We start from the raw sequence: 121,594 nt of genomic DNA on the forward strand, positions 1-121,594 counted from the left end.
GCCGACCAATACAGAGTAGGAGAGCTTTGTTGTTGTCAGTGGTCAAATCGTTGATCATATATGGTCATCTGGGGCGACGTATTGCAGAAACAGGAATCATGAAGAAAAATAAAATTGGTTTATCGACTGATTACCAGCCAGCGCATCCCGCACAGTGTCCGATGTCGTAGTATGTGACATTGCAGGAATGCTGCCCATTGAAGTGTTAGCGGAAGAAAGAAGATCTCTTATCGGCAGAGAAGATCGACCACATTAAGCCAAAGAGAGCCCACGGAAGATGGACTCGCGGTTAGATATGTAGGATATATGCAGGATATGTTAAAAGCTATGCCCTCATCAGAAATTGCATGAAAAGCGACGAACATGTTTGTAGCTGAGGTGTTGCGAAAAAGTGCCTAACGGCCTGTCATTCCGACAAGTCATTACTGGATTTTTCGTCACGTTTTAGGAGAATATTCTCATTTTATTTCCCTAGGAAATACCGGGAGATCTTCTCTTTTCGTGAAAGGATAGCTTCGGTGGCTATACACACTTGTCATCGTGGTTATTCGTTCATCGTAATGTGTGTATCGTTTTCTCGAGTTGACCTTTTCTAACCTTATGGATATCTATAGAATTAATATTAAAGAAAAAACAAGGTATAGTAGCTTGTTAAACTAGACCCGAACTATGTTTAGAAAGAGAAAGAACATCGGTATACCACTCTCTATACCTCTCTACTCTATTGTATAAAACGAGAGATTTCATTTATCATCTGCTGTGTTGATTTCATAGGGCTCTGAGAAAAATAATAGTTTCTCACATGATTCAATTTAGGTTAAAAATAGTAGTTAGAAGGGAAATATAGGACCTGATGATTTGATTGAACTGAGAAATTTTTGATGACATTAGTAGTCATAGAAGACACAGAAGTAAATTTAGTACTCTTGAGGACATCAATATTTTGGTTGGAGGGTGTAAAGTTGAATGTAAACCATAATGTTTTATTGATAAATAGTTAACATGGGGTTGAATGGGGTTGAATGGAAAGCAAAGTAAGTGAATAACATAGAAAAATTTTACGAAAACTATTCACAAAGTCTTTCATGAACTTTCATTAAGATTTCTGGTTCCAAAGGCGATCTAACATCACATTTAGTTTTTATCCTCACGTATATATATCTGTTTAATCTGAAATTTATCCACAATTACAAAAAATAAATCCAAAAATTTGAGTGATTTGTATATTTGTGGAAGACAAAAGTTTAGAATTTAAAATCGCTGTATTTGTAACTACTATGCACATTCAATGGTTTGAAGTAAGAAAATATATAATATCAAAAACTCACTCACCTCTCATGGTGGAACCCTTTTCAACTCGTGCATAGAACTAAAATGAGTTATTTTAAATTTCTTTTTAAATTTGTTAATAGCATAAATAGGGTTGTTTTATTTACAAATAACCAATTAGTATCAGAACATTGATCGTTAACCTAAGGAAAGTAGATATTGGATTAAACAATTGTTTCAATGAAACAGAATATCATTTGGAAAAAGTAATGATACGCCATTTCTTTGCCATTGATTCACTTTATTTCAATAATATCATGTCATTAATTCCAGCCGTATTAGATCAGTTATTGGTTTTACACAAATTTAGGTCTACATAACGAAAGTAAGTAATAAAATAAATGATCAGCAATAATAAGAATGTATAGTTAAATATTTTATTTGAATGTACTTTTGAATATTAATCACCCAGAGATATTGGGAACGAACTATTAACATATTTTAATGGAAACAAATGGAAATTTTTTCTCGATGTAAAGAGAAAATTTACAAAGATAATTTCTAGAATAAATTTGCAAGAAAAAAATTTTTGTTACAGCGTGAACGGGATTTGAAGCCCAAACCGGCGAATCAAGTTAAAGACTTATCCTGCTCAGCTAACGAACGCAATTGAAGTAGAGGGATATACTAACAGTAATAAGCCACAAAGCAGAGTAACAAAGAAGCACACAAACAAACAGACCCACATACAGGTGAAGCTAATAAAAGCAAGTTAAAACACATAGAATACTGACAGTCTACATCCGTGACAATAATAATGACAATCTAAACATGAAATCTCATGAAATGAAATTCGAACTGACAAATTTCCAAGAAATAAAGTAACAAAAATTGATAACTGAGCGGATTATGTGAAAAAAACACAGAAACGGGGTGAACTGACAGTTCGGATGAAGACGGAAATGAAAACTGAAATGAGTTTTAATACTATTTATAAGCTTAACTTAGAAATGGAACATTTTCTTTTAAGTGGAAATTACTGATTCATGTTAAATGAAATATATTTATATGAAATTCACATTGATTATTATATATATATATATATATATATATATATATATATATATATATATACATACATATATATATATATATATATATATATATAAACACAGGTAATAAATCAGTTTTTGCCTAAAACCGCTTAGTGAAATTTATAAGAGTTCAATTTATAATATATAATTCAATCAATATATAATTTATAAGTAAAATATAAAAAAGACAAGGAAAATTTATCAATTCATTAAACAAATTAAATTTGAAATTTCCTTGATATGAAGTAATTCTAGAAATTGAATTCCAGTTCAGAAACATATCGTGCTTCAATCACTATCATCAATGTTGCAACCATCTAAACAAACCTTGCTGCAGAAAATGATATTGGCTGCATCCGTTGTAAGTACATATCTATATGGTGAACCTTTCACAATTTCACTTTTTCTCGACAAGAGGGACACTTTCTTGTTGTTGTTTTCGCAACTACAGAGTTGCTGAGAGGAGCCACGTTCAGTCACTGGAGGCCAGATTCGCTGAATATGTCGAGTAGTCAGCCAATTCGAGTGCAAAATGTGGAGCCATGGCGATCACCGAGTGACGAGATGCGTTGTTCTGATGAAAAAGCACAGATTCAATCGCTTTGTTGCAATTTCTCTCTTCACTTTATCCACCTTATGCGTTATGCTCTTCTGTTATTGTTTCACCTTTTTTAGAATAGTCGATAAAAACAATCTAGGGAATGTCCCAAAAAACGGATGCCTCTATTTTTAGAGCAGAAAACTGTCTTTGTGTTTTTCGAAGCAGGTTCGCCCTTCACTACTATTTTTTCCATTTGCGGATGCATGCTGCTTTACAATAATAAATATTTCATGACAGCTCAAGACTAATTTTTTCCATTTTCATAAAAATCTTCACAATGATTCACTTATATGATTGGCAAACGAAAACTAAGCGTTCAAAATAGCATTAATTTTGATGTTGATATCTTCGGGCTAAGAGAAATTCTTAAGACAACCCTCGTATACTAAATATTTGATGTTTACTTTTTCAGATATGTTATAATCGATATTTTTCTTAAATTAAACAACTGTGTGAACAGGTTTTTTATTATGTGGATATTGTAATAGCTTTTGAAAAGTACATAATGGCGCTGTATGTTTCAATTCAGTATCTGAAATAATAATTAATCGGGATACTATCAAATTCGAGAAAAATCTACTTTGTTAGAATCTGTCAACATAATTATTTCCTTTTTACCTAATACAAATCGTTAACCTTAAAATCCGAAGAAAAAATACATGGGATTGATCCAAGTTTCAAATTTCCAACATCCCCCCGTTCTCAATGTTCATTCATCAACAACGCCCATGAATAAATTCCCAAAGAAGATAAATCTTCATCAATTCAAGTCAAACGAACACAGAATCCTCCTCGCCTTCCCAAAGTTGTTACCTTCTTAAGAAATTACATCACGCGTCCCTATAGTAGCCTTTCATATCCTCTCTAGTGTCAACAATACCAACAGGTATTGAATTCCTAAACGAGCACTAATCTTGAAATTTTCCTTCCCCTTTTAACAGTGCAGAAAAGATTTGAAAGAATATAAAAGAAGTATTTGTATCTTTATATTCTGTATTGAACTTCATCCGACATAGAATACATTCCAATTCAAACGGAAATATACCGGGCGCTGTCATTGAAATAGAAAAATATATCATTTAAAATAGAAAAACTAAAATAAATTGAGTGAAAAAATAGAAACTACATGCATCAAAAAGGTCATTTATCGACAAATATTGAATAATTTATGGATTACTAAGACCACTGACTAATTTTTAAATGACCAAAATGGTATATACACAATCGAAATAGATGACTAGTATGGCTAACAAATTGGTCGGGTTCGAAAGATGAGAGATACTGAAATACGAAAAAGTTCGCAAAATGGGTCCTTAAGCCGGCCTTGCTTGGCTTGGCGAAGGCGCATATTTTTTATACATTGTATACATTTACAAGTTTTTCTATAGCAAGCGATTTATTTATATTGTTTCTTTTGGATAATTTCTAGGAACGTCTATTTATTTATTTGTTTTGTTCTGTATGTTCTAGAAATTTGGAGAAGTCTTTTGGGACATTTTTTAATCATATATAAGGAGTTTTGTAGTGCAGTTGAGTTCAGTTTATAATAAATAGTCGTAGTGAACAGACGAATTAGCAAAGTAATCGAAGAATTTAAATAAATTATTCAAGTTAGTTCGAAGTAGTGTATAGTATTTAAATAAATAAAATACGTGAGAGACAGCGTAGTGTAGTGTATAATATTTAAATAAATTAAGTACGTGAGAGACAGTGTTTATCAAGAAACCCCACGAATAGAAATCGTAGAAATAAATTAGGAAAACATTACAATACTGAACTTCACAACGAGACTAATCCGCACAATATTAAATTCAAGTATTAAGTGAAGTGATTTTTTAGTGAACTCCGATTGGTTATTTTATTTAATAATAACTGACATTAAAATGACACGCAATTTAAGAACCTTTCGTCCAAATATAATTTGTATCTGACTCATTCAAGCGTACATGATTTTTGTTTTAAACTTTTTTTGGTTCAACAATATATTTATATTATTTTCCGAATATTTAATATTATCTTAATAAAAATACTAATTTTTAAGGTTTTATTAATAAAATGTTATATAAGTTAAGAAATAACTAATATTCAACGCTCATATACTTTACAAAATGAAAGATTCTTCTTGAGCAGGGGTGGGCAAAAGCCGGCCCGCAGGCGGATCCGGTCCTTTTGCTTACTTTATCCGGCCCGTTGAAAAATCCTGCATGCAATTTTTTTAATCACTCATATACGATTATGTCGAAATCAACAGTATTTATATGCGTAGTGTACATATAAATAATGAAATATACAGTGTGAATTTTATGTATGAAACGCCTCAATTATGTCGGTAACGATTTTTATAAATTTTTGTGTACAAAAGTCTTGTGATATGGCCCGTATTATGACATTGTTGTCAGATCTTTCCTTTTTTCGGAAAAATAATGAACTTTGTTATTCCTAATAGATCACCCTCCATATTTTTCGCTTTTCAAAATCCTTTGTAAATACTTATTATTTTTTATCAAATGTTCCCTATACCTAAATGCCATAATTTCGGAGTTACAGCTACATTTATAGTATCTTCGCCGAAGTTAAAATAATACATTCGACGTTTCAACAAATTATTATTGTTTATTGAAAGTCACAATGGATCGTTTATATGAAAAATAATTGATATTTTAATGATATTAGGATATGGTAGAAGTCAACAATAAACATGTAATATCTTTAATAATTTATATCCTAACCGAAATCTCAACAAGATCTAGTGTTAGTTAATTACTAAAAAATTAACGCAACAGGTTCAGTAAAACTGCATCAGCTGAAAACAAATCTTTAAATGTTTGTGTCATGTTAGAAGTAGATCCACATCTGTGAAGTAGAAAAATTGCGATTACAGCAGATGTTCAAAGTGTTGCCTTTTACTTTAATAAAACAAGCTTGTGAGATTTTAAAAGATTTGCAGTATATTTTGCAACATCCCTGACTGATCAATTCTTCTTATCACTGTGGTAATTCTATCTTTTGATCCCTGAATATTGGCAGGTTTTGATTCATCTGAAGAAAATTATTTGTACATGACAGAAAACTTGAATAAGCAACAGAATCTGTTGCTAAGCTCTTCGACCTTTTATTGAAGAAGAATTTGCTCCTTCATCTCTGGTTCTATCATCATAGCTTGGATACTATCTTGTCGCAACTGAAATCCTCAACTTTTTAGGGAAGGTCATATAAAATAGTGAACCAAATAGCAGCACTGATACTGTTTTAATTAGTTCTCACGAATGCTAGAGTATTAGTTTACTCTGATGAGATGCAACCATGTCCAAATCGGTTAACGGATTACTTCTTTGTTACCTTACAATATCGAGCCATTAGAGATGTCTATATCGATCGATGTCAGGTTATTCGGAGAAGATATAGTTCAATGTTCGTCGAGACATTGACTCGATAAAGTAGTTCTTTCCTTCGAGATATTGCAGATTCCGTTTTCAAATCATAAAACTCCTGTCAAATTCATTGTATATCATTCATATTATACACAAATTAAACCTCCGATAATGGATATACGGAGTATATTCAAGTGAAATCAGGAATTTTCTAAATAAATTATAATTATTGCAACATTATATGACTTTTTCACATTTGAAAATAGCGGGATTTACAATACAAATAATCGCCTACCGCAATATGATAAATATCTCCATAGCTTGCAGCTGTAAAGAAACAAACATGTTTGGAGTCCCTTTTTTCGTTGAATTCGATTTAGATAAACATCTTTCGTTCCGTCACAACTTCAAATTAGACCCTTTACTAAACTCAATTCTTCCGCTTCCATTACTCTTGCAGATATTTTCCGAGAAATTCAAATATAAATGGAAATACAAAATCCAAAGTTGGATTTACGCAAAGAGGATCATCCAAAAACAAAAAAATATCATATCTGGGAATTACAGAAAGAAAACTCAATCCCAGGAACTAAACCTGAAATATTGTGGCAATTATTTTTTATGTTGCCAAACAGTGAACGGCAGCTCTTCGTTTGGCGGCACTGGGTCGTGGTTCGATTGAAAAATTTCGAAAGTTACATTGAATGTCTGAGCTTTTGATGGCATGGAACTCAGAAACCTCTGAATAATTTTAGACAGACTATTATGAAATAGTAATCAAAAATTCCCAATTATATTTTATTGTTCTTTAATGATCAATAATAGTGATTATGTACAATTATATACAGTGCTCATTGAAAGACAAAAAATTTTATTTTTTAGAATGGTATCCAGAATGATTAACAAAAAAAGTATATAGAAACTGATCAGTTTCAAACAAAATTTTCGGTGTTAGAGGTGGATAATATTTTCATATTGTAAATTGTCAATTCAAGAATAAAAATCGACCTGTTGAAGGTTTTTTCACATAGTACATAATAATTTATTCCACGCATACGGACCACATTATATAAAACCATACTTCCTATCGTTCCCTGGTGCAAATAAAGCGGTCCCGTTTGGCCCATGAAAAACTATGACAACACTACCTACTCACATCTTAATCACCCATTATAATTGTGATCTTATCATTGTATCTCATTTAAATGATGACTATAGATGGCCTCGGGAATATATGAACAGAAACTATTCTCGCTAGAATTTAGCGCTAGGGAAACGCCAATAACGTCGATGGAATTTGATTTGCATAACATATTTACAACATCTAGTAAATAGGACTAGAATTTGATTATAAAACGATGAATATCCTAACCGATGAGAAAATGTATAGAAAGCTAGATATATAAGGAATTACCAATTGGTAATCACGAAATGTTTCATTGTTAATTGAACTATAGACAGTAATTTCTAGAATATATATATAGTTAACTGACTTATATATATATATTGAGGATACTGAGATCTTACAGTATTTAGAAAATTCCTTTTCAACACGATGGAACATCTGTTCATTTTGCTGCAGCGGCAAGAAATTACTTATACGTATGTTTTAGAGAAAAATGGATTGGTCAGAGTGGACCCAATTGTTGGCCTCATATATCACCTGACTTAAATCCTATCGATTTTTTATATGGGGTTATATGAAGTCCTTAGTGTACAAAACAATAATCGAATCAGAACAAGATCTAATGGCTAGAATCCAAAGCAGAAATCATTCAATCCCATCTAAATTTAACTAAATCTAACTGCAATCATCCCGGTTCACGAAAATTCAAAGTAATATTTTCTGCTCAAATGGCGGAAAATAAGAACGAAATATTCAAAGTTTTATGATAAAAGTTACGCAGCAACGCTTTTGTAGAATAAACGTGAAAATACTTGCGGTTGTTTTTCATATCACATTCCAGACTCAGTCGGGTAGATAAATTCTGAATTCGAAGAATCGCAGATTTTCAGGTAATTCTACGGCTTCTAATAATTCAGCTAAACGTTCCATTCGAGATACACATCCCCAAAGACTTGTATATATTCAGAAAATACTTCCCAAGTGAAAAAGAAAATCACTGAGGAATCGCATCCAGGCAGCCAGGGATTTCCGATTAAACCGTATTGGGACAAAGTACATCAACTACGTAGATAAATAAAATACTAGACAAGGAAAATCTAAGGATGCAGTAAAGTATGTAAGAGATTTATTACGGAAATTGGAATGTTACGAGGTATATCCAGAAAGTAAGATTACCAACATTATCCCTTTGAAAGTGAACATCAGTCTTTTCAAATGCAAATGCGTAACAGATATATAACTTATCAAACCAAATTTATTTTAGATGGACCTATATGAACTGGAAACTCTTAATCTTGAATGCACATTTAATTGCGTAAAAAATGCGAAAACTGCAGTATGCTGAAAGTTGTTTGGTCATCAATATTACAGCTCTAATGCCGATCGCAGCCGATCACGTTTTCTTACACCTAAGGAATGCATGTTCTCTAGCACATATTAACAATTCAATAAAAATTATCCTTTTTTATGCTTATCTGAATGCTACTCTTTTCCTATCACTCTAGGCCGAAACACACTAGCAACACGTCATCCCACGCCACATGTCGAATATGTATGTATACGTTTTACCATTTAATTCAATTGTCTATGTACACACTCAGCCCATCAAACACCACCTCACGCCACGTCACGCCATCATGGAAAAGTATATGCACACATATTTGACACGTGGCGTGGTGTGGCGTGTTGCTAGTGGACTTCGGCCTATAGTATAGTCACCGCCGGAAAACATGCATAAGCTCGTTTTTTGCCACACCGCGTCGTAGGGAATGTGGTTCAAATATATAGATTGTCTTTATTTGTTACTAAAATAAGCATTGACTTGACAGTACTTAGTTTTCTTCTGTAAGAAAATACCTCGAATGTGCTTTTCTACCAGAAAAGGTAGTATTTCTTTGGCAAAAGGATAAAATTGAGTTTTGTTCTTAATTGTGAATATTAGATAATAAAAATATTTCAGATTTGGCCCCAATACCTTCAGCAACCAAACAAATATTGGAAAATAATGCCAAATAATCGAAATGATAATAGTAACATTTAAGAATAAATAATTATTAATAAAACGTATAAATTGCTCTTTATTTTTTCAAATAATTCTTGCCAAGCCCCCGTCAATGCTTTTTTTTAATCTTGTATTGTATAAGAGGTTTGTTTATTTATTCAAGCTTGACTTTGGTGGTAAACTCATAAAAATATTTATACCTGCACTATATTTTATAACATATATCTTTAAAAACAAATACGGGATACCCCACGACGATTTAACTATCTGTATATAGCAAAATACTTATAGTAAATTCATGAATTTACTATAAGTATTTTGTTCTACCGGAAGTCGACTGTAACTTTATTATTTCAAATAGAACATATATTAATTCCTTATTGGAAATCTACGTAAAATTTTAGTATACTTTTGTCTAAAAACTTGTGTAAAAAGTGATAATCCGGATTATTCATTAAATCGTCATTTTTATGTTGATCATTCTTTATTAGTATAGATTGGTGGCACTTCGACTCCATACTGAATAAAAATATAAACATGAGCGCACCACAAAGGCGATGCCGCTCAAAAAAACGAACAAGATCGAGGCTCAAGCAGCGCGATGCGTTGCCGACTTCCGCTAGAACTGTAACTTTGTTACTTTAAATAAAACAACCTATATATTAATACATTTTTGAAATCTTCGTAAAATTTTAGTAGTCAAAATAAAATTTGGACCACACCTGCATGTCTAACAATTTACAGAAAACATTTATTATCTGGATAACGGTAAGATTTAGGTATAGAAAAGTATACATGAATTTTCCTTATTTTTCACCTCTGAATACATTAAAATAGAGAACACCGGGTGGTTCTTTCTAAAAAAATAGAGATATTTGATATTTATGTATGAAGTTAAACTTTGAACACTTTTTATACACACCTTGTATAAAATGAAAAATTTGTCAACATAGATTCAAATACGTATGATCTTGCTAAAAGCAACGGAATAAAAACTATTTTCATATCTTTAAGGGTATCCTCGTAAAAAAATAATTTATAAGGGTGTGCAACGGTCAAATTTTTTACAAAAGAAAACTCAAAAAATATGCATTTTTCGAAAAAAGTTTTTAGACAAAAGTATACTCAAATTTTTCGTTAATTTCAAAAATGTATTAATATATAGGATGTTCTATTTAAAATAACAAAGTTACAGACGGTTCTACTGGAAGTCGGCTATCTTAGAAAATATTCGTCATAATTCAAATAGTCTTTAATAAGTTATCGATGTCCTCTCCTTCTCTCTCCCTCTCCCTCACTCACTCCCTCCCTATCTCTCTCTTTCCTTTTCTCTCTCTGGTATGTCCTAATTTTTTGCCTCAGCCCTTCGACGATCTCTGTCATCAAAGGGGATGGAGAAAATTTGAAATCTTGAATCACTGAATAGTCTCTATCTTCGTTAAGTCCAAGACAATGTCTCGACAACAGATAATTTTTATTCTCCACCTCTCTCTCTCTCTTTCTCTCTGTCCTCTCTCTCTTTCTCTCTCTCTGTACTAATTTAAATAGTTATGGAATGGAATTTAGCAATGATCTGCAATATCAATGTTTTATTTGTACGAGGTCTTAGTTAAGTATAATAAATTTGACGAGAATGACTTTAGACTTTATTGGAGCATCAGGACAGCAAGTGAAATTTAAAATTTTATAGAATGTTTTTTATCATAGTCATATAATCTTGTAATATGGTTTTTTATTTTTGTTTCTCTTTGCAATCATGTGAATTTTAGTACAACCAATGGCATCTACCAATGATGATAACTAAATAGATCTACGGACTTACAGGTTTCTTTCTTTCGATTCTTAACGTTGAAATGTGTAGATGGCGGTAGAAACAGTAGGATTACATTTTTATAACTTGTCGAAAAGAAAATTGAATCAATTTGGAATATGCAAAATTAGAAATGTATTTATCTGCGCACTACACTTTTTGAAATTAATTAATCAATTAATCTTCTTATAGCATCCAAATGTCAAGCGATTAATACATTCAAGAATAAAATGTACTTGTCTAAAGCAGAATCAAATTGCTAGATTTATAAATAAATGTTTATACTATACCATGCTATGAGATACATAATTTCAAAGAAACGCAGTATGGACGATTTTATATATGATAAGAAATAAATCGACGTACTTTTCATTATCCACTAGCCAGGGCCGAATTTGCATTAGGACAAAAATGGTAATTGCCCCGCAGGCTACATGGACCGTAGGGAACACTGGTAATTTTTTTGCTTAATGTGTTTATTACCGTTAGTATATGATAGAGCCGGCAAGGGACGAAATAATTTCTCTGGCACAATTTATGATACAATATGTTATAACATTATCGGAATACCGCCAAAGTCAAAGATACCGCTCGTATGAAGATGATAGATTAGACAATCATTTGTATCTAAGAAATTAGCTTACTTCACACATGTACTAAAAAATAACAAAACATACATGTATTGAAATGATTCTTCTCTTTATGTTATATATGGTCTCGAACGATACCCAGCCAATCATATATAATATGATTTGGTTGGGTGCCGAAAGGCAAAAGGCCAAATTTAAGAAGACTGAAGAAGTAGACAATATGATTTTTTGTGGTTATATTAGTGTTTACAACCTATATGAAATTAATGAAACTCAATGAAGCAATGAAATAAAAACGGCCAGGCTTGTCAAATCGGAAAGGTTAAGTGTGCCACCATGATAATGCAAGGCCTCACACATCTTTGGAAACTATTGGAGCTTAGCTAGGAAGTGATGCCACATCCCCCTACAGCCTTGATCTGGCAACATCTTATTACCATTTATTTGGAATTTTGCAAAATTCTTTGAATAGTCAGAACTTTTTGTTGATACAGACCAGAAATTCTATAAGCGCGGAATCATGAATTTGAAATTATAATGGCAAAATGTCCTTGAGCAAAGTAGCAAATTTATAATTGATTAAAAAGAATTCTGTTCAAGTGTTTTATTTTATACTAAAAACCCGAAATTACTTTGTAGCTAACCAATATATAAACCCAAAAAAAATAAAGTAGAAAGAACTCTCTAAATCGTTTGGTATAATCCCAATTAATTAGAAATCACTATAAGGCAAGTTAATCTGTTAGTTCCTTATAATAAAAAAATTAGGAGTCATTTTTAAAAAACAAATATATAAAATCCAAAAAACAATAGCTTTAAAATATTAACTACAAAGTGGCTCTTTTTCTGATTTATTATTATCTGTAATTATCAATATCAATAAGAAATTCAGTCCTTAGATACTGTTCAGTTTTTCCGTTAATCAACTGAAATAAAATAAACAAATTCTATTTAATTACATACTAATAATTTGTAAAATATATCTGGTGAAAAGATGTTACTTTATAATCAATTCTAAAGTGTATTCAGGTTTATAAATGAAAACAAAATTCACGTTAAGATCAAGATCATTTTATTTTGTATTATCAAGCAGTATTGAAATAAAAAATCAGCCTTTTAAAGAAATCAAAAACAAAAATAAATCAATTTCCGCCTCTCAAACGCAATACCAAATGAAGAGTAGATTCTTTTTGGATGTTGTAGTCAGAAAGAGTTCTGCCATCTTCCAATTGTTTTCCGGCGAAGATCAAACGTTGCTGATCCGGTGGAATTCCCTCTTTATCTTGGATTTTAGCCTTGACATTTTCAATTGTGTCTGAGGGTTCTACTTCCAAAGTTATGGTCTTGCCAGTCAAAGTCTTGACAAAAATTTGCATGCCACCTCTTAATCTCAATACCAAGTGGAGAGTAGATTCCTTCTGGATGTTGTAGTCGGACAAAGTTCTACCGTCTTCCAATTGTTTTCCGGCGAAGATCAAACGTTGCTGATCCGGTGGAATTCCCTCTTTATCTTGGATTTTAGCCTTGACATTTTCAATTGTGTCTGAGGGTTCTACTTCCAAAGTGATGGTCTTGCCAGTCAAAGTCTTGACAAAAATTTGCATGCCACCTCTTAATCTCAATACCAAGTGGAGAGTAGATTCCTTCTGGATGTTGTAGTCGGACAAAGTTCTACCGTCTTCCAATTGTTTTCCGGCGAAGATCAAACGTTGCTGATCCGGTGGAATTCCCTCTTTATCTTGGATTTTAGCCTTGACATTTTCAATTGTGTCTGAGGGTTCTACTTCCAAAGTTATGGTCTTGCCAGTCAAAGTCTTGACAAAAATTTGCATGCCACCTCTTAATCTCAATACCAAGTGGAGAGTAGATTCCTTCTGGATGTTGTAGTCAGAAAGAGTTCTGCCATCTTCCAATTGTTTTCCGGCGAAGATCAAACGTTGCTGATCCGGTGGAATTCCCTCTTTATCTTGGATTTTAGCCTTGACATTTTCAATTGTGTCTGAGGGTTCTACTTCCAAAGTTATGGTCTTGCCAGTCAAAGTCTTGACAAAAATTTGCATGCCACCTCTTAATCTCAATACCAAGTGGAGAGTAGATTCCTTCTGGATGTTGTAGTCGGACAAAGTTCTACCGTCTTCCAATTGTTTTCCGGCGAAGATCAAACGTTGCTGATCCGGTGGAATTCCCTCTTTATCTTGGATTTTAGCCTTGACATTTTCAATTGTGTCTGAGGGTTCTACTTCCAAAGTGATGGTCTTGCCAGTCAAAGTCTTGACAAAAATTTGCATGCCACCTCTTAATCTCAATACCAAGTGGAGAGTAGATTCCTTCTGGATGTTGTAGTCGGACAAAGTTCTACCGTCTTCCAATTGTTTTCCGGCGAAGATCAAACGTTGCTGATCCGGTGGAATTCCCTCTTTATCTTGGATTTTAGCCTTGACATTTTCAATTGTGTCTGAGGGTTCTACTTCTAAAGTTATGGTCTTGCCAGTCAAAGTCTTGACAAAAATTTGCATGCCACCTCTTAATCTCAATACCAAGTGGAGAGTAGATTCCTTCTGGATGTTGTAGTCAGAAAGAGTTCTGCCATCTTCCAATTGTTTTCCGGCGAAGATCAAACGTTGCTGATCCGGTGGAATTCCCTCTTTATCTTGGATTTTAGCCTTGACATTTTCAATTGTGTCTGAGGGTTCTACTTCCAAAGTTATGGTCTTGCCAGTCAAAGTCTTGACAAAAATTTGCATGCCACCTCTTAATCTCAATACCAAGTGGAGAGTAGATTCCTTCTGGATGTTGTAGTCGGACAAAGTTCTACCGTCTTCCAATTGTTTTCCGGCGAAGATCAAACGTTGCTGATCTGGTGGAATTCCCTCTTTATCTTGGATTTTAGCCTTGACATTTTCAATTGTGTCTGAGGGTTCTACTTCCAAAGTTATGGTCTTGCCAGTCAAAGTCTTGACAAAAATTTGCATGCCACCTCTTAATCTCAATACCAAGTGGAGAGTAGATTCCTTCTGGATGTTGTAGTCGGACAAAGTTCTACCGTCTTCCAATTGTTTTCCGGCGAAGATCAAACGTTGCTGATCCGGTGGAATTCCCTCTTTATCTTGGATTTTAGCCTTGACATTTTCAATTGTATCTGAGGGTTCTACTTCCAAAGTGATGGTCTTGCCAGTCAAAGTCTTGACAAAAATTTGCATGCCACCTCTTAATCTCAATACCAAGTGGAGAGTAGATTCCTTCTGGATGTTGTAGTCGGACAAAGTTCTACCGTCTTCCAATTGTTTTCCGGCGAAGATCAAACGTTGCTGATCCGGTGGAATTCCCTCTTTATCTTGGATTTTAGCCTTGACATTTTCAATTGTGTCTGAGGGTTCTACTTCCAAAGTGATGGTCTTGCCAGTCAAAGTCTTGACAAAAATTTGCATACCACCTCTTAATCTCAATACCAAGTGGAGAGTAGATTCTTTTTGGATGTTGTAGTCAGAGAGAGTTCTACCATCTTCCAATTGTTTTCCGGCGAAGATCAAACGTTGCTGATCCGGTGGAATTCCCTCTTTATCTTGGATCTTAGCCTTAACGTTTTCAATTGTGTCTGAGGGTTCGACTTCCAAGGTGATGGTCTTGCCAGTCAAGGTCTTAACGAATATTTGCATACCACCTCTCAATCTCAACACCAAGTGGAGAGTAGATTCCTTCTGGATGTTGTAATCAGATAGGGTTCTACCATCTTCCAATTGTTTTCCGGCAAAGATCAGACGCTGCTGATCTGGTGGTATACCTTCTTTATCTTGGATTTTAGCCTTGACATTTTCAATCGTGTCGGAGGGTTCAACTTCCAAGGTAATGGTTTTACCAGTTAAGGTCTTAACGAAGATCTGCATTCTGAAACAAAAAAAAAGTAACATTAATGCAAGATCCTATTAAAAAACTGAAAGTTGGGGTTATGAAAATTAACAAACAACGGCACTTTATGGGAATACTAGCAACAATATTAATTAAGGAGACATAAAAAAAAGGTAATTTCGGTAATACTCCACAATGTATAGGGTTCACGCCAGCATGGCGACATAGCGACAATTGTCGCCAAATCATCAAGAAATGTCGCCAAAATCATACACATCGACGACAAATTTGTCGCCCAAAATATTTTTAATAAACCTATGTTTTATATTTACTGTGCTGTTTTTGCATAAAAGAATTTATATATGCCGTAAAAATATGTATAAAAGTGTGTAGCATGCATATGTTAATTTTTTTGGATCACTAAATCATAACTTAGGTGGTCCTTTTGGACCACTAAATTTTAATTGCTGGTGTGAACCCTAACAATGTACATATAATTAATAGACTATCTATATGCAGCTTAATATTTTTGCCAGTTTAAAATTATAACATAAAAACTTTGTTCTCTATGAAAACAATAGAAAAAATATTCAACACAAAAATATTGTGACATGTAAGTTCTGCCCGATATGAAAATTACAGAAACATTAGTAAAAATAATCCACATCTACAATTTCATAATCAACAATAGCTTGAATTTTTATTTCTCATTAATTTTTATCAGTTTATATCTTTCAAACCTCCTTATATCCACTTCATTTGCATCTTTCAAATATAGAATTCAGTACATTAGTAGTACAAGCTCATCCCAACGATTTTTCCACCATACCTTCTTAAAAAATATATTTCTTGAAAATAGTTATTTGTTCTACAAATTATGAATCTTTCTCGTAAGAGTTGACTTTCTACCCTTGGTAATCTTTTCAAAATATATGTCACAGAAAACTTACACATTCTCTAACTATTTTTAGCTCTTCATATAAATCTTAAATATGAAGCCTGATATGAATACCAAAAAATACTTCATGAAGTATTAAATACAATAAAATATACATAAAATACAAATAGATTCACTCCACAAATATTTCGATAATGAATATGACAAAAACAATTTGTCAAAGTTTATAATCTGATCTGTAACATTTTTTTGAACACATCCCTTTTTGTTGAGAAGATGAAATCACTCAAGATTAGTACAAATCATATAACACCCTAAAATGCACCAGGATAATCAATAAGCTTTTTGTTTCATTTTTATATCTATTGTTAATAATCAACTCAAAAATAAGTACAGAAAAAGGAGATTTTAATTACAATAGAAAAACTGTGTGTGTATGGGACCAGGACTAAACAAAATAAGGGGGGAGATACTTAGATTATCTTTATTTTGTTATTTATAAAGGGAAAGGTCATTTATTTATACACATCCTGTATGCAGAATAAGAATCAGCAGAATATTTAGGCTAATGGGATATTTGTAATTGTAAAATTCAACAAATATGTATATGTGAAATTTGGGATTAAATATATATCTAAAACAATGAATTTGATAAAATCTGTTTTTGGAAAATAAATCAGCTGACCTCTAATTCAAAAGTCACCTTTTTAGAATCAGCCACCATTTTAAAGTTTGCAATCTCTAGAATTATTAACTTGAGTTCATTTCACTTTTAGGTTATAATTAAATACATAAAGTAAATTCTTGGTCGGATTGAGATTGAAAATGAAAATTAACTTCACAACGCTAGTGAATTGGTATAAAAATAAATGTATTCCAGTAATATAAAAAAATCAACAATATTTAATATTGTGACAGAATTAATTATTTCCATTTGTGAAAGTGAAAGAAAAGTATTTATGATATTTACCAAAAAGTTTGTATCAAATTAAAAACAAAATTTCAATGTTGTACTAATTGATCGTGCCTGTTGATAATTATCAAGATCTTAAAAAATATATATAAAATAATTCTAGAATTTAATGATGAAAAAGCAGTGTACAACATAATAGAAATTATTGTGCAATTCTCCGTTGACAAATAATTGAAAATACAAATACATCTTCTACACAAAAGAAAAAGATTAAAAAGTTGTTGAAGCAATTACAACTAAATATATATGCGAAATAGTTGTATTGATTTATTTGCAGTGTTGATTTGAATGAAACAAAGAACGAGTATGGTGCGTCATTATAGGAGTTATCATGACAGCTGATTCAATAATTCTAGAAATTTCGTTGTTGAAAAATAAGTTTTAATAATTCAGTAATAAAAGAATTAAAATAGTAAATGTAATCACTGACCGCATGTATTTAAAATTAAGATAACTAATGTTAACGTGATAGCAAAAATCTTATGAACTCGAATTGTATATTTCAAACATTTCAGAAATTAATATTTTAGTTGAACTATTAATCGAAACTAATTCGATTCTATAAATCTTTTTTGTTTGCAAAAAATTACACTTACGTTAAGTCTGGATGTAACAAACTCTGAACGAATTGCGATTCACTTATTGATTAAATTGCGCGTCAGTTATAATTGAAACAAAGAACGAAAACGAACACGTCACCTAAGGTCACATGACATCTGTCTAATTCAATAATTCTAGAAATTTCCTTATGATACTTTTATACATAACAAAATACAGATACGTTCAATATAGAAACAAAAAAAAACAAAAAAAGGTGAATAAAAACTATAACATTTAATAAAAAACACAGAAAGATTCTTAAAACAAATGTACCTATAACATCTTGCTAAATACATCTATCTTTGTAACTAACAAACATAAAATTTGGTCTTACCTGCTTATTTTTCAATTTCACAATGATCTTAAAAATTCACAATCGCTTCGCTTTTTAACCGTAGGTCTACTAGCTTTAAAATTGTGTTCTATGCCAGGATTTGCCTCTTTATACCTTCGGTTCCCCCACTTATCAACCAAAATTGAACTCCTCAAACAAAAGCAAATTATTTTGTTTATCTTAACTACTAGAATTTTATACAAAATAACAAACGCATGAGCTGTAAAGAAATATAATTAATCCAATTTTTCTAGTTTGCTCACAAACTCTACGTTCATTTTTCTTAAAATGCCACAAATATAAAAATAATAATTAGAAAAGTTTAGTTTTTACTAAATCAAAGTTTGTTACCCTGCTACCATAAAAGATCAATAATCCAGATTCAAAGAACACAAAATATTATTTTTGTTCTGTGATCCGAATAGATATGTAGGATTTTATTGCTAGCGATATACTGCTTTCAATAGTGTGTGTGAATAAATAGCATCAGTTATTGTATTATACAATTATATTAGTACCAAAATAAAGCACAAAGACATTGACAAATTATCAGATTTGTCGTTTGTCAAAATTATTCGTACTGTCAATGTCACAAAGTTTATTGACAGGTCATTGGAGAGGTCAGGAAAAGAAGGGTTTAAACACAGTTTAACATTTTCACGAATGTAGAAACACTATTTATGTTCTGGGTTGGTTCCAGAGAAAATTGTAGTGATTATTTGTACATATTTGTGAATTGTTTTTTACCAAAAGTTGAAATGGCTGGTACGAACGACCGTCATCTCTATCCTAACAATGACACTAGCAGTGATACTGAAGACTACACAGATGATAGGAGAAGAAGAGTCTTCAAAAATAGATTAAGGTATTTTTTTAAATTTACATTTTTTTTTCATTTATATACAATGTTACTAGTAACATAATGTCAAGATTCTTGGAATGATTATGTACAAAAAAAACATGAACCTTCTAAAGCAAAACATGTCTGTATTTTATAATATCTACCACTTGATTGCAATAATTAGAGACAGTACTTTAACTTGGAAAATCTTTATATGGCATGAAAAACTAGAGGTATTGAAAAAAATATTTATTAGGATGACTTCTACCACTTCTAAAACCATGTTTTAATTTTCTATGTTTTCTATTTACTCTAAGTATTGTAATAGTATTTATTGAACTACTATTATCTTTATATGACTCACGTATCTTAGTCATGGTAATTTCAGTACAATTAATGGCTCTCTTTCTTAATTGTTGTTGGCTAACAGAACAAACACTTCATAACATTTTGAAAATTGTAGGTCAAAAATAATTATTTTTCTTTAATTTCTTATTTCTTAGATCTTTTGATATATTAATACATCTAAATGTTCTTGATTTTAGGTCTCTTCTGTTTTGAAATTATTAAAAAAACTAATTTTAAAACAGAAGAGACTTAAAATCAAGAACATTTAGATGCATTAAAATAATTGTTTTATTAAAAATCATTGTGTCTGAAATACTTAAATTATCACTTCTGAGTGTTGTAGTAAACAATTAGAAAAAATTCTGTTAATGAATATTTGCCTGTAATAACTTTATGAAAAATATTTTTATAAAATTTAATTCAAATTGAAAAATATAACACTTTCAAAATTAAACCAGACTATTGGGGTCAAATAAAAATTAAAAATAAATGGAAATGAAAAATCATATTATTTTATAATATAATAATTTTATCAGATGCGAACGTTATCACATAAGTAAACACCTATTTCGAAGAGAAATATGGCAAATATTATTTGGAAGAGTTTTAATCGTCAGCACATGGAGTTATGACAAAGTTTGGCACAAACCATGGAGCGTCTATGATAATTCGCTTTACCTAGGTTCATATGGGCTTGAGGATTGCTTTGTAGATAAGTACTTTATTTTTTAAAGATAATCGGGATTTCCTACCTATCAGCCAGTATAAATCCGTTAGTTTCAAACACAATTGTTTGCATTTGGTAAATATGTGTTAATTGCTTGTCCAGTTGCATGCCAAAATAGTTTACATCATCACGTTGTGGTAGGGTTGACTGTTTAGAGTGACTTCTAGGCATTTGACTTTGCGATTGGTGAAGGTTATCTGAACTGATTTTGATTCGTTTGTTTTAATGTACCATTTCTTCAGCTATTTTTCTGTGTTGTTGAGATGGAGCTGTAATGTATTGGATGCAATTACAGGATCTCTGTGGGATCCTAGTATGGCTGTGTCATCTGCAAATATAGCTAATAATACATCATTGTTAGTTGGTGGATCTGCCTTGAAGATGAGGTAAAGCAGTGATCTCAGGCCGCTGCCTTCAGGTACTCCGGGACTTTATTTTGTAAAGTGGGGTTTGTCCATCATTGTAGTTAACAAAGAAATAGCGATCATGGAGGTAAGAATGAAGGATTTGGTATGATTTAAATGAAAGACCATCATGCCAAATCTTGTCAATGTCTATAAACACTGCAGAACAATGTTTTCAAAATCTTCGTTTATTATTTAGTTACACAGAGATCTTGCGTTAAAGATATAGGTTAAGTATTTTATGGCTTTGGGACTCAATTCTTGCAGTATTCTAGCTGTTATTAGTCCGTATCCAGCGGCTTTACGTGGATTTAGCTTTGTCCTGATAGCGTTTGTTACTTCCCCTATGGTAAATTTATCAATCGGAAGTTCTAGCTGAAAAGAGGATTGTGTAAATCCAATCATTTCAGTATCTTTGTTTTCATTGGGATCCATTGGAAACGGCTAAAAGGCTGGCTTCAAATGCTTGCCAAACAGTGCCGCTTTCTCGCTATTAGTCGTAGCCCAATTACCTTCTTCTGTCCTAAGTGGTGGTGATGTAGCTGTGATTGCTTTATTTAGTTTGTTGCCTTCCAGAGTAAGTGGTTTGCGTTGCCGTTAAATTGCTCAGATATTTTTGTTGTTGCTGAGTATTCTCTTCAGCTTTTGTTGTGATCTGTTGAGTTTCGTTTTATCTTGAGGGGCTCGTAAAATGATTATGGAAAAAAAATGTCTTGTTTCGTTGTTAGATAAGACAACCCTCGTAAATAAAATATTTTAACATGTATTTGAAATTCTCAATTTCTATTATTTAATTTTTGGCGAGATAGGAAAGTAAATAGCATTTTAAAATTTCGAAGAAATCTATTTAATTGCCTTACACTGATAAATACGTTAAATACGTACACGACGATTAAAAGTTTATCTTTGTTGTATTTGAAATGGATTACTATTCAGTTTGTCGTAATTTCTTTAAATTACAGCGCATGTTAAGGCAAATACTTGATTAAATATTTTCGCGGACAATAATGTTTTCCAAAAATATTACGTAAAACACTTGGTTTATTTACATTAACTGATTAAAGTTCTCTAGAACGAAATTAAATCAACAAATACGTTCTTTTAAAAAATATGGTTTTAATACATATTCATTAATTATAATAACTTTGTTCCAACTTTCCTAAGTTTGCCCTATATGTGTGGACTGGACCCATCATAATTTTTTATGGGTACTAAGTATATTCTTTATATTATTAATGTACGTACTTATTTATTATTGTTTCTGGACTATTAGAGACTAACAGTAAAATAAATTAGGCAAATATTATCGACTTTTTTTAATCCTTTTAAGCATTTTAACAAAAATGTACTGAAAAGAGACACTGTAATAACTGCTAACACAAGACGTAATAAACAGGTTTCAAAGTCCGCTGTCGCCCTGTAACAAAATGTCACCACTTTAATTTTTTATTTACCCCTGTATGGGAATCAAACCAAATCATTCCTATGTAGAAGGGCAGCTGCTGTCACCAATGCCGGAACGGCACAACGGTAAGAGAATTATCTTCTTTAGTAAAAAAACTGAGCCTTCGGCACGAGCTAAAGAGAAATCGTTAAGGGGTTACTGCGCTCCTAACACTGTGGGCCGCCAGTGCTTACAAACGCCTGGACTAGGTGCTCACTTTTAACGAGCTTTTCTGCCTTGTCCACTCCTCATTTACTCTTTGTAGTTAGGCCGTTTTCGCATAAAAGGATGAAGTAGAATTCGAGAGTGTTAATATGGAAACAATAGGTCGAACTATAACATTAATAATTCAACGATAAAAAATAAAAATGAATAATAAATGAGACTAACTAATCAAAGATAGAAAAAGAACAAAAACAAACAAATGAAATATATATAAATGCATAATCTACAAAATTATGTTTATCTGAGACGAATCGAATTTTTGGAAACATTACCTAAGACTTCTCGTTTGTTTATATTTAATCCTAAATTCTTTATCTGAATTAATAACTCCGTAGATTTACAAAAAATATATAATTATACGTGTATTACTGCCCGTAAACATTCAATCTTCAATTATTCCTCAAAATTAACATTGAATTACGTATTTAAAAAATACCGATAATGAGTTCTTTGCGAGTTCACGAAAATTACAGAATTTCAAGTTCCTAGCATTACTAAACTTTGTAAAAATACATACCTCTATATGGATTATATGTATATTAATTCAATACTGTTTAATGATCAATAGAGAACAATTTGAATATTTGCTATAAATTTTCTTCGTTTTCTTCTAATGTATATTTATTCTTCATCAATTATTTTGTACTAAATAGAATCTTTTTATCTAACAATGAATACATGCGTTACTGCATATTCAGTATATTTATTGTTTTGTATTTTCAATACGATGGCCAAGCGAAAACGAAATCTACAACAAAATGTCTTGAAAACCCAGTAACCGATTGAATTTTTCAATATAGATTTTTTTTCAATAGTTTGAAGCATGAATTGCACCGAAATGGCATAAAGATTTTAATGACTCATTAAAACTTTCACAGTATATGAAACAAAACTCTTTAGAGTTACAATAAATTGTTACAATTTGTAGACAAAAACTGTTAATAACTAAAAAGCAACCATAAAAATAACTAAATAAAGATACAAATAAAATAAAATTTCAATATACAGCAGAAAACCACAATGAGTAACAAAATTATAGGTAATAATTAGTATATAAGTCGTATAAATCTGCCCTCAAATTATTGCGGATTGCGGAAAAAGATAATATCGATTTGATTTCAATTGGCAAGTGATTGTGCATTTTTGTTGCATTGTAAATATTGAGCCCCCAACTAATTCTTAACGTGGAGTAGGTAGGAAAAGGTCGTGCTCCGCGTTCCTAAGTGGATAGCCGTGCAACGATCTTTCTAAAATTGGCGTGCTTACGAATTAAGCAAACAGATTCAAAGATGAATAAGGAAGGAAGAGTCAGGATTTTCTTAATCTTTCAAAGATGTCCTTGCGGTTCGAGTAAATATCCAACAGCTCTCTTTTGTAGTTTGAAGAGTCGCTCAAATTGAGTCATAATAGACTGTTAAGGAGATGGATAAGTTCAGTTCTTTAAAAACTGATCTCAGCGCAAAGCAGAAGGAACTTAATTATTTAGATAAGGCGACGATATGTAACTCCCATTTCAAGGAATTGTCCACAACAAGACCTAAGAATTGTACAGATTCAACGACGCGCCCATTGACGTCGCGACGTGAATGGTGATGTTATTTAATAAAAAATGCTGCAATGTATTGGTTTTAGAAACATTGAGGCAGATAAGATAGAATTGCACCATGATTTAAGGGTGAGACCAGGGTTGCTCCAAGAGAAACTAGTGTCGTCTACAAATAGACATATTTTACCACTGATGTCTAGATAGGCGATGCTGTTTATAAACAAAAGAAACAAAATAGGACCCAGTACTGAGCCTTGGGGCACTCCACATTCTATTGGCTTGCTAGATGACATCGTTGTATTAACCCTAACAAGCTGACTTCTGTTGGTAAGCTATGACTTATACCATACGAAAGGTGCTCCACTGAAACCGTAGTACTGCAATTTGTTAATTAAAATATTATGATTAACACAATCGAAAGCCTTAAAAATCACAAAAAGTTGTTGCAGTGGAGTGATGGCTGTTAAGGCTAGAGTACATATTATTATCATTTGTGCATGTGTTACTTAAAAACCCAAATTAATGGGTAGTAAATATTTTATATTTAAACAAAAATGATAAAAGCCTCTTTTTTACCAATCCTTCTATGATCTTAGATAACGTGGGTGCAATTGAAAAAAGTGACATTTTGAAATGAAACCTTAATTAAAGTGCAATCGGGCAGACTCGAAAATATTTTTAATGTAAGTTCAACAGATCAGTATTTATTTTTGATGTCATTAATTTTACTGCGAAGCTCCACTAAAACTACGGGCATAAAGAAGAAACTCTGTTGGTTAAGTATGTTCAAATCCTTATAGAAATATTTCTATCAAACGTCATTTTGAATATTGAATTTTGAAACCCATGAATTTAATGTTTTAAGAAGAATTAACAAAATTTAAAACCATAGCAAATCTCAATTAATTATACATAAGTATTCGAAAGCTCTGAATATATATTAAAGTTAGTCTACTTTGGTGTTTCATTGCCACATTCCCAATAAGAAAACGCTCAATCTAATTGGCAAAGACTTCTTTCTAATTAATATTCCAATTCAAATTTATATCTTTCGCCCTATTATTTATGCCCACGGAGATTATAAAAAAATTTGTTAGTGAACAATTAAATCACTTTTTGAAAAATCGTGATTAAACTCTTTTTCTTCGAGCTCGACTCTTCAAAGTATTAAGAAATGAATTTGATGAACTCTCTTTAGCTGCGGCGCACACATACCGTAACAGCCGCGCAGAGCCCTATTTCCAACCTCAAATTAAAATTATAAATAATGGAGTTAGAGTTCAGGAAGTCTCAGAACTTTTTTATCGGGAATTTCCTCCTCTTTAACAAGCTTTTTTCAAAATTGCTTGAATATGTCTGTTTTCCTCTTGATTGTTCCTTTGTCGTTGTATTTCCATATATTTAGTCTTTTCGTAATTTACCCTGAGCCCGAGTATTTTCAATTAATTTTCCAGTCTTCTGTATACTTTTTTCGAGATCTGGGTAGTGTGAATAATAGGGGTCTCTCTACTCGAGCCTTATTTTTCCTTTTAAAATTCTTGATATCCTTACTTACTTCCACCTTTTGATCTCAATTGTAACTATCTGTCTCACCTATATTTTCTAAACCCTCATACAAATTTGTTCCCTCTATTGTGTCATAAGCTTTATTATAATTTATGAATACTAGATATAGTTCCCAATCTAACCTCATTGATGTTCACCGACTTTTTGATCATTAATCAGTTCCGTGTGTTTCTCATTATCCTAACCAAAACTTTCTAGGTTACATTCAGTGAAATATCCTGTAGCTGTCTCAGCAGGTCTTTTCACTTTTCTTATACATAAGGAATATGACTGCGTTGATCCAATCATCTCGTAACCGCCCTTCATTCTATATTTTCTTAGTTTGCAGAGTGCAGTTATCACTATATCGTTTTTATTATCTCCGCTTCTCTCTACTCTTTTTTTTAATTGCAACATTGCACACTTTATCTCTGTAAATGGGGCTCTACTACTTCCCTTGCATCAACCTGCTCTGCAGCCTGTTGTTCCAAGATATCGCAGTTTCCTCTGTTGCAATCAAAAATTTATCGAAATATCAATTGTTCATTTCCTATGATTTCTTCCTCCTTATCCCTAGCAATATTGACTATGGAAAAAAGTTGAGCAACGAGTTTTCTTGAAATTTTGTGTTTTCAATGGAATTAAGCAAATATTTTTTAGGGGTCGCGAAATCAAGTATTTGAGTAGCAGAAAATATTCAGTGAAGGTCGCTCATCCATCTCTGTTATCATCAAAAAAGTTGAGGTAATGGTGCTGGAAAATCGTTTCGTCATCCGTTTGATAGTAGAGGCTCTCAACATCTCTTATAAATCAATTTAACATAATTTAGTTGATGTTGGTCATGTAGAGGTGGCAGAAAAACCCTAAATTCATCAAACGTATTATTACTGATACGAGACAAGATATGAATAAGTGAAAATGCCCAACAATCTAGCAAATTGCGCTTCAAAAATGATCCGAAAACGTCAATTACGTCAAATTCAGTTGAAAATCAAAGTTAAACGTTCAAATCTGGTGTATTTATTAGCTAATTGATTCGTCTACGTGAAACAATTCGGATTTGTGGGCAGACAATTCTTGAATTTTTCTCCATGCGCCGTCACATTCCTTGATCATGATTAATTTTTTGGCCAAACCTGAGAAGGGAGTAATCGCTCAGACACCGTATTCACCAGATTTGGCTTCCTGCGACTTGTTTCTCTTTTCGATACTCAAAAATCTGCTACCGGAAACGCGCGATGAGTTCATTGAAGCCGTAAAAAGTAATTGGCTAGGGTACCTGAAGGTCATGGCCACCGGGACTTACAACAAGTATACGGAACATTAAATCAAGCGTTAGCATGCTTTTATCAGCCCTAAACGAACCAATTTTTTTCAATTTATTATAATACGTGTTTTGCTCAGTAAAATTTGATCACATGGTAAAATTCTCGAAACTAAGTTTATTTAGTTTATATCGACGGAAAAATTATTAAATCGACATTTCAATGTCTTTCGTTTTCGTTTGGCTACTCTATCTAATAGAGGCAACAAATAACTAACACTTGAATATTGCTTTGCGTAGTTATGGATCACTGTCGAAGCCGAAATCGTGCCTTGTTCAACGTTCCATGTCCCTCTCGGAATCTCGATGCCATTCCTTAGCTACGCCTAAGCAATCCCATTCTCGCACTAGACAAGAAAAATACGGAAAACATCACCCAGAGTACTCTGATCTGCTTCTTTTCAGATCCAGAGCAGTTCTACAGCCAGCCAACAACTCGAAAAATCAATGTTCACCTCAACAGAATACCATCGGAATAACTAACGCAGAAGATAGGGTAACTCTTGTTGTAGATAATACTCGATTCGTAGTGGATCCGGCGATATTTACCGCACATCCGAATACCATGTTAGGAAGAATGTTCAGTTCCTCTTTGGAATTCACGCATACTAACGAGAGGGGTGAATATGAAGTTGCCGATGGAATACCTGCTTCAGTTTTTAGGGCAATTTTGGAATATTATAAAGGAGGACTTATCAAATGTCCACCTTCTGTATCTGTACAAGAACTACGTGAGGCTTGTGATTATTTGCTTGTGCCGTTCGATGCGAATACTGTTCGATGCCAAAATTTACGTAAGTATTAAATTTTCATTTATTTAAATACACGAGCACTTATTTAGACTCAATTATCTTTTTTATTTAACAATATATTATTAAGTACGGCAATGCAACTCATGATCCCATCGTCGATGATGGAGAAGAAATTTCCGTCTTTGATATTTTTCAATCAGTACTGGAGATGATGAAAGCATAACACCTAGTTCTTCAACAACAATGAAGCGACGGAGATTGAACTAAATTTTGAAATAGTGAGTCAGATGTGGATTAGGCCTACTGGGGATACTACGATAAAAAACGCGCCACTTTCTCTACCTCTTGGTGGTGTTGAAATGAGTATTTCTGCCGAAACGTGTGTTGAACTACACTTTAAGGCGCCAAAATCTATAAAATTTCCAATTTTCGAAACTACCGGAAAACTTTACAAGTAAAAATACGCAATGAATGTACTATTAGGCATGACCTGACGAAAAGGTAGTTTAAATGTAGTAAACAGTCGTATAGAGACGAAAATGCAGGTTGGAGCACATGAAACCGCTACCAAATATGAAAATGGGCGAAGTATCTGGTTAAGGATAATGAAAACACGTTATTTTATATTTTAGCGTTTTCAAGATCGTAGAATCTATTTTTGGATTGGTGGACTTCCGGCTCGGCTTATTGAACTGAATTTATGAATTAAACCAAAAGTTTCCTTTCGGGGGACCTATTTTCTAGAGATTGTGGATTGGTCGAGACGTGGATAGAAGTACAGCACGAAAAAGTGAAAAATAGCACTGAATAACAAAAATGTGTAAACGTGTTAGCAGAAATATTTTAACACATCACAATTTCTTCCTGCAGTCACTCCCTAACGTGGTGATACAGTTCATTGTTTATCCGTTTGCTACGTTTGTTTGTTATGTTTGTGGACAGTTTATATTTTCAAAAAAGAGATGACACATTGTAGTTTCGTTAAAAAGTGCATATCTTCATTATTTTGGACTTCCTTTTACAAATCAAGATAAAAAGTGTGTGCTTCATGTGTTTCACGAAAGCTGTAGAATGAATGGTAGGTACTCCAATGATCATCCGGAAAAAACGTTCGCCTTCCATTTGGTTCACCAATGCAATGGATAGAATGTAGTAATCATTAAAATGACTGTCACTTTCGAAGACATAGGGATATAATAAAAAAAATAAGGCAAGTCTTGCATACTCCGAAGTTCCGTCTGGTACTAAGCTCATATTACGAGGATGGTCCCAAAAGTATCTCTATACACTTTTCCCGCGATGTTTAATACCCTTTAGCCATCTACTGCTGACATCACCTCTTCATGGTTGGGAAATCTTTGATCTTTCTTCAAGTCTGGAAACAGAAAATAATCTGAAGGGGCTAAATCTGGCGATTAGGGTGCATGAGGTAGCAATTCAAAGTTAATTTTGTTACTTTTGTCCATTGCAATAACGGATCTGTAAGTTGGTGCATTGTCTTGATGAAACAACACTTTCTTCTTATCCAAATGCGACGGTTTTTGCTTTATGCCTTCGCTCAAACGTTGCAATAAGGTCCCATAACACTCGCCGCTTATAGTTTTTCTTTTTTCAAGATAATCAATGAAAATTATCCCACACGCATCTCACAAAACCGATGCAATGACCTTGCATGCAGATGGAGTGGTCTTTCCATTATTTGGAGCCGGCTTTAAGCTTCAATATAATAAAATCCAAACTCGTTTGGGATTACCGAGAAAAATTAAACCAGCTAGGCAAGAAAAATAAAATTACCCTCCGATTTATTCCGGGACATATCGGAGCGAAGAGAAATGAAAAAGCTGATAAGCTCGCTAAAGCGGGGGCAGACAAAATCTTCATAGGACCTGAACTGTTCTCTGGTATCAGCTACAGAAAAATGGAAAAAGCACTGGGAAAGAAGGTAGATAGGAGCAAAATCAATTATTGGAACAACCTACAGGGGCTGAGACTGGCTAAGACTGGGAGGACAGGCCGTAATTTGGAGACCCCTGTCTAAGCTATCGTTTTCAAAGATTAAAATTCTCATTAATTGTTTTCGTGATGCTTCTTCACTTTACTTCACTTCACTAATCACTTTAATTACACTATATTTTGTTGGTTTCTAAATAATTATCACGTTTCTTCTGTATACACAATATATTTCAATCTAATTCTATTTGCAGGTGGTCTTTTACACGAACTATCCAACGAAGGTGCTAGATGTCAATTTGAAGTATTCCTAGAAGAATTGATTCTACCTCTAATGGTGAATTCGGCTCAAAGAGGTGATAGGGAATGCCACATCGTCGTCTTGTTAGATGACGATTCTGTTGATTGGGATGAAGAATATCCACCGCAAATGGGAGAAGAATATAGTCAAACGGTCAACAGTACTGCAATGTATAGATTTTTTAAATACATAGAAAATAGGGATGTGGCCAAACAAGTTTTGAAGGATCGAGGATTGAAAAAAATACGGTTGGGCATTGAAGGTATGTTTGTTCTTCATTTTGATATACCTTTCTAGTATAAAAAGTAGAGTTGCTAGCAATAAACAAGTGTGGTCAGAAGTGTTCGGATGGAAACCTCTCTAAAAAGCGCACTAAAAAGAGACTATATCGATAAATAAATGTTCTTTTGTAGTTTGAGTATTTATCGGAACACCCTCGTATCAAATATGAAACGATACTTGTTAATTTTATACTAATGTTTGTATTCTGTTTTAAAGGTTATCCAACATATAAAGAAAAGGTGAAAAAGCGTCCAGGAGGCCGTGCCGAAGTAATTTACAACTACGTACAACGTCCATTTATTCATATGTCGTGGGAAAAAGAAGAAGCGAAAAGTCGTCATGTGGATTTTCAATGTGTGAAATCTAAAAGTGTGACGAATTTAGCAGAAGCTACAGCAGATCCTGCATTAGAACTTGATTCTCGCGGAAATCCAATAGTATCATCGATGATGGCTGCTATTCAGCCAAATCTACCGACAGATCAGGGCGACGCGCCTTTAATGCCCGAAAATGAAGAAGGTGCTGTAGGAGGATTACCAGATATTGAAAATGTTAATAATACGCCACCCGAAGAACCGAATTTGTAAAGTATTCGGTAGTGTTAGAATTTTTACAAAGTGGGAGAGATTAATTTCTTTATATATAGAAAGTTGTGGGGTTATGTTCAACTTGAAACGATTCGACGTAACTCCAAGGCTTTTGATATGTTTTAGTTGCAGTTATATTTTAAATTATGAGATTTTTTATGAACTATAATTTAGTAAAAAATTTAATTGTGACCGTTTTTATTCTTGGGTGGAAGTAATACGAAATTCACAAGTTTTGCATCATCATTGTAATCCTGGAAATTAATTACATTCGGAATAAACGTAGGGACTTTTTTGGTGGTACCAACCAATAGCAAAATCTCTATATGACTTGAGAAAAATAGTGTTTGAATACAGATATGAAGAAAACGAGACCCTTCACAGAACAAAATTGCTTGTCACGCAGCTGTTAGGAATCTATAAACCTTTAAGGACACTAAAGCATGACCATATCTTATTGAAGCTGTGTAGCATGAGTAACTCAAAACAGAAGGGGTTAATTATAAGTACTAGTTTTATCTTTTGAAATTAACTGTATTTAACATCAGCAGGTAGTGATCCAATTACAAGAGCTTGTCAATGCTTCTGATGAAAAACGATGGTATTTCCTTCTTTCCTTCAACAACTAATCACAAATCTAGTAAAATGCATATGCCAACGTCTTCAAGCTGTAAGAGCATTATATCAATCTTTGAGACGCAATTCCATTGAAGCAATATTGTGGGTTGATATTTGTTGCCTATTGTAAGCTTTGGCTATGGGGAATTGCTTGCAGTAAAAGCCTTAAACACGTATGTAGTATGCTTAGGCAACTTCATTTTGGTACAATATGTGATCACAAATAATTTTGACATCTGTTTGTTAAATGATAGCTAAAATACCTTGTATAAGATTGTTAGTGAAGTGATAGTTTTTAATCGCTTATGCTAGATGAAGAACCATCTCATTTTTTGCTTCCTCGACACTTCATTCATAACTATGTTGGGCATTCGGGAGTTTTCCATATGTTGAATATTCCAGACCATTAGATTTTTGGAGCTTTGATGAAACTAAGATTGTCTTGATTTTGTAGAATGTTACCTTATGAGACTACTGGGATTATAAGAGTTTTATAGATCTGCATTTTGGCGGTTTATTTTTCAATAGACTGAGATTTGCAAAATTGGATCTGAATCCAGCTTATATTTATTTCTTCATGAATGTCGAGCAATTTGCATTGTTCTATATGTGTATGGGAATCTTCCATGTTTATCCTGTATCCTTGCATACAACTTGACCCGAAACAATGAATCCTCACAGTAGGACGTGTCTTTGGTAGTGACAGGTTCAGATACTCTTTCACTCATTGCAATTCCAAAATATTTGTGATGAAAAATCGTCCCAGGTTCGAATCCTTTATTCTTTTTATTTGATCACTACAAGTCGCTCCGATCCATTGGCTAGTGGATAGACGACGACATGTCAAATCATATCATATAACAATTTTTAACTTGTAGCATGCTGTAAGGAGACATATTTTTTGTCACTTATTGTCTTCTATGGAAATACTGTGCAGAATCGTGTCTTTATAATTTATTAATAATTTATTTGATTTGCTTCCAATGATTTAATTTTTAAAATTCGATGTGATGCAAAACTTCTGAATCTATTTGTATTATTCGATTGTAACATGGGTATAAGAAACATATTTAAAATTTTACCTATCATAAACAAACATATATCTACTTTTTATACATTTTGGTGTTTATATGGGCACAAAATATTTGTTGAATATGTAGATTAGGGATTTTTGAAGAACTTTTAACGTCGCTTGACATGAAGAGAGAATGAGATTTCTTAAAGATGTGCTGATTATTGATTGCGCCATATATTTCAGTTGAATGTTAATGAAGTTGAGGGTAATTAAAATTATTATTCGCACTTCGATTAAGAACTTAGGAAGTATTAATTGTCAGCAAATAAGAAGTGTGAAACAACTGTTGGACGAAAGCCTTGAAAAAGGCATCTGTACATGAGACGCATGAAAATAAATTGTTTTAAGAGGTCAAGATGTGTGTGTTGCCTACCGTAGACGCAGTAAAAAAGGCTTTCTCGCGATTTCTTTTCAGGAATACTACAAAATAAATCCATATAACAGAAACGTGATTTTATTGTACATATCTGTGACTGCTCACAATAATTTTTTTACTCCTAATGAGCCATTGAATTTTTTGATTATCTTTTATAACTGCTATAGAACTACGATGTATATTTGAGGTTTTTATCGATTTTTGGCTAAATGGAATACTTTTAAGTGGAAAATGAAAAAATTTCCTAAAATATAAAATAATCTTATTGGCTAACTCTAATAAAGATTTTCCAAATAAATCGCATGTACAAAAATTCAATATTTGTTGGGTTATTGAGTTCAATAAAAGTAGCACCAAACTTTTCTTTTAATCTTAGACAAATCAGATGGAAAACAATAGAAGTTATATAAGACATTTAGAAAGGAGTGAAACAAGAATAAAATAACGGTACTTGCAGTTAAAGGCGATAATTATACTTGTTCTGGTAGACTTTCAAACATAATAACGCCAGTGATTTTTATCTTATGTGATTAAAGGAGAAAGGAAAGATTATTACTGGTCATAGATCATGGGTTTAGAGCTGATTCAGAAACAAAGAGACAGTTCAGAATTCTGAATTTAGAAAACCAAACACCACGTTAAAACCGAAAACAAAGAGATGGTCCACAATAATGTAAAGGACGCACTAAGGAAAATTCCTAAAACTTGCAGAAAGCAGAAACACGACTGGGATCTTGCCACTGGAAGAACAACATAGCAGCGATATGAAAGTAGAAGAGATTCTAGAACAGATCTCATATATTGGGTCTTTCATTCCGGCGAACTTTCTCCTACTCCATGTCAAGCGGTCTTATATAAAATAGGACGTGGTTACTTCCTTATTTAAAACTCACGCCACCAAGTGATTAATAAAATTAAAGCGTTGGTATTTGTCGCAATATCTTATTTAAAGTTTTTGTAGTGTATGAAGGCAAGAGTGCCTGATCAATGTGAAGATCTATATTTACTTCAAACGTTAGGTGATCGCTACTTAATGTGCAGTGGATACCGTAGTGTGCAGAAGAAACCCTCCATAGCAATCAAGACGCCTAAAAACAAAGTACAAGGACAGTGACTTGGCGATCTGCACACAAACATTCAAATTAATTATCCATATTTAGTCCTATGTGCTTTTTTACTTTACTTTTAATCTTGGAATCAAATACTCTTTATTATATGAAAAATTAGATTTGTGCTAACAATGATGGAAAAGCGCACAGAATTTACAAATATCGGCTATGTCAGTGCATTGATGAGAAAAGCGGAACCTTCGAGATGTTTTTTAAAATCCATGAGACTTCGAATCTACCTTTAAAAAAAATCGGTATTTTTGATACTTTGTTATGATTTCTTAAAATAAGGAAATAACCAAGCCCCGCCTGTTCCAAGTAAATATTTCTTGGAAGGTTTGTTGTCATTAATATATTACTATTACCTTATTGTTGATTTTGTTACTGAAACTGTTAGAGAAAAGACAGTAATGGATCTTCAGGTGTGATTTCAAGTCAAGAACAGTTACTCACTTTAGCACTTGCTCAATAATCGGTATTTTACTGTATATGTGAAATTGATGTGATCAGAATTGTTGTGTATTATTTAGGAGTGTTCCGTAAATTTCGAACTCCCCGCTTTTTATTATGATAGCCTAGAATTTTGTACTTGTTTTATTATAAAATGCAAATAAATATATACATTCTATTTATCAATGTTTTATTTAAAAAGAATCTTAAACTAATTACAAAACGTTTAGTTTAACTATTTTTAGTATTTAAAGGCTCTTGAAGTCGAAAACAGTCACTAACAATTTTCCACTTATCACCTTGTGCTGTAACAATAAAGTTCTGTTGAAATGTTTTCGTTGGTTTTTCTTGATATTTTACATTTCCTGAAACTTGAATCATCAAAGTGATTTGTCCGTTTACTGCAGAATCTAAAACCAAAACCATCATAAATATATAGAAATGTTCTTCAAGAAACTTAACTTTATTAAAAAATTCTTTATTCACAATAAACAATGTCTACGGAAGAAAATTCGCGGAAATTACGACAATAAAACAATGAATGAATGTAAATTTATTGCAATGAACTTATATTTATCCATGTTTTGGAATCCGTTGATCGTGTGGCAGTGTCTGGGACGTTCCACATTTTTATATATTATTCTGAAGAATTACTTTTCCCATGACACATTGCAATGTTGCACGATTTACTGTTTTCATATCAGTACCTCAGAGCCAAACGGTATAACAAACAAAAATCAAATTTTGAAGCAAACCAATTTGAAATTTTTTATTGGCATTACATTAATACAAAATATATACTAAATAACTATTAAAAAACCATTAAACTCAATAATAATATGTGGATTTTCTAAGTTTGAAAAATTTCCAATATTTTTCCCAAAAAGTTATTGAAACAACAATTAAATAAAGTTAATAGCGTATGGCCCTAATACTTTCATTAAAAACTTGAAAAAATACTTTTTTTCTGAACTTTAATATGAAAAATAAAATTCTGTTAATTTATTCTGAAATTCGTTATCATTTTTATTGATTGCAGGTTAAAACAAAAAATTGAACATTGCAAATTGCGATCACAAGCAATGCACTCACACGATGTGTACAATTTACAAGTACGCGAGCACGAACGTTTGGCTCAGCAGTGATCGTGTCAGTGCCTTAACCAGAGGTTAAGTAAACTACTACTAGAGGCGCTGAGAATTCTCACTCTAGTAGGAGCCACAAAACTGCCACTGAGGGAGCTAAGTATTCACAGACTTCAGCCAATCGATTATACCGTAGGGAAAGAAAACTGCTACTGGATGCGCTGAGTATTCACACTCCAGTAGGAGTCGCGAAACTGCCACTGAGTATTCACATCTCAGTGGGGAACGTGTTACGGCCTTCAGCCAATCAAGTAGGAAAACAATTTGGAAAGTTGTTTCTGAAATTGATAAACGCGCATGCGGTAATTTGCTAACGCGAGATTTGAGAACTGCAGCCCTTACTGTAGAGCTTTCACTGACCAAGAGCTTAGTTTTTGCACACCGTTTAACCCCACTTGTTACACGCATCTGTTTGTCGCACAGTTTATTAACCGTTTGTGCCTCACTTGGCAGTTATTAAATTAGTAACAGTAGAGTTTATGCTTTTCGTATCATTGCTTTTCCCAGCTTTGTTGTTGTTGTATTTCCATATATAGTTTGTTTTTCTTCTAGTTTTAAATATAGGAAATTATGTTTAACCGTTGTTCCGCTTTCTTATTCGACTCCTTACCTCAAAAGGTTCATAACACCAGCCGCAAATACCCACGTTACCGATCCATACAGATTCAGCGTATTCGTCATCACCATACTGACCCTTGGAGTATTTCATTTTTTTCACCGACATTGCCCAGTGCAAGTAGAGCATACCATGATAAAAAAACTGGTGCCAAGGCAATCTGATACCTGATTACTAAATTGTTGAGTAGAGCCATTTTTTAGCATTTTCTTTAGGTACATTATTTTTAAGTAAGTCTGTCCTATAAAGTTCACACATTCCATTTCTATTCAATTCATTTTTCAAGTATTTTCTGTCTGAGCACTATCTTGTGTAGTGAACCTCTTAATATGATCCCAAAATTTTTATTTTTCAAATTCAGAAATTACAATCAACGAAAGTGCTTGTAAAGAATTTTGAGGTTCAGAAGAAGAGAATAGTACAGAGGGTAACATTAATGATATTAATAGTTCCAGTGACGAAATTGCACCTTTCTTAATACCAGATCCAAATGAAGTACCATGTTTTTTTCTGAAAGCCCTTGTCCAGCTCTTTTCATGGCGATTCTAGTATAAATCTGGACAATTTGAACAAAGATAACCCTATCCATTTATAAAATGGATAGGGTTATCGCAATTTTGGATTACTTGAAGAAAAAGTTTATGAGTATTTATGTTCGCAATAAAAAAAATTTCAAAGGCGAATCATTGTTTGGGCAGAAACAATATATTCCTTCAAAAAAAAAGACTTGGAATGAAAATATTCGTATTGTGAGAAAGTGAAATTGATTATGTATATAACATTTAGATGCAATAATATATCAGAGTCTAAGGTCAAGGTCTAAGAAACAATAAATTGAAGAAATTTATACTCAAGTACCCAGCGTGGTAATTCCATTTACCCCGCTGGACCTGTAGCCAGTAGAATCATATTGAAGTTATCAGATCCTCTTCTGAACAAGGTTTACTGTTTATACCTTGATAATTATTATACCAGTGCTGATTTTACTGATACATTAATAAGAAGACAAACAGATTGTGTTGAAACAATGAGAGTAAATAGAAATAGAATTCCAACTGAGAAAGAATCTAAAATATTACAAAAAGGAAATCACATAGCAATGTACACAAAAAACAAATGATATTGAAATGGAAAGATAAAAAAGATATAGTAATGACTAGAATATTTCATGATGATAGTAAGAAATTAGCAAAAGGAAAAAAAATACATGAAAACCTTAAACTCAACTTTCTCTTAGATTTGGGAGAACAAATTTTAGATCAATTGCCACAGAAAGAGAGGTTTGTGGACAAAGACTTAAAGTACCAACAACATCATGATTCTTTGAACTTTCACAGATCTAATACCCCCAACTACAAAAGAAAAGCTCATCAACATTGTGTAGTATTATTCAAAAATGGGAAAAGGTAAGAGAACAGGTGTTGGTATGCTGATTTTCATACTGGACTTTGTATGGACCATGCTTTAAAATTTACCATATGAGAAATGAAAGAAATTGACCTGAATTGAGAAAATATGTTGAAAATATATCATAAATATTCCTTTTGTTAACATATCACACAATAAGATATTTTTTGAAATACTATGCCCAAAATGTATATATACACTAGCAGATAACAAAACTTCTGGTTCTTCACAATATCATCCTACAGGTGAGTTGTTATCATGGTTATGTCTCTGTACTTTTACAATGTACATATTTTTTATATTTTTCAATGAATATCTTGAAAAATATAGTATATCATTAAAATCAAAACTGTAAAAATGAGATATTGACATTCTAGACATTGGTAAAAAATACCAACTAGGACACTACAGAAACTGAAAATTACATGATAATTAATTGGTTTTTGTACCTAATATTGGTTGAGCATCCAGAGTGCTAATCTCGTGATCTGTAGGCGGTAAATCAATCATAAATTTTAAAATATTTTCATTTCCAGTGACACCATTGCCATTCCAGGATAATAATCCAGTGTCCATGTATAATCTGGATATTAACTAGAAAAAACTTAGTTATTAATTTATTAATTTTCAATTTCTTATATACTTACATGTCGACGTTTATCAACTGTTTCATAATACAATTTCGTAAATTCTTCAGCAACTCTGCAAGCTTGGTCAATCTTCGATCTTACCTAAATTCGTAGAATATAAATTTATAATGAAAAGGTTTCTTCACTATACTCACATCATCCATATTTCAATGTTTTATTGAAATTTAATATCAAGAATAAATAAATACCACAGCTTATGTGAATAATATTTTTATTTTCTATTCATCGATGTTTTTACTAATTCTTCTTCTCTGAGTCTTTTGGTTGCTTAACAGTGCTGCTCTTGTCACCAGTCAATGTATGGATTTACTGGTCGCTTAGTACTGTGTTATTCAACCATATAAAATTTTTGAATAATTATATTCAGGAATGTTTGTAGTTGACTTCCACAATCCAAGTATATACCTAGAATAAGCTGTAGCTGGAAAAATTTTGATAAATAGCGTTAAAAATGCTGGGTAACCTTATTCCCGGTATAAAATAGATAACTTAACTTAAGTGAAGTTTAAACCTCTAATGTCAGTTTAAATTACAGATACCGATTTTTTCAAATTTTATAGATGGCGTTTACTGACAAACTTCAATTTACACGTTACCGTTGGTCCGGGGGTAGTTTAAACTTCAGTTTAATATGAAACGGTGTTGATGAGGAAATTATAAACATTGTCGACGCGCCGATAAAACAAAAAAATTTCTTTAAATTGCTCCATTTATTTTTTAAATTTGTTGTCCTTGTTGTTGTTGAAAACTTTTCCTTGTATTTTTTCACAAGGTTCAGCAAAAGTACTACATGTTCATACAGCTTTCTGAAACAATTTATCTTCGAATCAAATTTCGTTTTGGTTATATTTTTGATATCTGGCAGAAAAATGTATGTTTCACTGTGACCTGTGAAATAGAGCAATATTGTTTATCCTTGGTTTAATCTAGAGATAAAATCATAGTTTAAACTTCAGTTTAATCTCCACTTTTGCCCTAGATTGTGAAATTGGCCCTTAGAAGTTGATCTCTAGCTAAATTAACAACATTTTATGTATTGTTTTATAAATGATATGATCGGTTTTGATAGAAATTTGTTGATTAACCAATATAGTCATAGAGACGCCATTCAGCGCTTAAATATATCTCATTTTCAACTTTCAATATATCGACAAAATCGCGTTCTTAATATATATATAATATATTTTCAATTTTTTAGGCTCCCATAAACGCCGTTGGCCGCGTACAGCGTCTCGATGCTTATTATAGAAATGTACTGTTATGGTCTTTTTCAGAAGCTGACGTTGGCGTGTGGACACCGTAGGCGCCATTCAAACACTTTACGCCGCCGCGTCTCTAGTTATTTTGAACCTTTGCAGCGTGAACGTCGTATCTGGCGTAGCACAAAATGTTGAAACTCAATAAAGAAAAGACGAATTATTGATTGAATCAGTCCAATGTTACGATCAGCTTTTTCTTCAGGTGATATGAGCTTAGGATGGCTTTTTGATGGCAGTTTTATTATATATTCCCGCAGTTCTACGATATGTTTGAATTGTTCTTGATTGACACGAAAATATTTAATAAATTTAGTATTGTTGTCTTTTAATTGTTTCATTATCGAAATCTGGAAACATCCTTCTTTCTCCCTCTTCATAACTAATCTGTACCGCCAAAAGGGTCGATCCATTTTATATCACACGCTAACACTGTTTGTCGACTACTGTTGTTAACAAGACGTCGTCGTTCACGTATATATTGACCGCTGACGAAGTCCCTGGGGATCAGACATTGACCGGAACTTTTGCTTTTCAATTATATTCAACCAAACGCCTTTAACACATCAATTTAACACGGGAGGATCTTATTGGTGATATTACTCGGACCTGGGCTATTTATTTTTCTTTCTTCTCAATCATGGCTTGTTCATATTTCTGGTATATTTAATAAAGTTTCTTTAAACATGCCTCTCAACGTGCATGGTATAATTTTCTTCTGTTTAAATTAGTCGCCGTCCGATGTTGAATCGTCCAAAGGAAACTGACTGGGAAGCCGTAAAAGGATCTTCAAATCCTTGAAGAGGACTTTACATTATGATCTGTTGTACTGTGGAGGTGTAGCCTTGGAGTTAAAGTGCTTCGCTGATTCAGATTATGGCAAAGATTCCGACGCGACGCTGAGGATCTGGATTTGTTACTACTTGTGGTGGAGCTACCATTACATGGATGAGTTACAAGCAACCAATCGTGGCATTGAGCACAACTGAAGCTGAATATGTGGCTGCAAGCGAAGGCGCGAAAGAAGTAGTGTAACTGAGTAGGTTGCTGAACCTAATAATAAGCCTGGAACCCACAGTTTCATCGACGGACTAAGCACATAGAGGTGTGCTTCCACTTCATGCGGGAAAAAGTCATGAGTAAGCAGATCAAGTTGGAACATATTTCAAGTCAATATGTTCACGAAGAGTCTTTCTGCATTCTAAACTAATAGGAAATCTATTGGAGTCTTCGAGTTTGGGGGAAGGCGTTGGAGCTACCTACTTGGTCAAACACAAGACAACAACAATTAAATTACCGTTTGAATATTGATTTCTCGGAAACGTTTCTGTAATTATCTATTTTTCTTTTGATATTGACGTTCAATTTTGTATGTATGTTTAGTCATTTTTAATTACACTGTCAAAAGTTCTATTCTTTTTTAATTTGAATTTAACCCAAGAAAATGTTCATGAGGGTGACTATTATCCTTAAAGAATTTAGATATCTAAATAATTGCATATGAAAAAAGAGATGTTTCAGTGGAAAGAAGAATGAACTAACCAACGAACAACCTTTATAATATCAAAACTGGTCTATTCAAAGATTATATATTGGGCCTTTCCACTGCATCCATAATTACCTAATAAATTAATTCATTCGTTACCTGAGGACCTCACTGTTAATTGACACGAGAAACAAAGTGTGAATTAAATAAAAATGGTCATATGAAATAAAGAAAATGTTAACGAAAAAAGTACTTTTAATCCGTTCACTACATAAATAAATAAATAACAAAAAATATATTTTAAACATTTGTAAATTAAAATTATATAAAATAGTTTTATAATTATTCGACTTCCGTCCATGATTTTAGAATAAAACTTGAAGAATCAATTAAGAAAGACCACATTGTTGTTTTTATACATTTGTGTACTGACAATCGTTAAATATTTTAAAAATACAGGAATTAGTGAAAGTGTGGATACAATAATAACTCTTTTACCTCGAAAAACGTGAATAAAATTCAGATTAATGACTTAAAAAAAAAAGATTTGGCGTACGGCAGTGTCACCTAATGCAAAGTTAAAATTAGTTATTTTGAAATAAAATTTTTAATTCATTTTCAATTACCCAGGTATTACTTTAGATAATTAATACATTTAAAAGTTTACACATGTGAATAGTTCTAAATATTCTTTTTAATTTCTATTTTTAATAAGATCTGGGTTAAAATAAAATAAGGTGAATGAAGAGTCGAATAACGTTGAAACTATAGTTCCTGACAAAGATCGAACTCAAAAAGGTGAAGCCCGGAAAAAATGGAATTGAATGGAAAAGGATTTAGACTTTGCAAGCCGCCAGAAATTTTTAGGACTAAATCCCAAGGTTCTCCTAAGAATTATACACACACAACATAAATAAAAAGTTATTATTATAATCGGAAATCAAAATGATTAATACAGAAATACAAAACTTTACAAATAGTAAAGACAGGAATATCCTGGAATTATATAGACAGAATAAGACGGAAATTGGATGCAGAAATGTAACAATATTATAGATAGGTAGAGAAAATGATATATAACACAATAACACTACTAATTAGAAAGAAAGAACAGATGAAAATGAGGAAATAGTATGGAAAACTGAATAAGGCAAAATACGAAACAAATACATTAGAAAACGAACAAAACAAAAATCGAAATAATAGAAAAAATATACAAAAAACAGGTAAATTATTATGGAAATAAGACATAAGAATTAGACAGATAGATGAATGAGAAAAATACACTTTCAAAAACGAAAATATAAAAAAAGAGATACTAAATAAAACATATATCAGAGTTTTTGATAAGGAAAATGGTCAGAAAAAATATACAAAAGCCTGAACACTCATCCGAGACATCGGAATGGGTGAAAGGAAATATGAATATGAATTTTTATTTTTGGAAAGTTTGATTGAAATATAATCACGAAAGTATTAAAAAATGTCGAATGCTAAGATAAGGGTGCTCTAGAGGAATAACAAATGCAATAAATTAATAAAAATAGAAAATAATCTTCATGATAGCAATATCCAAAAATGTCAGAGCCCCAATCCACATCAAATTATGTTATATTTTTCAAATGATGATTAACAATGAAATAATCCAATCTAAAAATCTAATCTCACAGGTAAAGGTAGTCATAAAAATGCTTCTATGGTTCTATAGATATGAAGAGGAATAGCCTTTCAAAACACTTCACTAGTAATAGCAAAATATTTGATAAAACCCATGTGGAATATTGTCTATAAGAAGCTAGAAGATAGATTGTCATTCCATTCCATCAAATACAAAATTAAAAAAAAAATTAAAGTGTCAATAAAATATGTAACGAAGAAAGAGAACACATTGGGATCTGCAAAAGAAAAATTATAAAATATTTCGAATATGTAGACGGATAGAAGAGCTTTGTTGTATTTTCAAATGAAATTAGTGAAAAACAATGATTATGGTCTTTCAATATAGAAAAAATATAGTGTACCCGGGTCTGTCAAATCAAAGAATTGCAGTCAAAATTCCAAAACATTGGTTTTTAAAAATTGTGAATGATTGAAACAAATGATAAATTTAAAGAAAGTAGAGTCTATTATAAAATTCTTGCTCAAAATCTATCCTAACAATTTTTATATATATCAAGAATGACATCCAAAATGTTTCGAGTTTTTTAAATTTTCTATGAATATTACCAAAAGGAAATGAAAGATTAGATAGAAATAACATTATTATAAGTAGCCATTTGTATAATAAACAATGATGAAAGGAACACAAAGAAAGGTGGTAGGAAAGCATCTCTACGAAGGATAAGCCAAAATCGAAAAAGCGATGGTCATATAGCAAGCTGGTATTCTGGAAAAATGGACTCAGCACTATAAACAGCATTTTAAAAGAAATAGTGGTATTGAGCTAATAGGATATAATTTCCACAATGGCGATTTAGAACTACTAGATGTACCTGAAAATCAATAAAACGACCAGAATTGATGGACTGCATTAAGAACTGTACGGAAGCAGATTAGAGAATTTGCATGAAATAATACTAATGGCGTGGACAGAGGAAGTAATACAGGAAGATTGGAAGACAGGAGTAACATATCCGATACATAAAAAAAGCATCGGTACTCACAATCTGTACAATGTTGGAAAATTACAAACAGCGTCAAAAGACTTATGTCCTTTGGACGAATCCAATATTATTGAGATATAATTGAGGAGTTAATAGCTTCAATTATCTAGGTTCAGTGATAGCGATTATCCAAACAGTGACGCCCAATTCTGTCGAAAACTTTGAGATGACGAAGGCTATAGAGCAAAGGCTCTCAGTCTTTTATAGAACAATTCTTAGGAAACTATATGGTCCAGTAAAACAAAATAATCAGTGGAGGATACGTCATCATCAAGAACTTGTACAAGGACATAGACGTGGTCAATTACATAAGACTTGTGAGTCTGTTGTGGGTGGGTCATGTCGAATTGATGGATAGAGTTAATACCGAAAATGATCTTCAATGCCGAATTAGCCAGGAAAAGAAATGACGCAAGTTTGAAATTTAGATGCTTGGACTGCATCAAAAGTGATACCAGGATTCTTGAAATAGCAAACAGGTCGGCAACTGTGGAGAAAGACTACTGGAATTAGTTATTATAGACAGCTCAGATTTTGAAATGGATGATCGTGCTGAGGCTGATGATCATGATGATTTGTATGATAAAAAGTGTGCTTGGAAATGAAACCTCTCCGAATGATCACTTTTCGTGATAAAAATGTGTGGAAATGAATCACATAGAAGAAAGATTAACATTTGTATGCAGCAGCTAGAAATGGATTGCTTTCATGAAAAATCAGGGAAAGCGTTGGCAATAATATTACAAGGAATACAATATACAATACACAAGACGTGATAATTAGATAGGCTAGAAAAATAAGTAAAGGATGGCAGAGACACACAATCTGGCTACAAAAATTTTGAGAAGGTATTTAACTGAATAAAAGATGCCATTCAATGAATACTAAAAAAAGGATAACATTAAGCATAAAATTAAGACAACTAAGTAGAGTGCATTACTTTTTCAATGCTATAGTAAAATATTTGGTAAGTGAACATTAATAAAAACAAAACTGAATGTTTTTATAGTATTAACATATTTGGAAAATAACTATCAACAAGGTTAAGAAAACAAAGACATTAATCATAAGCATAGAAAACAAAAAAAAATATGGAAAATATATTAAAACGAACTAGTTTATGAATACACCAAAGTGAACTCCTAATATGTATTCCCTCTTCTGGGAAACTATAACCAGAGTAGGTCTGCTGAATGTATCAACCTAAGTGTCAACAAACACCTAAAGACGCTTGATCAGCAGATTTTGCAGGTTTTGTTGCACAGAGGACGAAACCTTATCCACATTCTCTCAAAGTGTGGAACTCCAGAGCACTACACCTGACAGCGAAAGAAATAGAAAACGAAGATCTCTGGCAATTAAAGCTATCCCACATTCTAGACTTTTTAAATGGAGTGGGATTAATGGATCAGGTGTAAACACTGGGTTCTCCAGTATCACAGCAAGAAAGGGGGACACAATAGATCCTTTGGGTCGCAGGGTATATGAGATCCCAAATCCATACATACATACAATATGCATTTCGAACTTTTGAATACTTACATATTTATAATCATCATAATTCTTGAATAACTAATTCCCCGATGATGAATAAGTAAGTATTCGAAACTTCGGAATACATATTAAACAGAGTACACTTGATTTGCTATATATTCATTACATGTAAAAAAAAGAGATGGCATTAAAAATAAAAACAAGAAAATAAGAAATGTTGAAAGACCGACAAAAATATACAGTAATGGATACTAACAAGTGTAATTCAGGGTGTCATATACCCTGTAACCCAAATGATCTATCGTGTCCCCAATGACTAAAAATAGATCTCGATTAAATCTAACACACATTTGATGGAAAATAGATAGTGGAGGTGTCCAGACATAAATTAAACATAGAATCATTAAAGATAAAATAGAGAAAGGATAATAAAAGTGGAGAGTAAAAAGGAAACGTGAAAAAATAACGCAGCACCCTATGCATAATGGTAAAACCTACACTTGATACAGAAGTTATTAATATAACGTGAATTTTTGAAACTTCAAAGTGACAACAAAAATTATGTATTTTTTATTTTTTGAATTTACATCTTTTTGGACCGGAAGTTACGTCGAGAAAGTAAAAACACCTTGAGAAGCGCTCCATTAAAACTAATTTACATTTCACTGGTCAGTACACTATATTTTTTCCACCTAGATTGTTTATTGTATTTATTATAATTCATATTGATTTGTTTGTTAAAAATATTTTTAAAACTTTGATAATTCGTTTTTTAAAATTGACTGGCTCACTAAATAAAATTTTAGTGAAATATACTATCAGTACTTGTTTTACAAGTAGTAGTAAGTTTAACATAAAAGCTCCGAATTACTTGGTTTTAAAAGTTTTTCATATAAAATTGATGAGATCTTTTTTGTGGGAAAACAATATTTAATAGAGTTAAACTAAAATCGAAATGATTTAAAGTTACCTTTCAAAATTGACGTTATATCTTCATATGTATCCACACATTCAAAATATCCTGCATAAAACAAACTCTCACTAAAAAAGAAGACGATTTTTACAATATAATAATCATAATAATAAAAAACCAATGGCTCTCATAACAACAATATCATCCATAATAAAATTGCACGCAAGCCATTTGCCCTGTACAATATATATTTATAAATAATATTTTTTCGCGTATCAATTGTCTCGAAAAAAATCCATCTCGAAAAACTTTTGTAATTTTCTAAAGTAAGAAATTTTAATTTTTTGCGTGTCTTCCCATTTGAGCTTTTTATAAATCAAATAAAAGTTGTTTATATTTTCATTCATCAAATCATCAATATATTTATATCTTGTGTAAAATAAAATTGATAAACTATCTCGTTCCTTCCTTCAGTTGTGACGAATCTTTTATTTATTTAATAATTATTATCATCATTTTCTCTCTATTATTTTTGTTCTCGTTTCCCCGAATCTATTACTTGTTCATTGATCTCGGATGTAACTGTATTTATTTCCTAGTGACATAAAAATGAAGAAAACATCATTTTGTTCAAAAAAAGAAATTAATTTCTGAAAATCGGTTGAGTTGATTAATTTTTTTCTTTGATAGATAATTGAAGGTCAGTTTTTTTTCGAATTCTATTACCTTTCTATTCCTATTCTTAGTAGATATTTTGTTTTGTATCAATTTATTTTATTACAGAAGGACTATCTCTTTGCTTTATCCTTTCGTCATATTCTGAAGCCTTCTGATCTCTCTGATTAACACTATTGCTGTATTATTTTATCAAAATGTGACAAACTGTCCACGTCAAAAACTATTTTAATTTATCCAACATTTTTCATTTACATGAAATATACGGATAAATAAAATGGAAAAATGACTACCTACCATAACAGTGAACTTGCATATGTAATTGAAGCCAAACAGAACCTGAAAAATTACGAAAATATCCTCCACAAAATTGCAAAACAGAAAAACCGAAAAATATTTTCTACTTTGATGCAAAAAAGTTGTAATCTACATTTCTGAATTTCAAATAATCCCAAATAAAATTTACAAATAGTCGCTTGCAGCTGGAATATCAAAATTTAATTAAGGTGTAATATTTTTTTTTTACTTTTCTAACGTTATTTTAAACAGGTAATGATAAATGCAATATTTAAAAGTTATTATTTCAAAAGTTTCTTGAGACAGATTGTTTTTTCAAAACAATCTGTATAATGACGAATCATTTCTTTTTTTTTCTCTAATAACGAGTTCTACCTATCAAAAAACTTGTCAACACGAGTTAATAATCATTTTAAATGAAATTTTATATAAATTAGTTTAGTCACTATTATGTATATTCACAATTACATTAACTTACAATATGTACAAAAATAATATTACGGTGTTGCCATAATTGACTTTGTACAATGAATATCACATACTGGAAACGGTGTCGACAGTTTTCCCATTTTTGGATCTCTTTTTCTCGCTTACATAGTTTTTATAACATGTAATAAAAATGATTAAAATATATCAAAATTCAACGATACTACGGAAGCGTTCGACAGGATTGATAATGAGATCTTGATTAAAAAATTGAACCACTTGGCTTCTCAACAAGTCTAATTAAATTTTACAAAGACAACAACTTGTCTCTCCCAACAGTAATCATCAGAGATGAAATACCTTATCAAGTCAGATGTACCTCAAGTCTCTAACATAGAATCATAATTATTTTTATTATTCATTAATAATGATCTGAAGGTTTTTGTATCAAATATTTCCTTTGAATAAATTTAATATTTATTTATAGTTAATCAACTATAATTTGTTAAATGATCAATTTAGTATATTTGTAAAAAATTTGTATATCAGAGATATAATAAAATTAAATAACGATCAATATTTTGTAGTTGATCAACCATAAAAATGAGCAAAATCAATTAAATGTAGTTAATAAACAAATAGAGATCCCTCAATAATAAACTGTCGACGTTAATTTATCCACGTATGTGTCCTTCGCTTAGCCTACACATTCACTAGTCAGCTTAACAACGTGGATTTAAACATGTGAATAGCAGCTAGCATCTCATCGGACTGTACAAATAATTCGCAATTATTTAATCTCTCTATTTCTGCCTTCACACTGGTCACTATCATATCCAACCAATATTACATATATTACACAATTTCGACATAAATAAATTTACACGATTATCATCTAACTTCGCAGTCTTTATTGACGGCTAATACCGGAAGGGCGGGGTCTAATGGGGATGGGGAGGATTTGGCGGCAGGTTCCGTTTCTTTATGAGGCGTTGGTTCGGGATCGGCGGGTGGAGGTTGGCCCGGTTGTACCGCCCTCTCCTCTTCTTTTTCGGTGTTCTGGACGGGAGGTTTCATCACATACCCGGAACCTTCTTGACATCTAGACAGTTTTAATTTTATAGGAATTAATTTAACCGGCGGTAATTTATCGTCCGATTGTATTGAAGGTTTATCCGGAATATCTTTATTACCAGATTCCGGTTTTATATCGTCCAATTCACCACTCGTCCGTTTATCACTCTCACTATCACTCTTTTTACCAAACCGAATAATCAGTTTTGTAGGATTTTCACTAGCGTTGGCAATTATTTGTACTTCGGACTTGAGCTTTTTCTTTTTTTTCTTCTCGCTCTTATCCTTTTTGTGCTTGATTTTTAGATCTTTGATCATCATTTTTCTAAACTTCATACTCTCTCGTTTCAAATCTTCCACCTGAAAAGCGATTTATATGTTACCAAATATTACATTTCATACATAAAAAAATATGATCAAAATAAAAAATTGAAATATTTAAACATGGATTTAATTTTGAAAATCAATATTTACTAACAGAATAATTAGTACTTTCACTCTGAATACGCTGTTTACACCACCACTCATGTTTACACTGCCTGACACACCTTTCGATAACCAAGTTATCGTCGTCAGAAACTGAAGATAACCTGTCAGTCTTTGAAGACGATAACTTGATTATCGAAACGCGCGTCAGTGTAATTGTGTGTGTTGGTATAGTGGTGGTGTAAAAAGTATATTCAGAGTGAAAGTACTAATTAGAAAAAAAAAATGTGAGAAAAATTAATAGATGTGAGGGCTAAAAACGTCCATATTAATTATGGTGTACATACTCTAATAAGCTGGAGTAAATAAAGAAGAATGACATAAAGCAAGAGTAAATACAATATTTATACAAGGAAGATGAATGACAATGAAAAATAGCAAAGGCAAATCATAGCTGGAAAGAAATCAGAGGTAACAGAAGACACCGGGTGCACACTGTCTCAATAAACCACATTGTATTATTTTGTATACTACAAATATATCACTTTCTACTAGTATACTTAAAAATTCATTATTTATCAAGTTTAAAGAAACAAAAAAGCTAATAATTAATAAATAAGAGGTGAAAAACACTTACAGATGGTTTGTTAGGTGTAGCAACTAATCGCTTCTTAGGCGGTCTTATCCTATCTCTTCGATCGGGTGGATGGTCTAATCCACCCACAATACTATTGGTATTATTGCCTATTTTAATTTTGAGCTTCGGCGTAACCTGCTGTTGGAATGGTTGTTGTGAAGACGGCCTCATTGGTCTTCCTCTTCGTTTATTAGCTAAAGATGAATCGAAACTGGCATTGTTGGTACCTGATGAGCCAACACTTCGTCTTCTTTCAAGATGTCCCTCGCTGTCAATTAAATCCAATTGACGAAGTTCTCGAGAGAGAGGACGCGACTTTGATTCTTTACGGAGGTGTTTGGAATCGAGCAAATCATCCGAATCCGTCCTATAGTCACGGTAATCTTCTTTTGTGGGAATGCTGGTCATAGAAGCGACTGCCTTAGGAATTGTTATAATAGTTCTGTTGACAGGAGGCGCTGCTGGTGCTGTAAAACCTACAGAAGTATATTCAACTTAATATTGTAGGGGTTAGGTGAACAAAATTATCAATACTTATACACAAAGACATCTACCTGTATTGCTTGTAGGATCATCCATATTCATATCCTGTGTCCAATACTGCCTCAACAGTTCCTTCTTTCTCATTCTCCTTAAACTTGACGGGACTCCTCCACCTCCAGAAGAGATGCTTCCGATTCCGGTAACACCACTATTGATGATTGCATTATTGACAGCTGAATTAACAGAAACAGGTGTCGAACTATCGTGAACGGGAGGTGGTAAAGGCGGAAGTGGCGCGACAGTTGATGTATAATTAGCAATGGGTCCTTTTATTTTAACTTTCAATTGATTACGTGAGTCCGAAAGGGAAACTTTAATATTGTTTGAGGATTCTGACGGTGGTATTGGAGGTTCAATGGGTTTCTTGGCTAGAGCAGTATGAAGTTCCTTTTCAAAGTCTTCATCTATATCCTGCACCTGTTTCAACAAATAAAATTTTAATATTAAACGTATAAAATGAAATAAATATTACTGTATTTACTATAAATACTGTAGTTATGAAAACAATTTTATTTTTGAGGACTTTCAAGGATAATCCTTGAATTAATCTATTTCTTAATAAAGTTTGGAGCAAAACCTATTTTTTAAGATAAGATATTGAAAACTGTATGTTTCGATTGGCATCAGTTAACTAACCAAAGTGTAACTAGTTGAAAATTAAAAAAAAAAGATATGCTCAATAATATTAATGATAGAGAGATGTAGAATAAAAAAGAAAGATGATGGTTTTGACAGAGTTTGACATGCCAACCTTCTAAATAGATTAAGATAGTACGGATTGTCGTCCTCGCAGGCTTAGTAGCTTTCTCATAGATCGATCCATCCAGATTGCTATTGATGGACATGGACAGAAAGGTTTTAGGTTAACGCTGGTGTTCCCCGAGGATACATCTTGTTACCTACTCTCTTTCTCCTGTACATTAACCATCTACTCGACAAAATTGGAAATCTGATCTATAGCATCGTCTACAAAACACACTGGGGTCGTTCTAATCAACTGCCTCTATGAACACGACTAACTCTAACAAGATTAATCTATCTTTGGAATATTGCTCGCACATTTAGAGCTCGACTCCCAAGCATACTCTGAAGATGCTCGAGACAATACAGAAGAGAGCAATTCGAATTTTAAGCGATCCAAAATTGACCAAAGAGATGGACAGCTAAGAGCATAGATAAAAGGTTGGCAACCTGATTCTGTTTGACCGATTCTACCACGGCAAATGCTCTTCCGAGCTGTCCAACATAATCCTGCCTATAGCAGCTTTTTGCAAGACCTACTTGACAAGCAGACAAGGCTCATGAACAGAGTTTGCCTGTAGACACCCAGAACTTCAATTTATCGGGTCTCATTTCTTTGAAGAAGCGCAAGTGTGGGGAATCAACCACAGGCATCTCCACACGTCAGGCACCATCGAATTACTCGAGTGAAAAAGAGTTTACCCTCTTGAGCTTGCTTTTTACATAAAAAACCTGTTTTAAATTAATAAATCAGCTTTACCTGTGTCTCTGCTGTGCCGCTTGCAAAGGCACTTAGTAGATTCTGTTCATTATAAGTTTGTTGATCGAAGTTGGCACTGTAAGTTCGCATGTCGACTGGTCCAGGTAGAGGGGGTGTAACATCTGGAAAAGCTCGCGTTGAATCATTGTTGGAATTAACGAGAGATATGTCAGTCTTCGATCGACTATCTTCAATTGGGGTTGGCGGTCGCAATTCCCTTAGGTCAGTGTTATAACTCCTACCTAAAAACGGGAAATAAAAACAAGTATTAGAAATAGTTACAGATTATTTTTGGATGGGTATTTACATCAACTATGGTTGTTATGACTTGTATGTATTAAGAGAATATTCTTCTAATATAAAATGATAGATTTATGTTTTTAGTTTTTAATAGATTAAAAGTTGTTTATTTAATTTAGCCCAACTTTCACATTTTCGATATATATAAAAAAAATCTATTTTTATTGAAATTTGTTAATGTCTTTTATTATAAATAATAATGGAGTATGCCACGTCATCACTAACTCCAGGAAAAAGTTACCTGATAATCTTTTCGGTAAAAGAGAGGTTAGAGAAACGTTGGAATGATTGTACATACTACTATGTAAAAAGAGAAATTTTTGTCTTACATATTTGTTGTTATTGAACATCATGTGTTTTATATTGAACAAATTTTCATTCTATAATTACAATAACAATGCATTGAAAAAATTACCTTTATGTGATGTTTGTGATGGACTAGAAAATTTGGGCGATCGAGGAGAATTCCTAGTTGAAGAAAAGGGTTCGTATTTTCTTTCATGGAGATCTAAGGACTTTCTTCGCTCTCTCATGGACTTTAAGTCCGCCATGTTATCATTGGATATATCATCATCGAAGTCTAAATCATACACCGTGCCAACTAGTTTATTGTGAATGGTACCAGCGCTCACAAAGTCAAAGTCACTGTGGTGGTTGCCCCTGTTAAATTATTAAAACAATGTTAAAAAAGAGAAAAATATATTTTTATATATAGCTAATAGCTAATATTCAAACAATTAGAAGATTAATTAATTCTTTGGAAAAAAGGATAGGAGTATTCCTGAAAACAAGGACAATTTCAAATCGTTTTTAACTTCATAATTTTAGTCGAAATAATTATTACCTTATAATTCATATTTAGCATTACTTTCAGTGAAGCATACCGAAATAGTACATATTACTATGTTTTGCTGTAAAATTCGCTGTTATATTTAAAGCTAGACGGTCAAACATGTAGCCAGCGCCCTCTATAAGAGCCAATATATAAAAATATATTAATACATTATTTAATAACAATTGTTATTGGTTAGAAATTTACAAAACTAGTAGACCAGTTTTCAAATCATTGCGTCTTCAGTACAAGTATGGTAACTAGTTTTAGGATCGAAATTGTAATAATCAACGTTTAATAACTTACTAATAAACAAAAAATAAAACACGCGTGCCTAATCTCTAGGAGCAGCGTAGCCCTGCCAAAAGCGACTAGGCATTGGAGAGCTGCTCCGAGGAAAAACAAATTTAACTCTTGAATTCAAAAACGACTCGTCTGGGTTTTTGTAAGTAAGAAATAGTAGGGGGTATCATGATCAGTGTGGAAGGTAGAAGTATATAGATATGTTGGTTCTTCCTGAATCGTGCTACCATGTATATCGAAGAGGATCAAGTTAATAGCATGCTGTTAAGACAAAAAGGAGGTTATAAAAGCAAGGTGACTTTGAATTCGCTGGGTCAGACATCGGCCAGTAAGGGATTAAAGAAAGGGCACATGGCGTGATCGCCACAAAACTAAACTTACCTTCCTCTGCTTCTACCTCGTCCTCTTCCTCGTAAGGCACCTGCTCCCCTATTAATACCACTTTTATTTGGAGCGCGCTTATGATCAGCTTTACCCCTTCCGGGACCACTTTGTTTAAGAGCAGTCTCTTGTCTCGGACTTTTTCCTGGACTTTTGGCAGGCGATTTGTTCATCATTTGAGAACTGACTCTAGCAGAAGTTCTTGTTGGTTTACTAGGCGATTTCTTACCAGTCGAACTATTAGATTTTAAGGATGTGCTAGGAGAAGGTAACGTGCTATTTGCTGTTGGAGTACTGTTGCTCAGAGCCGGTGATGGAACAATCTATACAAAATATGTAAGTAAATATGATATTCAAATATTTCTCTTTTTTTAAAACAAAATCAATATAGCAATAACAGTAATGTGATGTTTTTAATAGTAGTCTCTATTGAAGATCATTTCAAAAAAAACTCGACCACAGAATTTTTTACTCCTCAGTTGATTCTTATTTTACTCTAAAACCTAAATACATAAAACTAACATTGTTTTTTATTTATAGATTTATTTTTAGTTCAATTTTATCAAATTTCGAAATTAGTTTTTAGTAACTATGGGATGCGGACTCACAGGTTGCTTTCATGGGATCCTCATGGATAGCTTGAATTCCTTTATCAACTATGAAGGTGTCTTTAATAGTGCTAACATTAGTTTCATTACTCCTAAATACTGTCGCAGGAAGTACAAATTTTATAGGCTGTATCAGCATTTTTAATAATTTCTAAATTATCTCTCAGTTAGATATGAGTTTAATTGATTGTAATATGTAGCAAGAGTAATGCTAATTTCATTTAACATATTACTAGATCTCAGATTTCATTAAATGCTAGGCAAAGATTCAAAAATATTGTGCCTGCAATGTGGTGATTTGTCTTGAACTTCTGAAGGTTGTAGTGATCGGGAAAGATGTGCCTGATTCCATAGGTTTTGCATTTCTCAAAAACGAGGAGCCCTGGTAAATTAACATTCTTGGCGTTTGCAGGCGAACTCGAAGATCCTGAGCCTGCCGAGTAGATCTTGCGAATACTGCTCTAGGTAAGATTATGTTGGAGGAGCATTTGCAATTACAGTCAGGTCTGTGACTTTTCTTCTATGCTCTAGGATGTTCAACTTCCTGGTCAACTTTGGATCACTTAAGAGTCGATTAGATCTTTTCTGTAGAAAATCAAGCATCCTCAGAGTATGCTTGAAAGCAGAGTACCAGATTTAATCTAAGGATGGACGTATCTGGGCCATGTAAAAGATTAGAAAATGTTGCGGAATACACAGATTTCTAATAGGTTTTAAGATTATTATTATTTCTGATTTTTCAAACTCTTTTTGCGCATATTGTAGTCTTGTGATGAAATTATCCTTGGAAACTTAAAAGGTTCTATCAATTTTCCAAATGGTTGGTTGTGTGGTTGTTACATTAAAATGGTGAGTGATTGAAATGTGTTCTAGAAGGAAATTCCACATAAAAAGATAACAGGATAAAGAGAATGATAACTTATGAGAAATATAATAGATATAAAACAAGTTTTGCAGTTTTGCAAAGATTTTTAACGAATTTGACAGTACTCATAAAAAAGTGAGTTAAAAGAAGAATATGATCAAAGAAGAAAAGCTGAGAATCGTGGAGACCAGTGCTAACACCTCAAATTAAACTTTATAATGAATTGTAATAATTTATAGAAAGTACATCAGAGATAAAATATATGAGACAGATAGAAGCGACAATATGCAAAATAATAATTGGTTTGGACATAATCCGTAGTACCACAATATTTAGTTTTCTCGTTAACCAAAACTGCTGGATCTTAAAATTAAGTTAAGACTGATATAACTAAGTGCTATCGAGATATAAAATCCTATTACTGCTTGCTCAAGAAGCTGAAACAAAGACTACTAAGAAGAAATTGGATTTAACCAATTTTATCGAAAATGGATTATTTTCAACAAGCCAAGCAGATTTATTTAAAAAATTCTTTTATAGTATCTCAAAAAAAATTTATTTGTTTAAAATAAAATTGAGTATTAACAGTTATTGTTAGTTTATGGGTATGTTGGTGGTTGGAGTATATTTTATTAGATTTAATGAAAATACTGTACCTCTTCAGCAGATGTGGTAGGTGTTAAAGAAGGTGGTACCACAGTCTCCAAATTGGGTTGTCCCAACAGATGTTCTTCCAGTTGTTGTTCGATCGGCTTAGGTTCGACAGTAGAAGGAGGCATATTAACCATTGCAGCAGTAAATGCCATATTATGTTGAGAAGACGTAAACGCGGCTGTACATGTCGATGAATAGGTAACTGAAGATTCTTCCACGGGTTTTGTAGTCGACATAGGCGGCATGGAATGAGATGAAGCTGGAAAAGGAGCACCAAAAGCAGGTGGATGGTACATCGGAGCAGGTCCAGTAGGTGGAAAAGGTAATTGAGTATTAAGATTAGGTGGTGGAAATAAGCTAACAGGATATCCATCTGGAACAGAATAACCACCAAAGTTGTCTAAAGGATTTGGTGGATAAGGAGGTGGAGCTTGATTGGCTAGGAATGATGTCGCCATATCCAACGTTGCATGATTGACTATTCGCATATCTGGGAGACGTGATTCATCTTCATCTCGACGAGAGCTTGACGACGACGATGAAGAGCTTGAAGACGACCTTGAAACAGATCTAAATATGGACATAGTGCCGTTAATAATGAAAATCAAAATAAAATAATTAACCCGAGTTGTTAAGGGTTCATTGTTAAAATCAAATTTAAAATATTTGTAAATATAAACTCAAAGCAAAATTAAAATGTAAAATTGAACTTATCCTAAAAAATTCTCCAATAATATTTTCAAATGACGTGATATTTCAGTTTTTAGTATTAGTTGATACCGCAGCTCAAAATGTATTACGGTATGCTATGACCTTGACTTACATTCAATCACGATAGATAATTTAATAAAATATTGAGAATACAATAAATGATTTTGAATGAATAGAGAAAATAAAATTAGACACTGGATTGTTGACAAGACGATGATTTAGGTCACCACCAATTATTTTGTTTCGTTTGGCAAAAATATCGTTTGTTTTTCCATGGATCAATTATTTTTCTTTCAGTCTACCATTAGCTCACGCTACACATGGTTTGGTGACAAATATTCATTACACTTTCACTCTAAGGTATGGGAAAACGATTTTTTTCGTCTAAGTTTGCCTATGTATTGAACTGGGAACTTACCACCGTATAAAACCATTAAAGTGTCAACAACAGGTCTAATTTTACTGTCACTTTGGACAAGTATAAATTAATATGATACAATAAAGAAGTTGTCAGTAGCCCAAAGACAAACTCAATTTACCTAAAGTTAATCTATTAAATACCATAGTGAGAAACGCAATTTTTGGAAAATTTTCATAATAGTGGTTTGAAATGTGGGAAACAATCTCCAACATTTATAGATACAAAATCCTAGTGGCAAAAATACGCCTGCTAGAACTTGCAGTAAATTATTTACCAAAAACAAGTAATTTCGAGAACATTCCAGTATTGCTGAGTGAGAAAAAGAATTGGAATAGGAATATATGACACACTTTATTGATGGTATAATGATGCTTAAAAAAATGGAAAAAACGGGGATAGGTGTACATGGGCCAAGCTCCAAATATTTATATGCAGAAGATGCACAATTCGATTTCAACATGAACAATCGAAAAGAAATACAGCAACTTTATTGGTCAAGTAGCCATAAGAATGATCAACTCAAATAATCAAGTCAAAGTTGGTCATGGACTAGTAAAACAATATCAACTAGGTGTTCATAGTTCATAATTGTGGACGGCCAGGCAGCCGTTGAGCACATACGCCTGCAGATAGGCCCGTCGCGCCCCACTTGACGTTACCAGAGGCCGATGTCCTTTGAGAAATCATCAGGCGCTTTAGCTTAAACCCTGTACTGTCATTAGGCAAGTTGTGAGGTTTGCTCAGGTATTCAAGCCGCGCTCGAGTGAGTGCAGGTGGTCTGCGGTTTCGTCCTCCTCCTCCACGCACCAACGGCACTCCGGATCATCCGTGATGCCCATGGTGCGGAGATGGTGTCTTAGATGTCAGTGTCCGGTTAGAAGTCCGGTCACTAATCGGATTTCGCGCCTGTTTAATAGAAGCAGTTGTTTGGTGTCGGACACACGTGGCCCATCAATAAGGGCCTTCACTTGTGTCATGCCAGGTGTCTCTATCCATCTCTGTCGAGCCCACCTTGGGTGTAGACCGTTCAGAGATGCGATGGCAACGCTTTTGGCCACACCAGGATCGGTTCTGGACCCATCGATAGGTTCTCTGATCCCAGTCTAGCGAGTGAGTCCGTTTCGTCGTTGCCTTTGTTGACCGAGTTACTAACTAAGTGTAAAGATGATAAATCTGGGTACCAGCACATAGGAGTATACAGGGGAATTAGATTCACCTTAAAAAATGATAATAAACTGAACAGAAAGATATATCAGCTAGTTTCTCGAAATTTTCTATTGAAAATAATGAAATTTTAGTCGTTTCAAAATCAGTTTAAATAGATGATTTTATCAGAGCTTTAAATGATTCGCGACAAAGCCCTAGTGAACTTTTATTTATGTATTCAATAAAATCTGAGCTAGAATTTAACGACTTATTTTTAAAACACATATAAACCATTGCTATAAGTCGCCTTCATAAAGCCTTCCAGAGGAAGACAGACGGCTGTTTAATTGTCCATCAATTTACTCATATTACTCAAAATATTATAAATTTTAATTTGACAACATCGCTTATATACACCAAATACCATGTTAGAGAAATTTGTAGAAGAATTGAATTTGGCAGGGATAAACTTGTTCACGACAGGCGACCAAAATTCCGGGTCCAAACAAGAGATACATAGTAAATAATAAGTTTTTCCAACTTATAAGAACCACAGACAAAATCAAACTATCAATATTCTATAACTACATACAGAACATATCTGTAAAGGCATCATTGTAGGGGTTTTTGGTTCCTTAGCCTCATATCTATCTTAGTAATAATAAATGTGCAACAGTAACATTTCAAATTCTAATATGATAATAAGATACACAAATTGTGGCAAATAAGGATGGCATTAAATAAAAATATTCTTACCGTCTATTCGGCATGACCTCGCAGTCAGCCCATTTAGCTTGTGGATGAATGTTTGAATAAGGCATTGGACTATTCATAGAATCCATAGGAGTTTCACTGAGCGGTGTCTGAGATATCCTATTTCTAATTATCGGCGTCGATTTCAGTACTTCGTCATGTAGTCTAGCTTCTAGTTGAGCGGGTAAAGAATTAAATTGCTTTTTGTGTTGTTGTTGGTCGGTATTATTGTTTCCGAATTGATCTATATAATGGGGAACGACGGTATCTTGAACTATCGATGGTATCACAGAATCATTACTAATCGATGGTACAGCAGGATCTATGTTAAATCGTTGATCTACCGGATGTATGTCGGTATAATTATCGCTGGGCGGTACCCATCGTTCGTCACCTTCTACCGGCGCACTGTGAGCTGTTAGACTTTCGTTTGGTTGAACAATATCTTTAGATACATTAGGAGGAATATTATTTAAATAATTATAATCTTGTTGAGTATCTTTGTTGGTATGCGAAAATTCTTTAGCAGAGGCGAGATCACACGCTGGTAATAATTTATTAATCGGAGTTTCTTTAGCTTCCTCATTTGTAGATTCAGAAGGTATTTCTTGATGAAAAGGTATCCGTGGATCGGTTTCGCTTGTGGTAGGTTCGTCCAATTCATTACCTCCCGATTTTTTCGACAATCCCATTCTAAGTTTTTCCACCAAATTTAACGTTTCTCTAGCACTATCTTCTTTGGTATCTTCCCTTACTATAGTGTTATTGGCGTTAAAGTTCCAAGATAGAGTACTTTTAATTATATCATCATCTTTACTAATATCCATATCAAAGTTAACTAAATCCAAGAAATCAGTTGCGTCTTTAACGTGCGGTTGCGGTGAAAAAATAGAACGATTTTGTAATACTTGATTGGTTAAGCCGATTGGTTTCACGAAATTTTTCTTTTCGGCCTCGAGATCGTTAAGTAACGTTTTAGCTACATCTGGTGTTACCGTAAAAGCCTCCTGAACGACTTCCGATTGACGAAACAGATCTTTCGCTTTGTGTATCTGCAAATGATCGTCTACTATTTTGTCCGCTAACGTTATTTCATCGGTAGTTTTTATTTGTTTTGGAGTCGGGGGTTTTTTGATATCGATTTCGTTTTCTTTGGTTTCGCTATTTGACAGTTTATTAGCGAAAATGTCATCTATGCTTCTAGTTTTATTTGTTGATTTTTTATTAACTACTTTCTTGTCTTCTTTTTGTTCCAGTTTTTTGTCTATCTGTTCTTTTAATTCCTTATTGGGAGATTTTATTAAGGATTCTATTTTTATGGGTTTATCTGAGGAAATATCTGGTAATGTGGGTTTTGGAATATCTTCTTCTTTGACTTTATCTGATGTACATTTTTGCTGGAATTTATCTTCCACAATTTGCTTCGGAGATTCGACAGTTTTATTAGATTTTTCCAGTATAGTTTTTGACTTGTCCACAAAATTATTTTTGTCAGGAATTGTAAGTTTTTCAGGTGCTATAAGAGGTCTTTCAACTTTAGAAGGCTTGTCTAGTATTTTCGATAAGTCTTTCTTTACTTTTTCCGTCTTTTCAACTTTCTCCAAGTTATCTATTCTTTCCGATTTGACTTCTTTTTTCTCTGGAGTGCCAAATAGTCGTTCAAACATGGATGATTTGCTTTTTGTTACCGCACCTTCTTTGTCCGCTTTTCTCTCGAGAATCTCTTTTTCTAATGTACAAGTTTCAGATGTTTTATCATCCTTCATTTTTTTATCCGTTTTACGGACCGGAGAGAGTAATTTATCGACTGAGGTTTCCTTTTCGTCCAAACTATCTCTTGTATTTGATTTTCCCTTTCGTCCTTTCGCAATTTTAGATTCTCCTTCCACACTGACACGTTGGCTATCAGACATATCTCTATTCCTGACATTAACATCTCCGAGCCGTTCACTAGAGTTTGATGTCTTGGGACGACCTCTAGGAGCTCTTCCTCGTCCTCTAGACGATCGTGATTGCTGTTGTTCTTCTCGTTTAGAAGTCGCCGAAGGCTGCTTCTTATCGGGACTCCTTTTGATTTTGGTAGCATGTTCATTTGCGGCTCGCGATGGAGAGTCTGTTTGGGATACGGGAATTGGTGAAGGGGACGAAGGTTTCTTTGTGGGTGAAGAGGGGGGACTGGAATCGCTTGAGCTTGAGGAACCAGAGGTTGCCGCAGACCTGGCTCCCTTGTCAAGAAAGGGCAAGTCTTTGACATTGGACCGCTTATTACTCTCCGATCGCGGCTGTTGAGATGGTTTTTCATCTGACGGTTCTTCGCTATCTGAACTTGAAGAACTGGATGAATCCGATGAGCTATTTGTAGAGGAAGACGAATTACTGCTCGAATTAGTGGAAGACTTTCTTTTACTTTCTGATATTTTAGCTGGTTTTATTGGTTCGTTATCACTTTTAGTATCTGACTTTTTGCTACCATCAACTTTCTTTGTTGTTTCGAATTCTTTCTTAATTTTTTCCAAAGTTTCTTGTGATTGAGGTATTTCATTAGTTTGTGGTATCGGCTTTCCAAGTCCACTCTTTATATGTTCTGCAGCTTTCTTAGCAGCTTGTCTTTGTGGAACATATAATAATTCTTTTTCTATTTCTTTTTCTATATCAAATACTTCCAATTTATTTTCCTTTTCTTTGTCTTTTTTCTTTTCTTTGATTTCTTTCGATAGTTCTTTATCTTTGGGCTTTTCTTCTTTTACCAATTCTTTTTCTTTATCTTTTATTTGTTTCTCCCTAACTTCCATCTCTTTGACATCACTTTCTTTGCAGGCTTTCGCTTTCTGTTTGGGTTTCGCTTTTTCTTCCAATTTAATAGGAGGTTCTTCTACCGGAACAGGATGGTCTTTGGTTCTTGAAGTAGTGGTGATTTTTAGATTTTCTGTGGCCTTTTTTGCTGCTTGTCTTTGAGGAACAATGAGATCAGAAGGTACATAGTCTTTTTTCTTTGTGTCCTTTTCTTTTTTAGCCTCATCGACTTTTGATTTCTTTTTAATGTCTGCATTATTACTATTTTTATTGCATTTCGGTGGTTTTTGTATAAATTCTTTAACTGCTGCTTTTGTACGCAACCTGCTTTGAGAATCGGTAGTTGCGTTCGAAGATTTATCATCGTTTTTCCCTGAATCATCAGAACTATCAGTGTCTGAATAAATAGACGACATAGAGTTTGCGGCAGTTTTGTGATTGTCATCTTTGTGTAATGATGTAATAGGTATCATAAGGTCGTCGCTATCGCTAGCTGATTCGCCTAATTCTTTATCCATTTGACTTAACCTCGATCTAGAAAATTGTCCCCAGTCTTTTTTCGAAGGTTCTATATCCTCTTCACTGCTAGTATCCACAATACTTTTTAACATACTGTGTTTCTTTCGACGCTTGTGATCCACAACTTTACTGACGTTATTATGTTTCCTAGGTATCTTTTTCGTTGAATTAGATGCCGAAGGTTTTTCATCGTCAGTATCAGTATGTAATCTATTTTCTTTATTATCTTTAGGTTTTTCATCACTACTGCTCGGTTCTGACATACTGCTACTATACAGACTAACGCTTCTGCGTTTGGAAGATCCGTTGAAGTACACTTTTTTATAAGGATTATTTTTAACATCTTTGAACAAGCCGTTAACTTCAATTTTAGATTCATCGCCAGAATGACCGGGAGATTTACCCGCTATTCTTGCTAATATAGTTTCAAAATCATCCGTATGATCTTCAGCTTCATTGTGTGAATAGAGCCTATCGTAAATTGACGGACCATGATTAGCCTCGATGACTGCTTCGATCACGGAAGGAGGTAATGTCGGTGGCGATTCTAGAACTGCTGCTTGTTTATGGAACGTTTGCTCCCTCATACGGAAAAAGCTTCTAGAAAGTTTTTCTCGTCTGCTAACCATATAACATAAATTTCTCACCCTTTCGAGATCTTGCCTCAACTGAACAAACATCTTCATCTTTTCTACATCGGCCTGTTCTCTTTTATGGGATAGTACATCTACATCTTCGGATTTCGGAGGTAGTAATGGTTTATTAAAACCGGCTTTTCTCTTTAATTTCCAATAGTTATAGATATATATTAATGCATCGTTGTCTAGGGTGAATGTTATAGATATATCTTTGATAGAAACGTGCTTGAAAAATTCCGCTTCTATTTCTTGTAAACGGATCGCTCGAGCCTGATTTTTTTCTTCAGAAGTCATATCTTTTCGTTTTTTTCTCTTACAGTCGTCATCTTCCGATCCCGAACATATACTTTTTTCTTTTTTACTAGATTTACTGTGTTTTTCGCAATAGGATCTAAGTTTTACGCCGTCATCGGCATTTTCGTCTTCGATTATGGCTCTCATTTCGAGGCCGTGTTTAAATGCGCATGTTACATGATAAGCGGTTTTACAAGTCTTTACCGAACACTGTATACAAGCACCAACTCGTTCTCGACAAAGAACGCATATGAGAGCCCATCGACTTTGCGGAATGCTGGAAACTTTCGTTATTGGTTCCATTTTTTCTACGCATCCTGAAAAAACAATAAGTAATTGAATTAGAACAGTACCAGAAAATATCTATCCAAAAATGTGTAACATTATTATTCATATTCAATAAACTGAGTACTGTACTCGTTGGATCTCAAGAATATTAAGAACACACTATCCCTGCAAATGCTCTCTTAAATACTAATCTTATTGTATGCAAGAGCTATAATTAATTATATTTGTAGTCGTTAGAGTCACATTAATTTAAAATAAAAGTAAGTAATTTGATACGTTAATGGGACATTTGAAATCGCTTAAATATGACGTTGGTTCCCATTAGGAGCGGTCAGTGTACAATAAATCTCAACAAATAAAATAGTAACTAAAAGTTAAATAGGTAGATTTATGATTCTTCACAGTCATATTAATATAAAACAAAAATTAGGTAATCTGAGACGATACATTATTGGAGGGTAAAATAAGGGTCACATTGTATCACTTAATATATGAATAACAGATCCTAATGATTCCCCTCGGGAGTGACGAGATAATTAACGGCATCCAAAAAGGACAATAAGGAGTCTGCAAATATACTGATTTTTTTTTAAATTTAGAAAATATTAGTGATCCGGGTAGTAGAGCATGTAATCAGTTTACAGAAAGCTTACGATAAAGTACCCATTACGAAATTAGAGGAAGCACTCCAAGAAACAGTATAAATCAAAACCTTCTGAAAGCCATTCATAATCAATATACTACGGTGTCCGTTATTTCCTAAATTGGATTTTGTTCTGCAAACGCCCCTAAAATTTTTAGGTTATGACCTAAAAAAATATAACGGACCGAAACCAGCCCGTAATATTCACAATAATGACTTTTGGCGGTTAACTTTTTTCCACTGTAACAAATGTAGCTAAAAATACTCAACAGCTATTTCTTATAGGAAATTTAACGCTCTACAATAAAGAACTAAATGCTTTTTTTGATCAAATTTACCGTTTAAAAGTTATTCAACAATAAAATTGTATTCATTGTTAAATTCATGTTTTTTTTTAAATTTCCTCCATAATTTTTATTTATATCAAACAAAATACACACAGATAAATGATAAAATAAATACATTCAAAATTTGGTTCAAACATAATAGTTATTTATGTAACAAGTGCAAAAAGTAACTTATTGCACGAGTTGCATACAATATTCTTTCTAAGTTCATGAAAAAATTGTTTTATTTAGGTATAGAAAATATTTTATAATAAATGGGTTAACATTGAAAAGGTAAGTAACTAGTAATTAGGAATAATTCAACTTGAATATCATTTGTCCCATTAATATTAAAACTAAATGTACAATTTTTGCGATTTTCAATATTAATATTTTTTAGTGAATTATTTTTTAATTCTACTCCTTGATTTGTGACTTCTCTAAATGTACTAGTACTTAGTATCTGTACATTATCATTTTCTTCAGCTTGAATTATTTGTTTTGCAACATTGAGTTTTTTTGCAAGATATTGTCCTACGTGTCCTTCCGCTACTGTCGAAGATTTCCATCCGCCATGTCGTTTGAGCTCTAATATATCTGGTCTAGTATCTGCAAGAAGTGTTGCTGATGAACTCATGAAGCAGTGACCTGTGTGTAGCTCAGGATTCTTCAAATTCACAAATTTTGTAATTTCATACGAAATGTTATAAATGCCTTTACACCAATAGCTTGGACATTTCGGTAATTGATAAAAAATGTGGAATATAACTGGGATGTAATTTTGTGTATTTACGGTATAAAGAGATCACATTTAATCCTTCTTTAACCTTCTATGTCTTCAATACTCAACAACAGCTAAACAATAATTACTGACTTACTTTTCTTAGAAATTGATAAATGTGTCCCTTACTGACTGCTTTTGACTTTTTTGACCGAAATTCTGCATAGTTCCGCTTCATAAATGCCATTAGTTTTTTTAATTTTTAATATATATATATATACATATATATATATATATATAAAGTGATGAGAAATGAATATATTTCGATCTCTTTGAAAAATAAGCAAGAAGTACTTTTTATGTAAGATTTACAATTTTTTTTATCGAAGCACCACTCTTTAAAACGATTATAACGAATTTCATATAGTTTTCTTGATTTCACTAACTTCTAGAGTGGCCCAAACAAATTCTTCTTCATCACTATCATTTATTTTTCCTGACAGTTCTAGTACTGCAGAGTTGCGTTTGTGTTTATAAATTGTAATCATATGGCATTTTAGTTAAAAATGCATTTTCTAGTAATTTCTTAATCCAGTACATATTAAATATCATTAATAATAAAATAAAATCCGCAATTGTTTGAGGCGTATTACAATCTCACAGGAAAAGGACTAAATATTTCGATGATTTGAATGTTTATGTTTGTCTTGATCACAAACCCCTGTACTATAATGACAGATGAGTGCAATAAATATTTATTGCACTAGTGTTGTCCCGCAAACTAGGCAATATATTAAGATTTGTGACCTTAGTAAATGTCTGCTAAAATTTGTATTGCAAATGCTTCAGCTACTTGTTCGAAATCACTAACCACTTTTCCGGTTTACATATTTGAAAATCTGTTTTCGGGAACTTTTAAACACCAGCCCATAAAATTCAGGTTTTCCACTTTTTACATACTTGTCCCAAAGTTTCCTTTTTAGATCTATTTCTTTAAACAAGCTTGGTGTAATCCAGAGTTTGCTGTGGTTAACTTTTATTGTCTCCAGTGGTATGAACAATTCTATTTCAACCTTTTTTTTAACATCATATGTTATTTATTGTCACTATTGGGTTGTGGAAAATTTCAGACCATTCCCAAACTGGTATTGGTCTGTAATACAATTGGTTATCCAATTATTTACTAATATTATTTCTGATTTAGATTTCTTGTTCATGTGTGGAGTAGACACGTCTCCCTTACTTAGTAGTGGAAGCACTATGATATCTCCTTCCCGGGTAGTGCTGAAGTGAAAGTAGAACCATAGTTTTGCACTATGAGGAGTGAACCAATGACCCCAAATCGTAAAAATAACATAATTTAAGCGTAAAATTCGCTCCAGTACAAAAACGGACAGATCAACTCAACAAAGAAAAGGAAAAATACACAGAATAATACACAACAGACCAAATATGAATTTGAAGGTATCAAATTAGCCATCTGGAAGTTGTTGTATAATTTAGTCTTTCATTTCAATTGCTTATATCACTTTTTTGCACACACTTCTCTGCACCTTGCTAGAGTCGTTCTATTGTGGCAAAATTGTTATTATTTCCAGTTGAAAATTATATTGCACTTTTCCTTATTCGGAATTATTATTAGGGTATTTCAAACTATATTTTGTTCATAGAGTTACTCCATATTTTCAAGATGTGTGAGCAAAGATGGAAGTTTTAGGAATCGACACCAAGTAGTATAATAAACGTTTCCAGCGTAGCTCATGAAAGAGGTAAAATCAATAAAGTTGATTTGAATAGTGAGAAAAATTATGATCCATCTACCGCGTATGCGCAAAACAAATTAGCAAATATTCTATTATTAGCAATAAGATTATAAGGTACAGATGTAACTGTGAATAGTGTCCACCCTGGTACAGTAGATACAGAAATAATCAGACATTATCCAATAGTTGGATGTCAAACGAATTTTTAAAGCCTCTGATATGGCCTTTAATTAAAAATCCTTAACAAGGAGCTCAAACTATAATAATCTTACTATAGATACGAGGGTCAAAAAATCAGTGGGAAAAATTTTAGGTCAGTGTTTAAGAATTGTTTATTTGATAGTATAGAGTATAGAGAGATAGTATAGTTAATTTCAGAACAGCGACCTTCTGCTGTCTTGGCCTTCACCATGTCAGGATTGTTGAAAAAATATATCGCTAAAGGTGGATGTGAACTTGTGGCACAGCGCATTGTCATAAAGCCCGTGGTTGAATTTTCAGGTCATTTTCTTTGCATATTGTTTCTCACATGTTCCTGTCCTTCATGTTCCACTTTGAAGAACAGACCTTTTTGGGGCAAGTCAGTTCCTCCAGTGAGAGCTCTGAACTTTTGACATAAAATTCAGATCAGCATGAAGACGTTCTTTGAGTTCCATGCAAATTAAAGTACAATTCCCTTTTCTGTTCATCAGTGAAAAGTCTTGGGACAAATTTCACGCGTTTGTGTCAAAATACTTTGTACAAACCCTTAAAGAATTTGAGCTCCTCACTATTTTTGATCTGAAGGGTGTCTCAATCATTGCTAGTCTTTAAATGATCAATTTCCACTTTTAACGACTCACCTTACTTCTTCAAAGAAACTACTAATATTATAAAGGTTACTACTAAGTTTTGATATAAACAAATAAAAACAAATATTTATAATTGGATATGCCTTTATTGTTTTTCAAAATATCCTCCATTAAGATTAATACACTTTTCCATGCGTTTGGACTAATTGTTGAAGCATTTTTCTCATTTTGATTGAGGTACCTCCAAAACACATCAACTGCTTCTACAGGTTTAGAAAAGCGTTGAGCTCACAATTTATTTTTGATCTGCGGGAATAACAAGAAATCAGTTGGTGCCAAACAAGGACTGTACAGCGGATGACCCATCAATTCGATATTTTGACTGTTCAAAAAAGTTCTGAGATTGGTTTCCCTGATTGTTTCGAATATTTCTGGCAAGCAAATGCTGGTGTACCATTCAGAATTGACTGTTCTATGTTGTCAAACGCAATTGTAAAATTATGCTGTATTCAACGCGAATAAATCTTTTTGACAGCCAAATGTTTATGCAATATTGTATGTATGCAAGTGAAAATAATGCCCAAGTATGCCTCAACCTCACGGTATGTCACATGACGATCTTGCAATATCAGTTTGCACATATTTTCTGGCACATTAGCCCATTTTCAAGAAACTTCACGAAATTCATCCTGTAATGAAGTGTGACCACGATTGTATTCGGAAAACCAGCGAAACACGGTGGCTCGAGGTGATGCTTCATACTGTTGTTGGTTTAATCCACATCGAAAATCATCGCACAAAGATGTTAGCGATTTCATTCGATCTTTTGCCCAAGAAGAATGTTTCAAGCATCTGTAAACAACTCAAATAGCACTCGTATGACAACAAGTTCTGAGTTCGTATTTATAACACATTGTAAGCTTCTTTTGCACTTTTTTACCTTTAATTAAACATAACTTAATGCTTTCTTTAGCATCCACGTTTTATGACAGGCATTGCAAATTTGATTTTACTAAAGTAGCCATAGTAGCAGACTCACGAAATGGAACAGGTTCAAACTTAAGACTATTTGTCTTAGCATATGATAGTATAAGACATACCAATTGAAATAGCAGGGTAAGTAATTTTGACTACAAAAATCGTCATATTTTTGATCATATCTAATTTGTTTATTAGACATAATTAAATGTTTATATTTAAATGTATATAATAAGAGTGAATAAATACATACCTATACTGACTTCAGGTATCCAAAGAGCACAAGAGACGTGAGCCCATTTTTGGCCAGTTCTAAGACATTTCATAGCCCCTCCTTTATTAGGACACAACACACATTCCGGCCTCTTACCGATGTTACATGTACAGCACAACCATTGACCTTCAGGAATTCGAGTGATACCATAACAGGCTTGGTGAACGCAAATATTGCAACTATCACAAAATACCATTTCGTTTCCTTCTTCTGAATCCGGTGACCGACAAACGTCACATATGACATTTTCATCGTATTCAATTCCTGAAATGTATAAGTACATATTTGAGTAAGTTTTCAATTTTCTTAATTTTCTTTTATTTAACGTACATGTGACAACTGTGGCCATTAGCATGAGTATCAATACATAATATGGAAATGTGTATGTCACGACAAATAATGCGAAGATGCGACATCAGCATAATTAAATTATTAATTCTCGTGCAAATTGTCATTGTTGTTTTTTTATCACTCATTTACACAAAGTTGTAACTATCATTTAACAAAGTTCCATTTGTCAAGTCATTGTGTAAAAAATAAAGTTTTTTAAAAGTTATTCTAAGTGTATGAAACATTTCTGAAGAAGAAATAGTTAAATTATGTTAAGGGAATCATGAGATAAAATACATTTAATTTAAGTGTAATGACGAAATATTATATTTCTACCAGAAACTAAATCACTTTATATGCTGGGTATAAAATATCTTTCTAGTTTAATTCACGTCACGTAGAGCCGAAGTAACTTGATTCCAATGATTTTGCCAGGTGTTACAGTTATGTCCGCAAATGCATCCTTTCCAAGATATATTTCAAATGGTGTGATAGATTTTTATAGAAACTTTTTGACAATTATAAGGTTGATAATAGAATGAGTTTTTTCTGTGGGGGCATATGAAGTCTCGTCTATTAGAGTCTGGTAGAAAATGAGGAAGATCTTATGGTCGTATACAAGCAGAAATAGAAAAAATTTCTAATACGCCTAATGTTTTGTGCAACATGCATTTAACAATGCTGTGAATAGACGGGGCTTGTAGGAGCAAAGTAGGTGGACAATTTGAGCAGTTGTTTTAATTTATTGTGTTTCAGCTAATTTGTGTTAATTGAATGTTACCTTTTTATTCTGCATGATTTCTTTGTAAAATTATCATCCGAATTGCATTAGTGAATCAAAAATATCCGGAAAACAGGTTGAGAGTAGTAGAATATAACATTTTTTCAAAGAAAACGATCAAATATCATTTTGCAGGATACTATTAACCTATCGATATAAGTTGATTCAAAAGAAACTGTTTTGTATTTTTCTATAAACAGACACAAGAGTGGCCTCAAAATGATGATTTTCTCGAAAACAATTAATTTTCAAGGGTGGGAAAAGGGTCCTCACGCCTCTGGAAAAAACTAGAAATCATCTATTCATGTTAGAACAAGTAGTTTATTAACCTGATAATTATCAAAAAAATTCAATAAGAATCGATCATTTGAAATTTATCAACAAAAAATCGTTTTATTTTCAAAACTTTAACACCCTGTATCTTGGAAAGGATGCATTTGTGGGCATAAGTTCCCTATCCCAATAAGCATAATTTGACCAAAGGAATTTCTCGTAGAGGGTTGGCAATCTTTAGGGATACCCAGGACAGATTTAAAATTTAAATTCAGTTCCTAGCTTATTAAACCAAAAAATTATTTGTCTTGATTGTTAAAAAAATAGTATCTGTAAAAATATTATGGTGAATAAAGTCCAACAACTTACCTAAACCTTCTTCGTTCCTGAGTATCGATTGAATTTTTTCCCAACAGCATAATTCTAGCCTCTCCATCACCCTTTCCAATTCTTCTTCGTAGACAGGTCCTAAGCCTGACGCAGCTCGTTCTGCGTTCAAGATTTTGAGCCAAGCTACATCACATTCATCTAAGTCATAAGAACATGCAGCTTCCGCTTTGGCAGGCGCTTGAGATAGGACGTGTTCATCCGTGTTAAAATTTTCATCTTTTGTAATGCGAGTATATTTAGTTTTGTGCCTGAAAAAAAAATAATTTTTATAAAGCCTATTTAAAGGTTTTATATCAACTGAGATATTTCAAATAATGGTATTCTTAAAAATCAATAATATTGTATATTAAATATTTTTTGACATGTGTTTATAGTCTAGATATAATAATGTATTTTCTAACAATGGTGTCAAACAAACCTTAGATCAAAATCGCAATCGTTTTTTTTGTTGTTATTTCACAAATAATATGAGTAAGGTTATATTAGTCAAATATGATGATGGGAAGATTGAAAAAACTAGAAATGAGATAACAAAAACATAGAGAAAAACATGAAACGCAGATATCTAGACAGAAATTTAAAATATGAAAGACATCTATCCCAATCAAATCAATGGTGTTTTTTGGCAAAGCTTAGAAAGGGTTATGTGTTTGTAGTAAGTAATGATGTAAAAAAAATATTAATCTAAGTATACTTTGTTGACTTTAAAAAAGCTTCAATTATGCCCAACAAATGGATAACCAGCGCGTGAGCCAGTAGAAAAGCACTACTGCAAGTGCAAAACAGAGTCTATGAGGAAGAAGGATTGATGTATTGTGCTGAAATCGCAGATTAATCGGTAAGCATTTTATATTATTTGTAACTTCCATTTCCCATTTGCATACAATCTAACTAAAAAAGTATAGAGCCTATCAATATGCAAATAGACAGTATGATTCTTTATAAAATTACTAATTATATGAACCAACTTGTGAAATTGTATGATTCTAAAGGTATTTTTCTTTGCATAATTAGAGAAAAAATCGTGATAATCGAAGTAAATTGTTCCAACGCCTGAAAAAATATAAATTTTCATTATTTTTCTATAAATTGATGTTCATATTCTTAGGAAATAAATTATTGTAAAATCAAAACCTTTTTGATTTTAGATAAAAATCGGAATGGCTACAATGTGCACAATTGGAAAACGAAATTCACAACCTTCAGCGGACATCACAGTGTAATGTTCTTATTTTTGGATGAAATTATGTAAAAAAATTATAGCAATAGTTCAAAATATAATTGCAAAATTTTATAAAATTATAATTATTTCTCCCCACCAAAAAAATAAGTTTTAAAAGCCTAGAATGTCTATAACTAAAAATTAAAATTTAAGCTTAGTGTAAAAAATTGTTGTATTTTAAAAATATGTAATTTATTTGATGAGTCTTGTACATATAGTAAGTGGATAGAACAAAAAAAATCAATACAACGATATTATCCTATCTGGAGGCACCTAATAAGGTAAATACAGGTTCATAAAATACAATCGTTTTGTGCCAGCTTATTCACTACATATGTAAGGTGACCATACGAGCCGGATTGGCCGGGACAGTCCCGGATTTCCACCTTGCGTTTCAGATTTTTCTGGAAGCAATATTTGTCCCGGATCCAGGTTTTTTGTCCCAGATTATCCCGAATTTTTTAAAAGGTTTTTATTTTCAATATTCAATATCTGAAAATGATATATATACGACAAGTATGTTTATATGAAACTATACGTTACGGAAAACAAAATTGCCAAATGGAAAAATAACCAAATTGCATCAATCCAAAAAAGTGGGTTGAAATAGTCTCTCACTTTAATAATCGTGAACTTCTATTTTCAAATTCACGAAAATTAGCAATTTCTTGGGAAACTTATACTGAATTAGACAAAAATACAAAAACTGCTATTAACATATTATTAGATCTGGAGTCATATAAAACAGGTCTAAAAATTAACAGTAAAAAATATGTTGCTAATTTGTTGAGAATTAATTATTAGTAACAAATTTTTCCATAAAGAGATTTGATTATTGTATTAACAAGATGTTTGCTACTTCAATATAAAGTTACCATTGACATTATTTTTGAGAAATTAGCTGAAGCAACAAAATTAACTAACTGGAAATTAATTAGAAAAAAAATTATAGAAAATTCTTGTAATATATAACAAGAGGGGATTGCATCTCCCTCCCACAAATTATAAACTAAATGAGTCCTTTTAACAAATCGGTCCTTCGAATACAAGCAACAAAAATCTTTAATAACAATCATTCAATTGTACTGACTTCTTGGAACTACTCAAAATCGGGCAATCACCTCCATATCCATTGTGGGAACAACAAAAATTATTTATCATTCATCTTCACAATTTTTATTTTATACTTAAGTATGAATCGCAAAAAACTGCAAATAGATATACTTACAATTTAAAATCTGTAAGTGGTCTAAACGAAGAAGAACAAGATGAGCTGGGTTTTATGGTGACCAATGGTTCTGGCAGACTATCGGGGTTCACAGGTACCTGTACACCTCTTTCCCATTCCTGTTTCCATTGATCTACTATCACCCAATATTCACTGGAAGCTAATTGCTCGGAATCAGGAAGCTTCATAGCGCTGTAAAAAAATTTAATTTTAGCCAAGAATTTGTATTGAAATATGTCATGTTTGTTTAACATATTTATTTACCAGCTAAATAAATAGTTACTGTTGTGATGATTTAGCAATACTCAATTCATTATGGCATATTTTCAGCATTCAATTATGGATAAGTAACCCATTATCATCAGGGTTGGAATATTTTAAATAAATACATGAACAACTTGAAGGATAATAGTTGTCCCTGCAAACCACTACAACCACTAATTTCAAGGAAATTTCGTATTTCGGAAACTCCTTTTAACTAAATAAAATGGAAATGCATGACACTGCTTAATGCCCGATATTTTCTTCAATTGCACTCTTATATGTGTAGAAAATTATTTATACTCTGTTTTGAAGCAAACAATTAATTTTAATATCTATACCTATAGTATCTACTAATATCAGTGGACTTTTTGTTAGTAATGTGTTGCTTACAAAGCTCGAATTAATCCATTTATAATATAAATCACTGGAAATTGTAGAAAAATAAACTAAAGAAAAATAAGGAAAAAAGATACTTTACACAAAAACTAGGGAAAAAGTAACTTTTTATTTGGTACTCTAATTGTTTAATCTTATTCTGATTGGAAAGTTGCCATGAGCCGTATCCTGCTCTTTGTAAGATTGTATGTTTTGGTGGACTCCACTCTACACCACTCTCTAGAGAGAGGTAGTCCTTATTGTTAAGTTTAGCTTGGAGTTAGTTATTTATTGCTTTTATGTTATGTTTTAGAATACATTCCATGTACTAAAATATAACAACTATCTAATAAAGATAATATAATAAATTCTAGTAGGTAGGTAGGCAGGCGAGTAAAATGTAATTACCTGATCAGATCTTTACGGAATAATTCTGCTGGTGCTTCGGTTGTAGTACGGTTATAGATACTCTTCAACTCATTTGTACGAGGTGGCTGCCAAGCCACATTAGTTGCCCCTCCAGTCCCACTGGCATTACCACTTGTAGCAGCTGAATTGATTGTCGATGCTGCTGCCAAGGAGGTCGTTTCTTCTTCTTCCGCCGCCGTGCGCTAAGAAATAGAATAAAATGTATTTGTTTATAGAATATCCTAGAAATGGGGATCAAAAATTTGTTTTTATTTTCTTTTAAATCAATAACAAAGTAAAAGATGAAAATTGAATTTTGTTTCGATGCAAAAACAAATATGAATTCTTGAATAAACTAAACTTACTTTCCGCCTTTTATTAGGAATTGAGCCATCTTCAGAACGATTAGGCCTTTTAACTCTCTGTGACATTGCACTTAATTGGTGCACAGGCTTATTTCCTCTGTGCAGCCTAAAACATATTAAAAATATAGTTTGTTCTTTGGAATTTTTTTCTATTAAATTGTTGCTTTTTCTTTTAATATCATTTAATTTATTAACCTGTATTAAGTTTGAATCAAAATATTCAAATCGTAGCTAATTCTTAATGGGACTTCAATCACAAATATTAATTATTGCATTCACCAATTTATTTCGAATATACTTCTCTGAGTTATAATAATAATAATATGGCAATGAATAACCAAAGAAAAGGTTACAAGACGCAGAATTTGAAAACTATATTTTGTGGACAAATTTCTCCCCACTGTAGAGAGAGTTGGTGATACCTGTCATACAGCTGGTGTACAGGTTCATTGTGTTATTAGCCCAACAATTCATTATGATAAGTACACTTAGAAAGTTGAAAAAATTATTAATGTTAATCCAAGCAAAAGTTATTATTAATTCAATTTTTGTATTATTTCCATAATCATATTTTGTTAGACTTTATTTAAATGTAAAAATTGAGTAGACAGATTTTTTAAAAAGGCTTAGAAATACAAAAGTAACAGTAATTTTCATGTTTACTAAATTCCATCCATATAGCTTAAACAGAACCCATTTTTCCACATCTTTGTTCACTAGAAATCCAAAGAATGAAGAAATAAATAGACAAAGATATAAAAATGTCTAAACTAGTGTCATTGTGTAAATGAGAAATCACCTATATCTGATTACGGACATGGGACAAAAAGATGTGTTATTGTAATTTTTGTGGAAGAATAGGAACAAAGAGCTCATTACATCATACACAAATTACAAAATTGGGTTCTAACTTTAATCTCACAAGTAACTCCAGATGTATTAAATAATAATGTTCACCTAGGTCTAAAGTGTGTTTCTATTTACTTATTTACTATTTTTTTAGTGTGATTTGCTTCAATATTGGACAATATTGAGCAATTTATTAAGGAAAAGAATCAAGGTCATTTTAGTTATTAAGATGAGTAACTTGAATAAATAAACAATAAAAAGTTGGTAAAACAAGATACTAAAGTGACAAAAGTTTTTGGTTGATAAATAAACTATAAATATATGGATGTTTATGGTTATCATCTATATTTTTTGACATTTTGTTTGACTAAATTTCCACTACAATTTACTTTTTTAAACACACAGGATTCATGCATTGCATCACTTACTCTCTTTTACTAAATGTTTATGACTATGATAAATTTAGTTTTTTACTATAAAGATGTTACAAAAATCTTTGAAGTAAAGGGGCAATTATGCTCCTAATTCATCCATTTTCTCTAGAATTAGTTAAAAATTAGTTATACAAATATCTTAGAAACTCCAAATGATTTGACTCAATCTATCCTTAAAAGAATTATATCACATAATACATAATACTTTGAAAATAAACATATCTTTGGTAAATGAAATACCCAAGTTTTTTGCAGAATTCAGTTGATTAAAATTGTGTCAAATATATAGATAATGCTATTATTGTATTTTTATTCTGGTTATTCAACATTACTGAAACATGGAACTGTATTACATCTTCAAGATTAATTTTGGAAGAAAATATTCCTTTGTTTAAGGTCTGAACAAGTCTAAATTAACCTGTCTTTATTCATAACATAAATGTATTAATAATGATATGGTCAACATAAAATCATAGGAATTAAATTTTTAAGATGTTTTCTCAGACTGACATCAAGAAATAACAGTAGAGTTTGAGGTAAAGCCTCTTATGTTGATATACATTTGATATGCAGTAAGAAAGAAAAAATTTTATCTAGGTTTTGACGTAAAGTTTCAATATTATTATTTAGCATATTACCCAGAATCTAAACCAAAATAAAAGAGAAAATGTCCAACAACAATATAGTTTTGAATGAATAATTACCATTGTTTACATGTTTTATGTTGTAAACAAAGTAACATTCTGTTTTAGAGAATAGAGTTTGATAAACTTTAAATAAAAAATGGACTTACTACATAGCTATCCAATACCTGAATATGAAGAATAGTCATAATTAGGTCTGCAACAAAAAAATACAGTCAGATTTTTTTTCTTCCTCGAGCATATTGGTTATACTTCATATACTACTGATTTCTACTTATATATATAAGTATTGGAGACGTTGATGAGCATTCACAGCAATTAAAAGTAAAAGAATAAAATTTTCATCATTGCCTGTGGCTATACTTATAGGGGATGATTTCAACATTCCAAAAGTTTATATTTGTATCCAATAACATGCAAAGAAAGTAAATTCCATGTTAACTCAACGGAAAAATGCAATATTCCCAGGAAAATCGTTGAAATTTCTAGTGACAAACAGCAGAGGTGTCTCCCATGTCTAGATTGTAAACATTTCACTTTAAAGCGTTCACTTGCACGCACAATATTTTGCACTTTCCTAATTTATAATTTTTAAATAAAAATTCATTTGTTTACCATTTCAAAGGAATTTTTCATGCTTTCAAATTGATTTTCTTTTCAAAGAATTTTCATTAAATCGACTCCATTAGACTCCATTTGGTAAGCCTAACAACATTGACAATATAGAGGGCGCCACATTCATTAGTCGACACAGCAGCGAACTATCAATAAACATTGCCAAGTTTTTAAAAGAATCCTTGATCTAGAGATTTATGGAATAGTTTTCTGAAAGAACTAAATTGAATTCACGATATTTGGGATATCTATATATACATTATTAGACATGTATTGACAAAACTGTTCAACTATACAATCTCCTTGAAAATATATTTCAAAAATTTACCAGATTAAGAATATCATTTGGTTTGGATACTTGGAAAAATAATTGAATTTTTATATCAAGAAAACCTTTTATAGACAATAAAATTCAAGAATTAATAGATATTTATATTATTCTGTAGTATACTTAATGAAACTGTGAACAAAGTAAGAAATAGTTTTGATGTGTAAATCATTTCAATATCTATACATTTTTTTAAATCAGCTGACAACATTGTTTCCGTCCTTCTTTCTTTATCATTTCGTAATTTTTGCCCTGTTTTGGAAATTCAATCGATAAATTCATTCTAGACTGAAACTTTCATGTGTTAAAGTATTAAAAAGATATCTCGCCTCTAAATTTGTTGTTTTTATTCCAGTGACTTAATTGAAAGTGTATAAATTGATATCATAGTCCTATCTCTTTTTAAGTTTTACCAACATGTCTTAATTTTCAGCTGTCCTATGGGTTATAAGTCAAAAGTAGGTAACTATAATATCATTTGAAATGTTTCACAATAATCACTACATTTATTAATATATTGAGTTATATGTAGAAATGATTTGGCGCGATTATATACAATATGAAAATATGCTTTATATAGGGGCCACGTTGTAAATATTCGTGATTTCATGTAAAATAGTTATTTAATGTAAAATAACAAAGTTGTTTCCTATGTTTATTTTTAATGAACATAACCTTGACTTTGGAGACATTCAATGTTTGTGATTCTTCTATTATTTTTATAAAATCAATACATTCTGGAATCAGCTTCAATTCGCTTACGCCCACTTTTAATGAAATAATAATAATAATAAAATATAATTAAAGTATATTTTATAGTGAAATGTGATGAGTAAAACATATGTTGAGGTAATAAACAATAAACAAATTTATTATTAGCATCCTAACTCTTAATTCTAAATTCTTATACATGTTTCACATATCTATTAATATAATAAAATATCGAAAATAAAGAAAATGTATCCAGATCAAAAATCGAGACTAAGATCTTTTGTATTCATATAATGACATTTATTATGTTTGTTTATATAACAGAACTTCCCGGGTAGTTCTGAGTAAAGTAACGAGCAATTAGTGTACTCGTTGTTTTTGTATAGCGCAACGTATAACGTCATGTATAAACAGTTTCAAACATAGATAAATTTCAAAAATGTTTTAACTGGAAACCTTGGAACATACATGCGTTTATGTGCCACTATGGAAACTTTTTATTTTATAAGCTTAGGGTGGCACTACTCTGCAAAATTTGAGACGTATGGTACTTATAACTTTAAATATAATGTAATAGACATTAATACATTAATTTATGGTCTTTACTGATATTGCCTATGGATTTGTTTATTAAAATGTTCAAACCGTCTAAATTGATTTATCACAAAAGTATATATATCCATTATACATTTTCATTTTTCTGAAAAATTTGAGATCATACTCAATTATAAGAACTATTTTTAGAAAAAAGTCATAGTTATAGTCAATAGTGAGTCATTTTAAGAATAACGTTATCTAAAATATGTGAAAATAGTAAGTAAAGGGAAGGTAATAAAATAGTAAAAACGTGTAATGAAATGAATGGGCCAATTAGGGAGTCTAGGTGGAGAAGTGGAAGGTGGATAAAACAAATTCAATCGAGAAGTCAGGCACATGATAAAAAACGTATATATGCATTTTAAATAAGCATATGACAGAGTTAATTGAGCGAAAAATGGGAACTATGTGTATGACTTGCGAGGACATTTAGGACCTAAAGTTATGAACCATTAAAAATGTGAGAAAATAGTGAATTAAAAAACTACATTATAAAATTGGAGATTTATAAAACTTGAAGAAATTAAAGTGATTTAAGAATTAATGATTGGAAGGATATTAGATTGAATTGGTTTCTAAACAAAACAGAAATATTATGTGCAGCAAAGTTATTGGACAATCCTGTTAGAATAGGTGGTCCCGATCTAGCCTGTAGATAAATGGTCTAACCATAGAAATGAATCATTATTCTTCGAGCGTAAATACAATGTTATTAGGGTATTATTAGGCATTTTTAGTCGAAATTCTTTTACACTGTGGAGGACAGTTAAGCTGATTCACGAATGTCCATTATAATAGTTACCATTGCTCCTAGATTACTTATTGTGTCCATGAAGTGGCGAGTATACAATGAAATTAGAAATTTGAACAATACAATTAAGCGAATATGGGGAGTGATTAAGGACCATTTGCACCTATTAACACATAAGCCATACTTTTTTAAGCCGGCATAATTATTTGAGGGAGGCTTATCTTGTTGAAGATTGCAGCAATCTATAAATCAGTTGGCCTTAGTAAACCTTTCTTCTTCTTTATCTCTAGTGCCAATTGTCGAAAACAGAACTAAAATTTGAATATTTAGCTCAATTGTCTTACATTATTTTTTATGTAGCCTAAATCTTTTAATAAATGCTAAATCATATATTTCTTCGAATGTGTTCCAATATGTAACTGTCTAGGAAATCTATAATGGATAATTTCCAATATATCGAGAACATCCTCCAAGATATCTTCAAAATCCATTTTTATATATCAAAAACAATATCGTGCGTCATAAAATGAGGTTAGGAGACAGCGAAGCCAAATTTAAGCCTCTACTATTGATGGTTTAAAATAAACATGGCTTAAAATAGTAAAAGCGTAGCTCAACTGGTGGCTATGGAGGGAAGAGGTGAGTAGAACCATATCGGTGTATCGAAAAGTGTCTGTTGAAAGGAAGCAAATTAAGATGGCGCTATAGCAGCAAGTGGAAGCATTCTAAAAAGAGCGCCACAAATTCTTTTTTGAGTCATAACTATTCCAAAGAAACTATTAATATAAAACTTCACTCGAAAATTGTACATAAAATATATAACTGCTAAATTCACATAATTTCCACTTGCTACACTATCGCTATTTTGGCGAGTCTGATGTTTACAACTGGACACTTTTTCAACTAATCCCCCATAAAAACGGTTCTCCTTACTTCTATACTGGTGGCACAAATGAATTTTTGACATAAGCGTGGCTTATTGCAAAGCCGAGTTTGTTTTGTCGGTGCAAATGGCGCTAACTCAAATTTTTGACGTTGTTTTGGTCACTAATCCCAATTGTTGGACTTCCAAACGTTGCGGCATTCTGGCCACCTTACTAGTCATTTCAATTTATGTGTGTGTGAGATTATAAAACTTCTTTAAATTTTGTCTACTTTAGTAATTTTCGCCTACAGTTTTTCAAAAGAGTTGAGGGCACATTTTGATCGAATATGACTGTTTAAGGTACCGGAATTTTTGATTACAGTATCTGTATTCATCAAAACAAAGGATTTCTATTAATCACCTTTGAAACAATTTCGAAAATAAATATTTTGTATTCCACCGTTCTTCAAAGGGGAAAACAACTATTTTCCTGGCTAATGCTTCGACGAATATTGAATTAAAATCCTTCTGAAGAGCGTGATGTCAATCAACCTTTTTGCCGATATCAATATACCGCCATTGCAACGAGAGGGTGTAACTACTGACTAGTTTCGACGTTATTACGTCTCATCAGAGCTGTTTAACACCCCTCGTTCGGGCTTGAGACCCGAACTGAAGACAACGTCAAAGAGCGAGTACATGTAGTTAAACATTTCCCAATGAACGCTAAGTGGAGCCATCCTCACTTCCAACGAAGTGCTTTCACAATTTCTGAAAAATAGTGGTTTCTAAAATCCAAATAACAAAGTTTTTAGTTTGGTTGACTGGTGAGCACAAAATCGGTAGCCCTCGTTGGAGTTTATTTAAATTTAATTGGATAAAGGAGATAACTTGTTTCTAGTAATTAATTAATTTTATTAATATCAAAAATAAGGATTTAAAAATAAAACGGCTAATTATTACTGTAGATAAATATTTATTTTAGCGTTCTTGCAACTATAAAGATTATATTTTTGGTATTGATTTGTAATACAGTATCTCACGATTTTTAGATATAAAACTGCAAAAATTGGTGAATATACAAATATTAAGTATTATTACAGCAACTAATATATAAAATAACAAAAATATCGTCATGTAACTTGCTGCCAGCAGCAATTTTAAAATCGACAGGGTAACAAAAGCTTCATAAACTCAGTTTTTTATCATTCAATATCAATCGATTGATTCTAGAAAGAGAAGCAGCCAAACCAATATTATAAGATCATTTGATTTAAGATAAGTTTACTAAATCCTTATTTTAGCATACAAAATGTTCTACAGTCCATTATTAGATTTGTTCCAACCCATCAAAAGACCGACCTTTGTATGGTGACGATTCTGCGCAATAGAGATCACGTGTTCCAACCGGGCAGTTATTTTTATACGAAAGATTCTGTTTTGTGTTCCAACCGACTGACATCATTCGTGAACCGTTCCCGATGCGGTCTTTTCGATACTTGGTTGATGGCAAGTATTGTTACCAGAACCGTGCATAGCCGGAGATTGCACAAAAAATATCATTTAAACGCTTTCAATAACCGTTCCAAGTACGGACCCGATTAGCAGGTCAGAACAAACCTATTTAAATGGTTGTCTTCTTTCTCTCATATCATTTATTATTGTAACAAATCCAAAAACTTAGTTTTTCTCTAATTTCTTCTCTGAATTCAGTAGCGGATCGAGAATACCAATATAAAAACTTAAATGTAATCGTTAGTTACAAAAACCAAGGAAAAACACACGTTTATTGATTCTGATGACATAATGACTTCTCTTTGTAGGATGATCACATTTGTCAATGGTTTTATTGGGCGAAAATCATGCTGCCCACATCAGGTATATCATATGACTATGTCAGTTTTGCGAAGAAATGATAAGGCGACGTGATGAGAAGTTTCCATCGAAAATATTCTTTTCTGATGAAGCTAACTTTTCTTTAAATAAAATAATTTCCAAGTACAGTGAACCTCATACGTAGCGTCCGGAGAAAGTAAATATATAGCCAGATATCATCGATCAATGAAGCCTACCTTGGCTCTATGCCGGAAGCGATTCTAAGACAACCCAAAACGTATAAGTTCAGATTTTTTATCAATTACTATAGATGTAAATCATCTGTTAATGTAATTGAAAAGAACAAGATGGCCGAAATTCCATTTGAAGGTGCCACGTTTTTAAAACTAGAAAATCCGCAAACTTATAATGGTCATTGTTTCCGAAGGACACCGACTACGTAGTTTGTTAATCCTAGTGGTGATTTGGTGACGTTCAAACAGTATAAAAGTTGAGATTCTAGGAAGATCGCTGAGAGATATGTCACAAAATCATTAACAAGTAAAAAAGAAGTGTCAAATTGAATCATTATTAGTTGATAGTATACTTCAATTCTAATTATTTCATATATTGAGTCAATAGAGCTTCCTTTATTGTAAAATTACCTTATAAGCAGCAAAATCACGTTAACATCAATGACGAATCTTTAAGATTAAGCAATTAGTATTTTAATATAAAAGTGCATTTTGGGAGGAACGATTTTTAAGAATTTATCAAATTGTATAATTATATGGTAATGTTATAATTTTAATTGTTATATCTGAAAAATAACAGTATATTTTCTAATTAAAATTTCCATATATTTTTTTATAGAGCAAATTTAAAAACGATAAGAATGTTACAATTGTCGCCAACGAGTCAAAAATTGTCCTCACTCAGAAAATCAGTTTCCTCCTCTCGAGGAAAATTGTCCCCCTTCATATATAGATCCGCTACCGTCTGGATTAGAAACAAATATTATTTTCTTTAATTTATGAAGCCTTGCATAATCAAATATTATCATGATGTTTCAAGATACACACCAACTTAAAAAAATGTTACATGACTGATGTAATCCCGTAAAAATCATGAATTTAAATTATGGACAGGACCAATTATTCCGTTTTATTCAATGTGGAAGACCAATGAAACGAATACATATTGAATAACATTTGGTAACACTGAAAGTATTAACATAAAATTAAAGTAATTCGACAAGTAGGGCGGATCTGTTGTTTATATAGTACAATTATATGACATTAAAGCGAGCAAAGACATATCAAATTATAGTCCCACAAAAAATTCAGCTAGATGCTTGTTAGGTAAATAGAAGAATATGAAATAGGTAAAAAACTATGGAAATGCAGATATGGAAAAATAAACGTGAAAATTTTGGGTATAAAAAAAACAAACAAAGTTTCAGAAGAAAGGAACTTAACCAATACAACCATGGAAAGGAAATTAAAAGTAAACCACTATCACATTAGACACAACAGATTTATCAAGAACATATTTGAAGGTCAAGAAATAAAACAGTTGTTGAATAGGAATTTGTGGTTACAACGAAAGTTCAACATTTAGAAGATAATGATTAGTAAGTTACATTCATTTGTAAGTAATGAACTGTCAATCTTACAATAAAATGAAACAGTCAAAGTTGAATCGGGATCTGTGTCTACAATGACAGAGCTCGGCCTTTATAAAATGGTTAGAATTGGTAACTTGCATTAACTTCACTTTCCAGAATAGAGAGAATTAGACTTATGATAGCAAGGTCCTCTCTGATCAAGGCCATCTCATCAGCAAATCTTCTCAGTTGTGGAAAGAACAAAAAATGAACATGGAAAGGTTTTTACTATGATTTTGAGTAGAAAGATTAAAAAAAAAAGAGATCTACCAATCGAACTTTCACGAAAAATGCCATCTAATCTTGTGCAAACCTCTTTAAAATAGAAATACTTGTTACTGAAAGATGTGAGGAAACGTGAAATAGATTCATTCTGACAGTTATCAAAGTATTAAACTCTCACGTTATCAAATCAAAGCTAATGTCTCAGGAAATTCAATTTCTGAGGTAAGAACAATAAGGTCTTTTTCTTTTAGATTCCCAGTAATTCGGAAAATAGAAAAAAAGGAACAAATATAAATGTCAGAAATGTATCGACCTAGAACCTCTCTGTGGTATAAAAAAATGCATCTACAAGATTTTTTCTCATGATAATGAAGAATATAATATATTTTGTGAATTCTTCCAAGACTATAGTGTGATGTTATTCACTTTATATAAAATCCAATTAAATGTAATGTAAAGATTGCTTTTACAATATAAATAGTAATTGTGTAAAAATTACATTGAGGATGTATTTTTCCGTATCTATTAATATTGTATTTGCTAGTGACATCCCAATCATTCTCATATCAATAAGAAAGAATTTAAAATTAAAGTTCATAAAATGAACATGTTTATTCCAATATAACTGGATAGTAAGATATATAATTGGGCACCTCTCCTGTAGATATTCATGTAATCTTACTGGATTGTGTATTAAATTAGCAACAACATGCTTCTAAAATAAATTAAATCAACATTTACAACAAGCTTCATAGAAAAAGTATAAAAAAGTTGGATTTTACATAATTCTCAACGAACTGAGAGCAGCTTCCAATCTACTTATCTCTGCACTGGTCTGAATCAGTTTCTCTTCATTTAACTGCCTAACTTCTAGAGGCACTTTAGATTCATAATCTGAGGCGTCTTTTGCTGTATTCAATCGTTCTCGAGTTGATTGTAAGAAATCTAATTTCTTTCGAATTTTTGCAATTTCTTTAGGCGGATCGATTAATCCTTTAAGCAGTAAGTTCACCTCACATTTGTCCGAAATAGTTAGAATAGTGCAACCGTCAGGTGCTGTTTCGTTAACAGCGATTTTTGAACAGAAAGCCAAAGTCTGAAGTGCCGATTCATAATTCAACATAATTTCTGCAGTCATTTCGTCGTTACACTGAATATAAGCTGAAAATAATAAATATTGTCCTAATAAATATTACTACATTAATGTATGAGACAAAGATAATATTTTATTAATTTTTACATATGTCCCTTTAAAATTATTTCATCATCAAGTACTGAGCTTATTTTAACAACAAAAAATAGAGACAAGTCAATTTTGGGAATTGGAATGTAGTTTTTGTCAGTCCTCCTCTAGTGTACACTACTTTGAAAATTTATAACGAATCCAGTTACTAGAATTGTGCGTTTTATAATAAGGTATGACAATTAATATAGAGTTACAACATAATTTTAACTGAAAACATTTGCTTCTTTGATGTTTTACTTGAATAAAATGGTCAATTGAAGATTTTGTATTTGAATTTGCTACTGGAGACACTAGTGTAGAAAGAGCTATCGGAAATGTCGAATGTGACAGTTCATTTGGTGGCCCTGAATATGTTTATTCACTACACAATAATTTCTGGTCTCAATATTTTACAAGAGATATTTACAATAGTTGGTTCTTTAGACACCTTCAAATCACGAAAAATTTAACAACAAAGTAATTTTGGTTCCCAATCATGCTATACCTGAGCCATTTTTTTTTTCTACATTCTTGCCTGTAGGACTTTAGAAAGGACTAGTTTAAGTAAAATACATTCTTTCTAATAATTTCTATGATTTTGTTGGATATTAGTAGTTAAAATACTTTAAAAATGTATCATATTTGGAACATATCTCGACAAAATGAGATAGCATTCTGGCTTACGGCACTGTTTATGGTGAATACACTCGTGAGTAAATCATTGTACTAGTGACATTTGGCGCCTTACGCGGAATCTGTTAGTACTGATGATATAGCACCATTAAATCCTGTAAACATCATCTTAAACTATACATGTCAATTTGAATTTTTTTTTGGGATATGGCACTATTGAAATAGGAGTGCGATATGTCTAACATATACTAGTTGATATATGTAGCTTAGCGACTTAATCATTGATGCATAATGAACAAAATGTATTAAGAATTAGTTCATTATAGATAAAGATAATCAGATGTTATTCTATAATTGCATTGAAAGTTAAATTCATAAAGCAGTTTTAGCAAATTATACGGAGCATACCTTCTGTCTTTGTCTTATTAGGAATATTATAATCGCTTCTAGCGGACCTGATACTTTTTGCTACTTTTTGCACAAAATACACTTCGTCCTCTATATCCTCGTTCTTCCATCTGTAATATTCTTTTTCGCTTGGGTAACTGGCAACACAAATGCTTGGAATTTTCTCAACTACATCTTTTGGTCTAGGTAATCGTTGATACAATTCTTCAGTAATAAATGGCATAAATGGAGATAAAAGTCTCAATCCTATTTCCAATGCTCTATAAAGTGTTATTTGAGCAGTTTTTTTGGCTTCATTATCATCACTAGCAAATACTGGTTTTAATATTTCCTAAAAATTTTTATTATTCAATATTAAAAGGACATCACATTTTCTCTATTAAAAACCATACATTCTCAACTCTAGATTGTTTTTGCTTGGTTTTGAGTTTTTGAATGCAATCTCATTATAACTGAATTATAGAAATGAATTCTAAAATCTACCAATGTTACTTACATGTAAATAAAAATCAGAAACTATCATTAGAATGTCGAATTTGTAATTACTTTTTTAGCATTAGGTGAAAATAACTGAAAACAATTTCAAACTAAACAAATACTTACCAAATAAACATCACAGAGCTCATACAGCCAAACATTATAAATTGCAGTGGTAACATGACCAAATTCATAGGCAGTTAAATTACGATTTGCCTCAGTAATAGCAGTGGCTAATCTACTGAGCATCCATAAGTCCATCAAACTTTCGTTTCCAATTAATTTATTATCAGAAGGTGCATCAAATTCTGAAGAGAAGTAGGTCAAAGCAAATCTGAAAAACAACAACCATTATTCTATGCCTAATTTAAAAATTATTTTACACTTTAGACAGTCATGGATTCATCAGCAGGCTAAGTAGGATGAAGCCTAGGGCGCCAAAAATTTTTTTTATTGTTTACACGAAGAAGACGAGTTTTGAGATTTTTACAGAAACAAAAGTGATTTAATAAAAATTAAAATACAGTACACTAAAGCTTTTCTTGCTTGAAAAGAGTGAGGAATTATTTATGATAGATATCAAGTGAAGAAAAGCTGAACACGTCTTTTATGCCTAGTCAGACCTAGTGAACAAAATTTTATGCGTCGAATATATTATATTGTTTTTATAATATAACTTAGCCCATTAAAACCCAAACGGGCCGTTAATGACCCCCCAGAGTAGAAATGATTCCATTACGCAATGTGATTTGCAGACGACATTAAAAGTACATCCATCTAAACAGAAGTTCCCAAATATGTTTCTCCTCGTAAGCCACTTTTAAAATACTAATTACTAGTTTCAGTTAATACATGTACACCATATCACAAACTCGTCAAAAAATCAGATCTAACTAAGCACATTAAAGTACACTCCTATTGTAGAGCTTCCAGTGGACCCCTGGGAGTGCAGTTCAAAATTTTATTATTAAGTAGCTTCTGTGTCATTGGTTTTTCATATATTAGTATTCATATATTTATTAGCTGTTCCTGTGATATACGTCTTCATTTTATTTTATTTAAGTAGTATGTACGTTTATTAGCTGTTCCTATGATATATGTCTTCATTTTATTTTATTTAAGTAGTATGTACGTGTTTTGACCGTGTGTGTTCTCTGGGTCGTTAACGAGCCCTTGGCCACCTATCGGACTATTTACAGCTCTGATTTTTTTACCACTGAACTGTTAGAGGAAGCCGATATGATATGAATGGTTTTCAGATTCTTCCGGAAGGCATATACATAACTCTACCGAATATGATGGCGAAATAAGAATTGTGCATGAATGAATTATCAAGGAAGAAAAAACCAAGAAAGACTATAGAAAGTGAACAGATTGGGAAAAGTGTTGTGTTTAAATTTTTCACAAATAATATCCTGGTTTACGTTTTTCTTATATTTTGATTACTTTTTACACCGGCGAAGTTAATGTATGCACATAGACAAATTTCACAGCAATGGGAATAGTTAGGGAGAACATAACTGTGAAATGTGAATTAGTTGATTGAAAAATATTGTTCTATATTCTACGATTTCCGAATTGGCAAGTGTGAAGTATTTTTCATCATCCATAACAATGACTCTCTCACTCACAAAACTCTTCTTACCAGTTTTTATGCTGTTTTTTCCGTGGGAATTCTCGGTTTTCCACTTTTTGGAAGATTTAGATATTTCACTTTCTTTTTGGCAATTTGTCTGACAAATTGGCAATTTTTTTCAATTACAGAATCAACTATGCATAATTCATTTAGGAATATATTAACAATTTGTAAAAAAAAGTAACTTTAAAAAATTAAATATGATAAAATATTGATATATTATTGAAGGTACTAAACATTGCGTTACCTTGTTGCATTCCAGATCTTATTACAAAAAAATCGATATCCCTGAACACGTAAAATATCCAAATTGATATCCCTGCCAGAGCACATTGCACAAAGAGCAAATCTAAGAGCGTCAGTACCACATTCTGGAATTCCATCAGGATAATCTTGCTTTTGTCCCTGTTTGGCCTTCTCTATTTCTTTGATATCTAAATTACTCTCATATAATTGACTATTCAGAGCTTCCAAAGATATTCCAGTTATAACGTCCATTGGATCTATGACATTACCCAAAGATTTGCTCATTTTTCTTCCATGAGCATCTCGGACAATGGGATGTAAATACACTTCTCTAAAATAGAAAAAAAATAAAGGATTGAAATAACAATACTTTTTATTTAAGGGGGTTGTGGAAATGAAATATTTGTTTTGATATTGCATTGTCAAGTTGTTTGGACGAAGACAATGTTTCCATTGCTAACAATGTCAGAACTTATAATTTTAGATTTCAATTTGAGGAAAAAATTCCAAGTTTGAAGATGTACTCATTCCATGATATAAATATGCAGTGGAAAAGATGGCAAGCATTTATAATAGCAATAAGCATCTAGAAGTTACAGTAGGCATAAAAAATTAGCAGTGAGAAGTCAACAATATAAAATTACTTTGTTGGAGAATTTATTAATAATTCGTGGCCAAAGAATTAATTTGTTGATTTATTTTATTATATATTTAAAAATAACGCCAATGATAAATTTATTTATGAGCAAAAATTTTGCAAATACAACATCAAATCACTATATAAGAGAAAAATTTGTGACTATTACTTATTTTATTGTTTCAGCCAATTCCTTAAAAATATATTTTCAAAATTTCAAAATTAAGTCGATATTGAGATATCGTCTGGAGCAACAAAATTATTTCTTTGGCAACAACAAATTCTCCAGCAAAATTGGTTCGACTTTGCTAGTTCTCACTGCTATCTATTGGGACCTAATCACATTTCTATTACGGAAAGTACACTTCCATTAAAATTTAAGAAAAGGTAATACAGAAAATAGAATAACAGCAGTAATTTCCATGTTCATACATGTTTTTAAATCAAAAATTAGCTGTTAATACATACTTGAATGGAAGTTTTCCTAATAATTTTTGACCCATAAAGACCATCCTAGCGACCCAGAAAAATAAAATGTCATGACCAGTTTCTAACAAAGATGTTGGATAAAATACTTTGAGATCTTCAGTATCATCAGGCCATCCGAAAACAGAGAACGGGAATAATGCTGAAGAAAACCAAGTGTCCAACACGTCTTCATCCTGTGTTAATATCAAATCATCTTCTGTTGTATTAAATTTCTTGGTAGCTTTCGACAATGCTTCTTCCTTTGTTCTACCAGATACCCAAAATTCACCATCCTCTGCCTAAAAATAAACTAAATCAAAATCTATGTTAAACAAGAAATATTATCTCTACCTTCAGCCCTTGTCACTACATTTATTACCTTTCCAAGAGCAAAAAGTTCTCTGTTTGACAATTAGTAATAAAATACAAAAGAAGAAAATCCACATAGGTTATTAAAAAAACCGATTAGAGAAACTTATCGATATAAAAAATATTATTTCCTTAATTCTACTAAGAATAGTGACAGAAAGAGAAAATCAAGAGGTAATAACTGTAGACTATCATCTAAATAAAGCTATTAATTGAATAATTCTATTCTGTAGAGGCTTTAATTGGAAATAAAGATGGACAAGAAATACCATAGGTTTGCATTTTATTATGAGCTATTATATCTTATGAGCTAAGATATTCATCTTCATCTAAGTATATAGCATAAAATATATGCCTGAAATGCTCAAGATTACTAATGTATTCAAGTTGATAACACTTAACTGAGATATTTGCACTATATACAAAATAGACTAAAGGGTCTGCAATACGATAAAAAAAATGAAATTGCATTGATGAACCTCGAAATATCAAAAAAACATACATTAAATTATAAAGAATCGAAAATTCTTGAAACGGAATCGAATACACGGAAAAGAGAATTTTTAAAATTGTTCATACTTAAAAACGAGAAACCTATCTATGATAAAAAAAGACCTATATAATTCAAGGGAAATTAATAGTTCTATTTTTTATATTTTAATAAAACTAAGAATAATTTGTTTCTTGTTAAAAAAGATTTCTATTTGGATGTAGGTGATATTGGTTAATAAAGTTCCCAAATTGTCATTGTCAAAATCATATTGTCATAAAAATTGAAAGTAGTTGAAGCGTCAATATTGTATGATTTTAAATGAAATTTTAATTGATAGAGACCTAATATCAACAATATAAAAAAGGTCTAAGAAATAAGAAATTTATATATATTTATAAATAGTTTTACATAATCATGAGTATTCAACCAATTTAAAAATTAGAGCATACATATACAATGTGAATTATAATTCATAAACCTCAACTTCTTCATTAAAAAATCAAACCAAGTGTAAAATATGTGTATTTGAAGATATATTATAAAATTGGCTTACTTTCACTTCGAGGGTGAATTCCTAGATATTTTTATAACAGAGCAAGCTATAGTAGAAGTTAAGGTTTATGAATTATAAATCAAAATATTTTGATAAAGACTTAAAGTAGTGGAAACGTAAAAATTTTTATCTGTCTTTCAAAAATTATAGAAAAACTAATACTAGAGGATAATTAATAAACTTGACAAATCGACAAATTAAATACCTATGTGGCGGAGAGCTTTGTTTTATAATATTCAGTAATACTTACACCTGGTTGTAATTTATGGCCAGGTTTGCTTTTTATAGTAACAAAATAGGCAGGAATTCTATGACCCCACCATAGCTGTCTAGAAATACACCAGTCCCGAATACCGTCCATCCAATGATGCCATGTTTTGACATGCATTTCTGGTATTATTTTCAAGTCTCCATCATTTACTGCTTTTATAGCATTTTGAGCCATTTCTCCACATCTTACATACCTACGAAAAATACATGAAACTACTTTCCAACACATATATTATAGTTGTTTTTGTTGCTCATAATACATAACTTGGCTGATTTATTATTTCTACTAGTCTTGGAATTTTACTCCTTACCATTGAGGTTTCAGCATAGGTTCCACAACATCTTTGCTACGGCTGCAAATTGGTACTACCATAGGATTGTTTTTAGTTTCAATGTAGAGACCTAGTTCCGTTAAAGATTTCACAATTTCTTTTCTTGCATGAAACCGCTTCATTCCCTGTAAAAATATAATTTGAAGTATTCAAATTCACTGATCGCTGTATTATTTCTGATGAATTTTAGTAAATTATTAGTGGAAATGTAGCTGACATTTCCACTAATAATACTACAGCAAACTATATAATCCTCAAAATACATATATTGAATTGAGTCCATAAGGGATTTGATTAGTTTCTATCCACTAATCTTAGTAAATTCAATTTCGTTAATGAATTATTCAACTGAAAAGAAGGAAACAACTCACTCTTCTATGATAAGAAAAACTTAAAAGCAAACGGCATTTGGTTGATGTTGATATGTGTTTTGTCATCCCAGATGGTTTCAAAGAGTGGAAAAGGTCTATTGGATATATGAAATTTTGAAATTGTCGTCTACTAACCACTTCTTTAGAGTACTGCCTCTGCTTCATGTATTCTTTTAAGGGACTAAATCCATGGCGGATTGTCATTAAGAAGTCATTGTATATTGAACATTATTGGTAAAAGCGCCAACAGCGCTTAAAATAAATGTTCAGTTTACTACAAATCATCAGTGAAGTATTTTATATTAAAAAATAAACTATTCCAGTCCACTAAAGTGTACGAGTTTCTTCTAAACAATATTAGTATACGCCTACAGTCAATGGCCCATTTTTAGGTTTTACATCATTTCGTAACGTTTCGGTAGTCCAATCACCTATTTTGACAAACAGGTATCTCCACTTTTTGCACATTTAACTCTATTTTTAATGTTGAAAAACATCCCTGTGGTTCCTACTTCCAACAAACTTATTTTACTCCTTTTAAATCAATCATAACCCTTCACAACACTCTTCACAGTTACTACCTTATTCTATAGACATTTGTTAGCCTTGTTTAGAACTTCTTCAACTTTCACAACAGTTACTACAAACACACTCTCATTAAAGTGGCTATAGAAGCATACAGTCCTTGCTTGGCTGAAAAAATTAGAGTATCTTCTTCAGACGAAGGTTAGCGACGATCATGACTATTTGTATTTTATTCAAAGCTGCTCTAAACAATTGGTTTGATGTGCAGTTAAATTATTCCAATAAGTTTCGCAGCCATTATATTATTTGTCGTCCTATACCTCTCTTTCCTTGCATAATCAATCTATGAAATTCATATCATTCTCTCATTACATGACCAAAGTACTCTAATTTGCGGGCTTTTATGGTAGTCAATAATTCTCATTGTATTGCCAATTTGCATAAAACTTCTTCTATCTGTCCATGATATTCATAATATTCTTCTCAATATTTCAAAGGCTTCCAGTTTTTTCATTATTACTTTGTTTAAAGTAGCTACCTCCATTCCATAAAGAAGGATCGAGTATATATAACATTTCATCATTCTCTTTTTCAATTCGTTATTCAAGTTTCTCATCAAAAGAAGTTTTTCATTTTATAAAATGTACTGCAAGCAATTTCAATTCTTACTTTTATTTCTTCAGTATTAGAGTGTAAGACATACAAATTGAAATTTGTGCAGCTAAGTAAATCTAACAATTCATTCAGCTTTTTTACCACACTCAAAAATTGTATTCTAGCTGTTTTGATTGATTAAATTAATAAACTAATTTTTTTAAATTGATTTTTAAAACACGAAAAACTTTCAGCACATTTTGAACTCAAGACTTGATTTTAGTGAAAATGTCTAAAAAAGTCATAAATCAACTACATGAATATACTGGATATGCCTAAAATGTTCTAAAACCAGGTTTGCATGAATATCTTTCTAATGAAATCTCTTTGAGGCACAACAGTTAGATGGTTTCAAAGTTTGTAAAGGACAGGTAGAAACAATTTTTGTGTATGATAAATAGATAATACTTACAGTAAACTTTCCATAACCTCCTACAATAACTCCTGCATCATCAAAAATAGTAATAAAAGGTAAATTGTGCTTTTTTCCTATTTCATAGTCATTTGCATCATGGGCAGGCGTAATTTTAACAGCTCCAGTGCCGAAACCTAGTTCAACAAAATCATCGACTATAATTGGTATTTTTCTATCACAGAATGGGTGAATCACGTATTTTCCATGCAAATGTGTATATCTAAAATGTATAAATTTTTTATTATTTGGAATTTTAGAATGAAATAAATGTCAGTAATAATTTCAGCTTTATTCAAATACAACAGCATTCCACCTATATTTATTTATGGTGACGTAATTTACATATTTCTTATATATAATTATAGTACCTATCATCATCAGGATGGACAGCTACTGCAGTATCTCCCAACATAGTTTCCACACGAGTTGTGGCTACGATCAATCTTTCGTCAGAACCTTCTACCTGATATGCAAAATGTACTAAAACACCAAATTCAATTTTCTCATCATAACCAGGAACAGAAAGGAATGTTCGGCCGGGAAGCTCAGTTTTGTCCACCTAAAAAGTCAAGAGAATTATTAATATTTCTTAAAATATTCATATTATTGCTGTGCTATGGAAATTTTGAATGAAAATTATTAGTATATGCTTTCCCAAGAAAATCCAAAATCTACCCAAGAAAATAGCATTGTCTAACTTTTTATCTAAACAGTATCCAAATATCACAACTTATTTGGTATAGCTTCCAAATTAATACTCGAAAACCATCTCCTTTTCTTTAAACAATCAAACCTACCTGGATGTATGGCATCAAGCTTTCTATAAAGAAATGCTATTGCTCTTGACAAACTTAAAGAGAAAAATCGGGTTGTAGTTCATTTAATTAGAGAAATAACTTTTAGAGATTCCACCTACCTTAGAATTCTGAAAGTTTAATTGATTTATTATGATTTGTAACAATGTGTGTTATTTATTTGAAGAAAATAAAAGACAATATGGGGTTTTAACACTACAAAAAAGGATTGAGGTGTTGCCCATAGCTAGACACAAAAATATTATAAAATTGAACAGCCATTATCCAGAAAAGTTAGTTTGAAATACTTTGCCTTTTGTATATCGAGTTCTATGAAATCCAAAAGTTGTATATAAAAAGTTAAAACAGAAGAGGAATCCCCATAAAATATTTATTAACCACATAAGTACCTTACTACATGTATCAGAACTTCAAACAGAAAAAAGATTTAAAAAATGCATCAACAAACCTTCAAAATAACCAAAGACATAAAAGTACCTATACGAACTCTAATGCTATGTTATTAACTGTAAGAATTTATACAATGATGTATTGACAAAAACATTGATTGCCCACCTCAATATCTGATATTGCAGACTTCAATGTACACGACCAGTTGACTAATCTATTAGATCTGTAAATTGTCCCATCTTCATGTAGTCTCACAAAAGCCTCAGTTACAGCCTTGCATAATTTGGGATCCATTGTGAATGCAGCTCTATCCCAATCATAAGATGAGCCCATTTTTTTCAACTGATGGTAAATGCGCACTCCTTTTCTAAAAAATATGAGACTTATTAACTAGATGAAATCAATGATCATATGTAACTGATGTATTAGATATATTTTATAACATAATGACAATAAAATTTTGCTCTTATACTTTTTTGTCACCTACATAGAGTATATATACCCACAAATTCTGTTTCTGCAAATAATATAAATGCCTAGCAGGATCAAAAGTTAAACTAAATAAATTATAATCAGTAGCTTACTCATTTTTCCATTTCCACACGTTTTGAATGAAATTATCTCTACCAATATCATGTCGCGTTTTTTTCTCTTCTCTCCATAATTTCTTCTCCACAACTACTTGTGTTGCTATTCCAGCATGATCACAACCTGGATTCCATAATGTTATGTCACCTTTCATTCTATGCCTACAAATTTGTTTTTTTGAATTTCATAAATTAAGGCTACATTACTTAAATTTGTGATGTCTTGGTTAAATATTTAAATATTAAAAAAACGAGAATAAATTCTCTAAATTATTTTCATTTAATGGTCTTATAATAACTACACTCCTAGACAAAAAGTAGTGTATAATTTCAATTTTTTTAACTTAAAAATCTTACAATGAATTGGAGAAAAAAAGTACTGTAGGAAGATGGAACCAAAACATCCACAAATATAAAATGAAGGTATTATTTAATGTAGTATGAAATATAGAGGCTTTTATAAGACATTCAAAAAACGATGAGCCTATTTTCATAAGGTATATTTCCTCATCTGACAATAAATTTAGTCAAGAGCATTCTATATATTGATGACTTTCATGTAAACTATGAGGCGGTTTCAATCAAGCCCATGAGTGACTATCAATTACATCCCAAAGTGGCTCTATCAGATTAAGGTCAGGGCTATTAACTGGCATACCATTAGGTTTCAATCTCTTGAATGTAACTTTGGACGAATCTTGTGATTTGCTGTAGAGAATTGTTATGAGGAAATATTTTACCAAGGCAGTGAAAGGTACAATTATAGTTTTAATAGATTAATAAGCGCTGAGTATCAAGACAATCTCCATATTAATACTGTCCCATATTATTACTGATTCAACACAATAACTTATGTGCACTAATAAATGTCAAGCTTTTAAAAAGTCTAGATTCATTTGAGAAAATCACATTTCACAGCTTTTGTTCTTGTCAGTCCAAATAATCTCTTATTAAATTATAGTCATCCTCATCAATTTGCTGGGGTTGGTTGAGGTCCACTTGCAGGCACTCTAAACCATAAGTCATCTCCTTATAATTCATTGCATATTTCTTGTTGATAGCTCCAAACAAAATATTTGTGAAGTACCTTACCTTACTAGATGGCACTACAGCTTGGTGTGATCCTTGACCTCCTTGACAATTTGCCTGCAAACTGGTCTGTTATTCACCAGCATGCCCCATCCTCTTATCTTGGTGAAGTGAAGTGGGACTTTCTACACTTTCCCTAGTCTCTGCATAACTTCCATGTTGGTGATGTGTTTCGTCCACAATATTTTCAAAATACGCTGATATCTAAGAAGATCTACATGTCAAAAGATTCTAATCTTTTCAAAGTAGCCTCGGTTGTGGTCCAACCACTACACCATAGAATAAAACCGAAAATATGTAGCACCTGACTAGTCTTAATTTTAGTTGTAAAGAAATATCTTTGCTGGTATTTTTTTTTCCTGTTGTTAAATGTAACTAGAGCTCTTTCTATATGTGATCGTATTTCTGATGCCTGGTTCCATTTCACATTTACTGTGGTTCCTAGATATGTGTACAGTCCTACCCAATCTATATCTTGACTGTTTGTCATTAATGCACCCACTTAACTATAATACATAACAGACCTTTGTCTTATAGCAATTGAAGTCCAACCATTTATGGTGATTTGCATCAGTTACACATCCAAAATGTTGACCTGGTCTTCTTTTATTTCTTCCCTTTTAATACTCTAGAAATTGATGATTGTACTATGGATAATCTTAGTACCACTTGGACTTGTGGTATGTTGCTGCAGTACATTCTTCTGTATTAAGATTTACTTGTCAGATAACAAAATATGCATTAATTTTGTTGGGGAGTGTATTTTTAAACCAGATTTCCAGCGTGTTCTGAAGAAAAAAAAACAGCTACTTGTCTGGCTACATGTTGTGACAAAGGCAAAATGATTGAATTACATTTTTTCAAAAAACGGTAATAGACTCCAATGGATTTTCATACCCTCTTCCTTATTCAGAGTCACTAATTGAAACAACTGAACAGTCAGATTCAGGTTCTTCTTAGTTATTAATATTACAATGGAAGAAAAATCAGTTAAAGACTACAAATTTATAGCACCAAACTGTACACTATGGCAAGTGACAAATCTATAATGAGTAAAATAAAATGTGTAGTACAAGCTCTTCACAGAATGACAATCCTCACCCTGGATGGCTCAACAAGTGATAAAAATGCCAAGAAATAAAAAAAAGTTTGTGTGGACAGAAAGAAATATTAGCTTTACATGAAGTAATATAAAGAAAATGCTCATATGTTTGGTAAAACAATTTAGGCCACTTCTTAATTCCATTTCTATATACATTCTTAAGACAAAATATTTGGTTTTGTAAATGTTCTATTTATTTATACAAAAAAAAACTGTTAAAAGTTTTAGTATTGTATATTTATATCTAATCTGACGATTTCATAATTTCAAACAATACTTACCATCTTACCAAGCAATCTTGTATTGAATTAGTAAGGGCATGCCCTAAATGTAAAGATCCAGTTACATTTGGAGGAGGAATAATAATAACAAATTTTCCATTTTCATTGGCATCTTTCAAAGATTTTCTCTAAAATAGAATTAATAGAATTATAAACATTAAAATATTCTTTAAAATATTACTCCATATTCTGGCTTAAAAAAGTTTTGTTTTTCCCACCAACTATACCAAGCAGCTTCAACAAATTTTGGACTGTATGCATCAGGTAGTGCACTAGTAGTATCTTTCTTATCTCCCTCTGGAGTAGGAATATCATAAGTTGCCGCTTCCTTCACTTCCTTCTTCTTTTCTCTTTTCTAAAAATGATGATTCCAAAATTATGTTTTTAATCCACTAAATCCAAAATTATTCAAATAATGGCAAATTAATGCCACTATATTTTAATGTCACTGTTAGTGAGAAAATGTATTGACTGAAAATAATTGAAGTTTTTAAGGAGCAATTTTCCTGCTTCAATATACACCTATACTTAGATACTTAAGTAATACAAGAAACTGGGAAAAGACAAAGTTTTTAAAAAAATGGAATTGTTTGTGAACTTATATTAAAGATATGTCGAAACAAAGAATTTCAGTAGAATTTTTTTGTTGAAGAAATCACTTTGACGACAGAGCTAAACATCTCTATAAATGAGAGATATCGAGGACCCCTTGCAAGAAGGAATGAAAGCAGTTAATTATGACATATAATTGAAACAGAGAATGATAAAATGTAAGCACCAAATGGAATACTATCAAGTTTATAATACAGTAAGTAAATAATTTGCAAGTTTACCTTAAATATATGCAATACAAACAAAACACATTAATATTTGTTTTTTCCAAATGCCAAATGAATAGTATTATATTACTCAATTGAATTTGCTAATTCTTTATATTCAATGCCTAATATTCAAAGAACATTATGTTGAACTATATCAAGCATTAAATTATGTTTCTAATAAAGTACACATAAAATTAATTGTACTGATTATTGTATTAAAAAAAACTATAGAACCGCCTAAAAACATATAAAATTATTTAATATTTCTTGATATTGTACAAACCTTGAATAATTTTAGTAATAGTTACAATGATTCATACATGAATTGTATATTTACTAAATTCGCAATAACTGTTCAGTTATTAATACCTATATAAAAAAGATTTTTAAAATGAACATATGTTAAATTAAAACCACTCACCTCTTCTTTATCCTTTTTTGGAACTGCTTTTTGTTGCTTTTCTAATTTCTGTTTTAGTTTGTCTAATTTTGCTTGTTTGGCGGCTTCTTTGGCAAGTTGTTTCGCCGACTTCGGTGCCTCATCACCATTTTCAACTACAGTTTTTATTTCATCACCCATGGTTTGTCGTTACCAGCACGATTTACTTTCATGAATAAAAAATTGACACCGACCTAACCTATATCATATTTGACAGCAAGTGACGTAACAATCGATATCTGTAGTATCAATATTTTTTCATAAAATAATCGATATTTGAATAATGAACATAATATTAAAATTAAGTTGATTTTTTTAACTTTTTGTATTATAGTCTACTTTGAAAGTAGTTTATAATTTTATTGGCTAAGATTTTCGCGCAATGTTGCTAACTTTTTATACTTTTATACATGTGCTGAAGATGTAGCCATGTAATTTGTTTTCTTTCTTCCTAAAAAACGTTTATAAATCTACATTTTGAAATTTGATCGAAAATATAATTACGTAAAAAAGAAGACTGTTGGTTAGTAGTCGTTATTTACAAATTTTTGAATAAAAGGATAATCAATAACAAAACTTAAAAATGGTAAGAAATCTGGCCTCTAAATATACAGTTTGTTAATATATACGGTCTATGTATGGGGAAACCCTGGTTAAAAATTCTTGTAAGATTGGACTGTATATTATTTATTGACACTTAATCTTTATGACAATTTTCGAAACATCTAATATTTTTTTGATAATAAAACTGCAATATATTTGATTACTTTATAAACAGTCGCAAATGGGTGTCTGTATTGTCACATTTTTATGTAACAATTATCTTGAAAAATTAATTTTTTCCATACTGCTGTTAAATGCTACATTATTTTGTCAGTTCAAGTGTGTAAAATGTTATATTGCTCTGTAAAGTAACTTTACCATTCTGTAATAGTTTAGTTAACAAAATTAAGATCAAATTATCATAAATTTAATGGTGATCCTGCAGTTTGAATCAATTGACTAGATCAACAACTTACAGTTTTTGTAACTACTTTACTGATTTCCTGTGTTGGGTATATGAATTAACAGTGTGCTTTATAAGTTAATAAAATATTTTTTTTTAAGATAAAGTTGAAAAAATATGAAAGAGTATGAAATAAAACATTATGAAATGTTCTAGACTCCATAAACATAGAAAGTTTTACTTTAATCGACCATTTCCTGGTCTTGTGATGTGAAATAGAATGGAAACAGGTGTATTCAAATAAGAATTTTATTTTTAAAATCTAATTAAAATAAAGAGTTGAATTTTGTCATTTAACTTTATATAGATCTTCAAATATATAAACATATTTATTTCTTTGATGAAATATCTGTATATAAAATCCTTTTCCAATTAAGGCTTCAAAAAATTATCAGTTAAAATATCTAACATTAAGTTGATAGTTTTTTCTCATTTTAATTATATCATACAGTCTAATTATATCAATATATTCAGAATTTCATTAATGAAATAAGTATAAAATCTACACATATACCGAGTGGTCAAATAAATTATGTGGAAACTATGAGTCATTAAGACTATCGATAGAAAATTTTATAGCATTTTCACCTCTCGGCCATAATTTTTACCTAGATTATTTTTTGACATTTATTAGTTTTCATATTTAGAAAATTGGGAATTTAACTGTTGAGCACTTAACTGAAAATAAATATCATTTCCAAGAAAGTAGCAGTAATTATTGGACTTATATTTTTAGTCAAATAATAAAAAACAAAAAGATTGTGGATATTACCAATTATCTATATTCACAACATTTAGTGAAGAAAAGCGACTTAAATCAATCACAAGAAGCATGAAAAGAAAAATGAATCCAAAATTAAGAATATATGTAATCTTGAGATATATTTCTAAAGCATATAGGAAAGTTAAGGCTGCAGCTAGCTTTTATATGAATAAAAGAATTTTAGAAATTCTGGATATGGTGAGTCATTGTATAATTTTTTTAAATTTGAATATATGTTCAAAATATTATAACAATCATCATTTTGATTGAGAAATGATAGAAAATTATTTTTATAGCACAATTTTAAACCCATTTGAAAAATTTGTTCAGATAATTGAGGGAAACACTCACTTATGCACATGCACACCATAGGTCGTTGGCTATCAAGGGGTTCTAGTTTAGCAAGATTCTCAACTATTTTTGAATATATACATTTGTAGATCAAATAATCTCAAATTGAATCAAACAAAATTAAAAAAAATAGATAAAAAAGAATATTCGCATTCTTGCATTTGACCATATTGAGAGCATATTACACAATGAATGAATTTACATTGATCACCATCAGTATAGATGAAAAAGAGAAATTCAATCAAGTGTATCCGAAGTCCTAGTTGCAACACAACATTGAAACATTACTGAAAAATAGCTTATCTTGTTTCCATCATCATACCTACTCGGACAAAGCCTCAGAGTGGTTCCAAATAATTGAACAAAACAAAGAAATGATCCAAGCTTTAGCTCCACAAAAAAGTAAAGAGGGAAAACAATACAATGCATTTTTTAATAACCATAAATCTAATCACTTTAGATACAAATATCTTTAGTAAATCTTTTTGTGTATGTGTATGAATATTTACAGAATCTTTTGATATATATATTAATTTTGGAAACAAATTCAATACTGCGCAAAATCTATTGCTGAATATTGTTATTCAGTTCAAATCGTCCTAAGAAACGAGACAGTTCTGAAAGCTATTTATTTAACGCACCATTTATTACTCGCTGCGCTGAATGCAGTGAACTTCTCCAATTGAATCACGCCATACTTTTTTAAGCTGCCGGATATAACGTATGTCATTGAGAGAGCGCGCAGAGCCCGTATAACTAGATGGATAAGACAACTGATGAACGCTGGAATTTCAATTCCAGTTTTTAAGTTGAGTTAAAAGGCTGCTTAGTTATAAAAAATTTTCTTTTGAACATTTAATAGAAAATTATTAGTTTAGATTATTATTTAAATTATGTCCTAACCGTCCCTGCTGTAAGTTTATTATTATTAATTATGCTTGATATTCACTGTTTTTTTTGTTCTTTATGTGGGAATATAGAGTGCAAAAATCCTTCTGTTCTAAGATATTATAGTTCACATTTTTAAGCTTAACATAATTTTGGAAGTTTTTTTATTTTTAACCTTGTAAAAGACTATATTTTAGTATTTAGTATAAGTTTAATTATAAAATAGATAATAAAAACCCAAAATATTTTAGATTAAGGGACAACAATAGTACAATAATTGTAAGTAGTCAGTTCTCTCCGATCCTTGACATGGTTAGGACATACCTCTGAAACTCTATTAGAAATAAAATAATCTTTCAATTATTAACGTGGATATCTAATTATTTTTGATAAATACACCATTACCTTATCCATAATATTTTCTTTTGGTAAATTTTCATAAGATTTAGTGCGGTACATTGAGGAACATATATTGTGAAATAGTAATTTTTTCACAAAAATATTTTTGTTTTAGATCTTACCTCAAGAGTATTTCGGATCTTCGCAAAATAGGAAACGTTTCTATTTTATCGTTAATAAGATAATGACACAATCTCGAGGAGAATGTATTTTTAAACATAACTTATATGATGGTTTTGATTTAGAATGTATAAATTGGCTACCAGAAGCAACAGACGTTACTAAACGACAGAAGCGGTATTTAAGCCAGACAAATTGGTACATTTTAGAACAAATTGTGAAGCCATTAATAAGAAATTTTTACTTTTGTTTAAAATCAATAAAAAGCTACGAAATTCAATTTATACCATTCAAGAAATGGAACAAGTTTCAGGTAAAAAAAACTCGTTCTAGTAAATCAATTTTGATAATATTACGAATTCTCTTTTACATCTTCAATCGACTAAAAAAGTTTTTCGAAATCTGATTAACAGTTTTCAAGAAAAAAAATATAATAAAATATAAAATTTTTCAAAATTGTATCGAATGATTCATAGGACATAAAAATTTCAACATAATATCGAATTTCAGTCACCATTTTTTTATTTCAGAGACCTAAATGGTCAATAAAATCTTCCCCCACATGGTAATTGTACTATTTACTACCATATTTTTAATAATTTCATATAACTTGTGCCTTTATTACCACCAGCTCTGGGTATAGGGCTTTGAAATCCACAATTTGAAAGTCAATGCATGCCATTTCTATTCTTATTATGAGGGATTAGACCCTAATGAATTTTCTTTTGGATTATACTTAAAAAAAATTCTGCATATGTCAATAGTTTATACATTTTTTTTCTGATGAAGGTCTTGGACAGAACTGCAATGAAACCATGATAAAGTTTTTTATAACATCTATCACACGCTCAGAATATATTTCATCATTTTCCTGTACATGGTCTCTTTTTCTCACAATGTGGTTATGAGAATATGTCCAATGGTTGCTTGGAAGTGATTCTAAATCTTCCACCTCTTCATATATTATTAGAAAGCATGGGGGACAAACCTCACTCAATATGTTTAGGGGAGTCACCTGGGATAAACCAAAACCTCCTTCAAAGAATGAAAAAACCTGGGACTTGTCTCAGGATGAAATACCGGAAAAATTTGGCTTTGAGAAAACAAAAATTTTCTCAAAACTAAGCAGTAGAAGTAAATGGGATCAAAACACCATACTAGAAATGTCATCAAATGGTATGTGAATGCCTCCAAAATAGCAGACAAAACTGGAATATGGACTATTTTAACTTAGAACCAAACACTCTGAAATCTTCAGCAATACATAAAGTATTTTTCAAGCAGAATTTATTCAGTGTGTCCAGTCCAACTTAAAAAGAACTTATCGCCATTAGGAGACTATTATTTTTTCCGATAGTCAATGTCATAAGATTCGAGCTGGTTAGGGAGTGCCTAGACAAGCTGAATGATCTCCGTAAGAAGGATAGAGTTACCTTCCAATGGGTTGCTGGACATATTAAAATGTAGAGAAATGAAGTAGCAGACAGACAGACTTGCTAAAGTAAAGTTGGATAAATCTTTCATAGAACCTGAAAATTTTTATGGAATCGACTACAGGACAATAGAAAAAATTAGAAAAGATGGTAGATAAAATCCGTTACTGAAACATTCTACATGGGCTAAGGCGAGTAAAAATATTGTTGGGAAACTATAACCAGAGAAGATCTGTTGAATGTATCAACCTAGGCAAGAACAATCAGCAAAGGCTAACAAGAGTCACTGGATCTTCCATAGCTGCTTTAACAGTTTCTTGAAAATGTTTCAAATATAAAATGAAAAGTTCCTCCGTTCTCCAGCCTTTATCTGAACAGCAAAATGCTGTCCCTGGAGAACCTCCTTTCTGAAGCAGATAATTCATTCGTTTTTGCCATAAATAAACATGGTGGGGAACATAAATCCCCGATGCACTGAATGCACAAATTACAGTTATGTTTCTTCCCCGTTTCCAACTTGCTTTAATCTCCTCTTAGCGAGTATTTTTTCAAGTTTCTCTACGGCAGAAATGCCAGTTTTGTCCAAATTATAAATTCTTTATCCCGTGAATTTATATTTGGTTAAAACCTGATCCAAATTCTCAAAGAATAAAGACACTGCTCTTTGTTGAAGGCTGTTATTCTATTAATACTAGTAGCCTCAACTTTATCACGTGTTTTGCAAGTTCTTGTTCTTCAACTTTAGAAAACACTGTGTTACGACCTAGATTTGGATCGTCGTATTTATTCGCTTTCATCCTATTTGTATGGTGCTCCTTGGTATAATAAAAGTTCGAGATACCTCCCGGACGGACCGACCATTTTTTATAGCAGCAGCAGCAGCCGTAAGGTTCTCGGAACCCTTATTGGTTATCCTTTGTAAAGTCTAGTCATCTGAAAAGATGTCGAGCACATCACAAAACATAATTACCTGAATCAGGTAATTGTGGCCTGATCCCATTACCCTTATTTGCGTGGTTATCATAACCACAAAACACACGATTTGTGTTTCGGTTGCCCCAACAAAAAGAATGATGAGAAAATATATTTACTTTCAGTCGCGATGAACAAAAGCATCACGAGCAACTCTCCGCAAGTTTTCCGAATCGTACAAACCTTTGAAAGTCACAAATTTCACACTCAAAACCGGCATGAACCTTACATGAAAAGATACTCTCTGAGATTTACTCCACTGCCATCTACAATTGTTTTCCTAATTTCTACAAATTTCGTCCGGAAGTTACGCTACAAACGAACAGATGGCAGCACATTCAAAATATAGTGAAAGGCTAATGAATTAGCTGGAGGTTTCCATTACCTCGACTTCCCTTATGTCTTATAGTTAATTGGTATTGTGTTGTTATGCTTAATTTCTATTGCTAGAAAAAGATAGTATGTAGAAAATACGTGTTCGATAAATCGTATATTGAGACCTCCATCATTTCTACTATATGAATACTTGTTTTAACGTTTTCTTAATTTTCAGGCAAACATATTCAAATCCCTCATTATTAATAAACATTTAATACCCGGCAAATTTTCTAATCCAAGAGGGAGTTTGCAGTTGTTTCCAAGAGGCGATTTAAACCAAATGAAATACCGCCCCATTGTACGTGCCAACAAATTGAACCAAATCCAAAAAATAAGAATCACTAAGATATTGAGAAAAATTCAGCAGCTTGCTCTGTCTTTTAGTAAATCATCTTCACAAAAGGAACTTACTTTTTGGAAAAAGTGTATGGAACAATTAAAATCTAAAACATTGTACGGGATCACAGTCGATATAGAAGACGCTTACGGTAATGTCAATATCAATAAACTATGTCAAGCAATCATCGAAACTAAATTCGAACAAGAAGAAAAATCTTTTCTAATCAACCACATACAAAATCAACATGTAACTTTTAACAAAAAAATATTCAAATGGTCCCACGGTCTCCTACAAGGAGACCATCTGTCTCCTTGTCTGTGCAATCTGTATCTAAGCATTTTAGAACATCAACATTTATCCAATTTTATCGAAACCAATTACAGATTACACCGTGTGGTTGATGATTATTTATTTTGCACGACCGATATCTCGGAAATCGAGTTGTTTAAACGTACTTTCCAACAACTTTTTCCTATAAACGAATCCAAAATCCAAACAGCGAACGTAGACGACTGTCCTTTATTGATTTATTGCGGGAAGGAAATTAACTTTGCTACTAAGCAAATCAGTAAACATTTTGATGCCGAACAAACTTGTTTGAGACATAAATTTAAACTTTGGAACGACAAAGTACCAAAGACTAAAGCTGAAATAATAACCGCCGCCGTGAGCTTCCGCAGAACTTATCATTATTTCAAACATTTTCAATTGAGCGATCTTCGAGATACTGAAGCAATTTTGACTCAATATTTCAAAGGAATTGTATACGTCGCGTTTAAATTTGATATGACTGTCCGATCAGTGGCGGATTTTAGACAGAAATCGTCGGATATGCCGTTTTTATTACGTCTTATAAAAGATACTATTACCACTCATGCCAAAAAGGTGTACCACTATTTACGTAATGAATTTGATTTCAAGTTATTACGGACAATTGCTAAGAAAGCTTTCATCGTAGTTTTAAAAAAGAATTCGTGTTTTTATAAAGATATCATTGGCTCTTTATGTTTGAACAAACCAGTATATATACACTTGAAAAATGCAGACAAAAATTTGGTAAAATACTTTACAAAAATTCCTATAGAATTTCAAAAATTAGAAATGAAAAGGACCTCTAAAATCTAAAACAGTATCACCTCATATTAAAATTCGAAGTTTAAGCGGAGCCCAGAGAAGTTGAACCTCGTCTATCTCCTCAATGAAAATTAAATACATCGATTGATATTCTCGCCCATCAAATCGGTACACCCCACACCTTTATTATATTCGCCGATTGCATAGTGTCCATCGATATGTGTGATTTTTTTCTTCAGCTTTTGAGTATCGTTTATTATCGAGGTGGGATGGGTACCAAAACAGGTACTCGCTATGGAAACTTCGTTCTTGTTTAGCTATTTAAGAAACCCCCTTTCGTTCGCTCTAGCGTAGATTCGTGCGCTCTTCTTTTATATTGTTTACTCACGATCTTTTTATTGGTCAACGGACAGTCCTTTGGGATAGTAACGTTTCCTGTAAAACCAATCACCGTAAGGTAGACGACTCACAGATTGAAGCTTGTAAAAAAGTTATTAAAGATGAAGTTGTATGGCAAGTGTTCCTCCTTTGCTCTTTCTACTAACATGGAAAACAATTTACAATTCTGTACAATTTCCAAAAAACTGTTCATCTTGAGAACAACAATTTTTATTTTTATCCTGGTACATATCACAGCTAACAAGATACCCAGATGCAGTATGGATGCACCACATTTTAAAACCAAACCTTATCGGTTTTATACACACACAGTGTATAAACAGTAATATTGTACAAATTCGGTTTTTTTCTCAGCATTTGAGACCATCAAGACATCAAGACATATTTTTATAAAACATACACTTAGAAAAAATACTCCTTAATGCGCAATAGATAGATAGGGCTTTTCTAAAGAAATGTCCTGATGAAATCTAGATACAGATGAGAGTGCAGAGTATGTATTTCTAAAAACATATTACATCCCAAAGCTTTGTATGAAATTTTAAGCTCATTGATTAAGTCATGTATCTATAGTTTTCTAGGAAATTTTGGTCACAAAACATTTCCAGATCATTTAGCTTCCTTTCAAAGTTTGTATCCTTTATTAGTTCCCGTATTTTTGGACCAATCAATATTCCCTCTTCAATTTTACCTTGCTTTGTTTGGGAAATATCTCTTCCAGATATAAGAATCCATTTCTATCTTTAGGCTTTTGCAAAATGTGTCATCAGGCCGAGCATTATATGCAACGGTGGTGAAAGTATGTTGTCAAGGATTATTTTCAACTTTCTTCTACTCTGAAGAAAGTGACCTGGGCCATACTTTTGTGTGTAGTGACTTTTTCCCTCTCTGCTGTCCCATTCGCAAATGAAACAACAAACATTTTGTGTAAACAACCAAAATAGCAATAACTTCAAAATATCCACAAATTTTCCAAACATGTTCACAGTATTAAATTTTTTCAAGAAGGAACTTCATGTTCTCGTAAGTCTCTTTCATATTACGAGTAGAACCATGGGCAATCGCCACTGAAGGACATTTGTTTTCGTTGTAAAGCAACACTGCTTTAAAGCTAGTTTTTGAGGAGTTGATGAACAATCGCCAGTGACTTGGATCATATTCAAAATTCAATAAATTGATCACTACAGGAATATGATTACAATAGAAATCATCTTCTTTTGAAAAGTAAGGTTCCATTTCATCATTACGATGACGGAAACGGAAAGAATTTTCGTACCAGGAGAAAGTAAATTCCAGTTGTTTAATTCATTTAATTCACTTTGTATCAATAAATGCAGTTGTTTTGAAGTGGACGGTTCATAAAATACTGATATGATCTTTTGGTTAAGTCCAAATCACTAGTACACCAAAAGTTAAATGTCTAGATTCTTGTTTAGCACAACTTAATAGGAGTCTCACACACCGGTTTTTTAAAAAGTGCATAATCTCCTGTCTACGTCATCTCCATCGCAAAATAGCTCAAATTTCTCTACAGGAGAAAATATAATATTGGTTGTAGTCTAGATCGGGAAAGGATTTAGACCTATGTTGAAGGTCGCCAACAGTCCAACAGTAATTTTTTTTCTACAGCATTTGAAGCTGAAAATACATTGTCTGTCTTCAGTGCAGTTTTTAAAGATTTCTGTTTGATCCGCTTCTGTAATGTATGGTTTTTCTTTAGTATTGATATCGTTGGTCATATCTTCTTCAGTAAGACCAATTCTGCGCCAGATGCTAATTGGCGGGCTATCTATGTTACAATAATTGTAATCTTCATCTCCCGATTCTTCATCAGTAAGAAAACTGGTTTCGGGGGGTACAATATATATTCAGTCTACTGGTAAATCTTAGGAATATGCAATTTGAAGAGCTAAGAAAAGTCGCGTTGCCTAGAGTTGCCATCTGACGACACATCGAAATAAACATGTGCAGGTGTTAATCAAATCGGTATTATCAATAAATTATAGAAATATATATTTGTGTTTACTTAAATACCACATCACAAAAATATGAATATTTTGTTTTATGGTGAAAAGAGAATTTGTACTTACTCGAATCATATGTCCATTTTTATCGACACGACTACGAGGAGTTCCGTTAACCTGCTGACAAACAGCTGTTCGACCACTATCTGCAACTTGGCATGAATTATACACGTCCAAGTAAATATATATGCCGCCATTTAACCACTTTTCTAATATATTTTCACAGAAAATTCATTACTTATACCTATGTACACATAATGATTAACAACTTTCACCCAAATTAATTTATATTTAAAATTAAATAGATTTTACTTTTATTTTATTCATCAAACTGTACATAATATAAAAACTGCATTTTCAACTTAATAATCTCAATTATTCAATTGCTTGTCACTACGATTTCAACAAAATGTATTGAAACCAGCTTCAAGGAAACAATTTTAAACTTATAATCTTTTTTTCTTGGGTTGAGGTAATAAATTGCACATTTCTCCTTCGGGAGCGATGGTAACTATATTAGAAGTTGTGGCAATTACTTCTTCTGTACCATTTTCTAAACTTTGTAGATTTTCTACTGCTTCCAAACTATGCAACAATTGTAGACCAGACTCAATTACAGATGCATCACCTTCAAAAGAAGCGAAATGGAGTTCCGGGTTTTCTACCTCAACTACATTTTCATCCTCTTCAACTTTTACTCTAACAATTGAATTGAATTTATTTGTAGGACAAGGACTTTTTGGTATTAGAAGGGCCGCATAATGTTCATTAAGTTCAACACATCGCTTTTTAAGAACTTCTATATATCTAATTACTCTATTTTGATAATAATCGTGAAGTCCTCGAACCCCACCCATTCCAGTTTCTATCAATACTTTTTCTATTATACTGCTAAAACCTATATCTTGATGTTCAATACTGTCCGTATATTCTACTACTTTGTGACAAAATGTTTGCAAGAAAGTTTCTAATACATCAGTCATTGTATCCAAAACACTCTGATGTGTTGTTTCATATCCTACATGAGCAAACATGGCACAAATAGATTTCTTTAGTAGATTTTTTACCACTGCTTCACTTAATTCCGGAAATTCTACTTCTTTTCCAGAAGTAAATGGAGTCATAACTTGTGGAATAAAGTTGAGTTTGTTTCTTTTATGTTTTAAAACTACTTCGGGCATTAGAGGCATTGGAGGAGCTGCATCTTCTGGAGGAATTAGATTCATTTCAGTCGCTAATTCTGCCACTCTTATCATTTCAGTCATATCGTTAGCATATTTATGTAAAGAAATCGCGTAGGATACCAATGGATCTATAGGAGGCAAAACAATATCTTCTACTTTCTCTCTGTCGACCTCATCATCGAATTCTGATAAACAAAATTTGTCCATCGACTTTTCTATTTCGGTAGTAATATCAGGAATAGTAAAAACAGACGCAGGTTTCGGTTCAATTTCTCCCCAATGTGTAGTCATCTTTGTATATTTTCAGTGATGTTTACAAATATTACAAAATACATAACCTTTCTTTTGCAAATTTGGAGCATCACATTGTTCCGTACCGGGTACATATATAGATGACACAGCATGCAATGTTCTGTGATGGTAATTGCATATTTATGAGTATATTCCATTGAATTGAAATCTAAGGTATGGTATGTTCTGTGGGGAAGACCAGGATTAAAAGTGAGATACATATACGTAAATGACACAGCCTGCAATGTTATATGGTCGTGTATTCCATTGAATTGGAACGAAAAGAGAGATATATAGTATAAAATACAGCATGCATGTTATGTGATTGGATATTTATAAATATATTAAATACAGAATACAGCATACATTGTTCGGTAACGAAAAGAGAGATACATAGATGATACACCATGCATGTTCTACAATAGTGATTGCATATTTATAAGGGTATTTCATTAAATTGAAAGTGATGCATAGATGACACAGCATACATTATTCGATAACGAAAACAGAGATACTTGGATGATAGATGATACAGCATGCATGTTCTATGATAGTAATTGCATATTTAATGCATATATAATAGGATATTTCATTAAATTGAAAGGGACGGGTAAATGACCCAGCATACATTGTTCAGTAACCTAACCAGACGCAATAGCAAAATGTTTTATGATAGTGATTACAGGCTAGTCTCTGTGTTAGTAATGAACAGAGATACATATGACACAGCTACGGAGGGTAGAAGTAAGGAGTATCATGTCATAAGGGGGCTAAACTTAAAAACTGAATATGAAATTTTATATGACTAGAGTCGTAGCTTTATTTAAAATTTACACTCATGCGATACTAGCGCCTCCCTAACGTAAAGAATTTGATGGACACTTTCTGTAGTACAGAGATGGTTCTCCTTACCTCTACCCTCCATAGACACAGCATGCAATGTTTTGTGATAATGATTACATATTTATAGATACATTCCATTAAAATGAAAGTCATGCACAAAATATGTTTTTAGATTTAGCTGCATAGCGACCGAAAAATCAAAAAAGTTACCTAATAATCTAAATTTCTGTTTATTGAAAGAGTCAGGTTCAGTTCGATATTTCACACTTCCAGTACCAGCTCATACGCCAAATTGGCTAATTTTTGAGAAATCAATAGACTTAATACAAATGGAAAGTTTTGCATTTCGACATCATTTTATGGCTTGTTTTGTTATTTTAGTTTAAGTTCGTTTTTTTTCTATTCTGGTGGGTTTTCTTGTATTTTGGCTGTTATTTGTTTACGAAGACTTTTGAGCTTACCATGTAATAATTTTTTACCCGATTTGACAAAAAACACAATATTTTTACGTATTTCAATATAAACATTTATTATCACCTTCAAAATCGGATAATTCCAAGCCTTAATATAATTTTCTAAATACTTGTAAGCTTCGGAGGGGATGGCCTTCAGCAGCTTAAGCGAAATATTTTTTATAGATTCAATCGACTCATTGCGCGTTTTCCGAAAGGATTTTTGATTTTCGAAAAAAGGAAAAATTAAGAGAGTCAAATCTGATATATACGATGTCACAATAATACTGAAATGGAAATTATTGTAGTGAAAAATCCATGAATTGTCTGTTAATAAATCCTGTTGTTCACGAATAAGTACTTCACTTAGTACATCAAAACGACCAAGTAGTACTCCTTATTGGCAGTTTGACCCTCTGGGACGAATTCATGCTGAACCACATCGCGACAACAGCTGCAAACACACTCAATTGTCATTTTGAGCTCAAACGAAAATAAGTACCAATCTCAGAAAAAAATATTACCGAGTCCGTTTTTTTATATTTCTTATTAATAAGGAAATAATAATACCTATGTCTTCGTATCAGTTTATTTCAATACAAAAAACTATTTGTGGTAGTTGGAAACAATTGTATTTCATATTTTACTTTTAAAAAATGTTAAATAGTCGTATAAACCCTCGAAGAGCATCAATCAAATAGTGTTTGGGTTATAATATCTGAGGAAGGAACCTATTCGGGAAGTAGTTATCCACATATCTTCATTTCATACATCATAATCAATCAATCATTTCCCCCCTTACAACTTCCCATGCATCCCCTGTTGTTTTGATAACTTCAGTCATACTACATTTCCTTCTATCTCTTGTCAAGAGTGCACATGTTTTCTCCAAACAGCCTAAAAATGGTGTAAATATTCTCTTCAAAAATTTATTCAGCTTGTGTCCTTGAAATTTAAAACTTCTTACGAAGTTAACAAATAATTGTAGTGAATTTATAATTGAGCAATATTGGTAAAGATTAATTAATGGATCAAAGTTTTAATGAAGAAAACCACTTCAGAATTAAAAGCTCAAGAGCCAACAAACGTCATTATGATCAAATTTAATGACTAGCTTATCCAACTTGAAGGAACTATATGAACTCTTTATGTTAAATAATGGTAGCCAGCTCATGGATTTTTTAGTTATTACTGATTATTCCATACTACCATACATTTTTATAATTCTACAGGTTATTGTTAAATGGTATTTATAAACTCTCTGCAGAGCAAGATATACAATTTAAAAAATAAGCAGAGAAAAATGTTAACGGAAAGAAATAAAAAATATACGCATTTCTGGAATTTTTTTTCATTTTTAGAGAATCAAATCTACATTGTGAAAAGAATGTCACACTGCATCATATAGGTAACTCAACAATTAGTGTTCTTTGTTGCATAAACGCCACCCTTCTCGCACATTGTTTGCGAAACGTTAGAGTATTTGAGAAATTTCTGTCTTCTGTCCAAACAGGTCAGTGTCCTGTCTAATATTGCTCGATGGACGTTGGAGGCACATGTAGTGCTGGACCCTTATGTTGTTTTCGATAAATCTACTGCTCTTCTTCTTCGATGGTACACTAAGCTCACATAAAGTTTTAGAAGCTTCAATTCGGAAATCAGCAGAGCTCAAGTGTTTTTATCGCAAGCCTTTGGCTTTATGAGCCATAGTCATGTGATTTGTTTGTTCTTGTCATACCTCCTCATCTGTGGTTTTGGTATTTCTCCGACAAAATTGTTGTTGCATTCACCACTTTGTTCTATTTTCAAGCTATATCTACACCTTTGGCATCAACAAAAAACTCAAAAGAATAGCTTCTATCCTTCTTGGAAATTTCTTTGTAGGTAATTTGCAATCTGGAATCCAGTTTCGGCGAATTGTATCTTACCAAGACTCTGTTTTTTGACGAGTATTCTAGTAGTAGCAAGCTTGTAAAGTGATTGTCAAAATATAGTCTGTAATTTAGGTTGCGAGGTATTTCTCGTGATAGACGCACGATAACATACAAAGTTCAGGTTCGCTGGGCAGTACCACATTTTGAGCCAGTCAAGGTTTGGCTAGTTTGCCAACCTAAAGGGGTCGGAAGAAATTGAATCATGTAATGAGTAGCTTTATAAAAAACTTTCTAATTCACTTGTAAATAGTAAGTAGGTAGTTTGGACCGTGTGTTCGACAATTAAGGCACTTACGTCATTTACATTATTCTTTTTACAGTTGCCTGAAACGGATTCGAAATATTTTAGTTTTAAATGGCAAAGAATCGATTTGTGACGGGAAGGTCACATAGTGCTATAAAAGGTCAAAATTATTTTAGATTAAGAAGATGTCAGTTCACGTAATATAATGCTACTTATTAATAATCATTTGGTAATAAAGTAGTACAACACTCATTATTTGAATAAATGTTTAATGACAACGTTTTTATATGTGTTTTAAATCCATATAGTCAATAGTTAATATAAATTATTAACATTAATTATTTATTGATTTAGTGTTCTGTCGCCCAGAGTTGGCAATCCTGCTTCTAACATGGACTTTTCCAAGGCTCGTTCAGTTCTTATTTTATTTACAGGTTTTTTTGTTAACGTTAGTGTTTCTGAGTCGTAAGTCAACACTGAGAGGACGTATAAGTCAAACTCCTTTCATTTGAGGCATGTCGATAGATCTAACTTTAATACATATCTCAGCTTGCCTAATGCAGCCCAAGTCAGTCCAGTCCGTATCCTACTGTTTAGTTTGCATGAAAGATGTTAGTACCCAGAAAATTTTCGAAAATTACTCACTTCACTTTTTTTATAAGGTACACTTAAATACCAAAATTATTTATATTTTTTGTTACAAATATAGATTTATGGTACAATAGACAAAATAATCTCGATTGATAGCCTCTTGAGCTCAATTGGGAGTGTAATAAAAACAATAATGAGAAATCTACAAAACCTTAAAGACGTTAACTTCTGCTGGAAAAGACTGCCAACAAGAATCAAGAAGATAGAACTATATCAGGTCAAAATAAAAAGGAAGAATCAAAGAAAAACAATGAAATGAGACTAAAATAGGACTTGTAAACTAAGTAAATTCTTAACAAATTCCTACATGTTTCAAATAGTCCAGTTGTGAAAACGGAATTTATTAGAATCTATATTATAGTTATATACTCTCACTGATTGTGCACTTGTGTGATTAATGACTCTCACACAAACTCCATTTTTTTCATGGACATAAACATTGAATTTGGTTTTGATTGTGAAAAATAAATAAACTTGGAATTATAAAAAGCAATTTTCAACTTCAATATTAACAAAAAAGGTGAAACGTATAAATAAATAAGAAATATTACAAATAAAATTAAAACAATTTTCGGATATTATCCGAATTTCAAAAACAATACGTTACCTCAATATAAAGTTTTAATCGTCTATTAATAATTATTCATAAATTATTTGGTTTCAAGTAAAACATGTAAAATAAAAACACATCACTGTTGGTCGGTGCTCTCTACTATAAGCATAATGGACTGTTGGGCATCGTTGGGTGCAGAGACTCCCCTTACACATTCTACTTGGTGAGACGCCCAATCTTTTCTCTGACAAAACGTCGAACAATATGGAGTCCTTCGACACAAAGAACATTCTGCTAAAGCTTCTCGATTACAGTTTGCACACTGTAACAAAAATATACAATAAGAATTGGGAATAAATACAATATTTCAAATACTTTGTGTAACAAGATTACAACGTGTCCTAATATAAAGATGAATTATATGCACTGCCGGATTTACCATTTCACCTCAGAGATTTGTGAATAAATATTACCACAACTGTAAATTGAATACATTGCCTTTGTATATACACAAAACATAATAATAATTTTAAATCAAATCTAACCTCAATAACAAATGATCAAAACAACCAATAAAATGATATATATGGTGGCTAAACACCCCAGATGGGGTAACGCCGCTCTTACGAGCTTTCTAGATCTTTTTTTTTTCTTTGTTTAATAAAATGATAATAATAATAAAAAGTCATTGGATAATTGTCCATATCATCATCAATACTACAATAATAATAACAATAACTATAACAGAAATCAGTTTAACTATCCGCAAAACATTATAATGGATATAATAATAATAATTGCAACAATAATCACTTTCGTAGTCAACCTATTAATATAAATCCTTCACCACAACAAAAACGAAATTCTCCGACCAATGGCCGGGTGTTTGGAGCGAAAAGAAATGTTCCAACCAAATACCTGTGCAAAAGCTGCCAAAATCACAACCGATGTCTTCGTTGTCAAGAAATTTCACGGACAGACCCACTATAAATGGGAATATTGATAACAACAATAAATATTTCCAGTCACGAATATAAAAAAAAAAAAATAAAAAACCAAACTTTATATCTGAAGAGTTATATAATAATGATTATAATGACAAAACTGAAGAAATGGTGGATAATTTTGGAAAGAACAATAAGAAGAAGATGAATTGAACAGAGAAGAAACAATTATACTAGAAAAAGAAATGACAGTGATACAAAAAGATAAATAGAATGATTGATTTCAATAATTAATTTCAGTTAATTCAATCATTGAGATTAATTAGATTCATTCAAGTATTTGTAAAATTAAAAGTTGCATTTTTTGTGTTAATCAAGTTTTTAAAAATAGTTTCGGAAGTTAAACTTATAACTGTCGTTTGATTTTTCTGATATCTAAAATATTTGAATTTATGTTGATGTTATTGAAGATTCTAAAAGAAAAGTGATAAAAAAACTATCTTTTTTCTAAAATGTCCTAAAATTCGTGTGACATTATTTATGGATGGCCCCTTATTGGTATTTATTCCATGACAGTGGAATTGTGAGTGTTGGTGTTGTAGTACTATAAACAATATGTTCAGTATTTTATCAAACTTCAAATATTTTATTGTGCAGATAATATTTGCATAGCAATCAAAAGTAATGAGTAACGAGTGAAATATAACAAATAGCGCTTACTTTTTTATGATTTTCGTTATCTATGGCAGGTTGTAAAGTAGAATCTGAATTGCTTTCTGGTTGTAGAGCCGCCACTTGTGCTTCAACTCTTGCTGCTAGAATAGCAGCTTCTTTATCCCGATGAAATTTTTCATTCTGCCTACTCATTGTATCTTTTAAATCTTCTATTCCTCTCCTAAATTCTAAAGCTAATCTATTTATCTGTAATGAAAGATTTAATAAATTTTCTTCATGTATTGTATACTTTTTTAATACTATGTGAAACTGGGCGTTGTAATCAGTATTTCAATATTTTTAACTAATTTATGATAATTAATTACATTAGTATAAATCACCTGTAGAGCTATCTCTTCCAACCTTTTTATTTGTGTTTGTGGATCCGCATTTCCTACAGTTTCAATTAACTGATAGTCTGTGGAGTCCAAACCTTCAGCTAAACTTTGCCAAGCTTCTTCTTTCGTTTGGTGGTCACTATCATCTCCATTTGACCTTTTAATAGAATCATGTTCTTTCCTCCTTTTCCTCTTGTAAGGTGTAAAAAGTCTGATAGGTCCAGTGGCTGTTTCATCATCACAGCATGCAGCACATGTACAACTTGTTGCATGTGGTAAAATTATACCTTCAATAAATAAGTTGTTAATAGCAGAAAAATCATTTTACAATAAATACAAATGACTCAACATTCAAAACAAAACTATTAAAGTACCAAGATCTCTACTGAAAAAACAAACATGCAAAAAAATTATGGAGTTAACTAACTAAAAAATCTTTGGACCAATCACTTAATATCAGCTGACAATTTTTAAAAATTAATAGTAAATGATTCGAATCAGAAAGTATCTACAGAATAATATTTAATATGAAATTTAATTCAGACTTTTAAAAGCCTAAAGAAACTTGATAAATGTGAATATATGAAAATGAAACATTGATAGGCAAACAAAGTGTAGAAGGTCATGAGGTTTTTTGTGTTGTAGTTTTTGATTTGGAGAACTTTTCTTTCTTTGCCAAAAGTTATAAGTCTTTTTATAAACAGAAATTAAAAGTGTATAACTTTAAACCTCATTGCAGCATCTACAATGTCATTTATAATTGTAATTGGCATGAAAATTCAAGTGGTAGAGCAGGTAAAGAACTTGTAAGTGTTGTTGTTAAAAATTTAAAAACAATTTTTATCAATCTTCCTAATTTAACAGATAGTATTGTTCCACATAACAAAAACTCGATAATGTCTACAGCAATTAAGTATTCCTTAGAATCATGTCATTTTAAAAACAATTGAAAAGAAGTTTTCTCAGCCAGAACACAAAGTTAAAACATATTATAAAAAAGAATGTTCATAAACATTAAAATACTTATATATATATATGTGTGTGTGTGTGTGTGTGTGTGTGTGTGTGTGTGTGTGTGTAGGGGGGTGGTTGGCATCGGCTTCTGCTATTTGCCACATACTAAAAAATGTCTATATGAAATAGGTATAAGAATATTTAATATACAAAAGTTGGTTCAATATCCAATTAAAAAATTCATTTTCATTCATTTCTTGTCATCTGCGAAAGGATCTTTAAAATATTCAAGATATGATTATTAACATTAACATTATTACAAATTAAGAAACCAAATATAAGGACATAAATGTAACTATGAGAAAATATTTAAGTTGCAGCTTAGAGTGTAATTTTCCTAAACCTATAAAAAGTGCATATTGGAACAATTAAGCATTGAGGTGACGATATAGTGGCAGTGATTGATAATTGGCTTCTTATAAAAATGCACATGAATCATTGCAAAATTTATTAGCAGTAATATTATTACAACCTTTAAGTAAACTATAAAAAAATTCTGCCAAAGGAAAATATATTTACCACTATAGCAAATCATTTATGTAGACATTAAAAAAGTATCTTCTCATTTATCTCAAATTATATAAAAATGCTTTTTTCTAGTGGCCAAATATTTTGAGCAGAAATTCATGCATATAGATGTGTGAGGATAGATGAATAAGCACATGTATATATTTTTTTCATTAAAAACTGTAGTAGTTTTCTGTAATATTTAAGAGATCTCTTTGGGAAACCATTAAAAATGTTTTATTGTAGTTCTTACTTGAATTTGTAAATATTGGTATTCTTGGTAAACGATTGTCTGTTTACTATAAACTAGAAATAACAAAAATTTCAATATTGACGACATGACCATATTATTTTTGATAAATATTGTGATTTGAAACCTTATATGCAATAATAAAGAATAATTGATCACCCATCTGATTTTAATACATTTTAAACTTAATACCTTAAAGTAATTACCTTCATCAATTAAAGTTTGTAAGCTTCTTCCTCCAAATCTAATACTTCTCTTCCAATCTTTACTAGATGCTCGTCCACAAAGTGCTTCGAACTCACTAGGTGTATACCAAGAACTTCCTAATTTAATGCAACGCCCCCTACCTCCAGAGCCAAATCTGTTTTTATGAAGTTCAGCGGAAGTATTTTTGCACCTTACAGGTAATACAGCTGCATTTGCAGCATCATTCCATGTTCCCACTGAAGCATTTGAAACTGTAGTATTAACAGAAGTGCCAGAAACATCTTCTTGTTGTATAACAATCGTTTTAAGTTCCTCGCCAGATCCATCTGTAGCTAAATAACCACTGTTATCGACACATAACATAGGTTTAAAATGAGGAATTTGATCTTGTGTAATAACATTGAATGTGCTAGTGATAAGCGATCCCACGGGAAGACTAACAGGTACCCCCGCATGTCTAACTGAGACTGTTGATACAAGAGGTTTCTTTGAATCTATAACAGAATCGCCATTATCGCCGCCATCGTGCTCATTCGCAAGATGTTCGGCTTCGGAAATGTCCGGTAGGACGACACCTTCCGAGTTTGAGTTTTCCATACGTAAAAGGCTGAACACAAATCACTTTTTCACGAATTTTAGCAATATTTTTTAACAATGAAAATTATCACTAAACGGTTTTCACTACTATTGATTTCATCATGATGACCCTGTCGTTTGCTGCAATGTGCAATGTCCGGTATTTAGAGTAGGAGGCGTAATATCAAATACGCATGTACCAAACAAATCGCGGCAATTTAAAATTTACTACAAATAATACGAAATAAAAAACATTTTGATCGTTGTTGTGATTATATTTTGAATATTGATAATAACGTTTTATCAGAAAAAACCTATATTTTCATAATAAACGTAAGTACGTGTACCAGAAATCGATTAAAATTTTTAATAACGCGTCAGATTGTAAAATTTAAAAATGTATTATCAATCAGTTTAAAAATAGATTACTGTTGATGTATTTAGGAGTCCGAGAAGGATCAAACTTTTTTTTAGACCAAATAATAACAATTAAATGTTTTATATAATTTGCACTTTATTCAGAACAGTATGTTTGATATCGCCATCAACAACAAAAGCGATTCAGGTACAGGAGTCGTTCATTAATGTGCAGGATTAGTATTCCTATTATTTGAGAAGCTGGGACATACCTAATCGCTATTTTGTACAAAAAAACTTATGAAATCATATGAAAATTATGAGATATGATAATAGGCCAAATATATAATGCTATTCATAAAGTTTGTTATCATTCTTTTACAAATTATATAGAGCTCCAAATCTGGAAAATCAAGATCATGTATGATTGTTTTTCGGTTCCAAACACAAAAAAAATTCCATAAACATTTGTAAGAGAAAACTAGATTATTATAACTACCTCACAAAATCAACTGTTCAAGAAATAATTGCTGTTTACTTGTCGACAACTAATTGATTGTAATACATGTGCAATTTTCAAAACATACATACTTTTAACAAAATTACATTATTGTTTATTATGAATAGATCAGTATATTTGGAATAATAAATTTCTACACTACCATAAAAATTTTGTATTTCCCCATTTTTTACTATGCTTGTTTATTCACTACTACTATCTAGCAAAACACGTGTTAAAAATAGCTATTGTGAAGTTTTCAGCAAAAAAATTAATTAGTGTGTATTAATAAGCGTTATTCTAAATCTTTTGCAAATTTATCCGCAACACTTAATCTGCAATCACTATAATGAAAAAGAAACCTATATAATAAAAGTTATAACAATCTTGAAATTGTCAAGAGACTCTTTCAATTGAAACCAGAAATAGTTTTAAAAAGTCACTTAGAATTAAATACAATTTTGAACTTCTTCATACGTTACTTGAAATATTATGCTTGGAATTTAACCTACGAAAAAAACTACTTGTCTATGAATCTGTCCGTTCTGTGCATAACACACCCTAAGTATGTCGGGGTCAAAATATGTAATACTCCTATATGGACAGTTCTCATGGGAAAAAACATCTCTACTTTACGGTGCCGACTGTATTCATTTTCTCTCTCGTTCGAGCAACTTTATCTATACTGCGCATTCTTGAAAATTCTCTAAGTAGTGGGAAAATAATAACTAACTGAAGCGCTTGGAAGAGAGAGAGAACGATACACTATTTGTTTCGCTTAGTCGGAACAGCTTCTACTTATAGAAACTGTCCACATTATTAGAAGTATTACATATATGGTCGGGGTATGTTTTGCATATATGTGTAAAGAAAAATATAATTTTCTTT

General features: G+C 31.9%; 8 protein-coding genes across 16 annotated transcripts; 2 read left to right on the top strand and 6 right to left on the bottom strand.

The window, feature by feature from the left end:
- Nucleotides 1-12,912: 12,912 nt before the first annotated feature.
- LOC130449620 (polyubiquitin-C) lies at nt 12,913-18,687 on the bottom strand. 2 transcript variants are annotated; one of them, XM_056787563.1, is made up of 2 exons: nt 18,515-18,687; nt 12,913-15,748 (listed from the first exon to the last, which is right to left on the bottom strand). In XM_056787563.1, exon 2 carries the CDS (start codon nt 15,745-15,747, stop codon nt 13,006-13,008), a length of 2,742 nt encoding a protein of 913 aa, XP_056643541.1. In that variant the 5' UTR covers nt 15,748; nt 18,515-18,687; the 3' UTR covers nt 12,913-13,005. The 2 variants fall into 2 exon arrangements, with proteins under 2 accessions (XP_056643541.1, XP_056643542.1); XM_056787564.1 differs by lacking the exon at nt 18,515-18,687 and adding an exon at nt 18,177-18,485.
- Nucleotides 18,688-19,099: 412 nt separating this feature from the next.
- On the top strand, nt 19,100-34,596 carry LOC130449532 (BTB/POZ domain-containing protein 10). 2 transcript variants are annotated; one of them, XM_056787415.1, is made up of 4 exons: nt 19,100-19,379; nt 27,324-27,712; nt 29,875-30,183; nt 30,420-34,596. In XM_056787415.1, exons 1-4 carry the CDS (start codon nt 19,195-19,197, stop codon nt 30,788-30,790), a joined length of 1,254 nt encoding a protein of 417 aa, XP_056643393.1. In that variant the 5' UTR covers nt 19,100-19,194; the 3' UTR covers nt 30,791-34,596. The 2 variants fall into 2 exon arrangements, with proteins under 2 accessions (XP_056643393.1, XP_056643391.1); XM_056787413.1 differs by having other exon boundaries at nt 19,103-19,379; nt 27,159-27,712.
- Nucleotides 34,597-34,649: 53 nt separating this feature from the next.
- Nucleotides 34,650-38,515, bottom strand: LOC130449534 (NTF2-related export protein). The gene is made up of 4 exons (XM_056787416.1): nt 38,371-38,515; nt 38,234-38,317; nt 38,036-38,180; nt 34,650-34,828 (listed from the first exon to the last, which is right to left on the bottom strand). Exons 1-4 carry the CDS (start codon nt 38,377-38,379, stop codon nt 34,650-34,652), a joined length of 417 nt encoding a protein of 138 aa, XP_056643394.1. The 5' UTR covers nt 38,380-38,515.
- A 2,706-nt stretch (nt 38,516-41,221) lies between these two features.
- LOC130449535 (PHD finger protein rhinoceros) lies at nt 41,222-76,923 on the bottom strand. Of its 3 annotated transcripts, none has more exons than XM_056787419.1 (15): nt 76,808-76,923; nt 76,342-76,388; nt 74,266-74,371; nt 73,901-74,103; nt 72,854-73,045; nt 70,383-70,651; nt 68,609-68,893; nt 58,605-63,162; nt 55,573-56,128; nt 53,444-53,766; nt 52,343-52,587; nt 51,628-51,869; nt 50,138-50,543; nt 49,584-50,059; nt 41,222-48,880 (listed from the first exon to the last, which is right to left on the bottom strand). In XM_056787419.1, exons 3-15 carry the CDS (start codon nt 74,329-74,331, stop codon nt 48,338-48,340), a joined length of 8,364 nt encoding a protein of 2,787 aa, XP_056643397.1. In that variant the 5' UTR covers nt 74,332-74,371; nt 76,342-76,388; nt 76,808-76,923; the 3' UTR covers nt 41,222-48,337. The 3 variants fall into 3 exon arrangements, with proteins under 3 accessions (XP_056643397.1, XP_056643395.1, XP_056643396.1); XM_056787417.1 differs by having other exon boundaries at nt 55,573-56,140; XM_056787418.1 differs by having other exon boundaries at nt 55,573-56,140; nt 76,445-76,914.
- Nucleotides 76,924-81,015: 4,092 nt separating this feature from the next.
- Nucleotides 81,016-99,265, bottom strand: LOC130449536 (valine--tRNA ligase). Its single transcript, XM_056787420.1, has 14 exons — nt 98,984-99,265; nt 97,923-98,096; nt 97,742-97,869; nt 95,267-95,431; nt 94,848-95,049; nt 93,846-94,036; nt 93,475-93,697; nt 91,492-91,637; nt 91,161-91,374; nt 89,496-89,794; nt 88,392-88,721; nt 86,635-86,842; nt 86,032-86,362; nt 81,016-84,926 (listed from the first exon to the last, which is right to left on the bottom strand). The coding sequence occupies exons 1-14, from the start codon at nt 99,140-99,142 to the stop codon at nt 84,544-84,546; spliced, it is 3,153 nt and encodes a 1,050-aa protein (XP_056643398.1). The 5' UTR covers nt 99,143-99,265; the 3' UTR covers nt 81,016-84,543.
- On the bottom strand, nt 98,990-110,698 carry LOC130449539 (STAGA complex 65 subunit gamma-like). Its single transcript, XM_056787426.1, has 2 exons — nt 109,215-110,698; nt 98,990-99,200 (listed from the first exon to the last, which is right to left on the bottom strand). The coding sequence occupies exon 1, from the start codon at nt 110,621-110,623 to the stop codon at nt 109,595-109,597; it is 1,029 nt and encodes a 342-aa protein (XP_056643404.1). The 5' UTR covers nt 110,624-110,698; the 3' UTR covers nt 98,990-99,200; nt 109,215-109,594.
- LOC130449537 (uncharacterized) lies at nt 99,205-109,137 on the top strand. 2 transcript variants are annotated; one of them, XM_056787421.1, is made up of 4 exons: nt 99,205-99,587; nt 100,744-100,968; nt 102,524-102,841; nt 105,487-109,137. In XM_056787421.1, exons 1-4 carry the CDS (start codon nt 99,585-99,587, stop codon nt 106,774-106,776), a joined length of 1,836 nt encoding a protein of 611 aa, XP_056643399.1. In that variant the 5' UTR covers nt 99,205-99,584; the 3' UTR covers nt 106,777-109,137. The 2 variants fall into 2 exon arrangements, with proteins under 2 accessions (XP_056643399.1, XP_056643400.1); XM_056787422.1 differs by lacking the exon at nt 100,744-100,968 and having other exon boundaries at nt 99,245-99,587.
- Nucleotides 110,699-112,493: 1,795 nt separating the features above from the next.
- LOC130449538 (deformed epidermal autoregulatory factor 1) lies at nt 112,494-120,925 on the bottom strand. 4 transcript variants are annotated; one of them, XR_008910457.1, is made up of 5 exons: nt 119,274-120,022; nt 117,300-117,583; nt 116,965-117,165; nt 115,355-115,622; nt 112,494-112,815 (listed from the first exon to the last, which is right to left on the bottom strand). XR_008910457.1 is itself a non-coding variant. In XM_056787425.1 (5 exons), exons 2-5 carry the CDS (start codon nt 119,869-119,871, stop codon nt 115,437-115,439), a joined length of 1,269 nt encoding a protein of 422 aa, XP_056643403.1. In that variant the 5' UTR covers nt 119,872-120,078; nt 120,870-120,925; the 3' UTR covers nt 112,849-115,436. The 4 variants fall into 4 exon arrangements, 2 of the variants coding, with proteins under 2 accessions (XP_056643403.1, XP_056643402.1); XR_008910456.1 differs by having other exon boundaries at nt 112,510-112,815; nt 117,285-117,583; nt 119,274-120,042; XM_056787425.1 differs by lacking the exon at nt 112,494-112,815 and adding an exon at nt 120,870-120,925 and having other exon boundaries at nt 112,849-115,622; nt 119,274-120,078.
- Between the last annotated feature and the right edge of the window lie 669 nt (nt 120,926-121,594).

This window comes from Diorhabda sublineata, chromosome 10, assembly GCF_026230105.1.
Source record: "Diorhabda sublineata isolate icDioSubl1.1 chromosome 10, icDioSubl1.1, whole genome shotgun sequence".
NCBI classification, from domain to species: domain Eukaryota; kingdom Metazoa; phylum Arthropoda; class Insecta; order Coleoptera; family Chrysomelidae; genus Diorhabda; species Diorhabda sublineata.

Excerpts from the sequence above, each read along its gene's own strand:
- LOC130449620 (XM_056787563.1), bottom strand. The coding sequence starts at position 15,747 with ATGCAGATCTTCGTTAAGACCTTAACTGGTAAAACCATTACCTTGGAA.
- LOC130449532 (XM_056787413.1), top strand. The coding sequence starts at position 19,195 with ATGTTCTGGGTTGGTTCCAGAGAAAATTGTAGTGATTATTTGTACATA. Across the intron at positions 19,380-27,158 it reads GTCTTCAAAAATAGATTAAG|TTATGGATCACTGTCGAAGC; the intron begins GTATTTTTTTAA and ends TGCTTTGCGTAG. Across the intron at positions 27,713-29,874 it reads TGTTCGATGCCAAAATTTAC|GTGGTCTTTTACACGAACTA; the intron begins GTAAGTATTAAA and ends TTCTATTTGCAG.
- LOC130449534 (XM_056787416.1), bottom strand. Across the intron at positions 38,181-38,233 it reads CAGTTGATAAACGTCGACAT|TTAATATCCAGATTATACAT; the intron begins GTAAGTATATAA and ends AGTTTTTTCTAG. Across the intron at positions 34,829-38,035 it reads GGATGCTCAACCAATATTAG|ATTCTGCAGTAAACGGACAA; the intron begins GTACAAAAACCA and ends TTTTGGTTTTAG.
- LOC130449535 (XM_056787417.1), bottom strand. The coding sequence starts at position 74,331 with ATGTCACAGAGAGTTAAAAGGCCTAATCGTTCTGAAGATGGCTCAATT. Across the intron at positions 74,104-74,265 it reads TTCCTAATAAAAGGCGGAAA|CGCACGGCGGCGGAAGAAGA; the intron begins GTAAGTTTAGTT and ends TCTATTTCTTAG. Across the intron at positions 70,652-72,853 it reads CCACTTACAGATTTTAAATT|GCACAAAACTAAATATACTC; the intron begins GTAAGTATATCT and ends TTTTTTTTTCAG.
- LOC130449536 (XM_056787420.1), bottom strand. The coding sequence starts at position 99,142 with ATGGGTGATGAAATAAAAACTGTAGTTGAAAATGGTGATGAGGCACCG. Across the intron at positions 97,870-97,922 it reads TTTTTAAGCCAGAATATGGA|AGAAAATCTTTGAAAGATGC; the intron begins GTAATATTTTAA and ends ATTCTATTTTAG. Across the intron at positions 93,698-93,845 it reads GTCCATCCTGATGATGATAG|ATATACACATTTGCATGGAA; the intron begins GTACTATAATTA and ends TATACATTTTAG.
- LOC130449537 (XM_056787421.1), top strand. Across the intron at positions 100,969-102,523 it reads TTTTAGAAATTCTGGATATG|ATCTTACCTCAAGAGTATTT; the intron begins GTGAGTCATTGT and ends TTTTTGTTTTAG. Across the intron at positions 102,842-105,486 it reads AGAAATGGAACAAGTTTCAG|GCAAACATATTCAAATCCCT; the intron begins GTAAAAAAAACT and ends CTTAATTTTCAG.
- LOC130449539 (XM_056787426.1), bottom strand. The coding sequence starts at position 110,623 with ATGACTACACATTGGGGAGAAATTGAACCGAAACCTGCGTCTGTTTTT.
- LOC130449538 (XM_056787424.1), bottom strand. The coding sequence starts at position 119,871 with ATGGAAAACTCAAACTCGGAAGGTGTCGTCCTACCGGACATTTCCGAA. Across the intron at positions 117,584-119,273 it reads ACAAACTTTAATTGATGAAG|GTATAATTTTACCACATGCA; the intron begins GTAATTACTTTA and ends TATTTATTGAAG. Across the intron at positions 115,623-116,964 it reads ATAACGAAAATCATAAAAAA|TGTGCAAACTGTAATCGAGA; the intron begins GTAAGCGCTATT and ends TTTTTGTTACAG.